The 123,350-nt window shown below is 40.1% G+C and overlaps 3 protein-coding genes and 1 long non-coding RNA gene across 8 annotated transcripts; 2 read left to right on the top strand and 2 right to left on the bottom strand.

Annotated features, from left to right (window-relative positions):
- Positions 1 to 4,023: 4,023 nt before the first annotated feature.
- LOC111576927 (uncharacterized) lies at positions 4,024 to 6,907 on the bottom strand. The gene is made up of 3 exons (XR_008600083.1): positions 6,768 to 6,907; positions 5,522 to 5,672; positions 4,024 to 5,416 (listed from the first exon to the last, which is right to left on the bottom strand). It is a non-coding gene; the product is annotated as an uncharacterized LOC111576927 (long non-coding RNA).
- A 9,962-nt stretch (positions 6,908 to 16,869) lies between these two features.
- crybg1a (crystallin beta-gamma domain containing 1a) lies at positions 16,870 to 86,751 on the top strand. Of its 4 annotated transcripts, none has more exons than XM_035954093.2 (23): positions 16,870 to 17,265; positions 46,532 to 46,673; positions 53,799 to 55,255; positions 57,342 to 58,480; positions 59,308 to 65,777; positions 66,594 to 66,632; positions 66,738 to 66,856; positions 67,254 to 67,431; positions 67,746 to 67,885; positions 68,712 to 68,838; positions 68,936 to 68,971; positions 70,455 to 70,615; positions 71,380 to 71,506; positions 72,744 to 72,889; positions 74,626 to 74,752; positions 74,861 to 74,890; positions 74,972 to 75,084; positions 75,974 to 76,106; positions 76,227 to 76,366; positions 79,133 to 79,256; positions 82,022 to 82,180; positions 83,560 to 83,722; positions 85,913 to 86,751. In XM_035954093.2, exons 1-23 carry the CDS (start codon positions 16,946 to 16,948, stop codon positions 85,999 to 86,001), a joined length of 11,679 nt encoding a protein of 3,892 aa, XP_035809986.2. In that variant the 5' UTR covers positions 16,870 to 16,945; the 3' UTR covers positions 86,002 to 86,751. The 4 variants fall into 4 exon arrangements, with proteins under 4 accessions (XP_035809986.2, XP_023138672.2, XP_035809988.2 ...); XM_023282904.3 differs by having other exon boundaries at positions 16,871 to 17,265; positions 59,305 to 65,777; XM_035954095.2 differs by lacking the exons at positions 16,870 to 17,265; positions 46,532 to 46,673 and adding an exon at positions 50,747 to 50,868 and having other exon boundaries at positions 59,305 to 65,777.
- Positions 86,752 to 90,418: 3,667 nt separating this feature from the next.
- Positions 90,419 to 111,301, bottom strand: rtn4ip1 (reticulon 4 interacting protein 1). Its single transcript, XM_023282911.3, has 9 exons — positions 110,813 to 111,301; positions 106,377 to 106,528; positions 101,985 to 102,053; positions 101,506 to 101,630; positions 101,124 to 101,172; positions 97,779 to 97,915; positions 97,391 to 97,574; positions 91,323 to 91,415; positions 90,419 to 90,805 (listed from the first exon to the last, which is right to left on the bottom strand). The coding sequence occupies exons 1-9, from the start codon at positions 111,093 to 111,095 to the stop codon at positions 90,680 to 90,682; spliced, it is 1,218 nt and encodes a 405-aa protein (XP_023138679.2). The 5' UTR covers positions 111,096 to 111,301; the 3' UTR covers positions 90,419 to 90,679.
- A 14-nt stretch (positions 111,302 to 111,315) lies between these two features.
- qrsl1 (glutaminyl-tRNA amidotransferase subunit QRSL1) lies at positions 111,316 to 122,577 on the top strand. Of its 2 annotated transcripts, XR_008600072.1 has the most exons (12): positions 111,316 to 111,508; positions 113,724 to 113,883; positions 113,963 to 114,061; positions 114,155 to 114,251; positions 114,406 to 114,567; positions 114,682 to 114,857; positions 116,240 to 116,352; positions 116,791 to 116,983; positions 117,648 to 117,765; positions 117,963 to 118,168; positions 120,139 to 122,253; positions 122,347 to 122,577. XR_008600072.1 is itself a non-coding variant. In XM_023282910.3 (11 exons), the coding sequence occupies exons 1-11, from the start codon at positions 111,485 to 111,487 to the stop codon at positions 120,354 to 120,356; spliced, it is 1,566 nt and encodes a 521-aa protein (XP_023138678.2). In that variant the 5' UTR covers positions 111,316 to 111,484; the 3' UTR covers positions 120,357 to 122,577. The 2 variants fall into 2 exon arrangements, 1 of the variants encoding a protein (XP_023138678.2); XM_023282910.3 differs by having other exon boundaries at positions 120,139 to 122,577.
- The last annotated feature ends 773 nt before the right edge of the window (positions 122,578 to 123,350 follow it).

Raw genomic sequence — 123,350 nt, 5'->3', positions numbered from 1 at the left:
GGGACCATTTCCTAGAATTAGAGTATTAGAAATGCAAAAATGTTATTCAAAACTGAGGTTTTACATATTTAATGATGCAAAATGCCACCATAAGAGGAATTACTTTTAAATGTGTCTGGTGTAAGAGGGGCCAACAGTCTGAGTCTGACGGTAAGTACAGTTTATTATCTCCATAATGTAGAGAGAAGAAGAAAAAAAACAGGTCAGTGTGTGATGAAAAACATGACATCTGGAATATATTCAGTAGGGAACTTGAGGATGCTACAAAAATAGACAAGAATCTGGGACTGAACTGTTGGTGGTTGTGCTGTAATGTGGGTAATGTAGGCACAAAATAACTAAACTGTACAGATGGATGATTTACTAAGACAAATGTGGACATTTGATGACTGTATGCATGTCTGGCATTTAAGAGAAAAATCTGCAACCTGTTTTGTATTAGTTCACACTATCAGCTGCTTCACACAAGCTGCTCTGACGTGTTTATGCCATCTTTGCTGAAATGTTCTTTATAATTCGCTTCACATAAGAACTAATGACACTCATGATGTGCTGTCAGAAGCCTTGTGTGATGGATTCACAGCGTTAACAAAAAATGTGTTGACCAACGAATGCAAAAATAAAGAAATAAACTCAGGATTTGAGTCTGTGTAAGCATATTTGACAGGAATCTATGCATTTTTGCTGTTATTTCCGACGGTTTGATAAACAAAAATGTCTATTATGCTTGAGTAAATGAAAGCCCAAATGACAAATCATGGATACTTTTAATTCTTATCATTTTGGCTCTGGTGATTTTACTTTGGTTCCGGCTGGAACTTCTCTCGAGGACGCCAGAAATTCTTCAGTGCAGGAAATACACTGAAATCATTGTACTCATCAAATAATTACTTAAAACAGATGGCTGCAGATAACTGATCGAGAACAAAAGCTGAAAAAAACATGACAAACAGTAGATTGACTTTTCTGTCGGAGTCACAGTTCAGAGAACAAAAAGAGCTCATGTAATTTGCATAAGACCACAAGGATGTGATCAGCCACACTCTGAATCTGCTCTTGAACATTAGTAGAGCTTGTGTGTCTATACAATCACACATGAAACCACTAATAAACAAGGACATGAGCTTGTGTATCACGATGGATGAATCTCCATCCTCGGCTGCTGCATGGCGTTACCTCCACTTCTGGTCAAGGCTGCACCTTGCTGTCGTTCTCCACGTGGCCCTGCATGTGTTCAGGCAGCTCCTGCAGGAGGAACACAAACAAGAGGAACTTAGAAGAGGCGTTTTTCACTGAAATGTTCAGAGCTTCCCAAATGAAACACAAATTAAAATAAAACACAACACTGACTGGAGAACACATGACTTGAGCTTATAGTATCGTCCGTTCAGCAGCCTCTCCAGCAACATTTGAGCATCTGCATGTTCGGGTTGCTGTGATCTCTAACAAGGTGCTGAACAAGATGGTCCGACATGCCGAAGATCAGAGAACAATTCTGCCACTGCAAAAAGTAAAAACAAAAAACAAAGTGTTACAACTATTGAATACCTTCAAGAATCAGTGGGTTAGAACAAAAACGCTGTCCTAATGTTCCTCTAGGATTCACTTTCTGGATGATAACATCAGCTTCTTACTCAGCAGCGGTAGTTTTGCATCAAGTTGAGCTTTACAGCTTGAACGCTGCCGTCATAACAGCCTGTGTAGATCTGTGTGGGACAAGCAACAGTACGTACGTAAATTTAATGCGTCGGTATATAATTGCGGGGCTTTTTGTAACATAGTTGACATTTTTGCTGTTTTCAGGCCTAAAATCAACACGGCCGCCTATAACCAAACACCACATGGCATTTTTACAGAAAGTTTCTTCTAAAATATTAGATATACAACTGAGTAAAATTGAAATTGAAAGTTATTTCTAAAAATATTGGAGTAAACCTGTTGACTAATTTATATTAAATAACTCAGAAAGCCTTGGAGTCTGGCCAGTCTTTTCTTCAGGAGGAAATGACATCCTGGAGTCTATCCCAGCTGACTCAGGCGAAGGCAGGGGACACCCTAGACAGGTCACCAGTCTGTCACAGGGCTATATACAGAGACAAACAATCACTCTCACATTCACACCTACGGGCAATTTAGAATGATCAATTAACCTCAGCATATTTTTGGACTGTGGGAGGAAGCCGGAGCACCCGGAGAAAACCCACGCATGCACAGGGAGAACATGCAAACTCCATGCAGAAAGATCCTGGGAAAGCCGGGACGCGAACCAGGGATCTTCTAGCTGCAAGGCGAAAGTGCTAACCACTACGCCACTGTGCAGCCCCTACTTTGATTTTTCATTTTACCAAAATAAAAAGCAAGCAAGCAGCATTGATGAGAACTCTGGGCTTCAGGTGAAGACAGGATGGAGTTTTCCTTTCCAGGAAAGGAAAAAAGGAATTTTTTTTCTTCCAAAAAAAAAAGAAAGATCACAAATGATTTTCTCCAAATTCATTAATATTTAATGAGGAATCACCTATTTTGTATGTCTAAAAGTTCAATTTCATAAAACTTGTAATACAAAAAATACTGTTAGTAGTCTGAAGAAGTTTCATGGTGATATCCATTTGTAAAATTTAATTAATTAGACAATAATTGAAATTTGACTTGTGAATAGGGATTTCAAATAAGAATGTACAGAGGTCATCTTCTCAAACCAGAGTCAGAAATCTCCACTTCAGTCACACTTATGTACACCAAACTTTCATGTTTTATCCCGAAAGGTCCCGGGTTCAAATCCTGGATGAGCCCCTATTTGTTACAGCTTGGCTCAAAAATTGTAACAAAAATAGGGAGACAACAACAGTGTGGTGACTAAAAATGGATTTATTGCAACGCAAATAACCAACCCTGTGAATTAGAGACAACAAACAAAACCCAAAACCAAAACTGCAGCTCCTGTCAGAGAGACCCGGAGCAAGAGTAAGAGGGATTAAATGGAGCTGCGTCACTTAATCACAAGTGTGGCTCATCAGCTGACGACCCTCAGCTCCAGAAAGACCAGACAGGAACACGTGTCCAGGTGGAGGGTCGTCACACAGTCTGTATTCTGAAGGTTTCTGCAGAGGGGAAAATTCATAAAGAAGTCATGATTTTCAGACCCTTTAATTCCCAAAAACATGCTGAAAATGGATGCTGTCTGCTGTTGACAGTTTTATCTGTCAAGGGCAGACAAAACAAAACAAAAAAAAAATCCAAAATCAGGTCTGTAAAAACCTTTGACTCTATAATGTCAACAAAACAGAATAAGATTTTTTCCTTTATCCAGATTTCACTCCTAGAAATTAGCCTTGTTTAAAAACACAAATACCAAAGACAAACACCTTGTTTTAATATATAAACCTAAACATGTTTTTTTAGCGTTGTAATTCAAAAAGAGTGACCTTAATGTAAGTAATCAACCAAGGCAGATTTAATGACCATGTTAGATTTAAAAAATTAAATTTACCTTCAGTGTTTCCCCTGAAACACAGATTTGAATCAACACCTCTCAGATACAAACATCAAACTTAACTTCCACTGAAGCAGTGTTAGTAACAGGACTGTTGTATTATAGTTATAAAACTCTTTGGGCTATTCACTGTTTTTCTTTTCTCTCTCCCCAGTGGCTTCAGCTGACCATGTACTCTTAAGTTCCCTTCTTGTCTATAAGACAGTCACGTGACATCAACTCTGTCACAGAAATCAAAATGTATTTTTGCACAGGTGTGGCGTGAAGAGCAGGTTTGAGAATCAGAGGTTTCATTACTTTTCTTGTATTATATTTAGACATCTCTCAGGTTTTCATGGTCTAGATTAAAAGTCAACTTTAGTTTGAAATCCTAAAGCATCATCAGTTTTCTCGGCTTTAAAGCGAGCGATCAAATTTGATTATCAGTGCTGTTAAAGACAATGAATGAATCGTTATAGAAATACTGAATGTATATTGTTTTTAAAGTAAAGTGGAGGTGAACCCTTTAAATTATTGTTTGTTTATTGCTGTACACATACAGTAGGTATTAAACAAATGAAGTACATACTGTACAATATAACATACAAAACTTAAGGCATGACTTTAATACAGCATCACAGATTTTTGTATCTCATTCTCTGGACAGTTTGGTTTCAAATATGTATTGTACAAAATTAGAAAGGGACCATTTCCTAGAATTAGAGTATTAGAAATGCAAAAATGTTATTCAAAACTGAGGTTTTACATATTTAATGATGCAAAATGCCACCATAAGAGGAATTACTTTTAAATGTGTCTGGTGTAAGAGGGGCCAACAGTCTGAGTCTGACGGTAAGTACAGTTTATTATCTCCATAATGTAGAGAGAAGAAGAAAAAAAACAGGTCAGTGTGTGATGAAAAACATGACATCTGGAATATATTCAGTAGGGAACTTGAGGATGCTACAAAAATAGACAAGAATCTGGGACTGAACTGTTGGTGGTTGTGCTGTAATGTGGGTAATGTAGGCACAAAATAACTAAACTGTACAGATGGATGATTTACTAAGACAAATGTGGACATTTGATGACTGTATGCATGTCTGGCATTTAAGAGAAAAATCTGCAACCTGTTTTGTATTAGTTCACACTATCAGCTGCTTCACACAAGCTGCTCTGACGTGTTTATGCCATCTTTGCTGAAATGTTCTTTATAATTCGCTTCACATAAGAACTAATGACACTCATGATGTGCTGTCAGAAGCCTTGTGTGATGGATTCACAGCGTTAACAAAAAATGTGTTGACCAACGAATGCAAAAATAAAGAAATAAACTCAGGATTTGAGTCTGTGTAAGCATATTTGACAGGAATCTATGCATTTTTGCTGTTATTTCCGACGGTTTGATAAACAAAAATGTCTATTATGCTTGAGTAAATGAAAGCCCAAATGACAAATCATGGATACTTTTAATTCTTATCATTTTGGCTCTGGTGATTTTACTTTGGTTCCGGCTGGAACTTCTCTCGAGGACGCCAGAAATTCTTCAGTGCAGGAAATACACTGAAATCATTGTACTCATCAAATAATTACTTAAAACAGATGGCTGCAGATAACTGATCGAGAACAAAAGCTGAAAAAAACATGACAAACAGTAGATTGACTTTTCTGTCGGAGTCACAGTTCAGAGAACAAAAAGAGCTCATGTAATTTGCATAAGACCACAAGGATGTGATCAGCCACACTCTGAATCTGCTCTTGAACATTAGTAGAGCTTGTGTGTCTATACAATCACACATGAAACCACTAATAAACAAGGACATGAGCTTGTGTATCACGATGGATGAATCTCCATCCTCGGCTGCTGCATGGCGTTACCTCCACTTCTGGTCAAGGCTGCACCTTGCTGTCGTTCTCCACGTGGCCCTGCATGTGTTCAGGCAGCTCCTGCAGGAGGAACACAAACAAGAGGAACTTAGAAGAGGCGTTTTTCACTGAAATGTTCAGAGCTTCCCAAATGAAACACAAATTAAAATAAAACACAACACTGACTGGAGAACACATGACTTGAGCTTATAGTATCGTCCGTTCAGCAGCCTCTCCAGCAACATTTGAGCATCTGCATGTTCGGGTTGCTGTGATCTCTAACAAGGTGCTGAACAAGATGGTCCGACATGCCGAAGATCAGAGAACAATTCTGCCACTGCAAAAAGTAAAAACAAAAAACAAAGTGTTACAACTATTGAATACCTTCAAGAATCAGTGGGTTAGAACAAAAACGCTGTCCTAATGTTCCTCTAGGATTCACTTTCTGGATGATAACATCAGCTTCTTACTCAGCAGCGGTAGTTTTGCATCAAGTTGAGCTTTACAGCTTGAACGCTGCCGTCATAACAGCCTGTGTAGATCTGTGTGGGACAAGCAACAGTACGTACGTAAATTTAATGCGTCGGTATATAATTGCGGGGCTTTTTGTAACATAGTTGACATTTTTGCTGTTTTCAGGCCTAAAATCAACACGGCCGCCTATAACCAAACACCACATGGCATTTTTACAGAAAGTTTCTTCTAAAATATTAGATATACAACTGAGTAAAATTGAAATTGAAAGTTATTTCTAAAAATATTGGAGTAAACCTGTTGACTAATTTATATTAAATAACTCAGAAAGCCTTGGAGTCTGGCCAGTCTTTTCTTCAGGAGGAAATGACATCATGTGGAGCAGGTCATGTGATCCGGAATTAACACACTTCCTGGAGAGGTGTTTTGTAAAGGGTAACTTAGTTGAAAGTGATTTCTCAGACACAGATACACTTTTGTATTTTCCATGTAAAATTTGATATATTGCCAAAGAAGAAATATCTGTCATGATTGTCTCAACTTAATAAAAAGAACACAATCAAAACATTGTTGAATCAGCTATTTTATTATTGTTTAGCTAACGAGAAGGTGATTGTTATTAAATTCGGACGGTTATTTAGTTGACATTTTAGTGATATCCAGTCATTTTTTATTAATAAGTGATTGTTTCCATTCCACTCCTGCCCGCTCTCCGCCGCCGACCAACACCCCGCCAGGTAGGACGCCTACCGGGCCGCCGATTCCCGGTACAGTCACCCCCCACCCTCCCCTATTAGTTAGTTACTTTGATTATCCTGGACTTTTAGTTTACCTTCCTCACCCCTTGTTATTATTCTGTTTGTTAACCAATAAATCCGCCTTTGTTCCTGCCTGCCTCAGTGTGCTCTCTGCTCGGGTTCACCCCCACGCCGTGACAGATGCTCGATCTCTTGCTTACCCGTCAGCTAGCTTTAACTGTCCTGTATTAGCTTTGGAGACGTGAGGTTTCAGCTAACATGTTTCTGTCCGGAGCAGGTAAGATGCAATCAGATCAGCGGCTGCTCAGCTGCAGACTCAGCAGCATGCTGTATGCAGTGTAGATCATTTGACTAAATGACTGTCGTTTGTTCGCAATGAGCCACCGTACCTGTCTCTGACGTGTGTTACAGCTCAGCCAATCATAGACACTCACTATGCTAAGCGCGGTCTGGTGTTGTCATGTGACCAAAATGTTATCTCTGGAAGCTATCCTGTAGCTTATAAGTTCAGTTAATAAAGTGGAACGTTTTGGCATCACTGTGTGATCCTTGACTCACACGAAGGAACACGTTTCAACATGCAGTGTTATGAAAGTGGGTATGTAAATGTGCTCCCTGTTTTTCAGTGAGGGACTTCGAAGCTTATGCCAGGAGCAGGCTGCAGCTGAGAGCATTCAGGATGAGTGGGGCTAGACAGCACACAGACATCCTGTCGGTGGCAGACGGAAGGTGGTAAGAGTCACTGAAAGAGAGGGAAATCACAAAATGACGGGATGCTACACATCACCTGTATAATAACTTTACAGCATAGAACAGTGGCATGCACAGACACCAGGTGGTGCTAGAGCACCTGCCCCTTGCCCTCAGTATCAAGCAGGTGCCCTCTGGGTCTCAACTTTTTTTTTTATTTTTATTTTTATTTTAAATTTAAACATTAAACACACACACACACACACAGTGCCCTCCAAAACCCCCGGTCTTCTGGAGGTAATTCTTCACCATGAGTGACGTATGTTTTGGGTCGTTGTCATGTTGGAAGACAAAGTAATGACCCAGACCCAGTTTTGCAGCCGACTGCTTGAGATCTTCTTTCAGACTCTTCATATATCCTTCTTTTTTCATGATTCCTTTAACCTTGACCAGATTCCCAGTTCCAGACACACTGAAGCATCTCCACAGCATGATACTGCCGCCACCGTGTTTAACTGTGGGGACGATGTTCTTTGGGTTCTACGCCTTTCCCTTCTTTCTCCAAACATAAGCAACGTCTCTACGGCCAAAGAGCTCTAGTTTGGTCTCATCTGACCAAAGGACATGTTTCCAGTATTCACAATCTTTCTCCAGGTTGTCCTCAGCAGACTTCAGTCTGACTTTAAGGTGTCTCTTCTGTAGAAGTGGAGGGTTCAGTCCATTTCTGTGTCTTCTTTGACACTACAATTCCTGACTTGGCTAAGTCATTTTCTAGTGTTTTGGTGGTTGTTCTAACATCTTTAGACACATCTTTCACATATTTTCTTTCCAGAGAATGAAATCTTTGGCTTCCTCCCTCTACCAGACTTGTTCTATACTGTGTGGCTCTCTGAATTTCTTGATACTTCTCACTCCACTTCTTGACACTTGGAAACGCTGGTATAACTTTGTAGACCCTTCTCCTGCTTTGTAAGCATCAACAATTCTTTTTCTCTTTTTGTTTTTGGCATGATGCTTTCTCAAGTTATAGCTCAAATACTTAATGAAGTTTTCATAGTGTTTAAAGTGAAGGACAACCCTCAGTTTTAACATGATTAATTGATTGATTACAAGCTGTGAGCATTACAAAGTTAAAGCACATGATTGCACAGCAGTGGTTTGTGCTTTGGTTCAATAAAAAGGCCAGTTCTAAAGGGGGCTAATAATTTTGACCCTGGTAGTTTTTGTTTTTTGTAAAATAATTGAGCTTCTTTGAGCAAAGTAAAATAATGTAAGCAAAAAAACTAGGATGTTTGGAAAAGCTGTGTTAAAAATTTATTTAACAGCACCTTTTGAAAAAAAACTAACATTTCCTAGGGAGGCTAATAATTTTGTGTTCATCTGTATTTTACTTTTTAAAAAAATAGTGTGAATTTTCTATCACTAATCATCTTTAGGATGAAGGATGAAGAAAAACAATACTACAGGTCAAGTACTTACTTGTAAAACTGTTGAAATTGTTCCTAAAAAGAGAGCTTGAGGTGTCAGTGGATTTGGTAAATCACAAAATCATGTCAGTTCACCAAGAGAACAGAGCGCACTGTTTCTATACTCTGGGTTGTAAATGAATCTTCTTTTCAGGTAAGGAAAATAGGCAGAGGAGGGTTTGGGGAGATCTGCGAGGTTCTGGATCAGCTGAGCCAGGCCACCGTCGCCTTGAAGGTCGAGTCTGCTCAGCAACCCAAACAGGTTCTGAAGATGGAGGTGGCTGTGCTGAAGAAGCTTCAGGGTGAGTGGTGCTATCCTGTTGTCACTGACAGAGCAGCTGAAGTGGGAATAAGACAGTCTGTGAGATCATGACACTTTGTGGCCGTTTTCTTGATGATGGTCTGACAATAACGCTCCTCTCAAACACATGGCATACACTGCCTACAGGAGCAACTGCTATTTTTTCCATGAAGGCCGGTGTTTTATAACATAAAAAATAATTAGTTTGATTGATGATATAAGCAATGGTGGTCTTTGTTACAGTCAGAGTGGTCATGCTGTAGAGCCTGTGAAACCGTGAAATGAATGAATGAATGAGGGGTATATCTAGTTTAGTGATGCAACTGCTGAATTATTCCACTTGTGATTTTTATTTTTTAGCATTGTCAGAGTTGTTCGGCTGCCATTAACAAATGCTTTACTGAGTAATCTGTTCGTTTTATTTTGAAAAAAAGTATATTATTATGTAATGCAAACAAATGTTTAGATATTAAAGTGTAAAACTGTATCATTAAACGGGCAACTCAAGTATGTTAAAATTATTTGAAAAGAAAGCTTATCATTTAAGTCAGTAATGCAACTTAAAAAGAAAGTTTCTGTTAAACCCTTAATAATGAATCGAGGTTAAAAAATATTAACATCAACTCATTCCACCATCCGTGTCACTAATTATGCCGACTGATTGTTGATTGTAGCAGCAGTTACTGTGATGTTTGTGCAACATTTATTCCTAAACTTTGTGTTTTTGACATATAAACATTTGGTGAACAAATATTTTATCTGTGATTAGACATAAGGCTAGCAGTGCTCAACCTGTCTACCTACAAATATTTCTTGACAGGCAAAGATCACATTTGTCACTTTGTGGGCTGTGGCAGGAATGACCGATTCAACTACGTCGTGATGGAACTCCAAGTAAGAAGATCCTTGCTAGTCAAATATTTCCTTTGCCTCCACATCTGTCTGCATCACATCTATGGTTATCGCATTGTTGTCTTTGTGTGTGTGTGTGTGTGTGTGTGTGTGTGTGTGTGTGTGTGTTCTATGTCTTTATGAAAGAAAGAAAGAACGAAAACACGATAGCCTGGTCAGTCGGGCTGAACAAAAACCAAACCATCGAGAAAAACATAGCAAGACCCGCTGCTGCCAGGACGCCGCCGCCGCCAGAGCGCGCGGGACACCGCGGAGACCACCGCGGAGACGAAGACCGCGTAGGTCTTCTGGTCAGCCTCAGGAAAAAAGGGAAACGATGCCTGGTCTGCCCCAGGAGCAAAGATGTCAAGACAAACACGGTATGCCACCAGTGTCTGATTCACGTGTGTTCTGGCTGCGTGATTTGCTACTGTCCCGCTTGTGCCACCGCTACACCGCAAGAAGCAGCTGCCGCAGCAGCGGCAGCAGGTGCGGCAGCGGCAGCAACAGCAGTAGCAGCGGCCGCAGGTGCGGCAGCAACAGCAGCGGCAGCGGCAACAGCGACAGCAAAGAAGCTGACCCCACTCTCCCTTCCCCGCGGGGTCCAGAACAACCCCTACTCCCTAAAAAACAAAGACCCTGGTTGACCCCTTTCCTTCCTTCCTTCTCTTTTTTTTTTTGTCTGCATTTGTTCTCATTGTTTAACTCCACAAAAGAGGTGTCAACAATGTATGAGATTGATGCATATTTTAGTCTTGCAGCCAAATATTTTAATATTTAGTGCATGTGTGTGACCATCACCGGCCCTCCCTGAAAGCTAAGCAGACATTCTTTATTAGAATTCCCTATTATGAGCCAGGGAGGGCAGTGCTACACCTCAGTGATGTGTGGGGGAAACAAAGACTGGACAGGACGAACAGGACGAACAGGGATAGAAACTAACAGGCGGTGCTATTGCAATTAAAGATTGTAAGGTGGTGTGTTATTCCCAACTACTAACTGTCCATCAATAAAAAAAAAATTTTGAAAAAAGAAAAGAAAACCAAACCAACACAAAAGAAAAAGAGATTCAGTAAATAAATAATTAAACAAACGGTACTGAGCACCATAATTCAGGGATGAGAATTTTCCGCGGATCCGCGGAATTCCGAGTTTTTTTCCGCCGAAAGTATAGTTTTTGTGAATCGTGTAAATCCGTTGAGAAAATTGTAGGGGGGTGGGGTAGGGGTAGGCAAGCGGCCGGCCGGCCGACGCGTCGCGAGCCGAGGCTTGTGATGGCCGCCCGCCGTGATGGCCATCCCGCCGCCGACATCTTTCGGCAACGGGCATTGCAAAATCAGATACAGCTGTGAGAACGGAAATCGGCATTGCTATCTGTAAACATCACTCGCTATTTATGTTAATGACAACATCCGCCTATTTTCGGCAGCAATTTGGCGCCAGTTTCATCTGATTGTTTCCTTCCACATGTTAAATTTCGCGGATATGCAAGCACACGATATTGTTGAGTTTTGATCATTTCTGGTGCGTGGATACGTATAGATCTATGGTTGTTTTGGTTACCTAAAAAACCTTTTTCGCCAGCATGGCGAAAGTTTTGTATCATAAAGAGGAGGATCGTGCCAGGGAAATAGACAAGTCTAACGGCATCAAGAACTGTTTTCAATGAAACACAGATGGACTTTTATTTTATTACATTTTTGACCACTGTGGATAAAGCAGCTCACAACATATTTGTGGTAAGGTACTTGATTCTTTGTGTATATTTCAGTTCTTTTAATTCATATATAAACTGTGCCATTCCTTTGAACAACAAAATATTGGGGTATTAATATGTTGTATTAGAATTAAAATGAACAGGGTATAAATATGTTGCATTTAAATGAACAGATTTTTTGAAAGGCATGAAACTCAAAAATTGAATGTGCCATAAATGATAATGATCATGTATCCCCTTGGTAGCCCACCAAATTGAGATATTGTTTTTTTAAAAAACAGGTGAAATTCATTGAAGAAATTAATGGATTTTGGGTGTTGATTGCCTTATATATTCACTGTTAAAATTCACCAGAGAATGCCATTTCTAAGTGAATTTTATAAAAATTTTCCATGCCCAAAGGGGGGGGGGGGGGGACTTCGGCAGACATTTTCAGAGTTTTTTTATTGTTACAACCCCGGTTCGGGGGGGGGGGGGGCAACATAAACAGTTGTTGGTGGTAAAAGTCAAATTATTTATTACAGAGAAGGTTGAACAGAAATGTGCACGTTACTATACAAACTGAGGCAAAACTAAGGAAGAGGGCTGGTGGGTGCTGCTCAAATCAAAGAAAATAGCAAAACACAAAAAGAGTTCTCATAAGGAGAACTTAACACTACCATCGCGGTGGACAAAAGAAAAACGAAACAAAAAAGGCTCACTAAATGGGAACTGACAAAACAAAACTTACACAGGAGTCAGCACCCCTAATCCTGGTGAAACTAGACAATAAGAAACTACCTGTAATCAAATGAAGCTGTATCAGTTTTTGATTCTAACCCTCGCCCAATTCCTTTCACACAGACAATCTTGCCTCCACCACACACGAGCACCGAATGGCACGCTGGAAGTCAGCTGCCCCATTCAGTTGGGCTGCCAACTCTTTTAAAGGAGTTGGCAGTTTTCGGTTGGTCGGCCTGGGGATCGCCGCACCAATCACTGGACTCCTGGTCGCAGCCACGCCTCTGCTGTCACGGTCCAACCAGGGAGTGGGGATCACACAGCCCTATTTGCATACTCACAACATTTGGTTAAAACACACACACACGGGGTAGGAGGCGCTGGCCGTAACATTTTCCATTTCTCATTCTCATCCCTGATAATTGTGGATGTCTTGATAGTATAGAATAGAATAGAATAGGCCAGAAGAGGATACTAGTGCAAGAGAGAATGAGTTTAGGGTAGAGACTCTGGAGAGATTCTCAGCACATTCTGGCGGGTCCCATCATTCGCTGAAATGGGACTCGGCAGTAGCTGGCGAGACCTGATCAAACATGCAAGTGTGAAGAACCCCGAAGCCCAGAACAGCAGTCACGGCAAGGCAGGGCCAAGCCAACAGGGTGCCCCTCCCCCCGGGCCGTAGGAGCCACAGGGCGGCACCTCCAGAGAGCCACCGGGGCCACCGTGAACGACGCGAACCCGGAGAACAAGGCACATATCCTTCCTTCCTCCTCCTCCTCCTCCTCTGACCGACCACCAGGGGGTCCAGAACAACCCCCCACCCCCTAAGAAACAAAGACGCCGCTGACACACCCCCCCCCCCCTCCTTCCTCCCTTCTTTCCTTCCTTCCTTCCTTCCCTCCTTCCCTCCCCCCCTCTGACCGACCGCGGTAACGGTCCAGGTCAACCCCCGGTAAGGAATGAAGACCCCGGCCGACCCCACCTCCCACCCTTTTTCTCCTCCTCCTCTTCTGGACCGACCCAGCTCCAGATCAACCCCCCAACCCACCTCAAAAGAATCAAAGACCCCAGCTCAATCAACTTCATAGTGGTCATAGGAAGAAGTCTCAGTTTAACTGTGGAGAGAAGACTTGGAGCTGCAGCATTGACAGGTGGAGTTGAAGCAAGAAAGCCATTCCTCCATGTCTGACATCACCTGTTAAACATGGAGGAGGAAGCGTGATGGTCTGGGGCTGTTCTGCTGGATCCAGGGTCGGTTCTTGTACAGAGTGAGAGGAACCCTGAACCTAAACGGCTACCACAGCATTCTGCAGCTCCATGCAGAACCCTCTGGTATGTTCTAGTTGGTCAGGGGTTCATCCTACAGCAGATAATGATCCAAAACTTTAGTCCAAGCTCTGCCAGAACCACCTTAGGAACAAAGAACCAGATGGTGAGCTTGAAAACGTGGTGTGGCAGCACAGTCTCCAGACTTAAACCCCATGGAGCTGGTTTGGATGAACTGGACAGAAGAGTGAAAGCAAAGAACTTACAAGAACCACACATTTATGGGAACTTCTGCTGCAGAGCTGGAAGAACTTTCTGAAGAATATTAGATTTCCATTGTGGACAGAATGAGTATGTTCAGCTGTCAGCTCTGCCAAAGGAAGTACTTGATGAGTCAAAAGTTTAGAAAACATTTTGGTTTCTAAAAAGATTTTTTTAACTTAATTTGTTTATTTGTTCTGTGCTTCATTTCAGAGTTCTAAAACTTTTGACCGTGTTGAGATTGTGTTGAGATTGAGAATCTTGTGAGAGGCTGCTAAAGGTGAAATGGTTTCATCTTTAACATAAAGTAACTAAAGTCACTCCTTTTAAATGTCATATACATGCAGAGGTTTTATTAATAAACGGAATACTGTAATGGAATGTGTGATAAATCTTAAATGTTCTAATGCAGGAGTGTCTAAAAAAATGGTCTGTCAGTATTTACACTCAGTAAATCAATCAATAAATGTTCCCTTTAATAGCTGTACAAAGACATTATCAGATGTCAAACTCAACCACTTGGGTCACAACAGTGAAACTGAACAATTATGGCACACTATTGGTGTACCGCTGAAACCATAAGCAGTCCTACAGAGTCTGTACTGGAGGTCATGAAGGAACAGTGTGTGACGAACAGAACAGACTCTGCTGGTAACCCATCACATCTGTTCAACCGTGTCTAACTTCCTGCTTTAAGATTTCAGCCTTTTGTGCCTACAGCTCATACTCCCTTCCCTTCAGAAGCACATAAAAAACAAGTTTAACTGCATGTTTTAAAGACTGAAAATTTTACGTGTGGTAATGTTTGAGGTTTTAGGAGTCTCTAACTTGGTGCAAAGTTCTAAGTCAAATAAATATGTAAAATCAGAACATTACAGGTGATCAGTTGGTCAGATAACTAGCAAAAATCACCCCCAAATATTTTGATAACTAAATCAGTAACTCTACAGTGCCACAGTCTCTTAAATGGGTGGGCTTAAAGAACTCCTTTTCTAAGAATCTAGTCTTTTACATTGTTCACTAGTAGACTTACACTACTGTTCAAAAGTTTGGGGTCACTTAGAAATGTCCTTATTGCTGAAAGAAATGCATTTTTTTCTAATGAAGATAACATTAAATGAATGATAAACCCAGTGCAGACATTGTTAATGTGGTAAATGACTATTGTAGCTGGAAACAGCTGATTTTTAATGGAATATCTCCATAGAGGTACAGAGGAACATTTCCAGCAACCATCACTCCTGTGTTCTAATGCTACATTGTGTTAGCTAATGGTGTTGAAAGGCTCATTGATGGTTAGAAAACCCTTGTGCAGTTATGTTAGCACATGGATAAAAGTGGGAGTTTTCATGGAAAACATGGAATTCTCTGGATGACCCCAAACTTTTGAACAGTTGTTTAGATCAAGAGGCACTTTTGCCATCAGGGATATTCGGCTCCGCCTGAGGAGATCAGACCTACAGAATTATTTACCCTTTTTAAATTAAACAAACACAACAAAACATTTGTACCCACTTGCTTTTGTTCCATCTCTTTGTTACTCATTAGGGCTTTATTGCTCGTATTGTTTCATTTGCATTTATTAATATTCATATTCTGCATTTTTGTGTCTCTTGTTGTCTTATGTGTTAAAATGTGATCTTGCTTCCTGGGTATCCTGCTTCTCCTTTGTCTGTCAAGGCACTGAAAGCTTGTCTTTAGAGTGCTATAAATATCAGTTATTATCACGATTATTATTATTTTTATTATAGTCAACATGTCATTTCTAGTGTGACTGAGGTCTTGACCTACAGATGCACTGTTAACCCTCCTATTATCTTTGGGGTCAGTGTGACCCTATTCGATGTTTGTCTCTAAATAAATGATTGATATTATCATTATTATTATTTTTGCTTCATATTTAGTGACTTTTCCTAATTTAACGCGGATAACTGGGTAAACATAAAATGAATGTGATGTGATTTTAATGACCTGCACACATGCTGTATAGCCAATGTTCTTTGAGGTCAATTTGGCCCCAGTCTTTTAGCTATAAAACACAGAAGAAATATCAACATTTTACACAATTTTGCTTTGGTTGTTTATGATCATAATGAGGTCACTAAAACATCCACTCATCCATTATCTATACACCGCTTGATCCTCATTCGGGTGGCAGGTGGGCTGGAGTCTATCCCAGCTGACTTAGGGTGAAGGCAGGGTACAGGTCACCCTGTCCAGGGACAAACAATCACTCTCACATTCACACCTACAGGCAATTTAGAATAATCCATTAACCTCAGCATATTTTTGGACTGTGGGAGGAAGGCTGAGTACTTGGAGAATACCCATACATGCACAGGAGAACATGCAAACTCCATGCGGAAAGATCCCGGGAAAGCCGGGACGCCAACCAGGGAAGGCGACAGTGTAACCACTGATCCACTGTGCAGCCTTCACGCTAACATGCAGTTTTATAATCTTCAAAAAGTTTTAGGGCCCTAAGCTTTTTGAAATTGTGCTTGTTTTTCCTGGAGTCAAATTGACCCTGAACATAATACTTGTTAATATTCTTCATAACAGAAATTGTTTTCCATTCCAAATGTTACAGAAAACTAAAATATGTCCTTTGAAAAAAATATAAAGCCATTAAAACACTAAAAGATATCTCTTTCCAATTTTAGGTCAGTCAGTAAGATTTTATTGTGATCTGAGTGGCAGGTATTGTGGATGTATGAGGGGAGTGGGTGGAGGGTTGTATTTAAAGGCTCTTTAGGTAGTCAACAAACAGATCAGTATCGGACATATAAACTGAGGGACCAATTCTAATTATAATCATTTTCTGGAGGTTTACAATGCTGGAATCAAACTGACCCCACGGATAAAGCTGGTGATTTAATTTGTGAAGCTGACAGGCAGATGTTGGTGTAGCTGAGCAGATGGAGGTAGGTGCTGTTGTTGGAGGGGCAGGTCCAGCTCCAGGCTCGAACCAGCTCTGCAGGTTGTCCCGGTGAATCGTCCTCCTGCTGCTTCCAGACGCACAGCTCTCCTCCTGCTCTCTGCAACACACTTCCCTCTCTACACACCATGAGTAAGTCCAGCACGCTGAAAGTCAAGGGCTTGTTTAAAATCAAATCCCTTGACAAGGAGAACAAGGAGCAGAGACAGTCGGGGACCCTGAAAGATGCGAGCAGCAGCAGAGGAGCGGGGAGTCCTCCGGGGAGCTCCATGCCGCTCAGCCCGGGAGACAACGCCGCTCTCCCCGCGGAGCTTCTACCCGCTTCCCCGAAAGAAAAGAAGCCAAAGCGGCTCAAACTGTTCAAGCTGAAACGGAAGAAATCCAAGAAAGGAGAAGAAGGAGGAGAGGTGTTCTTCCCTGATGAACTGGACAGCTTCAGCAGCAACATGTAAGACAGAGCAAGTTTATTATTATTATTATTTATGAGGAATTCTTTCATCTGTAGTATGATTCAGACTTAAGCTTCTCTATATTGTCCTCATGGAGCTTTTCGTATAACTACAGCATCATAGTTGTAAATAAACTAACCAGCACTAACACTGACCGCAGTCTACATTTAATCAGAAATGATCCAAACACAGTCCATGTAGCTGTATAGAAGAAATGCAGACTATCTTCTCATCATACATGGTCCCACGCCATGCACACTACCAGTCAAAAGTCTGGACACACCTTCTCTTTTAATGCTTTTTATTTATTTGCATTAATTTCCACATTGTGGATTAATACTTTACAACATAATTCCATATGTATTCTTTTATAGTTTTGATGTCTTCAGTATTAATCTACAATGTGTAAATATAAATCATTGAATGAGAAGGTGGGTCCAAACTTTTGACTGGTGAAGTGAAAGTGAAGCTGGTGACTCCTGGAGGCTTCCTGTTGGCCCCAGCAGTAGTTTGACCCCTGTTTCTCCCTCTGGCACTTAGTGAAATCTGTGGCTGAGAACACAGCTAGTTTAGTCTTGCATCAAGTCTGAAAAATGCAGAGAGAGGTAAACAGAAACAGTGAGAGGTATACGTGAGCTTTTTGTTTGCAAATCAGTGGCTCACTTTACACATCAAGTCTTCACCGTGCAAGGAGATAATGAAAGCGAATGAGACACCCAGCCTGGTCTCATTCTGTTCAGGTGCCTTTGGGCAAGACGTTGGACCTCTTCAGTGTTCCTCAGCAGCTAAACAGGCAGAACTTTGCATGCATTGAGCAGCTCTGTGGAGGACTGTGTGACTGTAAATATCCCCGCTGAGTCACTGTTCCCTGGCGAAATTAAAGATTTAAAAAGAGACTGGTTAACCTCCGGTGGTTACAATAATAACAGTCACATTTCCAGTTCTGTATTTATCCTAAATATTTCCGTGTTCTCCTTTCATGTTCCTTTAAGCATGTCTCCATATTATTCCGTGTACAAACCAACGTGTTGACGGTTTCACTTCTGCTGACTCAGCTGGCATCGTCACACATTGTCAGGTTAACCTGTGTTGACACGAGCTGTTGTGACTCAGTAATTGCAAAACATTTAATACTGAAATGAAAAACCTGTCATGCAGGGTACGGCACATTTCCCCGCTCAGTCCAGTTATATGAGGCTCAGTTAAGTTGATTTAATCTACATCTGAGTGAATGTGACAGAAATTACAACACATTCACACATTGACAAGATGAAAAACATGACTCAGTGTCATGTGATATAGACATTAATCATATCACATTGTTTTTTGCGTTTCACACTCATCTTGATTGGTTAATATTTTGTTGCTTTCAGTGTCTTGGGGCATTAAATCAATGACCTCCTTTCACAGATTAATTTGTCACAGACAACTGTTTCACACCTGCGGTGATAAACCGGTTTTTGCTTCACAAACATCTTTAGGCAAATACGTTTTACTATACTTGGAAATGTCAGCTGCAATATGATGGCTGTTTATAGATAAAAACCCTTTTATTTCTACATTTTCTCTGATGGATACACCTGCTAAGGCGAAACCAGCTGACAAACACAAAAAACTACTTTGAATAGATGTCATGGCTGAGACCTGAGGACTGTTATAGAAATGAGGCACTTTGTATGACAGATTGTCCAATCATGGACTTTATTGATGTTGTTTAAAAAAAATACACTACCATTCAAGTTTGGACACTTAGAAATGTCCTTAATTTTGAAAGAAAAGCATCATTTTCAGTGAAGATAACATGGAATGAATGATAAATCCAGTGTAGACATTGTTAATGTGGTAAATGACTATTGTAGCTGGAAACGGCTGATTTTTAATGGAATATCTCCATAGAGGTACAGAGGAACTTTTCCAGCAACCATCACTCCTGTGTTCTAATGCTACATTGTGTTAGCTAATGGTGTTGAAAGACTCATTGATGATTAGAAAACCCTTGTGCAGTTATGTTAGCACATGGATAAAAGTGGGAAAACGTGGAGTTGTCTGGGTGACCCCAAACTTTTGAACAGTAGTGCAGCTATAACAGCACATATTTACAGAAAGTCTCTGCCAGAAGTCACTCCTGTTACATTTGATTTTAAATATGAAAGGTGCCATTAACAGATGTGTAAAAAAAAAAAGAGAGAAATGAGAGGTAGAAAGAGAAGAGCAGATGTAGTGTAATATCTCACCTCTGCACAGATGGTGGTCGACACAGATTCCTTCATCTGACATCAGAAAGGTGTAGAGGGAGGGTTTACAGCTATCTGACTGTTTGATATGCAGTTTGGAGTATGGTGGCCGTTAAAAGTGTTGGCAAAATGTCATGCATCGATGGATATGGTGCAACAATATCACCCCATTGTAGTTCCTGATGTGTATTTCTACAGTTCAATTCAATTCAATTCAATTTTATTTATATAGCGCCAATTACAGTCAAATTGTCTCGAGACGCTTTACAGAACCCATATGCCTGAACCCCAGAGCAAGCCAAAAGGCGACAGTGGCAGGAAAACACCCTTTTAACAGGGAAAAAAACCTCGAGCAGAACCCGGCTCTAATGTGGGGGGACCCATCTGCCTGCTGGCCGGGCGGGTTGAGAGGGACAGAAGAGGTAGAGATAGAGGGGTAGAGATAGAGATAGAGGGATACAGATAGAGGGGTAGAGATAGAGAGGTGGGGGGGTGGGACACAAGGACCATAAAACACAGCCACACATCTGAAGCATCCAGCATCCAGCTCTGGGACCAGGGACACTCGGAGAAAGGACACAGAAAGAAACAGAGTGAGTGTAATGCAATAATGGTATATATAGTAAATACATAGGTAGTTAGAGAAGGGCTCAGTGCATCCAGAGAGGTTCCCCAGCAGCCTAGGCCTATAGCAGCATAGTTCAGCAGTGAGGTGTGCAACAAACTTTTACATTCATTACAGAGACAAGAGCAGGAAATTGGTGGTTCAAATTCCGGTCAGGATGCAGTTGTCCAGTGAGGACCCTTAGGCAAGGGCCTTAGTGCTGCCCCGCCTGCCTACCTGGTGTTGTATCTACTCTCAGATGTGTGTCGCTTGGGATAAAAGTGTCTGCTAAATGAAATTGTTGTTGCACTATCTATAATATGCAGCTGTATTTTGGCAGCTGGATAGCTCTGTGACTAACACCCTTGACTTTGGCACAGGAGATTGGTGATTCCAATCCCAGTCAGGGTGCAGTTGTCCAGTGAGGACCCTTCAGCAAGGTCCTTAGTGCTTCCTGACTATCTACCTGGTATTGTATCTACTCTCAAGTGTATGTTGCGTTGGGTAAAAAGCATTTGCTAAATGAAACTTAGAATGGAAAATTTGGAAAATTAATCAGCAACTATTTAATCAACCTATGGGATTAGAGGTGAAACATCTTCAAGAACCAAAAGGAGAAGTCCAGTTTCTTTTCTACTGCAGCTGTCAGGATTATTAGGACCCAGATAAGTGAGAATCTCCCATCGGTTTCTCTGGGGACACCAAAACCAACAGTGAATTTAACCTGCTCAGTGGGACTGGGTCCTGAACACGGTTCTGTTTAGGATGGCTTGGTAGCATATCTGGGTGAGAGTGCAGAGTATAGATTAGAGAAAGAAGGACAACAACACTACTTCACCATCAGCATTTAAGGAACATTCAACATCAGCGGCTCCAAACTGTGGCAGAGAGACCACAGTCCACTGATACAGCGTCATAGAAGATAAAATAATGATTCTGAATGAACCATATCTGCCCCTCACTGGCCCTGATGACCTGCTGAATCAGTCCGGACAGGAATGAGCAAAGATCCACACCTGGACCACTCATGGATTTACCTTATATCCTGCACCTCTGGTATAGAAACAGATCCAACAGCATGGAGCTCATCAGTGAAGAAGCTGTTCTGCAAGAGAATGAGATCACTGTAGACTCAGGCGTGTTTATTCTGCCTCGCTAAAATGACAGTGGGGAATTATGTCACAGCGCTTTTGAATTTCCAGGCCTGTAACTCTGTGGAATCTGACCTGGATAGCACTTATAAACTCACTTGTGTTGCGAGAGCAAAAAAAACAGCCTGTTCAAACTTACTGATAAACCTGAGGGATTGGAGGAGGTGCAGTGTTAGTGTTTGCACACTGTGTGAGTGTTAAGGTGAGGAAACGTTCGGTATGTGTGCCTTTCTTCAGAACACAGTTGCAAAAATATTCAAGAGGTTTTAGGAAAACACTATCCATTTCACTGAAATATTGTAACAAGTGCGTTGTAAGAAATCTCACTCACTGTAATCTCATCTGGCAGACGATACAAGCCCGTCACACCCTTCAGTGGGGGCTGTGCATTCCTGTTCTCAGAATTTCTAGACAGTCCCGAAGGTGAGGGCGTGGAGGCTGAACGGCAAATCTGCAACTCACACAACACCTGTGCTAATACCCAGCCTGTTCACTGAGCATTAATTATGAATCTGGTGACTCATAGTTGTGTATAGAACTATGTGTAACATGAGATCAAATATCCAGGATCCACTGTCAGTTCTGACTGTAACTAAGTGAGTTTCTGTGATTCCTTCCTAATGAGACCACTTGTGCCTTGCTCCCTTTAAAGGAGGATTACTCTAATGCCTTTTGCTGCACGCTGTTAGAATAAGTGTCACTTTGCTCTCAGGTTTCATGCAGTAGTTGATATGGCAGCAGCTGAATGATATGTTTAGGGGCTGATTTCTAATCACTGATTTCAGTTCTCTTTTTCAGTATTCTACTTTGAAGGATCTACACTACCAGTCAAAGGTTGGACACAGCTTCTCATTTAATGGCTTTTCTTTATTTTCATGACTATTTACATTGTAGATTCTCACTGAAGGCAGCAAAACTATGAACGAACACATATGGAATTATGTAGTAAACAAAAAAGTATGAAATAAGTCAAAACATGTTTTATATTTGAGATTCTTCAAATGATTCAATTTGAATTAAAAATTGCCAATAATGACTCAAAATCTGTCCAAAATAACTTGTAAAACAAGTTGAAATTAGTTCAAAATGACTCAAAACCTGTTCAGAAGTATTTCCCAAAACGTGTTCAAAATGGTACAAAATGACTTAAAATATGTATAAAATTTGTTAAATCTGGTCATAAATGACCCAAAAGAAGTCCCAAATAACTCTGAACAAGTCCAAAAAAACCTCAGAATTTATTCAAAATGATTGAATTTGTCCAAAGAAATTAAAATGTGTCAATAATGACTCAAAATCGGTCTAAAATAACTTGTAAAACAAGTTGAAATTTGTCCAAAACTACATTAATTGTAGTAAATGACTTGGAATTTTTCTATAATGAATTGAAACTTGTGTTCAGTGACTGGAAATGTGTCCTAAATTACTCAGAAGTCATCTAAACTGACTCAAACTTTATCCATTATGAGTAAATATTTGTCCACAATGACTTGAAACCTGTTCAAAACTACTCAAAACTTCTCAAAACATGTTTAAAATGGTCCAAATTTGTTAAATCTTGTCCCAAACGACTCAAAGGAAGTCCCAGGTAACCCTGAACAAGTCCCAAGAAACTCAAAGTTTGTTCAATATGATTCAGCTTGAATTAAAAATTACCAATAATGACTCAAAATCTGTCCGTTCTGTTAGATTCTTCCAAACAGCCACCCTTTGCTCTGATTCCTGCTTTGAACACTCTTGTTATTCTCTGGATGAGCTCCATGAGGTAGAACCTGAAATGGTTCTCCAACAGTCTTGAAGGAGTTCCAGAGATGCTGAGCTCTTGTTGGTCCTTTTGCCTTCACTCTGTGTCCATCTCTTCCCAAACCATCTGGATTGGGTTCAGGTCAGGTGACTGTGGAGGCCAGGTCATCTCCATCATCTCCTTCTTGGTCAGATAGTCCTTCCACAGCCTGGAGGTGTGTTTGGGGTCATTGTCCTGTTGGAGAATAAATGATGGTCCAACTAAACCAAACCAGATGGGATGTCATGTTGCTGCAGGATGCTGTGGTAGCCATGCTGGTTCAGAGTTCCTTCAGTTTGGAATAAATCCCCAACAGTAGGTAGAGAGGAAGTCACCTGAAATGTCAAGGTTCATTTGTAGAATTTCTTCCTTCTTAATGGGGTTTGGACCATCAGTTGTGTTGTGCAGAAGTCAGGTTGGTCCACAGATGACAGCCCTATTTGACAACTGTTAGAATCCATATAAGAGTGTGTAACGCAGTAATCAAAGCAAAGGGAGGCTATTTTGAAGAATCTAAAATATAAAACATATACTGACTTATTTCACACTTTTTTGTTTACTACATAATTCCATATGTGTTCATTCATAGCTGTGATGCCTTCAGTGAGAATCTACAATGGAAATAGTGATGAAAATAAAGAAAAACCATTAAATGAGAAGGAGTGTCCAAACTAAAGACTGGTAGTGTCTATGTTAAAACCCTTCAGAGTTGACTATGTTAACCTTCTTTCTGAAAAGCTGTTGAATAGATTGTCATTAAGTCATCTGGGATGTTTGTGGTTCCTAGAGGATGAATCCCACGGACTTGGCCTGTATTTTCCTCTAGCTCTAACATGAGGCTGACTCCTGGTCTGATTGAATCATCTCAACAGCTATTAGCTACATTACATTATATTTTGTGCTCATGTGTGTGTCTAACTCAGGAAGTGTAATCATGTCAAGTCAAGTCAGTGTTATCTATATGTACAGAATTACAAAGCATAGATTAGCTCAGCTGTCTGTATAACACACTCTATCGATAGACTCTCAATTTAGGTCAGAAACTATTTTCCCTTGTCTTTATTGGGAGAAGAGATCAGGAACAGCATGCAGATGGATTTTTAAGGAGATGGAGCCTTTTTCCAGTGAGGTCAGGGGTCACGCAGTAGGAGACGGGATTATTTTATGAGTAGAAAATAGTTCCAGGAAAAAACTATGCACACTGTGTTTTGTGGATGTGGATTATCCAGAGTAACAACAGGTGTGTTTCTGTAAAAGTTGCTGCTGAGTTCTCTAAATGTAATTTTTAAGCTAAAACATTACATTCCATTTATCTTCATTGTGTTGGGGAAATTCCAGATGTTTCAAATTATATCTGTCTAAACAGTGATTGGGATGAAGCCAGACCATTCCCTATTTTCTTTTAAGTTATTTTTTAGCCTTTTAGGCTTTATTGTATTGGACAGAGGAGACAGAAAAAATGAGAAGAGTCAGGGGAAGGACCTGCAGCAAAGGGCCATGGGCTGGATTCGAACCCGTGACTGTTGCATCAAGGACTATAGCCCCTCCTGATGAGTCCCCCATTCAACCAGTTGAGTTACTGGGTGCCAGCAATTCAACCAGTTGAGTTACCGGGTGCCAGCATTCTCTAATTTTTATTTATTTTTTGTTTTTTTGGTGTACTGTCTGTGCCTGTGGTAGTATTAGTGCATTATATGACATAAATATGAATGAAAAAAGTGCTGAAGCACAAAGAAGTCCTCAAAACCAAGAGTCTAGCATCCCAAATATTCTCAAATCTGCTGCAGGACAGACCTTTTTTACATGTCTATTTTTCATCAAATCATGATTATTATTTGTTATATATTATATTTTACTAATTATTTATAAAGCCTTTAAGTCACTAAGGTTCGGTAAGATCATAATGACACTTCAGACAATTTAAATAATAAATGAGGTTATTGCTGCTGTGCCACGTGTAAAAGATGCACAACCCTTTTCTCAATTTACACGACTGTTCAAAAGTTTAGGGTCACTTAGAAATATCCTTATTGTGATAGAAAAGCAGTTTTTTGTAATTTGGACATCAAACGGTGGAGCTCAGCTCTGGTTACTCCAACCTTATTTAACTGCTTGATGTCATGTGAACGCAGTCGACCAAATAACAGGAATATTGCAGTGGAGCAAATCAAGACAACAATAATACAGATGGAATTTACTGTAAGCACACATGAAGAATAGAGACCCAGAAGATGTAGAGCAACTTCCAGGTGCTGCCCACAGCCATCTCTGTGAACTCAATACAAACCTAACTCCCATCAGCCTCAGCTGTACTTTGTTCTTGTTGCTCCTTATTCAACATTAGCAGCATAACACTATAAACTATGATGGTCAATAAGATGAGCATCAGCCGTCAGATTCATATTTCTCTACACCTGCTTTATCCTGTGCAGGGTCGCATGGGAGCTGGAGCATTTCTGATATCTAACAAAAGGCAGGGTCACTTTTATGACAAGGTGCTGAAATTCACTTTAGTTTTTCTCTGGAGTCAGCCTTAGTCTAATAATAGACTTTAAAGAAAGAGGTCACGAGGCCTGTTTTTGTAAAATGCAGTAAAAAGTAGTTTCAGTCAGAAGCTGATTAATGACTGACTCAGGAAGGGTGTGTCTTAAGCCTTTGATGTTACCTTTCAGGTAAATTTCAACCACAATGCATCGACCTAAACTATGCTGTGGAATTAGCTTTGAAAGTGCTGTTAATACTGAAGCTTCTAGAATGGATCAGGCAAGAAGCGATCCATCGTAATTATTGATTCATTGTCGGTATAAATGTAAAAATGTAGTGTTTCATCCAGGCACAACAGGCTGCAACTAAGGTTTCATACTCTGCTTTGTGATGTGTTTGTTCTAAGCAGTGAGAAATTTGGACCACTGTTCAATGTTTCATGTATTTTAATCATACAAATCAAAGCGATTGTCCTTTCTGTGGTGTACACTATACCCTTCAAAAGTTTGGGGTCACCCAGATAATTCCATGTTTTACATGAAAACTCCCACTTTTATCCTATGTGCTAACATAACTGCACAAGGGTTTTGTAATCATTAATGAGCCTTTCAACACCATGTGCTAACATTCTTTCAAAAATAATGGCATTTCTAAGTGACCCTAAGTGACCCTAAACTTTTGACCAGTAGTGTAAATGAGAGCATATTCATGCAGCAGCTCTGTAATGTTGAATGTGTTAATGTGTGATGATGATCGAGATAAACCTGACTGAGAAAGGATTCGTCTCTGGGCTGCTGAACGGGTTTGCTGAGAAACCAAATCTTTAAACATCAGAGTCACGGCCGCTGAATCTTCCAGACAGGTGAAGTTGGATTTGAAGGCTTAGATTGTCTTTAAAGGTGAAAGTGTTTGTGTGCATAAACATGGACTGAGAGACCTGTGGCTGTTGGACTAGAACTCAGGTTCAGTGTTCGATATGCACACCTGTTCACACCTAAGCATTCATATGCAAACACAGACACATGCCATAGATGTCTCCGTTAATCTCACAGTTTCAAGATGTAAAGAAAATAGTGCTTTCCATTTAAAATAAGGTCTGTTAGTCAGTTAGTTGTTTGGTCTGTTAAATGTCAGAAAATGGCAAAAAATATACATTAGTATTTCGCACAGTCCAAGATGACAAATGTCTTGTTTTATCCATAACCCAGAGAAATTCAGTTTAGTGTCACAGAGAAGGAAAGAAACCAGAAAACGGTAACATTTCAGGAGCTGTGATCAGAGAATGAAGACCTTTTATTTTGAGAAATACTCAGAATGGTTAATCGATTATGTGAAACGTTGGCAACTCATTTTAATGCAGATAACTGAAACACTTAATCGATTCATTTTTCCATCTGGAATTTCAACACCATCTTTTTTTTAAACTTAAAACTCAAAAATTAAATTTAAAACAATGTTGTGCCAAAAAAATCTACTTTTATGGAGTCCTAGCATTTCTACTGTGATACCCAGCTACCTGGTACATGATAAAAGAATGTGAATAGCAAACAGCCTGGGTATACTGTATGTACAACAGAATATAAACATTACAACAAACAGTAGCCTTTCCTGTTTTAAAGTATTTAAACCAAACTACACTGTTAGAGAACTCACTCATCCAGTTTTCTTGTGAGAACTTCTGTGTGTTTTTGTCGTATTGTTGGTCTAAAAAAGCTCAGTCAGCCTTAGTTTGTGTTGTGTTTGAAACATTGCTACAGCAGATGCAGCAGTCTCAGTTCACCAACAGTAACCCATCAGGAAGTGAACATTGTGATGTGTTGTTGTTCATATAAAAAACTGAAACTCTCTCAGTTGGAAATCTGTTCGCAGATCTGGATGTCTGTCTTTGAGCTGCTTTGATAAGTTTGAGGTTTTTCGCCTGTTCTCTCCAAATGTGTCACCATTTAACCATCATCACCGTAGAAAACACCTTTCCAGAGAAATCACAGTCTCCAGTAGCCTAACTGTGACAGCTATACCGTGGTACCATCAGTACCTTTATTAACATAGAACATCTCATTCAATGCTTTTTATTTATTTGTATAATTTTCTACATTGTAGATTAATACTGAAAACATCAAAACTATAAAATAATACATATGAAATTATGTTGTAAACAAAAAAGTGTTAATCTTCAGTATTAATCTACAATGTAGAAAATTATACAAATAAATAAAAAGCATTGAATGAGAAGCTGTGTCCAAACTTTTGATTGTTAATGTATGAGCCAAAGTGTTCCTATTTCTGAATTTTCAGGAAGTGTATTTATTTATTTACACTACCATTCAAAAGTTTGGGGTCACTTAAAAAAAGCATTTTTTTTTTCAATGAAGATAACATGGAATGAATGATAAATCCAGTGTAGACATTGTTAATGTGGTAAATGACTATTGTAGCTGGAAACAGCTGATTTTTAATGGAATATCTCCATAGAGGTACAGAGGAACATTTCCAGCAACCATCACTCCTGTGTTCTAATGCTACATTGTGTTAGCTAATGGTGTTGAAAGGCTCATTGATGATTAGAAAACCCTTGTGCAGTTATGTTAGCACATGGATAAAAGTGGGAATTTTCATGGAAAACATGGAATTGTCTGTGTGACCCCAAACTTTTGAACAGTAGTGTAGATATGTACCGTGTATATGTCGACCTTTTTCAAATAAACTGCATAACAGTGACATACATTTCATTTTATTTAATTAATATGTCATTGTAAATTTTTCTTTTTGGTCCTAATGTGAGCAAATTATTTGACCACTTCTATATTTTAAATAGCACTGTGCAAGCAGCTTTCAGAGTTTCAGCAAAGTAATCACTTAATTCTGTACATGTACACTACCGTTCAAAAGTTTGGGGTCACAAGTGTATAAGTGTCATAAGTGTAAGTCCAGCCAACTGCTGATTTTCACCAGTGAATTATAATAATATTAGTATCAGCTGTTACAGCATCAAAAGCTGGTGTTTGCAGCAGCACTATTGCTACGCTCAGTAGTGATAAAAGGCTAAATGACAGCTGGCATCCTGTTATCGTTAAGCCCCCATCATAAAAGAGCTCACCTATTACAATCACCTGTAGCTTGTGTGATCTATATCCTGGTGCCACAACGAGGGAACTTTTAAAGGTCACATCATGTGAAATAGGTAGTTGGTCAAAACAAGTTATAGCAAATGAACAGTCTCCTCTTACCTACATTTTATACCAGGCATGTGTTACCAGCCCTGATTCCTTCTGTGTCAAAATTATATTTGAAAGTTTACCAAAGCCACACCTTTTAAAGTTATTTCAGAAACCAGATAACCAGGGCTTGTTTCTATGACTCTGTGTCAGACATTAAACTGCTGCAGTTTGCTTTTGAAACTATGATACATCCCAGAAATGCTGAAGTCTATCCCAGCTGACTTAAGGTGAAGGCGTGGTTCACCCTGGACAGGTCAGCAGTCTGTCACTGGGCTACGCATTTAGACAGACAGCCAAGCACACTCACGTTCTTAGACACAATCTTTGGACTGTGGGAGGAAGCCGGACAACCCGGTGAAAACATACGCTGCACAGGGAGAGCATGCAAACTCCACACAGAAAGATGGCAAGAAGGCTGGGACGGCAACCAGGGATGGTTAATGTACATACAGAACAGCTGATTTTGAGGGAGTCGAGACTGATTTTTCTTGGAAGGACTCATTGTGCTTGTTCAGTGTAATTCAGTGCAACTCTTTACTGATTGAAAGTGTACGTTGGTGACACACTAATATGTTTCAGATATCATGAGCCTTGCTTCCATTTGAGAAAACTTCATATCACATGTAGCCCCAGCAAGCAGCACAAACTGGATCTTGCGTGAATCAGATACGATTTGTCATTGAGTGTTCTTCATGTCTCAACAGATCTGTCTTTCCTCGGGTTGAGCTCCAGGTCATCCCCTGTTAGTTCCCTGCCTTCTTTTTGTCAGAGGTCTCTGTGCAGGAATGCACCTCTTCAGCAGAGCTTTTAACTTGAAGCACTTTGTAGCATATCAGATGATCAGTGATGACTCAGTGTTGATTGATTCACTGCTGTTGCAACGTTTGGCAACCACTTGAACACTGACAAACCTGCAAGGGCCTTAAACAGGTATTATCTTGTGTTCCTTAGAAAGGACTCAGGGCTTTTCTACCTGGGGATGTTTTTGTCATGTGGTCGACCAGCCAGCCACAGCTACTGGATTTGTTCTGTGTAATCTTATTGAAAGTATTGAATCTTGCTGTTCTGTGTGCTGACTGTCCAGATAAGTTCTTATCCAGACAGATATGGCGACTGGGAGTGATTGGGAGAGACATGCTGGGAAAAAGGCATGTTTTGTAGGAAGGCAGGGAGAGGAACCAAATGAATTCACTCATATGTAAAGGATGTCCCTCCAGGGTTGTGAAATATTGTGAAATCTTTTAACCGTTGAGAGGGATTTTTTTCTGAAGCTTGAAACAGGTTTGTAGGTTTAGAGGTATTGGTTCTTTCTACAGAAACTCTTTGTAAAATGTCCCCTTTCTACCATGTGTCTACATCTATGACATTCACATGTTGTTCAGTTGTCTGAGATGTAAAAGTTGATTTGTTGTGACACATAACCACCTTCTCAACCAGCGGCTAACCGTACTGGTGGAGATTATATCTTTTATTTTTGTTTAATGCTTTTGAGACCTGCTTGTCCTGCTGTCACTTTGTGTTGTTGTTGACAGATGCAGTCAAATAAGATGCAAATAATTCATTACAGGTGACAGATCTAACCACCGTCAACTGAGACGGAGGCATAAAGGTGTCAGTTGTTAGGCTGCTAACAACACAGCCTGGGACTGACGCTTTAAATACTGTGTTGAAGTTCAGATATACTTTATTTGTCCGATTAGGGACATTTGTTTTGAACCTACATGTAGAGCTGCACAGCAACACAAATGCATTGAAAGATTTCATACACTCATGTAATTCATTTTAGAGCTCAACAGTTTAGTAGTGAAAGAATCAAAATAGTCCAAGTTGGAGTTTTATCTAAACCTTAATGTGTGGTAACTAGATGGGAGCATGTAGAGTATGTGAGATGGGTCTAGAGTCATTTTTCTGCCAGTTTGAGAACAATTTTGTTCAAAATCCTGAAGGATAAAGGGTCACTCACACCGATCCCCTTTATTACTGAAGGCGCCAGATGGTTCAGCTGAGACGAAAACAGGGGGATGGATTCAAAAAAATGTTGGAAAAACCCTGTGGGCCACCCCAAAAGCCTGAGCTAACAAAAGACGTGTGTGTATTGCTGTACCTTTTGACATATGGTATCAACTTACTTACTAGACTGTTGTCAATAAGTCGGCTTAGATACGTGTACGAGGCAACCTGTCTGAGATTAAATCAGTCACAGTGGGTACTAGCTCACTGACTTGGGATCACAAAGTATTTCCTGTGTTTTCTTCACATTAATTACAAAACTGTGTTGTTGGCAAACTTGTCAATATCTGTAGTATAAGGTTGAATCTCTTTAGCAACAGGAAGAAGTCAAGAATCTATTGTTTGATAAAAAAAAAAAAACAGCAAGATTTCCGGGATGGTGACTCCGGTGTTTATTATTAGTACAGTGTGGCTATCACACCCCTGGGTGGGTCTCACTGTAAATGGACCTGGACTCAGAAAGGGTCTGATTAACCTCAACCTACTGAGTTCTGCTGGTAAGACATGAATGGAACTACTTGATACCATGTAGTTTGACAGACGTGCTGTTGACTCTGGAGAACATGAGGTGTGGCTGCAAGATGTTAAACACAGAACTCACAACAAAGAGAAACAGCTGGCATGAGGCCACACACCACAGTAAAAATAGCACCATCAGTGGCCCGGGTGTTTTTCTAGGTAAACAGGAATCACAGTGGTCCTGAAGCTGCCACACCTCCTTCATCTCCAGATGCTTCATCAACTTTCTCCTTATGGTTAAAGACAATAACCATAAGGGGAAAAATTCAAAAAATGGTATTCAACATTACACAAGTAACTTTGTGCAAAAAAAAAAATCAATGTAAAAATGCATCTTAAAAGAGCATTTCATATTTCAGTGACAGAAGCATTGCGCAAATATTGGCCAAACTGTCAAAAATAATACTGTTTAATGAGGTTATCCCTCACATTGTGATTTCATCGTCACCCCAGATTCCTCCTCGTCATTATTCTATTTGGACTTTTCATGGAACCGCTGATAATCCTCATTTATTACATGCAGGGTTGTCCATTTGGGTGTTACATTAGTTGCACATTTGTCTTTAGACCTCAGCATTTCTGGATTATTACTCAGAGAATCACTTTCAACTGAATCTTTATGGTGTTTGTGAGATTCTCATATTTAATGGTCCAGCTGTTTCTGAGAGCGTATTTTCTTTAAGTGCAGGGTGCTTTTCATGAAAAGCAAAATGTTTCCGGTTTAAGCATTCGTTGGCCTGATTATACCCGGCTTGTTGTTTGTAAAATGTTTAACCTGTTAGACTGGTATCACAGAGTCCTCAGAAGGCATAACATAAGCTGACCTGATTTCATTCTGCCTTTAATGTTGAGATCATACAGTTCATCCCAGTGCTTGATTTTAAGAAGACTTAACATCAGTAGACTCCAAGAAATGTTATCTATTAGATGAATTGGTCTAAACTGTGGAACAGATCATCATAATCCCAAGAAGATTAAGTCCAATGACTTGTGAACCCATGGAGCTATGGAATTAGAAGTGCACAGAACAGTCCAGGGTTCATTTGTGTAGATTTTCATTCTCCCAAAGCACATAGTAGCTCCTAAGAGTTGCAGCATTGAGCCCAGACTAACCCAAGTGAACACTACATCAGCTGCCTGCTGATGATCACATGATTGTGATCCTACTACAAATCCACTGCTGAGGACTTATCAGGACTTATCCTTCAGAAATGATCCAAGGAACAACTGATTAAATTATGGGGGTGTTTCTGAGTCCCATCAATTCCCGCCGCCCGCTACATATTTAGGTCATGTGATTCAGTATTCGTACATAACGCACACATGCATAATACACACCTGTCATTTTGTTTGTGAGTACATCTATATTAAATGGACACATTCTATGTTGCTGTGATTTCTGCCACAAATTTTTTCAAGATTTCAACCGTTGGAAATGATACAGTGTCTGAGCGCTTTCTCTGAGTGCTTTTCTTGTTATCAAAATAATCCAGTGGTAGTTCATCCATGGGTATAGTGTGAACAGGAACTTATTGTTAATTTAACATGCTTTAAACAGATGCAGGCTAAATAAAATGGGACTGAAGTTGTGGTCCACAGGTAACTAAGCGACTCCATGACAACATGATGCTTCTTCTTTACTTCCCCCAAAGATCCCGATGTAAATTCAGCGACTGGTTTCTAACTTGAACATAAACAACTCATTAGAATTTTGTGTACATACACTATAAGTGTAACAGTGTACTATGGTGTGATACACCAGCCCCAAATGAAACAAAACCATGTAGATGAGGTAGATCAGCCATCTGCTGACAAAGCTCTAATTGAATAATAATAGGTGGATTTTTAAAGCTACAGTCACAGCTACTTGTCCAGCCAGAAATACATCAACACATAATGGATAGCTTTTTTGAAGCTGTGCCAGCTTCTGAGTAGCTAATTAAATGTGTTTTATAACAGTGTAGACACAGCAGAGCAATGATTTAGCATGTGGGTTGATCACAATATAATGGTTCTATAAACTGGGTGGTTAATGTCATTAGAACGATGGGATTTTTGCTGCAGTCTGTACCAAGCAAGTATGTTCCACCATCTGTGGAGAATAGGATTTATAGGCCAAGACATCTCTGTAACACCACAATAGAAATATGGATATTGCAATTGTTATTTCTTTAAATTTAAAATTTTTCTAATAATTATTCAGTCCTTAATGGAATGGCAGTATTGGTCACTTTTAAGACAAGCCAAGTGACTGTTGACCCTTAAAACCTCTGTTGTAAATCTTTCGCCTTGTGTGTGTCTGGGTGTGTGGTACACCTGGAGCCATAGGTTTGTTGTTATTATAGATAACTAAGACTTGAGTTTCTTTATTTTGTTATTTGATTAAAACAGTCAGACAATTCTGACGCATGATTCTGTAGAGTGTGATCATTTCATTACAGCTGCAGTTATAAGAAAAGCTGAATCCAGAAGATGAATAATGCTGACATTTGTTTGTTTTCTTCAGTATTTGCATGCTGAATGCATTTTGCCATAGGGTTGTTGTGTGGTGTGCACTGAATGACACTTTGGTCAGGAGTTAGCTCCAGTAAAAACACAACATTTCTGCCCTTTTGTGTGTCTGTAGATCTTCAAACACAGACATTAAAATCAAGGTGAGGCAGCAGCACACAAGCAGGATGAACTAAAGTAAACATGACCTGCCTTTGGTCCCCTGCTTAATATTCAAACTATGTGCTCATATTCACTGATGAGTTTTAAACACAAAAGCTGACATACAGCATACTGTACGCACACAAAACACAAGGGGTGGCTTTAATTACAGTTCATTTAATATTGTAGTGTTACAGAGATGCCCTGGGAAAGCACTGCAGGCCGACTCACACTTTTCCATGGTGGAGAAGTTCTTTGGAAAAACATGTAAGAATGTTGAAGTTCATCCTCGTTACTGGAACACACTGAGCACAGGAGACAGACAGGCATGTGGAATACCATTACATTCAGGTAAATGCATACATTTAAGAAATGAAAAAGTAAAAACACAAATTAAAAACAGAAATGTTCTTTTTAAGTCAAACTTCTGAAATAGCGCGTCAAAATTGAAGATGATTAAATCAAAATTGTAAAATTTTTCAAGTTGCCCAAGCGTTGATGCCTATCTCACCTGAAAATGCTGCTTACATTCTATATTTTATATACATATAAATCCCCTTCTCACCCCCCTTGGGCCCTCTGCTCGAGGCCTGGGAGCTGATGTCTCGCTCGCTCTTGGCACACAGCTTGATGTCATCCATGTAGAGGAGTTGGCTGATGGTTGTTGGGCTTCGTTACCGGTATTCGTAGCCGCCCTCTGTGATGGTCTGTCTGAGGGGGTTTAGGCCGATGCAGAACAGCAGTGGTGACAGGGCATTGATTGACAGTGCAAGTGCATGATATATATTCACTATATTGCCAAAAATATTCGCTCACCTGCCTTGACTCACATATGAACGTAAGTGACATCCCATTCCTAATCCACAGGGTTCAATATGACGTCGGTCCACCCTTTGCAGCTATAACAGCTTCAACTCTTCTGGGAAGGCTGTCCACAAGGTTTAGGAGTGTGTTTATGGGAATTTTTGACCATTCTTCCAGAAGCAAATTTGTGAGGTCACACACTGATGTTGGACCAGAAGGTCTGGCTCTCAGTCTCTGCTCTAATTCATCCCAAAGGTGTTCTATGGGGTTGAGGTCAGGACTCTGTGCAGGCCAGTCAAGTTCATCCACACCAGACTCTGTCATCCATGTCTTTATGGACCTTGCTTTGTGCACTGGTGCACAGTCATGTTCGAAGAGGAAGGGGCCAGCACCAAACTGTTCCCACAAAGTTGGGAGCATGGAATTGTCCAAAATGTCTTGGTATGCTGAAGCATTCAGAGTTCCTTTCACTGGAACTAAGGGTCCAAGCCCAGCTCCTGAAAAACAGCCCCACACCATAATCGCCCCTCCACCAAACTTTACACTTGGCACAATGCAATCTGGAAAGTATAGTTCTCCTGGCAACCGCCAAACCCAGACTGGTCCATCAGATTGCCAGATGGAGAAGCGTGATTGGTCACTCCAGAGAAGGTGTCTCCACTGCTCTAGAGTCCAGTGGTGGCTGCTTTACACCACTGCATCCCACGCTTTGCATTGCACTTGGTGATGTATGGTTTGGATGCAGCTGCTGGGCCATGGAAACCCATTCCATGAAGCTCTCTGCTGAAGAACTGTTCTTGAGCTAATCTGAAGGCCACATGAAGTTTGAAGGTCTGTAGCGATTGACTCTGCAGAAAGTTGGCCACCTCTTGGCACTATGCTCCTCAGCATCCACTGACCCCGCTCCGTCAGTTTACCACCTACCACTTGGTGGCTGAGTTGCTGTCGTTCCTACACACTTCCACTTTCTTATAATACAGCTGACAGTTGACTGTGGAATATTTAGGAGCCAGGAAATGTCACGACTGGATTTGTTGCACAGGTGGCATCCTATCATAGTTCCACGCTGGAATTCACTGAGCTCCTGAGAGCGAGCCATTCTTTCACAAATGTTTGTAAAAGCAGTCTGCATGCCTAGGTGCTTGATTTTATACACCTGTGGCCATGGAAGTGATTGGAACACCTGATTCTCATTATTTGGATGGGTGAGCAAATACTTTTGGCAATATAGTGTATATATAGCCCTATATATTAGGGCCGGGATTTTAACAAGTTAATTTTGCATAATTATTTACAGGAAATATAACACGTTAAAAAGTTTTTAAAAATAACACATTTAATTGCACCTTTCTCAGTTCCCTAATTTGAAAATGCACACTCCAGTCCATTAGGTGGCGGTAATGAACAAAAAATCTGTTTTCCAGCCTTGAAGAAGATCCACAAGATGCACTGAGTGATGTCAGTGCACAAGAAAGTTTGATGAACTGTGAAGGAAGATGAGACCACACTGAGCTTGTTGTGTGCAAATTGTGCAACAAAGATTTTTCTGATCACTGCAGATCTTCAAGCCAACGGCATCACCTCAATGTAAAACATGTTGCTGTTAGCACCAGAGCTAAAGCTACGTGTCCAGTGGGCCGTTTTTTCTGGCATGGAAACGAGCCACATCTGAATATTGCCCACTTGGTGGGCGGGTCACTAGGAGGTCACATGACAGCCTTCATACTTTCAGTCCGGTAGAAACGTCGGACCAATATGGCGGCTCAGTCGCAAACATTCTCTTTTATTACGAAAACAGTTCAGCGAAAAATATTTCTGTAAGCATTTGAGGCAAGAAATAAGCTGCTGAATCTATCCTCATTTAAGTTCAGCGACAGCTAGTTTAGATGTTTAATTAAAGTTTCGCAATGCATCAGACCTCCACTCCCAGGGCCTCATTTGCATAAATGACAATATTTTATGCAAATGAGCTCCTATGCGACGCGCCGAATGCAGCCATCATGCAATCATAGACTGTATAATAAAGAAATACGACACACAGAAAAAAAGACATAACAGAGCTGAAAGAGCAGTTATGTTAAATGAAGACTTACTTTTGTCAAGAAGTGGCATTTTTATTTTAAGATTTCTTTAACATTTCCATATGATCAAACACAAACATATTTAATTCTGATACTATTGTGGAATTCATTTTCATTATAGGAGTGTACTTTAATGAAGTCCCATATGAGCCTCCATACAAAATAATATTGTAACTTAATATGTGGTAAAGTGTGCAGCCATTTTAAAATTTGGCATGACTTAGTATTTAGTTATTTAGATTTTTTTCTCTTACTGATGCAAACTGGCTTCTGTATCTTTAAAAATAAATCAAAGCAAGTACGAGATAGAAGTGAGAAAGTTCAGATGACAGATCAGTGTATGTGGGTTTTCCTCAGCATGTCAGCATTATGAGCTTGTTTTTGTAGCAATATCACAACTGTCTGTCTCCCCCAAGGAATTTGTAACAGTGAAATAATCTATTGGATTTTCTTGCTTCCACTGCACTTATCTTTCTGCTGCAAATACAATAGATTGGTTTTACTTTATCAACAGATGCATCCTGTCTGTAGCTGAAACTTGTCTGAGAAATGTCTTCACTAGCATGTTGGCTTGGTTTCCTCTGCACGCCTTCACAGTGGTTATTGTTCCAAGTGGAAGTGTAGTGGCTGCAGCCTACTGGTTGCTGCAGCCCCGCCCTGGATCTGGCAAACAGTCGGCCTGCAGGAGTTGTTCCAGACACTCCCTAATGCTCAGCCTGTCTTATAAGCAACAGCTGTTTGGGATTCACAGTGCAAAGCCACGTTAGAGCCTTTTTAGATTGTGTCATTAGCCCTTTGGGTTGATCGATTTTGTCTTAAAATTCACTGTTCTGTACTTAGCGTAGCATCAGAGTTTTCAGTGTAAACTGTGAAGAAATGGAGCCACTGCAGAGTGTGAGTCTAGTTTATGCTGTACTTCAGCTTTGTGTCCAGTTCCAAGTTTCCTATTGGGCAACTTGACCTTAAACCAAGCTTTTACAGCAGGCAGCCGTCCAGCCATGTCCTGGTTGGATCACAGCCTGTATCTATTGTGTACAGCGGTCAGTTCAAGTGCCATTTTTCAGCGTGGTCCGGGTTTGTGTTCCTCTTACAATAGAACAAGATATCTTCCATTAACAGCTTCCAGTGACTCATTAAACCCCCCATATACCAAACAGAAGGTGAGTCACTAGTTGAATCCTTTCCATCCCTTGTTTGAGTTTATTCAGTAGCTGTTGCAAGTGCTAACTGAATTCAGTTATTTTGATTTCCCTATTATGTGTTCCCGAGGAAAGAATGAGGAGTTGTTGTTGATAGCATTTCTTGGCACACGTCTATAAACATGGTATTAATCTCAGGGTTGCCTGAGGAAAAGCAATCAATTAAGTTTGTGAATGTTTGATGACAGTTTGTGCATAAATTTAATACATACATGTGTATGTCTATGTGACACATAGAGAGGTTTTACATTTTTCAGACAACAGATCCAAAACACATGTCTCTGGTTAAATGGTGTTAGGTTGATAAGGGAAAGGGAGGTTCCAGTTCAGAACTATTTCAGGTCAGGCTAGTTTATTGACTTTGCTGGCGGCTTCCTTTCTGTTTTGGTTTTGGTGGGAGGATGGAGTTTTAGGATGGATAACACAACAGCTCTTTGGGTGTATTTAGAGAGCTAGTACAGCGCAGCTACTTAGCCTCAGGGACAGTTTTAACCAGTGGTCACCAGCAGCATTGCAATGACAAAATCCCCTGCAGCCCAGGTTTCATATTTGTAAAAGCTCCCCAGGGCCCAGAGCAGTCAGGTTTGTGATGACGCCATCATGATGTAAAGACTGTGGGCCGAGTGGGAACCAGTGAGCAGGACCAGCATGGAAACACTAAACACTGCACACAGAGCCAGCTGCACAACCCCAGCAAACCCAGAAGCAAGAAGCTTTTTGGGCTTTTATGCCGTTGAACTATAGTTTCACATAACCTGAACCATCTCCACACTATGTCTGTGCTGGGATCCAGATATAGTCGACAGTTGAAAGTCTAGTCCAGGGGTGTCAAACTCATCTTAGTTCAGGGTCCAAATTCAGCCCAATTTGATTTGAAGTGGGCCGTACCAATAAAATTTACAGCATAATAACCTATAAATAACTCCAAATTTGTTCCTTTGTTTTAGTGCAAAAAAGTCCACGTCTGTTCTGGAAATGTTTACATCTTTTTACAAAACATGAACAGCCTGAAATTTCTTAGGAAAAATAAGTTCAATTTCAACAATATTATGCCTCAGTTTATCGCATCACATTACAATCACACATTACAACTTACAGATCTGGAAGTGAACAATCTACTATTTTATTTTGAAAAATTTGTCATGCTCGAGAAATTACTTAAAATTCTCATTCATTTCCACATCTGTGTAATCCTGACCACCACACCATGCAAACTAAAGTGGTAACTAATAAGGAAGGAGGTTAAGTTGTTCCCCTGCCTTGTATATGCATACAATTTATAAATAAAAAACAAAACCTTAAAGTTGTGGCAGTGTGTCAACAATAGGGTTCAACCAAATCAAACTGTCATACTAAAGCTGCTGACTGACATTATGTTGCACAATGTTCAGTGTCGTCTCTTTAAGTTTTACACTTTGCAAAGTCGTCCTGCGGGCCGGATTGGACCCTCTGGGCTGTAAGTTTGCCACCCCTGGTCTAGACTAAAGCTGATAGTCAGACTATTTATCTATGTACTTTATTTCACATCATGCTGCTGGTCAGTCTCCTGTTTGCCACATCACTGTTTCAGCCGATGTCCAGGATACTCACTTAAGCCTACCTACGAACTGCGACCAAGCATGGAGGTGTGAGCAACAGAATGCAGTTATCAGCCTCTGGTGTCATTACTAACGAGGGTTTTCTGAAAGTTGCAAAGAGAATTTTTAAGGTTTGCAGCATGAAATCATGAATACACTCTTAGGGGAACTGGTCTGAGCTTGTGGAATTGCAATATTTCCAGCTTAACCTTTATCCAGATTCCATCATTGTTGGTCTGTTTACCAGCTGTCTTTAAAAGGATTAGATTAGACCGACTCTGCAAAATTTGACTTTCTCTGTCACATGGTCTACTTTTCCATCTTTACACTCTTAGATAAATCAAATCTTTAAAATGTTAAAATTTTACCCCGAGAAATTGTTGACTCGTCACGTCAGTTGCCATGGTGAATCAATAGCATAACAGCAAACGGGCCGTGTTAAAATCTCATAAATTGTGCGTAACAACAGTAGAGCTTTGTCTGTGGTGCAATGCAGAGAAGATTCAGGCAAGTTGGAGCTGGTTTGTGTCTGTATGTAGGCAGTGTCTGGCAGACAGACTTCACCTAAGTGATCCTGCAACTCTTCTTTAACAAGGTCTTGGGTATAAAGGCTTTTTTACTATGCATGGTCACGTTTTGTGTCGCAGTGAACTTTTCTTTTTTTTTTTTAAGATGACACTTGGCCTTCAGCCACACATGCAGATTTTCCAAGTCTCATGAAACACAGTCCAGAGGTCATGTTAGGGTCAAAGCTTTCAGAATGCATTGGCCACTTTTTCACCAAAGTGCTTTTATTGAACATTATGGTCTGATTGACTCAGTTCTGAAACCCGTACGTTTGATGTGGGAATTTAAAGGTTGATTAGTCTATACAATACTGTGCTGTAAGATCATGGGCAATGTCTTTGTAAAACAAAGTACTGGCAGGTTATCTAACATATTACACCAGCATCCTTTGTACCTGTTTGAAGCTAAAAACAGCATGTCAGTTGTAGGCCTCTGAGTTTCAAGCTGTAGAAGATCACAGTGAAACCCTTTTCTCAATGTAATGGCATAAAAAATACACAAGCACCAACTGTTTTCACTAAGAAGATATATCTTGTTCTTCAGCTGGATTTGTACTTACTTATTTAGAGGGTTAGTGTTAGCTCAATGGTTAGCGCTGTCGCCTTGCAGCTAGAAGATCCCCGGTTCATGTCCCAGACTTCCTGGGATCTTTCTGCATGGAGTCTCCATGTTCTCCTGTACATGTGTGGGTTTTCTCCAGGTTCTCCAGCTTCCTCCCACAGTCCACAAACATGCTGAGGTTAATAACTGGTGATTCTAAATTGTCTGTAGGTGTGAATGTGAGTGTGATTGTTTGTCTCTATATGTAGCCCTGTGATAGACTGTCACCTGTCCAGGTGAACCTGTGATAGACTGTTACCTGTCCAGGTGAACCTGTGATAGACTGTTACCTGTCCAGGTGAACCTGTGATAGACTGTTACCTGTCCAGGTGAACCTGTGATAGACTGTTACCTGTCCAGGTGTCTCCTGCCTTCACCCTCAGTCAGCTGGGATAGACTCCAGCCCCCCATGACACTAATGAGGATTAAACGGTGTAGATAATGGATGGATGGACGTTTAGCTGAACATGAACTTGGAGCTAAAGCAGCTCCATACCACGTAGAGGCTACAAATGCTGTGATTGGTCATCTAGGGTAGTGTTGTGTGGGGCGTGACAGGATGGGCGTGAGCGACTGGGTCTACTAATTAGGTGAACTTTTGTTTTTAGGTTGGCCTGTTTTTCGTGGCGCACATCAATACTAAAACTGCGCTGTCATGTTAACCATCCCCAGTTCATTCTGCTCCGCCCTCAGTGACTAGCTGTCAGTAGCTGCAGAGAATGGAGAAATATTTGACCGGGACTATTACGGTCCTGGATCGCTGCCCTCCTCCTCCTCTGTTATAATCGTCTGTATTGTGTATAGCTGCCAGCCTGCCAAGCACCTTCATCTGCCCCGCCTCTGTGTTGTTGCCCCGCCTACAGCCCTGGAGCTGAGGTTGGATTGGACCAGGCTAAACTACCGCTTTAATCACGGTGCCAGGTGGAGTTCAAAAGGCTTAATGCAGCATTTGGTGGCAGTTTTTATTAGGAGAATTTGAGCTGCCCATTTTTTTTTTTTTTGTGAACCTTTGTGCTTGTGGTTTGGGTGCTTGTGAGGGTTAAAGCTAGCAGGGATCTTTCACTTGAGAAGAAACTCTACTAGAGAAGTCTTTGTTAGTTTTCAGTTAGGGGTGCTGCTGCCATGTATTTTAGTTTAGAGATTTATTTATATTGGTTATTTTTTCTTTTCTTTCAGTTTTTATAATACCAACTTCTGAGCGATGTTTTCTTTCTGATGTTTTTATTTCGTTTTGTTTCAGTCACATCCATTTGCTTTTAACCCCTCACTTCCTGTGCTGTTATGCCCACTCCCCCTTTCAAAATAAACTCCAGCCTAACACTCTGGACCTCAGCGTTGTTTTGTTTTCTTTTGTTACTGTCTGGCTTCCTCAGACAGCCGGGTTGTAACAGGGACGAAAAGGAAAATAGAGCAGGAGACAAACAAGATGCAAACACCTGAAAAAAATCAAGAAAATATGACGAGGCTTATCTTGCTCTTGGCATCACAGTGAATGTGGTAGACGGAGAGGGTTAGGGTTAGGGTTAGGGAGAGAACCCTGTGTGTAACGAAGGAGGCCCGACAGAAAAAGTTTGAGAACCACTGATCTAGGGATACTCACATTTTCTACTCCCTCTGAGAACATTGATAGTGATGACATCAGTCAAGTTAAGATCAGGTTCACCAATCATCCTAATTTTCAGTCTCACTTGACAAATTTGTGATCTGGGAAAACCTCCAAGTAAGCACATGACACCTGTACACCTGTACTGCAGGGCTCATCCGTCTACTGTTGCAGCGCTGGCTCAACAGTCAACAAGAACATAAATCAGTTCCCATGCTGGAGGCGTCTGCGGAAGGACTGAACATTTGATGCAGCAGCTTTAATATCAGCTGACTGTGGAGGATGCTGCTGCCGTTGTTCCTCTCTCCACCAACGTGTATCAGCATGAAACCAACCCCGGGGTAATTTGAATTCCCACATGGCCGCGTTTGATTGAAAGCAGCAAGCTGATGCTTGTTTTCCTGAAAGATGTTGAGCTCCAGGAAAAAACGGAAATCTAGGGTGGGTGCGGCATCAAGAAGTAAATGACAACATTTTATCAACATGGATCTCATGTAATGCTGTTTTAAAGGATTTCTAACTGAACACTTTACTAAGAAAACCAGTCAGAAAGCAGCACATACATGTACCTCTGTCCACTAAGGTCCTAACAGGTTTATTTATTATTAGTAGCAACAAGAAGACTTTTCAACCACTTTCCCTTTTATTAATCAGTTCTATTTTTATTTTTGGTACTTTACTTACTGTATTATATCATGTATGGAGTTATGTGGTGTTGAGCGCTAACTAATGATAAGCCTGTTTTATGAAACAGGAAGTGAAAGCTGCTAAGGTTCATATCAGGTGAGGCGTGGTCTGAACAGAGTTGTGGTTTTTAGTTGTTGTTGTTTACCTGCGTCTTATTAGTTCATCAGTCCTTTTGTGTGTTTTTAGTTTAATCTCTTTTCCTATGTCCCTTCCTTGAAAGGACAAAGCTTGAAAGGACACAATGGACTGTGTTCCTCCCTTGTGTTGTTTTTACTTCGTCTCAGTTCTTCATTCCTTCCAGTGTTTTTGCTTTGTTCTGAATCTGCTCTCAGTATTTAGTGTTTTCTTTTTATGAGCTTGTAAGTGAAGCTCTCTTTTGGTTCTCTGACCTGCCTATTGTTTGAGTTCCTCCTGAACTGAACTTCACACAAACAGTGTAAAGATGATAGAATCACCTGCACTAATAGTCTGTCCATTCAGAGTGTGGAAACAAGGTGTAATGTCAGCAAATGGATAGTTTATGTAATATTATTTCATGAACCATATTTCTATATCTGTTTTTACATTAAGCAATGCTGTGAGAAAGTCCACCCGACTTCCTCTGGATCTTCTCCATGTCAGTATCTTCTCAGTCATTCATTAAACACAGGCTGACTTCAGAGCCTTGGCACATTTTAACAGAGATACAGTAAACGCTTCAAAACTGTAATTCATGTCAACTGAACTGAACTTCTGCCAGCAGTTAGTGATAAACAATCAAACTCTGCCCCCATGTGGAGAAACACAGTATTGCAAAGACTTATAATGTGGTGATTGTGGTTGGTTACTAGGTTACTGTTACTGCCAGCAGCGTACTTTCATATTGCTATCATGTCTTGACAGTTCAGTCTTTGTCCTCTTCCACTCCTGGTTATGCTGCACTTTGGAAACATTTATGACATTTCATTTGTATTCTCTTGACTTCCTGCACTTAATAGGATTAACACTTAAACTACGTAGTGTGACAGTAGAAGGGTCAGTCTATAATTGAGGGACTTTTGAAGTCCATGGGATATATCTTGCATGTATTTTTATTAAAAGTAATAAAAAAAAAAAAAAAAAAGCTAATTTTTTTTTAAATGTTCATTAAGATTGTGTCTTTACAAATTCCATAATTATTTTTTTCTGGAAGCAATCACTTATTAATTTTAAAAAAAAGACTGGATATCACTAAAACATCAACTAAATAACCGTCTACATTTAATACCAACCACCTTCTAATTAGCTAAACAATAATAAAATGAGCTGATTCAGAAATAGTTTTGATTGTGTTCTTTTTATTAAGTTGAGATAATCATGACAGATATTTCTTTTTTGGCAATATATCAAATATTATATAGAAAATAATAAATTGTATCTGTGTCCCAGAAATCCCTCTTAACCCTCGTGTCGTCCTGCAGGTCAAAATTGACCCGTTTAAAGTTTGAAAATGTGGAAAAAAATATATTTTCACAGTGAAACTTCTGATGTCCACATTTTCAACATTTTTGGGAAATTTTTGAACATTTTTTGGTGGAAAAAATGATTTTCACTGGATTTTGGTTGATTTTTTTGTGAATGTTCTTAAATAAAATATTAGAAGTTTTACTGATATATATGTAATCACTTTAGATATTTTTAGGATTTTTTTTGGAAGATTTTTACTCGTTTTCTGAAAATATTTACAAGAATTTTCTTGACAAATTTGGGTGATTTTTTTTTTTTTTAAATAAAACTTTTAAGGGAAACTTTTAAGGAATTACTGGAATTTTTTCCTGAAGGTTTTGCAAATTTTCAGAAATTTGGGGAATTTTTTTGCTGAATTTTGGGATTTTTTTGAGCCAAGGAAACAATATTTTTTGGTGTAAATGAGGACAGCAGGAGGGTTAATTAAGTTTCTCATTACAAAAACACCTCTCAAGGAAGTGTGTTAATTCCAGATCACATGACCTGCTCCACATGATGTCATTTCCTCCTGAAGAAAAGACTGGCCAGACTCCAAGGCTTTCTGAGTTATTTAATATAAAGTAGTCAACAGGTTTACTACAATATCTTTAGAAATAACTTTTAATTTACTCAGTTGTATATATAATATTTAGAAGAATCTTTCTCTAAAAATATCATGTGATGTTTGGTTCTAGGCGGCCATGTTGATTTTAGGCCTGAAAACAGCAAAAATGTCAACTATGATACCTGTCAGCTATGTTACAAAAAGTCCTGCAGTTGTATATTGACCCAGAAGCTTTTGGCCACAGTGCAGTCAGTCCCTCTGCTGCTACAAGGAGTTGGAATCTGCAATCCTCGCTGCTCACAGGACTGTTGGCTTCCAGTCTGGGTGTGATCCATCTGTAAACGCTCTGAGGCGAGCTTGAGCTGCACGGAAGCCACTCCTTCTTGAAATAGATGCACCTCCTCATGTCTCACACGTCTTCTAGAATCCTCTGTGGCACTCTAATTGCTCGGCTTGCTGAGGGGGGTGAATGTTGTCCATCAAGTGTCATATTTTCTGACTCGATGCTAAGGTGGAATGAGAAACATCAGCACACTTTAGAACAATCAGAGGAGGTGTCAGCGCCTGAGAACAGTGACTGGAGGAGGGTTGAGGTGTTTGTGTTCTGGTCGATTGCATTAATACTGACAGCTGATCATCCTATGTGTAATTTTTTGAAACCAGACCAGCTCATGCTTAAACCTCGTGTCGTCCTGTGGGTCAAAATTGACCCGTTTAAAGTTTGAAAATGTGGAAAAAAAAATATTTTCACAGTGAAACTTCTGATGTCCACATTTTCAGCATTTTTGGGAAATCTTTGAACATTTTTTGGTGGAAAAAAGGAAATGTTAAAAATGTTTCTTTAAGAACATTCACATAAAAATCAACCAAAATCCGATGAATTGTGCTGGATTTTGGTAGATTTTTTATGTGAATGTTCTTAAAGAAAATATTAGAAGTTTTACTGATATATATGGAATCACTTTTGGATTTTTTTTTTTTGGAAGATTTTTACTCATTTTTTGAAAATATTTCCAAGAACTTTATTGCCAAAGTGGGGGATTTTTTAAATAAAACTTTTAAGGGAAGCTTTTAAGGAATTATTGGAATTTTCTTCCTGAAGGTTTTTCAAATTTTCAGAAATTTGGGGAATTTTTTTTGCAGAACTTTTGGATTTTTTTCAGATGAGGAAACAAGGTTTTTGGTGCCCGTAAATGAGGACAGCAGGAGGGTTAATACTTTGTATAAATGACTCAAACACATTCTAGTCTTCATGTTTAGTTTGTTATTAAAAATCAGGACACATTTAGAGAGATATTTATCAAAACTGTCATTAGGTGAAATAAAGTTTCTTGTAATGGACTTTGATGAGACCGTAGTACTTTAAAAACATAAGCTGAGTGCAGTGAGAGGGGAAACAAAGGCCAGTGACATAACATCCTCTCTCCCCCACTCTCTCTCTGTTTCCTGCCTCCCTCCACCAGGAGCTACGACCAGATGAGTGTTACCACGGAGTGCAGTTTCCAGACTCAGCCGGACTGGGACCTTCCTTCTCAGTCCACCTCCATGATCAGCTTGGACATGACTCAACCACACAGCCCCACGTCTCCCTCCAAATTCTTCAAGGTGGGTTTCACATTCATTTCTAGGGTTTGATTATCAAAGCTTAAGATGCCACAGAATAATGTGTGTCTGTGTGCAGAATGCAATGCAATAACCCCATGATTCTTATAAAGTCAGAGGTTGTTGCTGGTAGAAACTGAATTTATTCGACTTGCACAACATTAGCAGCCTCTATGATTGTCTGATTGGTGCGTCATATTTTTGCTGCCAGGTCTTATATTTCAATGTCTGTCTTTTGTTGTTGTAAGTTATCTCTACTCTACTGTTCAAAAGTTTGGGGTCCTTATTTTTGAAAGAAAACATTTTTTAATGTAGATAACATTAAATGAATGATAAATCCAGTGCAGACATTGTTAATGTGGTAAATGATTATTCTAGCTGGAAACAGATGATTTTTAATGGAATATCTCCATAGAGGTACAGAGGAACATTTCCAGCAACCATCACTCCTGTGTTCTAATGCTACATTGTATTAGCTAATGGTGTTGAAAGGCTAACTGATGATTAGAAAACCCTTGTTCAGTTATGTTAGCACATGGATAAAAGTGGGAGTTTTCATGGAAAACATGAAATTGTCTGGTTGAAACCAAACTTTATGTGTCTGCTGATTCTTAAATGTCAGTTCTGGTTGCTGTGCACTTTGCTTTACTATCCCAGATCATGCCAATAAAATGCTTTTGTGCAGTCTTACTAAATCAGTGTTCATGTGTTTGTCATGCTGTATTCCAAATGTTTGGGACATGCATGGAGAGCCTCCTTAAACACAACGTAAATCTAACAGCGTCCTCATTTGCATTAGATGTTAAATTCCTCATAGGTGTCTCTGATTGGAGTATGGAGTCAGGTGCCAAAGTCTGAGAACACACTGAACATCTGCCATACTGTTATGGAAATCTGGAAATAATCAGCAAGTCTGAGGATTTAGAGACATGACAACACAGCTAGTTCTGACATAAAATGAAGAAGAAATATTTCAAAATGTGGCTCTGTTTCTAGGTCAGCAGTCACACTGAAGCAGCAGCAGATTAGTGGCTTTGTACAAAGGTCACATTTCCTTGAGTTGTATCCTCCCATTGAAAAAGCATTTAGATCACCCTCAGGTAGATTTCACCAATTCATCACAGGCTTTGTTCAGCGAAATCAAGCTGCAGCCGTGGCTCAGCTGTGGGCACTGTGATAGAAGGAAACATGGCAGCAGAACGACGTGTCAGAAGTCAGGTTGTTTTTAGAGACAGAGAGGAGCTCTCTCAGTGTCAAATCATGGCTAGAATGAAGCTTTCTGAGGAGGCCTCAAGTTCAAAACATTAATATCCAGAGCAGGATCAGGCAGAACAAAGGGGAGCTCACTATGACAAGATTAATCCACCAAACTTTATTCACAGACAGATAGAAAATCAACTTCATCACAGACGCAGACTGTAATAAATAAAGTGCTCAAGAATCTAAAGTCTAGAGAGCTGTGTGGTCATTTCTCACAGGATTAGTTGCTAAACTGCTTCTCAGGAGGGAAACCAGGACGATGAGCTGGGATGGGCTAATAAAGAGCAGCATTTCAGTGGATGATGGAAAAAATGTGGTGGGAGGTTCTGGACAGAGAGGCGAGAGCTCCAGGAGGAGGGCTATATTTTCAAATTCTGCCATTAAAAAAGAAAACCTGTCCCCTGGAGCTGTTTTTTTAAAATGTATTTTGTATTATTGTTAACCTTTATTTATGAACAACCTCTTTTGAAGAGAGTCCTGGCCAAGATAGGCAGCAGCAAGTACTAAACACAGTTGCAAAATTACACAGTTAAAACATGAGCAAGAAACAAATAAAGAAGATTTCTAAAAGGATTAAAGACTTTACTGTTTACATTTAATACATCAGGGACATTTTAATAATAATATTCAAATGTTTTATGCTTTTATTTTAGTCTTAGTGGCAGCATGTTTTGTGTAGCCTTCATTTGCCCCCTCCTCCCTTATTCCCTCCCTCACCCCAACCAGTCGAGGCAGATGGCCGCCTTTCCTCAGCCTGGTTCTGTCTAAGGTTTTTTTCCTCTCCCTGTTTTTTCCTTCCCACTTTCGTTGGCTGCTTGTTCATAGGCAACTTTGAACTTTTGGGTTCTCTGTTCTTTGTTCAAAATTCATACAGTGTGTACCTTACTATGGGAAGTGTTATGAGATGACATAAACTTATGGAAAACACAAATAAACAAAGGTATTTTAACAAAGTTTTGGTTGGAGTTATGTGATGGTCGGTGTCTGTCTGTCTGTCTGTCTGTCTGTCTGTCTGTTTGTCTGTCTGTCTGTCTGTCTGTCTGTTAGCAACATCCCTAAAAAACGGACCAACAGATTTAGATGAAATTTTCAGGGAAGGTCAGAAATGACACAAGGACCGAGTGATCAGATTCTGGCAGTGATGCAGCTTATAGTCTGGATCCACGGATTTGTTAAAGATTTCTGTATCAGATGCCGGATAGTGGCACAGCATCACTATAACCATGACAACAAGTGAACACTACGTCAGCTGCCTGCAGATGATCACATGATCGTGATCCTACTACAAATCCACCACTGAGGACTTATCAGGACTTATTCGTCAGAAACTGATTAAATTGTGGGGGTGTTTCTGAGTCCCATCAATTCCCGCCGCCCGCTACATATTTAGATCATGTGATCTGGTATCCGTACATAACGTACACATGCTGAACACACGCCTGTACTCAGCGCAAGGTCATTTTTATTAAATATTTCATCCGTCGGAAATGATTACGACGACTGAACAACCTTGGCGGAGGACTGCGCTCTCTGAATGCTTTTCTTGTTCTAAATTAAGACACCAAAAATTTCTTTTTTACTGCAGATCTACACTACCGTTTAAAGGTTGTGGGTCACCCAGACAATTTCATGTTTTCCATGAAAACTCCCACTTTTATCCATGTGCTAACATAACTGCACAAGGGTTTTCTAATCATCAATGAGCCTTTCAACACCATTAGCTAACACAATGTAGCATTAGAACACAGGAGTGATGGTTGCTGGAAATGTTCCTCTGTACCCCTATGGAGATATTCCATTAAACATCAGCTGTTTCCAGCTAGAATAGTCATTTACCACATTAACAATGTCTACACTGGATTTATCATTCATTTAATGTTATCTTCATTAAACAAAAACTGATTTTCTTTCAAAATTAAGGACGTTTATAAGTGCCCCCAAACTTTTGAACAGTAGTGTCTATCAGTTCCAAATATCGGTTTTTAGTCTCTATTGATTGCTAATGACTGGTGTCAGCAATGAAAAAAATTCTCTAACTTCTACAACTCAAGTGACAGAAATGTGAGGCAAACTCAGTTATGTTTCTAAGTTTGATTTAAATTTTTTCAACCTGATTTTGTAGAGGTTTTGTGTTTATCATAAGGATTCAGTAGAAAATATGAACACGTTTAGCTTTTCATTCCAGTTTGTTCTGCTTCACCTGTTTCTCCATGTTTCCTCTCTGCTCTGCCTGTAGGGGAAACACTGAGCAAACACTCAGACAGACCAACCTGTTTCAGGTGATTGAAGCTGTGAAAGTGTACTTCTCCTTTAAGATCAGAGGCCCTTTATCCCATGGGATTTTATTGTTCCTGGGCTACTTTCCATAGACTCAAACCTGCCCAACCTGTCCTGCGTGGTTTTTTGTGCCAGTGGCTTAAAACGACACAGTGGACAATGTTAATGAGTTTCATATTAATGATTTCTGTAATTCAAGTATGTCACATTAAGTGTTTATAACAACAAGAAAGATTTTTACTAGCACAACATTTATAACTGAAGAAAAGGCTCCATAAACTCATTTACTTCCTGTGTTTACTCTGTCACGCAGTTGAACGGACAGTATTTAATCATGTTTAGAATCATGGCTCCAGTGTTTGTCTTTATTACAGTCTGCTGCTGAGATCAGAGAATGAAGCAGAGCTTTAACTGACAGATAAGGAAGTGGGCCATAATGCACACAGATATGCTTTATATCTCCTCCTACCTGTGATTTGTCAATGCTTTGAGTAAATACAAGCAGTAGTGCTGGGTGGACAACTAATACTACAGTAGTAGCTTTAAGAGGAGCAGCCGGTAGTATTCTGGACTTAAACACACTCTGGACTCATTATACTTTACTGGTGGTCTTGTTTTTTTTAACACAGCGGATTTGTGAATGAGTGAAAACGACCTGGAGGTACTGTACCACAGCTGTGACTACATGTTAACGCAAAAACAATATTCAGTTGGGTTTCTGTGTCTCGTTCTGTTTGGACATGAACAGGAAAACCCAGCCACGCTGTCTTTACCTGCTGTTTGCTCTGTAAAAACATGTAAATGTTTGACAGCCCTATGAATGTTGAAATAGGTTTTTATGACAGAAAAATGTCTGTTCAGAAAGTCCTCTGAGAGCAGTCAGGATTATTATAAATCAGACCTTATCATAATTTACTTACCTGACAGCACTGGATTATGGCACCTTTGACCCATTTTGTGTATTGCTCTGATCTCAATGATAGATTCAGTGAGGTTTTAGTGATACAAACTGAATTCCTAGATATAGAGCAGGGAGAGCAGATAACAGATGTCCTATTGATAGGCTAAGCTTTAGAATGAGGAAGGGTGGGGCTGTTGTCTGCAAGCAGCCGATCCACACCCTCTAGATTTTACTGGATTGTGAATTCCTTTTGCTTGCCATGTGAACTGTGTTTCACAATATTTTTTTTAACACTGTAGCTGTGATGCAAATGGCCATGCCCTCCAGTCAGGCGCTGTGTTCCGAGCTGGGACACTTTAACTGTCGGCACACACAAGGACATACAGTCAGTTCTGCCTACTTGCTTATAAGAGAGGACCCACCTTTATTGTGTATGTTGTCCACTGAAGAAGCAGGCAGGCTGTAGAGAGTAAACTACCCAGATGAGAGACCATCTTGTCTTTGAAATGATATGAATTTTTTATTTAAAATTGATTTAGACACAGAAATCTGAAGGATTCCAGGACGTCAAAATGGTATGGAACTCTTGTTGCTGTAATTATTTATTTTTTACTGTGGTTCATGCTTCTTGTTCGAACTTGTCCTCTTTATATTGTGACTACAGTAGCCATGGTTTGTTAAGGCGTGTGTTACGGCAGCATGGCGGTTTTTCACCGTACTGTCAGGTTGTCTTTGCTATGATGTATATGTTCAAAATGTTCATCCACACATGGAAATGTGGTTCATATTTGACTATGCAAATCACTGCTGTTGTTTTACACTGTGATGTATTTTAATATTTAAGAATAGTCCTGTTTGCAGAGACTATTTGTCACTTTGTGGATCTAAATCTTTTTGTTCTACTTCCTTTTTTGGCTGTGTATGTGCAGTTACTAGCTCAGAGAAGTGACCCTTAGCTGAGCAATGAAGACATTTTATGTCAGTTGGGTTAGTCATTTGGCTTGATTAGTGTGTTTTTATATGCAGGATGGCATTTAGCCCATCTAGCCTGGTTAACTTTCGTTTATTTTTGACCTGGTGTACAGTGTAAGTTTTGAAACAGGCACCAGAGACAGTAAACAATATATTATATGTACACTACTGTTCAAAAGTTTGGGGTCACCCAGACAATTCCATGTTCTCCATAAAACTAATAAAAATCAGCTGTTTCCAGCTAGAACAGTCATTTACCACATTAACAATGTCTACACTGGATTTATCATTCATTTAATGTTATCTTCATTGAAAAAAGCTGCTTTTCTTTCAAATATAAGGACATTTCTAAGTGACCTCAAACTTTTGAACGGTGGTGTATGGAGTAGTGAGAGTGCCAAATTACAAAAATAAATCTGTAAAAGTGGAAATATAAAGATAAATAAATAAAATAAAAAATAAATAATGTTTCAATATAAATAATAAAGCAACCTTAATCAAAAATGAATCCATAAAAGAAAAGGCTAAAAAAGTAGAAAAAATAAGAAATGTGCTTAGAAATAAAATATAAAAATAAATATTAAATGTCACTTTAAAAGCAAAGGAAAAGCACATTTCTTATTTTTTATCATTTCATTTATTTGTGTTTGTATTTCTTCTTTTATTAGCCTTTTCTTTAATTGATTCATTTTTTGATTAATATTGCTTTATATTGCGACAATATATTTTATTTTATTTATTCATGTTTATATTTCCACTTTTATTTGCTTATTCTTGTATTGTATTTTTAAAACACAGTCATCTCTTCAGTATTCTTTCATGTACTTGTTTTTGCTCCTAGATTTGAATAGTTCTTGTTTTGTATTCAACAAAATATCTGTAATCTGATCCTTTAAAATTTGAATCAAATATACACCCAGTTGCAGGTTTATCAGGTCTATTTCATTAAGAGTGTGTCACAATAGTCCTTTAATAAATCCTGCCTGCATAAATGTTCAAACGTTGAGGTCTTGGTGAAACTTTTTTAAAGACGTAATGATTCAACTGTATGATCACGTTGGAAGATGTAGATTGTGGTGCTGCTGAACTGTATTGTTTAATTTGCCTTTTTATCTAGTTAATTTGTCTACCATCACTGATTTAAACTGCAAAGAATCAAGTCTGGAAAACACCTGACCAGTACTTTAAGTTATCATATTAATAAACTATCAACTATCAAGTGGATCATTCTTACACAAAGAAATCCAAATTCTGAATCCAAAATAAGGGACTTTGCAGTTCTCATTTTTTATTCCAGAATGTATTTTCCACTTTTAAGTTAACTAAATAAGTTTGTGCCACTAATAAACTGTGTTCTTATATTTGGTTTTACTTTAATATTTAAATAATTTGCAGCTTTCTTAAAGATATTCAATAAGTGGATGCAGAATGTTTATTAACTTCTAAATTCAAGGTAATGTAAAACTGAGAAACTGGAGAAAACTATAAAAAAATAGGCGCAGTAGTCTCTTTTAATGGCAGTTGTAATTGAATGGAAATGAAATTCCATCCATTTTTCTTGCTCAGCTTCTGGCTACATGTCTGTTGACGAGCATACCTTTGACGTTTTTCTTTCTGTTTTGTTTTGTTAGCAAAGCCAGAGACAAAAGGTACACCTGCGTCTTTCCTCATCTCACTGTTTGTCTTTCTGTCTGCTTCTTGTCTGTCCTTTTTTTCAGAGTTTGGAGGAAAAGAAGGGAGTGTTTGATCGTATCAGCAACTTCTTCAGGTCCGGCAGAAAGAAGAGCAGTAGCAGTAGGCAGCCTTCAGACTCCTCTGCAAGTTCCCCAGCATCCCCTTCATCTCCACGTTCATCCCAGTCTCAGGAGGAGGATGGGCTAAAGACTCCGACTCCTTCTCGAAAAGACGGCGAGCTGACAGGGCCTCATGGTGCAGTTCCAGGGTCCAGACTGAGAGCAGAGCATGGGGACAGCCTCAGCCAGAGCTCCAGTCCCAGCGCCTCCAGCATGGCCTCTGTGGTGACTAAAGAAGCAGAGCTGCCGTTTGCAGACAGCGACAGCAGCGGCAGAAGCAGCGTGAGGGAGGTGCACGTATGCAGGATCAGCACAGGCAGCAGCGACAGGAATTCTGGGAACGTGGCTGCCGCTGCTCTCCATCTTCCTTCTACCACTGAACCGGCTGCTGATTCACACTCAGAGCTCGGCTTCACGGAATCCGTGGTGGAGGAAGTCAGCAAAAGGCTGCAGTTTCATTTGGAAGAAAGCATTGGGAAGAAAACTGAGCGTTCCGGTGAGGATGATATGGTCACCCCGACCACCCTGTCATCCCTTCAAATCCCTGTTTCCAAAACAGCCGAGGCACCCAAATCTCCTAACTTAACCTCTATTAGCTTAGCATCCAAAACAACAGTGGTGAAAATTGGTGGGAATGGGCACAGCACTGCACTAACAGGGATAACTTTAGGCTCTCACTCATCCACCTCACACATCATCACAACTCAACAGCTGGAAAAGTCTCTAGATACAGAGAGGGAAAGCACAAGAGCCAGAACTAGTGCTCAGATATCCACTGTCTCTGGGGAAACTACAGTTACTGTAAGGAGCCCCTCACCTGAGAGAGAGCCAGCACCCAGAGGTGATTCTCCCATCCAGCTCCACAAAGCCATATGGGTGGAAACACACCTGGGAGAGGAGGAGGAGGGGGAGAGGGAGGGCGAGAAAGAAAAGGATATAATGAACCAAGGGGAGGAGGGCTTGAGAGCGGACTCCCCTCCCGTTCTGGCTATACCTGTCACAGTGATTCCTGAGGACGACTCAGAAAGTCCGACCGCTGCAGATGGTCCTGCTGCCCCCTCACACATTTTACCAACCGGTGGCATCTCGCCAGAAGCAGCCACCTCCTTGGCATCGACTACAAGGGAGTTCCAAATAACCTCACCACAGTCAGCGGAGCCTGACACTGGCACAGACTCAAAGCAAAGTTCACTTGAGGAGAAACACAGACCGAGAGAAATCCGTGTTACGCGCAAGACTGTGAATCTGCCTTCCAAGCACAAGGTTTTTGCCCAGAAGGTGTATATTAGCCCGGAGCCAAGTGTGGAAGAAGACGACCTAGTAGGAGAGGAGTGCTGCGGAGATTCCACTTCAAAGATCCAAAACACAACAGATGCAACACCGTGAGTTCCTGTCTATTTTCATTTCCTGTGGTTACTGTTTAATGGTCTCTTTGATCCTGTGAGAACCAGAAAGCAGGAGAGCTAAAGAGGGCTAAGCATGCCCTGCAACCCGAGCCCTGAGTTCCCATGTTCCATTGTACCAGAGGAGAACAATGAGCAAACCTGCAGCGAGGCACTGAAATATTCATACACAGTACATCCAGTCATTCAAAAAAAGTGACGTTTTTCTATAAAGGTCTGTAGATTAGACTTAAAAATCCTCATATGTAGTTGTTACTTACTAAACAAAGGATGCAGCAATAAAGAAGGCAGGATCATTTATTTTGTGGTCAGGGTTCAGCTGAAATCAAAGTCACCTTTTCTATATTTGCCTTTGGTGTATAATCACTGCCTGAATAAGTTAGTCATTACAGAACTAGACGGGCAACAAGCAGCAGCCACCTTTAGTTTGACTTCAGGGTTACCTGGATACCTTTAGACACATGGTTATAGACTGTATTTAGAGGCCCTGCTCTTCCAGGAATGCAAGATAGGATTTACGAGTTAATACCTTGTAAATTCTTACGTTACTAAACACTTGAGAATGAAGGTGAACCTGCCTGAAAATGCACTGGGAATGATTTATAGTTTCAGCACTACAGGAAGGGCATTCTTGTTTGACCACACAGTATTTTAAAAGTCATTTTTCCCTCAGCCTCAAGCTGAAAGTTTAACTGAGTACTAACCCTGCTAAAATCTTCACAGTTTGTTAGTAGGTTTACTTAAATGACTCGTTGAAAATTGTGGAAAATACTCTTAGTGATTGCTCGTTTAAATTATAGATGAGCTGATTCAACACCAGCATAAAAATCTACCTTGATAACACATTATATGTTCATTTGTGGAACGCATACCAGAGATGTAAAAAGAAAAGTGGAACAAGGTCATCAGTTTTGCCAAGAAATAGTGCAGCACGTCACACCCTGCAAAGCAACAAAACAAATATGTGTACATGTGTATTGGTTTGCATGTTTCCCTTGTTTCCGGTCTTTATGCTAACCTAAGCTAACTGTGGAGCAGTTAAGAGGTCATGTCACAACAATCAAACATAGTAACAAATAAGCAAGAAGTACAATAACACAATTTTCTACATCACCAAAGTTGATAGTTCAAGTTGCTATGTGTGTATTTTTGATCCAGCAGATTTAGTTATTTTCCTATACGACCTATAGTATATCTATAAAAGAACCAAAATGCATGATTGTTTTCATGTGACAAAGATGCATGAGTTTCAGTGATTCCAGCATCAAAAGTTAAGAGTTGTAGGAGTCATTGGAAACGCAAGACTGATATGATATACATGATCTTTATAAGTGTATGTAAACTTTAGTTCACAACTGCAGGGGCGTCCTCGACCTACGGTGTTTCGTCATTACATCGGAACTTGTTACGTGGAACTAGTTGGCAAGCGGAGCAGATGAATACGTCGTCACACAGAGTTAGAAGACGGCTTTGTTTACATTTGCCGGTTGTACGCCACCTTGGACTGTGCTACGTTTGATAAGTTTTTGCCCTTCTTTATGGCTCCCAAGCGTAAAGTCAGACTCTTCTGATGGCAGTGCTAAAAAGGAAAGTCATCTCCATGGAAGTGAAATTAGATATGATAAAATGCTCGGAACAGGGCGAACCATCAACAAACATGGGTCAAGTTGTAAAAACAGTGCAACATATTCTGTTATCTTCTTGTAAAATGACTCATATGTGCATGAAAGTCATTGGTATTCATGAGTTTTCCAAATAACTGATCGATAACATGACGCACGGAACGGCTTTGTTTACATTTTCGCCGGAGTTCTGACTTAAGGCGAAAAACGACTTCTGTCGATCCGTAGGAACGGAACTGACCTAAGCCGAGGACCCTCTGTATGCATATTTGCCATGCAGATAAGACAATGGTATCTCTCCTCAAACATTCAGGAAAAGAATGTAGATTAAGTTGTATGCAGATACATTATCATTCCAAACAGGATGTATTATACCTCATGTGAAAACATATGTGGCTATAAAGGTTGCTATAAAAGTCTGTTCTCTGTTTCCCTTCTGACAGACTGGCCAGCCTCCAAAACAAAAACAATGCAGAATTCAAGGATGCCAACCTTGAACTGTCCACAACAACAGATGAGACTACGCACCCTGGCACAAATACTCCTGAACCCGTAGTGAAAGAAAAAACTGACTCTGAGGCCTCTGACTTTGATGAGACCTCTTCAGCTTCAGACATGTACAAAACAAAGTCACAAGTTGTGGAATCTGGAGTTAGGGGCCAAGGAACCAGCAAGACTACCCTCTCTAAACGAGGGGTTAAAGGAGCTGCAGAAAGTCAGCATACCGCTGCAAGTGGAACAAAGACCCCATCCTATGCAGCTGGAGGGAAGGCCAAGAATGTCATCACAAAAGCAAAGGGCACCACAGAGGGAACAAAAGTGGAAATTTCCAGTGATAGTCCATCACAAAGGGAACATAGCAGTGAGAAAGCAGTTTCTATGTTACCAACATTAAAAGACCAAAGCACCAGCAGTCCTGTAAGTCTAACAGGCTCAAAGTCTAAAATCCCCAAAAGGTCAACATCAGATGCAGAAGTGAAATCACCAGTAACTCCAGATAAAACATCACTTCCTGATGCCTCGGGGTCGACATTCACTTCCAAACTGCAAAAACAACCCAGAGCCAAAGAATCTTTGAAATCTCTAACCACCACAACCAAAGCTATCAGGAAACCAAGCTTTGAGGAAGCTAAAGGAGGAAAATCTGTGTCTGGAAACATTTCTTCCACAAAAACTATCAACAAGATGGAAACAAAGCTTAATCAGGATAAGTCAGATAAGGACTCTCAGTCTGTAGAGTCTGTAAGCCTAGTAAATGGTGTGGAGAATGAGAATGAGGAAAGACATGTTAAAACAGCACACAGGGAAAGTTTCAACATCAAAAAACAGCAACAGAACCACCTGGAGAATAACGCTCCCTTGGCATCAAAGAGCTCCTTGCCCATTTCATCTCCAGCAAGAAAGAAGAACAATGATTTAACTCAAACAAGTGGCACCACCTTTAGAAAAGCTTCATCTGGTCACACAGACTCAGACAGACCCAAAACAGTCCAGAAGCAGAGTCCAGAGCAGCAAGAAGTAACTCCTGATGAGAGATCTGGTAGTGAGACACCACCTCCGCTCCCTGAAAGCCCCAAGAATGGTAAGAAAAGAATCTGTCATTTCTATTACTGTTTTCACTTTAACACAGTGATGATCATTGTCAGTGCTGTAGACTCAGTTCAATTTGAGGTTTAAAATGTTTATGAGTTTGTGAAATAGTTTGAAATATGTTTGTTACTTAAAGGTTAGGGTTCAAATACTGTCAGCTGTGAGTTTCCAGTTTGACTCCCGGACAGGCAGAGCTTTACTGCATGTCAAGTCCTCTGCTCTACTAACACATTTACCGTCTCTCTACGGGGTCTATCCAAAATATAGGCAAAATGCTAAAAACGAAAACTTCCAAACCATTGATATCACTCCCATGTATGATAAACATGTAGCTGCAGCTAGTAGATGCTCAGTTTCAACCAAAGACTGTAAACAGCTGGAAACTGCTAATCTGACTCTGTCATACATAACAGAATCTAGCGCACTAAATCTCACCAATTCTAATATTACCATTATAGCTTACTTGCTAAATCTGTCCAAAAAGTGGGCCTGGCTGAGATATATTCTCCCTATAAAATCAAAATGTTTACTTTTGATGTCACAAGGCTTTAGGTACAGATTTAATTAGATAAGCTATATTAATTAATGAGTTGAGTAAGTAGGTGTTTTTTATTACCTTTTGGTAGTTTTTCAGCCTTTCATCCAGTTCTGCTGTGTTAAAGTTGTGTGTGTGTGTGTGTGCGCGCGTGTGTGTGTGCGTGTGTGTGCGTGTGTGTGTGTGTGTGTGTGTGTGTGTGTGTGTGTGTGTGTGTGTGTGTGTGTGTGTGTGTGTGTGTGTGTGTGTGTGTGTGTGTGTGTGTGTGTGTGTGTTTCCAGCAGGATCTCTGCCATCAGTGAAAGGATCCAGACACCCTCCTAAAAGAAGCACGAGCCGTGATGACAGTGACAGTCCGACCTCTTGTGTCTCTCCACCTCCTGCCAAGCAAGAGAAAACTGTCTCATCAAGGCTTTCCAAACAGAATGATCCTGTCAAACAGCACCTCAAAAGTCCTGTAAAGCATTCATCTGACACCTCAGGATCTGTGAGCAAACTTCCTACAAGAGGTCAGAGAAGCTTCAACAGAGTAAAACCCAGAGAACCTCGAAACTCCAGAGATGAAAATTCTGAGGACTTAAGTCAAAACACATCGACAGAGTTGACTGTCAAAGCACCTGAGAAAGTGGAAGCTGATCAGGTGAAAGACAGTGACAGCTTTAAATTCAAGTCTGTGTCTGTAGAGGAAGAAGAGCACATTATAAAACTGAGAGATAAACAGACCAGTACTGGAAAAATCAAACTGAAAGAAATAGAGACAAAGCAATTAGTGGAGGTCATCACAAATTCTACAACTGAAGAGATTTCAATAATCCAGCCTTCACTGAAGACTGATGCAATTATTACAGAAAACACTCAGGTAAACATTGCAACAGGTACAGACCCAGGAGTTGGAGTATCGCCCAGCAGTGAGGTTGACAAAGCAATTCCATCTCAGTCACAAGTTACTGATATAAATAAAGCTGAGACTGATGGAATACAGCATGACGTCAAAAAAACTAAAGTTGAGATTCTACCTGAAAATGTGTCTCATGTTCAAAGTGACAAAACCGTACAAGGACAGAAAACACTGATATCAGCAAAAACTTCCCCAGAAGGAAAAGACAAAGAGATTTTAGAGATGACCAAACCCACAAGTAACACGAAACTGGATTTAATCCAGGAGAAAGAGACAAATTCTGCAGCACTGGCTCAGGACACAATACCTGCTCATGAGGCTGTAACTGATATGTCAGCCAAACCTGTTGTGGGTGACGACGTTCACTGTGACACAATGACCCACTCTGAGCAGGAGGGTGCTCTGCCTGCAAGTATTTCCCTTACAGAAAGAACTACAGTCACCTCTCAGGAAAAAGATGAAGAGATTACCAGAAACAGTCTTCCTGCTAAATTGGCCTCAAAAGACCAAGATCCTGAAGTGAAAGATTTACACTCAGACACTCTCACTGTGGCCTCAGTGAATGCTATCCAGGTCAACACAGAGCAGCAGAAGGAGTTACTGAAAGATCAAACCACAAAAGAAAAAGACAGATTGTCCCCCACATTAAGCACAGATTTGGTAAAATACTTGGACGTAGAGCAGAAAAGTAAAGACGAGGTTGGCAGGAAACCAGAAGAGGCTTTGGACATTCAAACAGAGACTGTGACTGTTTGTGAATTGCCCAAGAATGTTGAACATCAGTCAGACAAAGAGGCTCTTTTACTGGATCGACAATCTGAAAGAGAGGAGAAAGATTCAAAACCAAATGAAAAGCTTGGTGATGCAGCAATGGAAACCAGTGACTCACAAAACAGTTGCAAAGTGGAGCTCAAGGGCAAAACCATCGAGGGTGAAGCAGAGAAAAACATTACAAATTCAGAGAAGCCATGTCAGCTATCACCACAGGAGAAACATTTACAGCCTGATACCAAGGAAGAACCACAGAGAGTAGTTACAAATGCCCTGGAAAAGTCAAGTGCAAAGGCAGAGCAAGCAAGCAGTGCACTTCCAGAAACTACACCCAGGGTGGTTGATAAAAATCAGCAAGACGTGATCCTTTTGAAAGAAAATGCAGAGAGTGGTCTTAAGAAAAAACAGGGAGCAGAGCAGCAGATGAAGGCATCAATAGTGACAGAAAAACAGGAATCTAAACCACTTCTAACCAAACAGGAAGAGGTCAGGGATGGCAACACACATGTGGATAACAAACATGCTGATGATGTAAAGGAAAAACAAACTCCAGAAATAACAACCTTAAACACAAAAATGTTGGATGTCAAAGGTGATAAAGAAAAGAAGAGTTTAATGAATGAGGTTTCAAATGAGGCTGTTGAATCTGAAGTCAGCAACCAAGAAAACAAGAAGGCCTTAACTGCTAGACCCAAGGAGCCTGAGACACAGAAGGGACCAGAGAAGAGAACAGGAAGCCATATTTCACAAACGGATACAATTAAAGAGCTAAAAGCTGTAAGCACTGAAGTTTTGAGTGGTGAAGGTAAAAAAGAAGACACTGAAACAGAGGATTTATCACTTAAGAGCTTACGGACTGAGACTGAAACTGTGACCACTAATACTGAAGATGACATCCACAAAGACCAGAAGACCAGAAGTGGTGAAGACCAAGATGAGGACATAACAAAACCAGACAAACACCCAAATGATAAATTAAAAGAGGAACAACAAACAATAAGAAGTAAAGATCAGGAGAAGACCACAGAGAAACCAAAAATGGCTCCAGTTCTAGAGCAGACTTCTGGAAGTACTGCTACTGAAAGTAGCAACAAAAAAGCTGAATTTAGTAATTCATCGGAAGACAGTTTGGTGAATGAGACACAAACTGCAAATGACAAAACTGTAGTAAGCAACCAACAGGTCCAGGTGTCACAAACCATCACCAACCAAGATGGAAGCATTACAAAACCAGAGAAAAGCAAATCAGCAGAATCCAAATGTCCAAAGTCTGACCTTAATCAAGAGTCAGAGACAGTACGAATGGAAGGTTCAGAGGAGTCGACAGCAAGCCAAACTCAAGAACTTAAAGTCAAAAGTTCCAGAACTCAGAGTGCCGAGGAAGCTAAAGAGAAAACTGAAATCAAAGGTACATCAATGCAGACCTTGGTGAATGAGAAAACTCAATCTGAAATTAGCACCCAAAATGATCAGAAGACCTCAGTTGTCAAAGAAGAACTGGTGGTGATTAAAGAACCCAGAAAAACTACTGATCAGTCCACAGATAGCAAAGATCCTGATGCTAACCAGAAGACCTCAACTGTCAAAGAAGAACTGGTGGTAATTAAGGAACCAGGAAAAAGCAATGATCAGTCCACAGATAGCAAAGATCCTGATGCTGAGAAGAAGACGTCAATTGTCAAAGAAGAACTGGTGGCAAATAAGGAACCAGGAAAAAGCACTGATCAGTCCACAGATAGCAAAGATCCTGATCCTGTCCACCAGAAGACCTCAATTCTCAAAGAAGAACTGGTGGTGATTAAGGAACCAGGAAAAACCTCTGATCAGTCCACAGATAGCAAAGATCCTGATCCTGTCCACCAGAAGACCTCCATTCTCAAAGAAGAACTGGTGGTGAACAAGGAACCAGGAAAAACCTCTGATCAGTCCACAGATAGCAAAGATACAGATGCTATCGAGAAGACCTCAATTCTCAAAGAAGAACTGGTGGTGAATAAGGAACAAGGAAAAACCTCTGATCGGTCCACAGATAGCAAAGATATAGATGCTATCCAGAAGACCTCTATTGTCAAAGAAGAACTGGTGGTGAATAAGGAACAAGGAAAAACCTCTGATCAGTCCACAGATAGCAAAGATACAGATGCTATCCAGAAGACCTCTATTGTCAAAGAAGAACTGGTGGTGAATAAGGAACCAGGAAAAAGCTCTGATCAGTCCACAGATAGCAAGGATCCTGATCCTGTCCACCAGAAGTCCTCAATTGTCAAAGAAGAACTGATGGTGAATAAGGAACCAGGAAAAACCACTGATCAGTCCAAAGATAGCAAAGATCCTGATGCTGACCACCAGAACACCTCAATTCTCAAAGAAGAACTGGTGGTGATTAAGGAACCAGGAAAAACCACTGATCAGCCCACAGATAGAAAAGATCCTGATGCTAACCAGAAGACGTCAATTGTCAAAGAAGAGCTGGTGGCCAATAAGGAACCAGGAAAAGGCACTGATCAGTCCACAGATAGCAAAGATACAGATGCTAACCAGAAGACCTCAGGTGTCAAAGAAGAACTGGTGGTAATTAAGGAACCAGGAAAAAGCAATGATCAGTCCACAGATAGCAAAGATCCTGATGCTGAGAAGAAGACGTCAATTGTCAAAGAAGAACTGGTGGCAAATAAGGAACCAGGAAAAAGCACTGATCAGTCCACAGATAGCAAAGATCTTGATCCTGTCCACCAGAAGACCTCAATTCTCAAAGAAGAACTGGTGGTGATTAAGGAACCAGGAAAAACCTCTGATCAGTCCACAGATAGCAAAGATCCTGATCCTGTCCACCAGAAGACCTCAATTCTCAAAGAAGAACTGGTGGTGAATAAGGAACCAGGAAAAACCTCTGATCAGTCCACAGATAGCAAAGATACAGATGCTATCCAGAAAACCTCTATTGTCAAAGAAGAACTGGTGGTGAATAAGGAACCAGGAAAAACCTCTGATCAGTCCACAGATAGCAAGGATCCTGATCCTGTCCACCAGAAGACCTCAATTGTCAAAGAAGAACTGATGGTGAATAAGGAACCAGGAAAAACCACTGATCAGTCCACAGATAGCAAAGATCCTGATGCTGACCACCAGAACACCTCAATTCTCAAAGAAGAACTGGTGGTGATTAAGGAACCAGGAAAAACCACTGATCAGCCCACAGATAGAAAAGATCCTGATGCTAACCAGAAGACGTCAATTGTCAAAGAAGAACTGGTGGCCAATAAGGAACCAGGAAAAGGCACTGATCAGTCCACAGATAGCAAAGATACAGATGCTAACCAGAAGACCTCAGGTGTCAAAGAAGAACTGGTTGCAAATAAGGAACCAGGAAAAAGCAATGATCAGTCCACAGATAGCAAAGATCCTGATGATAACCGGAAGACCTCAGGTATCAAAGAAGAACTGGTTGCAAATAAGGAACCAGGAAAAAACACTGATCAGTCCACAGATAGCAAAGATCCTGATGCTAACCAAGAACAAAAACCAAACACTGTAGCAACAGAGGTTCCAGAAAAGACAGACAAAGAGGTCAAAAATACAGAAATATTAAATGTTTCCACAGCTGAAAGAGCAGCTAGTAAGCCTGATGTGACACCGGATCAGAAAAACCTCATTAAAGAGGTTGTTGAGGTGGAAAATAAAATACAAAAGGAAGTGGATCAGCACCCAAAGGCCAAGCAAGAGTCAGAGCTCACTTTGGTAAAAGATGTGTCTAGCAGAAAAGGTAGTGCAGAGCAAAAACAAAAGCCCACTATTGTTTTAAATGAAATACCCATTAGTGCTGCTGCTCAGAATAATGATGAAGACAGCAAAGAAAAAGCAAAGACAGATGAGTCAGCAACAGTGACTTTTGCTACAGGCGATACTTTGAAACAGAGACTACAGACTTCAAGAGAAGGACAAAAGCCTCCAAAGCCAACACTTGATGACAGTTTCTCACTTTCTGCTTCCAAAAAATCATCAGCTCCACCTCAAAGTCTCCAGCTAAAGACAGAATCTCCATCTAGCTGGTTAGATGTAGAACATCGCCCTAAACGCAAGAAGGAACACAGAAGAAAACTGTGTCCGTCAGCAAGTGAGGATAAAACTTTAGCGCTTGATGACTTTGATGATTTTATCAGAAGCATTAAGGAGGGTGGAATTCCTTTCTCACGTCCTCCAAAAAGGCGCATTCGTAGAAAGTCCCCATCACCACCTTTTGCCATGCCAGCCATCAAGGAGGACCATTTTGAGAAAACATTTGATCCTGAGAAATTCCAGTTCGGCTTAGGGAATAATGACAAATGTTTCACGGATCTTTCACCGGCTATGGTGCTTAAACAAAAAGCAGCCAATCGAAAAGGTCGGACCCTAGAAAAACGATCACAAGACAACTTGACCACAAGAAGACACCAAATGACGACCGTTGACGAGGTAGAAGGAAAAAATGGAGTCAAAGAGGGGACAAATGCTGTAGCAGGAAAAGAAGAGGGACAAAACAATGGAGAAGAACCTGGGAAGATGACGTCAAGACTTGAAAGAATCTCCATCCTCTCCAGCTTGATGAATTCCCCTCATTCCCGCAGGAAGACCACAGAGGAAACTACCATCGCCTCAAATAGCAAACATTCATCTGACCAGCAACAGAACCTCCTGACACCTGGGAAACTGGGACTTACTAACTCACCTGTGCCTGACATTAAAGCTGATAACGGAGATGTGAAGGATATAAATCAAGGTTCATTTACAGGCGGTGGTATAGGTACAGTTAGTGAGTCAGCACTTAGCCCCTCCTCTGCTCCTCCTCCACCCTTGTTCTCAGAGATAAAGCTGCCTGATCACTTAGAGAAATACCTCAAGAAGAACAAAAGGGAGTCAGAGACCTCCCAGGTCTCCACACAGATGACTGAAACTGACCTGATTTCGAAGGAGCGTACAGCTATGGACCAGGCCTCGGTATCAGATGGACCTAATGTGGACAGCAGCCTGAAGGGGCCTGCAGGGCTGCCTTCAATCATCAACTACAGTCAGAAGACCTCTCGAAATGGACTTTCTACTAAAACAAAGGTAGGCAGCATATTTAAAATAAGAAGCTTCTCTAGGTCAGTTAGAATTCACTAATTACTAGTAGCTTGTATGGATGATTTTCCAAACATGAATGGGGTTTACACTCTTAAGCATACGTGCAGAACACTGGTATTTTCTAGTTTATTTCCATGGTGATGTGCCTTCCTTTCACATCCAGTTCTTTTGTTATTTGATGGTGTTGTCCAAGTCATGATTCATTTGCAAGTAGGGACAAGTGAAATAAATGTGTTCTCTGTCTGGAATCTAGTACAGGAAAACTTCACCAAGATCCACTCATCAAAAAGAACATCATGATAAGATATTTGCATCAACAGGGAAATAAAGCAGACTCATGCAACAAGATTTTTACATGAACACAATGCCCATTACACATTAGATCTCCAGCACAAAATAAATCCCCCTCAAAGACCGTTGGCCTGACATCATGAAAAGCAAAAAAAAAGACTCAGAATACATTGGATTGGTATTCAGGTAAAATGAGCTGAAGAAAAGACTTTTATCTTTTGTAGGAATAATAAAATATACAAAAAATAAATATAAATAGTATGCACTGAAGGATCCTAATGAGTTATTGTCAGTTTAGCAGTCACATAAATTCTACTTTGATCAAACCAACCCAACCACTGTAACAACATACAAGATTACACTGTATAATTAAAAGTTAAATACTTTCTTCTTTCTGTGATAACTTGACTCTGAAGAGGTTAACCGTTAAACTCAGTTAGCCCTAATGGCATCTGGTATATTTTTACAGCACAGGTTCATAATGGAAAGGTTTCTCATATTTTCTCACAGATACCTGCAGAAAGAGGGTTCCACAAAAGGCCTGGGAAGGTATGATGAAATATTTGTCACACTCATTTTTGATAACAGTTTGAGTAGAAGTAGCACATTGTTGCTTTTCACAGGTTAAAATAACATTTCTGTTTGTTGGTCCAGATCGTCATTCATGAACACGCTCAGTTTGGAGGGGAGGTGTTTCAGCTCCACCATGATGTAGAAGACGCCACCGCAATGAAGCTGTCTCCTGTCATCTCAGTCAGAGTCATCAGAGGATGGTACGGTCGCATCACTGCTCATAGATCTGCTGTATGTAGCTGTAACAGGAACACTGATGTCTACATGTACAATCCTCAGAGAGATGGGACTGTTTCTTTTCTGTCTTCTGTATTGTAATGCAGCGTAATTTAAAATCCATGTGATATGACTGCACTTTGCACTTTATTCTTCCAGTCTTTGTTTAATAGAAGTGCTTCAGGTCCAAATCCTCTACATCAGACTTCTGTAAATGTAATTTCTGTCCTTTAACTTAGAGTATCTCTAAAAGCATGTATCTACTGGAGCTCTCTATAGAAATAATGCAGCTGTGTCATTTTCCCTTCAGCTATCCAGCAACTTACTTTACTGGAGAAAGTTGTGCATTTTTGATAATATGGTGTAATTCTCTCTCCTCAGCTGGCTCCTCTATGAGAAACCTGGCTTCCAGGGTCGTATCATTGCCCTTGAGGAAGGTCCTACAGACCAGATAGTGAATATGTGGGCAGAGGAGGGAACTCCAGAGACTCTAGACCGGATGGGGCAGCCTGTTCCAACTGCACCTATGGTCATAGGTTCAGTTCGACTGGCAGTAAGGGTAAGTTAGTTTTTATTTATCTACAATGGTCTGGCTGCCATGCTGCTTCCACATTATTAATACTACTATTTGTACTGTGGTCTTGCTTACCTCCCCCATTAAACCCAACAGAAAAAATTGTAGCACCAAAATCTTGCATTGAGTGTTTGCTGATAGTTGTTGTCTTCTTTAATTATTCTTTCATCAATTAGACTTTTTTTGAGTGTAAATAAATATTCTGATTTTAAATTATAGTATTAAACCAATCACTCATTGTTAAGAATGAATTTAAAATTTAAAACTTCCTTTTCTCAATGGAATTTTCTGTTTTACAGGACTATAGCATGCCTCGAATTGACCTGTTTCAGGAGGTAAACGGTTTGGGGAGGGTGTCATCTTACTGTGATGTTGCTGTAGAGGTTAGCTCCTATGGGATCCCACAGACCACTGGCTCCATCAAGGTCCATTCAGGAGTGTAAGTTCAGCTGACACTCATAACAACAGTTCTTTAATGTCACTCGTTTAAAGGAACATGCATGTACACCATCGGTCAAAAGTTTGAGGTCACTTAGAAATGTCCCTGTTTTTGAAAAAAATAAGCTTTTTTTCAATGACGATAGCATTAAATGAATGATAAATCCAGTGTAGACATTGTTAATGTGGTAAATGACTATTGTAGCTGGAAACAGCTGATTTTTAATGGAATATCTCCATAGAGGTACAGAGGAACATTTCCAGCAACCATCACTCCTGTGTTCTAATGCTACATTGTGTTAGCTAATGCTGTTGAAAGGCTCATTGATGATTAGAAAACCCTTGTGTAGTTATGTTAGTGTGAGTTTTCATGGAAGACATGAAATTGTCTGGGTGACCTCAAACTTTTGACCAGTGGTGTATGTACACAGAGTTGTTGCATTGTGAAAATGTGTCAGTTTTATTGTTGGTGGATAGATTCCTACTAACTGAGCTTTCAGGGATGTGAAGTTTCTGGAGACCTCTTGAGGAAGGAGTCTATGTGAAGCATCTCTTTTCTGTCTGTGAAGGAATGTCAGCTGCAGGCCAGCGCTTGTGGTTGTCATAGTTTTAACTGCTGCAGATTATTGATGGTTAGAACTTAGATTTTTTTAACTGGCTTATCGCATAGAGTGAAGTTCTCTAATTATTCCCATCATGTGAGAGGTCAAGATGGATTCGCTTCTCCAGGATACCAGTGAAGATATGAAGATAATGTTGGTGTTTTACCTGGCTCACCTTTCTTTCCCCCTCTGGTTTTCACCCTTTCTGCATCTGTGACTGTGCAGCTGGCTGGTGTACACTGATCCAGGGTTTAATGGATTCGTAGGAGTGCTGGATGTGGGGGAGTATCCCTGCCCAGAGACCTGGGGTTTCCCTCAGCCTTTCGTTGGCTCTCTCAGACCCCTGCGAATGGTACAGCACATGAAGTATAGAGCATGATGTACAGTATGTTTGCACTATACTGCTGTTTTATCAGCTGCCTGTGTCTGATAACGTGTCTTTATTTCAGGGAGCAATAAGGGTGGAGCATCCTAATGAAGTCAAGGTTTGTTCTGCAGAGACAGATACACATTACAAGTTCCAACAGAGTCAGAACACATTCATTACAGTCACTTTAAAAAGCCTGTTGAGAGTCTTGTTTAGAGGATGGTTGAAAAAGAAAAGTATGTTGTGGCTATTGAGGGGATAACACAAAGCCGAGGCATGTTTGTCTAATATGATTCTTTATGCTGATGGTTTGGATCAAATTCACAGTGGGTTGGGAAATAATACAATTAGTCCATGCATGTGTAATGCTAAGAAGAAAGGAGGTATTATGTAGTGAAGGTTTCAGGTGTTACAGTACTCGATGTGATGGGATTTTTTAAAAAAAAATAGATGAATTCCTGTAAGCATTTTGGTTGAAGGTGAGAACTGATTTGCTGACAGAAATCAGTGATGCCCAACAAAAGTCAAATGATGGCTTCACATCATGTTTTAAACAATCCTGGAAACAATGCTAAGATCCTACAGTAGGATTTCTTATTAGAATTTACCTGAGTAATTTAAATACAATGATTAGCACTTCAATATTATATAAAATATACACGACCGTCCAAAAGTCTGGGGTCATCCAGGCAGTTCCATGTTCTCCATGAAAACTCCCACTTTTATCCATGTGTTAACATAACTGCACAAGGGTTTTCTAATCATCAATGAGCCTTTCAACACCATTAGCTAACACAATGTAGCATTAGAACACAGGAGTGATGGTTGCTGGAAATGTTCCTCTGTACCCCTATGGAGATATTCCATTAAAAATCAGCTGTTTCCAGCTAGAATAGTCATTTACCACATTAACAATGTCTACACTGGATTTATCATTCCTTTAATGGTGTCTGCATTGAAAAAAGCTGCTTTTCTTTCAAATATAAGGACATTTCTAAGGGACCCCAAACTCTGAACAGTAGTGTACATTTATCAGAATGTATGAAATAATAAGGGTAAAACCCTATCCGTTTATAAACCCAGCAGGCATACAACTCTCTTTTAACAGTAAGAGACCTCTAGCAGAAGCAGGCCGGGTATGGACCGCCTCGACTGGTTGGAGTGAGAGTAAAGAGGACAGACAAAACAAAAAGTGAATGTAATAGTGGATATAAATGCATGCAGGAAATGGAAAGAATCATTGAAACCATTAGCGTAAATAGCCAAGGCGAAGCATAAAGGATTAAAGAAGAGATGAACTATCAGAAGATCAAAGAAAAAACTCACATATCAGTCATATCCAAGCACTTTCCACCATGTGCCTCTGGAATGCTGACAGCTCTTAGTCTGCTGCCTGTGTAGCTTATCAATACTTACATGTCAGATAGCGTGTCAAGATATGTTGGAGTTTGCACAGTAATCTGAGGAATAGATGACATTCTACCTTTGGACAGGGATGGACTGAAATAATACATATAGGGGCAACAACTCATATACCTTTTATACACATTTTGAAATGCTGTGATCACATCTTTGCTCCTCCCTGTGTTCCTCACGTGCAGGCATTAGTGTTTGAGAAGCCCAACTTTGAAGGAGAGTGTATGGAGGTGGACAGTGATGTTTACAACCTGCAAGAACAGGAAGATAAAGAAGAAGCAGACAAAGCTGATGTGAACAAGAAGGGATTGTCTGCAGTGGGATCTATAAAGATACTTGGTGGTCTGTGAGTATTCGAGTGAATAAACTTATCATCATCATCACCAGAGACCAGCTGTTTGCTCAGGCAGCCAGCTATTAGGATACTTAACCCTCCTGTTGTCCTCATTTATGGGCACCAAAAAATATTGTTTCCTTTTCTGAAAAAAATCCAAAAATTCAGCAAAAAAATGCCACAAATTTCTGAAAATTTGCAAAACCTTCAGGAAGAAAATTCAAATAATTCCTTAAAAGTTTCCCATAAAAGTTTTCTTTTTAGAAAATCCCCCAAATTTGGCAAGAAAATTCTTGGAAATATTTTCCCAAAAAATGAGTAAAAATCTTCCAAAAAAATCCTAAAAATATCTAAAGTGATTCCATATATATCAGTAAAACTTCTAATATTTTCTTTAAGAACATTCACATAAAAATCAACCAAAATCCAGCGATATTCGCTGGATTTTGGTTGATTTTTTTGTGAATGTTCTTAAGAAACATTTTTAAAATTTATTTTTTTCCCCAAAAAAACGTTCAAAGGTTTCCCAAAAATGTTGAAAATGTGGACATCAGAAGTTTCACTGTGAACATATTTTTTTTCGCCACATTTTCAAACTTTAAAACAGGTCAATTTTGACCCACAGGACGACACGAGGGTTAAACTCAAATTAGACAAAATAAAAGCTAAAATATTAAATCCATCACGTACATAGTTAATCAGATTCCAGGAGAGTTGTTTACGTAATGGTTGTGGTTTGAAGAAGGCGTACTATCTGTTTGTTTTGCCCCTTCCAGCTGGGTTGGCTATCAGGAGGCAGACTTTGAAGGGCAGCAGTACGTCCTGGAGGAGGGGGAGTATCCTCACTGCAGCGACTGGGGAGGATCTCAACATGGACTCCAGTCTCTCCGGCCTGTTGTCACAGTCAGTGTCACCTGAAACTAACCTGCTAGTGCCTTCTTTCATCCTGTTTCCACCTTTGACACTGAGCACCGTCTGCTGTGGTGTTTTCAGTGCTTCTCAGCTCAATGATCATTTAATCCTCTGAAGCCAAAGCAGTTTCTGGGCTCCTGTCACTTATTTATTCACTGTAGTCTCATTTTTCACTGCAATATAAAGTCCTGCACCTCTATGGAAGCAGAATGGCTAGAAGTAGAGAGAACTCCAAAGTTTTGATGCCATAGATTCTAAAAGAACTAAACAAAAGTTGAATTTCTTTGATTATTCATTCTAAAAATGTTCTTTTTAAAAATGGAATCAGTATATGCAACATTTTTCCAGGTCTCCACAGGTGTTACTATAACCAAAGCAGAATATATATACAGTTTACACTACTGTTCAAAAGTTTGGGGTCACTTAGAAATGTCCTTATTTTTGAAAGAAAAGCATTTTTTTCATTGAAGATAAGATTAAATGAATGATAAATCCAGTCTAGACATTGTTAATGTGGTAAATGACTATTCTAGCTGGAAACAGCTGATTTTTAATGGAATATCTCCATAGGGGTACAGAGGAACATTTCCAGCAGCCATCACTCCTGTGTTCTAATGCTACATTGTGTTAGCTAATGGTGTTGAAAGGCTCATTGATGACTTTAAAACCCTTGTGCAGTTATGTTAGTACATGGATAAAAGTGGGAGTTTTCATGGAAAACATGAATTTGTCTGGATGAACCCAGACTTTTGGATGGTAGTGTACAACATGTATGTACATATATATATGAGTTACCCAACTGAATCAACAATGACTTCTCAGTTGTGCTGAGGGGTACAGATTTTTTTTGTTTGTACAGATTAATTTTTGTTTGTTAAAAGTTTAAGTTTGGCTACTTTTTAAATGAGACATTAAGAATGAAAATGATTTTGATGAAGTCACAATTTTAAGCTTAGTTTGGTAAATTTTTCCTGACAAAAGTGAAGTGGATGTTGCAAGAATGTTAAAAGGCTGAAAACTCAGCTTTAAAAAATGTTTTTGCATTTTCTGTCTGATAAATGGTGTGTTTTAGCAGATTTTTGAACGTAATGTATGTTTCAAATTTTTGTGTTTTGAGTTCAGAGAGGCCCAATCTGGTTCTGTTAATATCACATGAACAGAAAACGACAGCTTCTTTCCTGCCTTTTCTTATTTTGTACTCATTTTGCTGTTTCATCATCTTCCTAAGGATTTCCTGTCACCCCACCTGAAACTGTTCAGTGAGCCGAACTTTAATGAGATGGGACTGAAGGTGGACCTGCTGTGCCCCGTCATCAGCATGGAGGACATCGGCCACGGCATCAAAACCCAGTCTGTCAGCGTCACCAGTGGAGTGTAAGTCCGACTGTTCCTCTTAACCCTCGTGTCGTCCTGCACGTCAAAATTGACCCATTTTAAAGTTTGAAAATGTGGAAAAAATATATATTTTCACAGTGAAACTTCTGATGTCCACATTTTCAACATTTTTGGGAAATGTTTGAACATTTTTGGGTGGAAAAAAAGAAATGTTAAAAATGTTTCTTAAGAACGTTAACAAAAAAAACCCAACCAAAATCCAGTGAAATTCGCTGGATTTTTATGTGAATGTTCTTAAAGAAAATATTAGAAGTTTTACTGATATATATGTAATCACTTTAGTTTTTTTTTTTAGGATTTTTTGAAGATTTTTACTCATTTTTTGAAAATATTTCCAAGAATTTTCTTGCCAAATTTGGGGGATTTTTTTTAAAAAAACAAAACTTTTAACAGAAACTTTTAAGGAATTATTGGAATTTTCTTCCGGAAGGTTTTGCCAATTTTCAAAAATTTGCGGAATTTTTTTGCTGAATTTTTGGATTTTTTTCAGAAAAGTAAACAATATTTTTTGGTGCTCGTAAATGAGGACAACAGGAGGGTTAAAGAAAAGCAAAACAAGTGATAACTATCAGTTGACATTCATGAGGAAGGAGGGAAAGATTTTTTCTCCGTGATGTGCACACCCTGATAGTTTTGGTTTTGGGCGTGTGCTTGTTACACCGTGACTAAGTGTTCTGTCACTCCTCAACACAAACACACACACCTACACTCACAGACACACACACAGACACACACATATAGCCCCAGAGGATGAATTAATGATGATTATTATGAATGAGCTGCTGAGACTGATCCATTTGCGTAATTGAGACGTCAGGTTCGTCTAAAGATGAAAAAAGCTTCCATCTTGAGGGCACGGATTTACACTGATGGTATTAATAATGAGTGAATCTCCTGTTACTAGTAGAGGCGTTGTGTACTTAACACGCCTCTTTTGACTGTTTCAGCAAATGGAAGTCTTGATCCAGCTGCAGCTCATACTATACAGTGTAAAATGAATTAAATTAAAATTCTGAGTCGGTCATTTATTGTGGACATTACCTAAAAAAACTGTTTATTATACAAAACTTTTAGCCAATTGCACATTTTACAAGTGACATTATGACCTGTATTTGCCTTTAACCCTCCTGTTGTCCTTTTAACGGGCACCTTGTCTGAAAAAAATTCAAAAATTCAACAAAAAATTCCCCAAATTTTTGGAAAATTTGCAGAACCTTCAGGAAGAAAATTCCAATAATTCCTTAAAATTTTCTCTTAAAAGTCTTAAAAAATCCCCCAAATTTGGTAAGAAAATTCTTGTAAATATTTTTTAAAAAAAGAATAAAAATCTTGAAAAAAAATCCTAAAAATATCTAAAGTGATTCCATATATATCGGTAAAATTTCTAATATTTTCTTAAGAACATTCACAAAAAAATCAACCAAAATCCAGCGAATTTCACTGGATTTTGGTTGATTTTTTTGTGAATGTTCTTAAGAACCATTTTTAACATTTCTTTTTTTTCCAGCAAAAAATGTTCAAAGATTTCCCAAAAATGTTGAAAATGTGGACGTCAGAAGTTTCACTGTGAAAACATGTTTTTTTCCACATTTTCAAACTTTAAAACACATCAATTTTGACCCACAGGACGACACGAGGGTTAAAGAAGGACGTTTCTGCTAAGACTGCCAGTGTGCTGTTGTGCATTTTAGGATGTTGTGTTTGTGGCGTTGCAGGTGGGTGGCGTTTGAAAAGCCAGGATTCAGTGGCGAGCTCTATGTCCTGGAGAAAGGCTTGTATGCACACCCAGAGGACTGGGGAGCACCGCACTTCAAAATCTCATCCATACAGCCCGTCTTCCACGTAAGAAATGATTAGAATCAGTTAAACAACATGCAGTAATTTAGAGAAACTGTATGTCCACTGTTCAAAGCTAGTGTTCCTAAGACCTCCTCCCTGTTTGTTCTGTAGGACATGCTGGTGGGAACGACTAAATTCAAGGTATCCTTTCTATATACCGTACACATAATGAGGAGCTCTGGTGCTCGCTGCATCACTCACACTGTTTGATGTGTGTTTCAGGTCCAGCTGTACTCTGAACCAGACTTCCAGGGCCGGCTGGTGGCTCTGGAGGATAGCGCAGCAGCTCTGGATGAGGACTTCACACCCAGGTCCTGTAAGGTGCTGGCTGGAAGGTGAGGCACAACTCAACCACTACCAAACACATTCTGGGAGTAGACATTTGCTCAATGAAAACTTCCTTTTTTGTAGTCATTTTTACAAATGTTCATTTTTCACCTGACGACAAACAACCTCCTAGTGCAGGGATGTCAAACATAAGGCCCGCAGGCTAAAACCAGCCCACCACTGGGTCCAATCCGGCCCATGGGATGACTTTGCAATGTGTAAAAATGACATATATATTACTGTGAAAATATTGAAAGACGTTGAACGTTGTGCGATATAATGTCAGTCAGCAGAGACACAGTCTGCTTTGGTTGAATCCTGTTCTTGATGCACTGCCACAACTTTTATGTATTTTTTCTGTATAAATTTTCTACATTTACTTAAGTTAATTTCTACAATTAGCTTAACCTTCTTGCTCAATAGTTCCCGCTTTAGTTTGTGTGTTATGTCAGTTCAGGAGGTCAGGATTACAACACAGATGTGGAAATGAATGGGAATTTAAAACAATTTCTAGATCTTGACAAGTTGTAAAAATACTACATTGTTCAGTTCCAGATACCTGTGATACACAAATGATGAACTGAGGCATAATATTGTTGAAATTGCACTTATTTTTGTTAAGAAATTTCAGTGTGTTCATAATGTTTTGTAAAAAGATAATTGCTTAAATGTAAACATTATCAGAATGTACTTTTTTGCACTAAAACAAAGAGGAAAATTTGGAGTTGTGGTTATTTATCAGTTATTATGTTGTGATTTTACTGGTCTGACCCACTGGAGATCAAATTGGTTAGACACCCCTGGTCTAGTGGAATTCCATTTACTGTATTTAACTGTGTATTTAATGGCATCAGTAATATGTGTGTGTATATTTGTGTCTGTGTGTGTGTGTGTCAGCTGGGTGGCGTACGACAGAGTCCGGTTCACAGGAAACATGTATGTCCTGGAGGAGGGAGAATACCCCAACGCAGAGTCCATGGGCTTCCTGTCCTCAGACTCTCACATTCGATCTGTTCAGACTGCAGGGCATGTGAGTTTCCTCTGTATTTAATGTGTTCAGCCCTGTGTAATGCTTCCTCTGCCTTACTGGTGACAAGTGTGTCGTTGTTAGTGATTTTAATCATAAAAACTCTCTCTTCTTGTGCTCCAGGAGTTCTCTCTGCCGTCCATCATCCTGTTCACTAAAGTGGGCTGCAGAGGTCGCAGGATGGTGCTGACAGACGGAGCCGTAAACCTGCTGCAGGCCGGCGGCGACGCACAAACACGCTCCCTGGTGGTGGAAGGAGGAATGTAAGCCACCATCATGACACTGAATTATGTCTGGAGAGATAAAACCTGCTCGTGTTTATTACAGATGTCAACATTGTGTAGACATTTAGTGAAATTGTAATACAAAATATCTTTTTAGCCATGTTTAATTACAACTCTTAACCAGTCAAAGGTTTGGACACAGCTCCTCATTTAATGATTTTTCTTTATTTTCATGACTATTTTCATTGTAGATTCTCACTGAAGGCATCAAAACTGTGAATGAACACAAATGGAATTATGTAGTAAACAAAAAAGTGTAAATAACTGAAAACATGTTTTATATTTTAGATTCTTCAAATGATTCAATTTCAATGAAAAATTGCCAATAATGACTCAAAATATGTCCAAAATAATAAACTTCAAAATGAGTCGAAACCTGTTCAAAACTACTCAAAATTTCCCAAAATGTGTTAAAAATGGTACAAAATGACTCAAAATATGTCCAAAGTTTGTTAAATCTTGTCATAAATAACCCAAAAGAAGTCCCAAAAAGTCCTGAATCAGTCCCAAAAAGCTCAAAATTTGTTCAAAATGATTGGATTTGTCCAAACAAATTAAAAAGTGCCAATAATGACTCAGAATGTGACTAAAATAACTTGTAAAACAAGTTGAAATTTGTCCAAAACTACTTTAATTGTAGTGAATGACTTGAAATTTTTCAATAATGTTTTAAAAATTATGTTCAGTGACTGGAAATGTGTCCTAAATTACTCAGAAATCATCTAAACTGACTCAAACTTTATCCATTATGAGTAAATATTTGTCCACAATGACTTGAAACCTGTTCAAAACTACTCGAAACTTCTCAAAACATGTTAAAATGGTCCAAAATTAGTTCAATCTTGTCCCAAACGACTCAAAGGAAGTCCCAGATAACCCTGAACAAGTCCCAAAAAAGTCAAAGTTTGTTCAAAATGATTCAGCTTGAATTAAAAATCACCAATAATGACTCAAAATCTGTCAGTTCTGTTAGATTCTTCCAAACAGCCACCCTTTGCTCTGATTCCTGCTTTGAACACTCTTGTTATTCTCTGGATGAGCTTCATGAGGTAGAACCTGAAATGGTTCTCTAACAGTCCTGAAGGAGTTCCAGAGATGCTGAGCTCTTGTTGGTCCTTTTTCCTTCACTCTGCGTCCATCTCATCCCAAACCATCTGGATTGGGTTCAGGTCAGGTGACTGTGGAGGCCAGGTCATCTCCATCATCTAATTCTTGGTCAGATAGTCCTTCCACAGCCTGGAGGTGTGTTTGGGGTCATTGTCCTGTTGAAAATAAATAATGGTCCAACTAAACCAAACCAGATGGGATGTCATGTTGCTGCAGGATGCTGTGGTAGCCATGCTGGTTCAGAGTTCCTTCAGTTTGGAATAAATCCCCAACAGTGTCACCAGCAAAGCACCCCCACACCATCACACCTCCTCCTCCATGCTTCATGGTGGGAACCATGCATGTAGAGACCATCTCTTCACCTTCTCTGGTCCACAAAGACACGGCAGGTGGAACCAAAGATCTCACATTTGGACTCATCACACCAAAGCCCAGATCTCCACTGGTCTAATGTCCATTCCTGGTGTTTCTGGGTCCAAACTAATCTCTTCTGCTTGTTGCTTTTCCTTAGTAGTGGTTTCTTAGCAACTATTGGACCATAAAGGCCTGATTGGTTCAGTCTCCTCTGAACAGTTGATGTACAGATGTGTCTGCTACTAGAACTCTGTGTGGCATTTATCTGAACTCTAATCTGAGCTGTTGTTAATTTGCCATTTCTGAGGCTGGAGATGAACTTCTCCTCAGCAGCAGAGGAGACTCTTGGTCTTCCTTTCCTGGGGAGGTCCTCATGTGAACCAGTTTGGTCGTAGCGCTGGACGGTTTTTGTGACTGAACTTGGAGATACATTCAGAGTTTTTTCAATTTTCCAGACTGACTGACCTTCAGTTCTTAAAGTAATGATGGACTGTTGTTTCTCTTAGCTGATTGGTTCTTGCCATAATATGGATTCTAACATTTGTCAAATAGGACTGTCAACTGTGGACCAACCTGACTTCTGCACAACACAACTGATGGTCCAAACCCCATTAAGAAGGAAGAAATTCTACAAATGAACCTTGAAAAGGAACACCTGTGAAGTGAAGCCATTTCAGGTTCTACCTCATGAAGCTCATCCAGAGAATAACAAGAGTGTTCAAAGCTGGAATCAAAGCAAAGAATCTAAAATATAAAACATGTTTTGATTTATTTCACACTTTTTTGTTTCCTACATAATTCCATATGTGTTCATTCATAGTTTTGATGCCTTCAGTGAGAATCTACAATGAAAATAGTCATGAAAATAAAGAAAAACCATTAAATGTGAAGGTGTGTCCAAACTTCTGACTGGTGGTGTATATTAATGTCAGTTGTGTTATAGGTGGGCCCATTAATGACAGTTTAAACATATTTAAACTGAATTTTATTTTTAGCACAGAGTTTACCTAAACACTCAGCCACTGCTGTGTTGAGTACGGTTCATATTCCTGCAAAAAGTCTAACAGCGACTCAAGAAACTCCCTTAATTGGTGTTAGTTTTCAAACCTGAACACGTCCTCACTAACAGCATTAAACATGTTTAAAAAATGTCAGAAACAGCAACTATAATTCAAACTTGGAATGCAGATGTTGACTGTTTGTGAAGTGAAATATTATCCCACATATTTTTAAAGCAACCTTCTGAAGGTGATGTAACCCTCATGTCTGACTGTCCTCCTCCAGGTGGGTGTTGTATGAAGGCAGTAACTACAGAGGTCGGCAGCTGCTCCTCCAGCCTTGTCAAGTGGGTGATTTGTGTCAGTACAGTGGCTGGCAGCGAATAGGATCCCTCCGTCCATTACTCCAGGTATGGACCAATCAGAAATCAGAAGCCTAAAATAAAAATGAAAAAATACAGTAGCAACACAGGGGAATTTATTGTAAATTAGAAATGCACAATTCCCCTCAAAACTGTTTGCAGATTTCAGCCATGTTGTCTCTGGTAAATCTCCTTCATCTCCTTGTTGCTGTTTCACGTCTCTTCTCTTGATTTTACTCACCATTATGAGGTCTAGTCTGCTGCTGATCTTTTTGGTTCTGTCTGAACCTCTTCTGTTCTCAGTCACGAGGCCTGGAACTAGCTGATAAAACATCCAGCTGTGGAATATGGAGATTCAGTTTTCAGCTCATATAATGAATAGTTTTCTTTGTGCAAACACACGATGCCCTTTTTGTCTTTGAAATGTTTGCAGTTTCTGTGAACAAATCAGTTCCAAGGTTATGTGTAGTGAATGTAGAAAGTCAGTAACCCTGAAAGTCGTACATGTTTTCTAAAGCACAGTCGTGGTTTACTCCATTAGTGATAAACTGAACACATCCACTTATTTTATTGCTGCCATTCAGAGGGGTATGTTCATGCTTTCTCAAATGACAGCCTGATTTATTCATTTCATAATATCATTGTTTAGCCCTGGAAAAATACATCAGTTCAATTTTTTTCAATTTTATATATATATATATATGTGTGTGTGTGTGTGTGTGTGTGTGTGTGTGTGTGTGTGTGTGTGTGTGTATGTATATATATATATACAAATATATATACACACACACACACACATATATTCTCATTCAATGCTTTATATTATTTTTTACAAATCAAATCAAATCAAATCCAACTTTATTTATAGAGCACTTTTCATACAGTTAAAAATGCAACACAAAGTGCTTTACATTAAAAACAAGAAAACCCATCCCTCCCTCCCTCCATATATACATATATGCACACAACTGCAGAAGCACGCACACGTACACGTCTACACACACACACACACCCATACATACACAGACACATACACGCCCACAGACACACACTCCCACCACAGTACAGTAGGAGATTGTAGATTAATACTGAAGATTAACATTTTTTATTTACAACATAATTCCATATATTTTTTTATGGTTTTGATGTCTTTAGTATTAATCTACAATGTAGAAAATAATTTTAAAAACCATTGAATAAGAAGGTGTGTCCTAACTAAATTTTAACTTAAAGTTACTTTTAAATGTAAGTAAAAGCTGAGAAAAAATTTTTTCCACAATGATGCCTCTTATACATCATCTTCAATCTGGGAAACACCTGTGTCATTTCCAATCAAAAAAGAAAAACTTGCTGATTGAATAAAAGTAACTTTAAGTTAAAAATTGCTAGGGGTATATATATTATATATTAGGGCTGGAATTTTAACGCGTTAATTTCGATTAATTGCTTGATTGCCCGCCAAATAACGCGTTAACAGTAATAACGCAATTAATTGCACCCTCCTCGGTTCCCTCATTTCTGGCACACCAGTAACTCTGATGAACACTCCAGCCCAGTAGGTGGCGGTAATGAACCTGAAGTCTGTTTGTAGCCATGAAGAAGAAGCACAGGAAGCACTGAGTGAAGTCAGGCTCTGGTGAACAGTGAAGGAAGACCAGATTGAGCTTGTTGGGCAGAAAGTTTTCTTTTAAAAATCTTCCTGATGGCAGCTTGGATAAAAGCCTGGTTGTGTGCAAATTGTACAACAAAGAGTTTTCTGATCACTGCAGCACTTCAAGCCACCTCAATGTAAAACATGTTGCTGTTAGCACCAGAGCTAACGTTAGCTACGAGTCATGCTAACAGCTAACGGTGTAGCCATCCCATAATAGACCACTTTTCTAGACAGTGCTTGAGTTTACAAAAGTCTTAAAATGTTGAATAAAATCGCTATAATTGCACTTAGATTTGCAGTAATCTGTGAATGTAGCAGACAGATGAAAAATGCAGATAAATAGAAATGAAACATTTTTGTGGTTTAAGTTTTTACTCTGTCGAGGCTCTGCCTCCTTGGAGGAGGAATAACCTAAACAACAAAAATATCTCTTTTAATAACTTAATTACAAAATTTTTGTTTATAAAAAAATTACATAAATAAAAATTGATATTCCTATAAAAAGAACCATCAAAATTACACCATTTATCAGACCCAGAAAAGATGAAAACAGAATGAATCTCTGGATTTTCAACTTTCTGAAGCTCCTTGAACTACTTATGCTGATTTTATGTGCCATACAGTGGAAAAAACAACTAAATTAAGGCTTTAAGTCATCAAAATCACTTTTTTCTATATGTCCCATTTTCCTTTTTTAAAATAAATTTTAAATTATAAACACGTATATGTCTATTCATTGATTCAACTGTCAACCAGAATTTTATTTGAATTGAAAAACTTCACTTATTGTGTCAAATATTGCTATTTGACAAAACTGCAATTAATTGCGATGAATTAATTACAAAGCCTGTAATTAATTAGATTAAATTTTTTTAACGCGTCCCACCACTAATATATATATTATTTTCTTATTTTTTTGCTGTTTTTCCTATATTTGGGTTTTACAGGGTTACAGTTGCACTAAAAGTTTTTATGGATCAAAATGCATTTCTTAAATGTTTGCTGATATGTTTTGAGGCTGCTATATGTAATAAATAAACCACCAAATAAAACAGCATTGTATTAGTAAAAACTGTCAGTTCAGAATAATTCTAATTTTCTTGTGTATATATTTTTGATGTGGTCTAAGCACATTATTCTGCATGTTTCCCTCCAACAGAAACAAATGTACTTCCGCCTGCGGAACAGGGAGACAGGATGTGTGATGTCTCTGACCGGAACGCTGGAGGACATCAAGCTGATGAGGGTTCAGGCTGTGGAGGAGACGAGAGGTCTAGAGCAGGTCTGGCTCTATCGGGACGGACAACTCAGCTGCAAGGTACTCCATGTAAAACGACTGAATCACTGCTCAGCTTAAAGAAATCTGCTACCCATCATGTCTGTCAAAAGTTTCATGTAAACCCACTTTGAAGCCATGTGTTGTAGCGTGGCCTAATGTCGTCTGCAGAAAGCCCTGCAATATTGTAAGGAAACAAACGATCGAGTTCGAAGGATTACATGATCCAAGCAGGGTATACTGATATAAAACCTGCCTCTGTAGTCCTGCTGCACCACCCACCTGTGTTAAGTAATGAAGAAAAACGTGGGATCATTTCATTGTCTACCTAAAAACACAGCTGTGATAAAGTGAGATTCGTAAACAGGAAACAACACGTATTGTGGATATCTCTGGAGCTCATGCTGTCTGACCTGGTTGTTGTCTATCAGCAGGATGTCTCAGGACCATGTGATCAGATATCAGTGCAAGTTTATAGAAGGTTAGGCAGTGGGCAAGAAAAAGGAGCCTAGGATTCTTATATATATATGTAATTTTTCCAGTTTTGTTGCTGCACTTACTGGAAATATAAAATATGCACATGTATCACTGTCTATCTCCTTGTGTATTTTGTTGCATTGTATTGTGGCAGCTGAGGTGGAAGTACCGTAAAACACACAGCGACTCTTGAGAAGTCAGTTCTGAATGTTTCTTCATAGATGATGGTTAAAGTAGATTCGTCCATCCATCCATTACCTGTACACGGCTTAATCCTCATTAGGGTCAGGAGACACCTGGACAGGTAACAGTCTATCACAGGTTCACCTGGACAGGTAACAGTCTATCACAGGTTCACCTGGACAGGTAACAGTCTATCACAGGTTCACCTGGACAGGTAACAGTCTATCACAGGTTCACCTGGACAGGTAACAGTCTATCACAGGTTCACCTGGACAGGTAACAGTCTATCACAGGTTCACCTGGACAGGTAACAGTCTATCACAGGTTCACCTGGACAGGTAACAGTCTATCACAGGTTCACCTGGACAGGTAACAGTCTATCACAGGTTCACCTGGACAGGTAACAGTCTATCACAGGGCTACACATAGAGACAAACAGTCACACTCACATTCACACCTACAGACAATTTAGAATCACCAGTTATTAACCTCAGCATGTTTCTGGACTGTGGGAGGAAGCTGGAGAACCTGGAGAAAACCCACACATGTACAGGAGAACATGGAGACTCCATGCAGAAAGATCCCAGGAAGGCCAGGATGTGAACCGGGGATCTTCTAGCTGCAAGGCGACAGTGCTAACCACTAGGTCACTGTGCAGCCCGGTTAAAGCAGATGTTAGGCAGAAAAGAAAAGTTGTCAGTACTTATATTAATATATGTATGTATCTCCATCTCCATCCACCGTGTCCTCTCTGTCCCCAGCTGGTGGAGGACTGTTGCCTAGCGACAGGAGGCAGCATGGTGATGGCGGGCTGCCGGCTTTGTGTTTCCCCTGAGCGAGGCAAAGACGCACAGCTGTGGAACATCACCCCGGATGGCCTGGTTCGCTCCCACCTCAAACCTGAACTGGTCCTGGAGGTCAAAGGTCAGACTGCTCTGTCTTTAAGGACCAGTGTGTTGGATTTAGTGGCATCTAGCAGCGAGGCCGAAAACAACTCAATAGCCCTCCTTCATCATTTCTTTTTAAAACCTGTACAAGAACCTGTGGAACAAGAACACCACCTGTAGAGCTGCTGTAGCTGTTATGGCCTACTATAGAAAGGTGGCTAACAAAACATGATTCATAGTGTTAGGTAAAAACAAAAACTATGAATAGTTTTTTTCCCATTTCTGATAACAGATTCCAATAAATCCTTCACACTGGACCTGTAAGTTCTCATGAAATACGTGTAAATGAATGAACCATGTGCAGCAGAGCTCAACAGCTCCACCTCCTGATATGCTAAGGAGGTGCAGCAGTGAAAATGGCTGGTTGCATGAGTGCATTCACAAACGTCTGTTTTGCAAATTTTACTAACGGAGTCAATATATAACTGAGGGACTTTTGAAGTTCATGGGATATATCTGCATACATTTTTATTAAATGTAAAAAAAAAATATATTTTTTATGTTCATTATGATCATGTCTTTACAAATTTCATAATTATTTATTATGGAAACAATCACATTAATAAAAATGACTGGATATCACTAAAATGTCAACTAAATAACCGTCTGAATTTAATAACAACCACATTCTAATGAGCTAAACAATCATAAAATGAGCTGATTCAGAAATAGTTTGGATTGTGTTCTTTTTATTAAGTTGAGATAATCATGACAGATATTTCTTTTTTGGCAATATATCAAATTTTATATGGAAAATAACTAATTAAATCACTTTCAACTAAGTTCCCCATTACAAAAACACCTCTCCAGGAAGTGTGTTAATTCCAGATCACATGACCTGCTCCACATGATGTCATTTCCTCCTGAAGAAAAGACTGGCCAGACTCCAAGGCTTTCTGACTTATTTAATATAAAGTAGTCAACAGGTTTACGACAATATCTTTAGAAATAACTTTACATTTCAATTTCACTCAATTGTAAATATAATATTTAGAAGAATCTTTGTGTAAAAATGCCATGTGGTGTTTGGTTATAGGTGGACATGTTGATTTTAGGCCTGAAAACAGCAAATATGTCAACTATGATACAAAAAGTCCTACAATTATATATTGACCCACCTACAGACAATTTAGAATCTGCAGTTAACCTCAGCATGTTTCTGGACTGTGGGAGGAAACTGGAGAACCTGGAGAAAACCTACACATGTACAGGAGAACATGGAGACTCCATGCAGATCCAGGGATCTTCTAGCTGTAAGGCCACAGTACTAACCACCAAGCCACTGGGTTTGCCCTTAAATTGTCATATTTAATAAATAAAGTTGAATAAGAAGGAAGAGTTGTATCGCCCCTTATTGGAAGATATTTTCTTGCTTGCGTTAAGTTTTTACCGCCCGGCCTCAGCTCTGATCGATACTTCTTGCAGTGGGCAGTAATTCCCATTCTACTGAGCTAAATTTGGCTCCAGCAACTTTTCAGGTTCTGTTTTACATCCAGACGTCAACACGTCAAAATATTTCTTTCGGAAACAGAAAACGGCTGCCTCCTCACAACTTGGCTGTCTAAATATCAGAAATGAACGTGGGCAGTCATGATTGATGAAGATTTTCACTGAGTCCCTCACATTGTTCATGAAAGAAATCAGCATTTTTCATGAGCAGCTGGTTATAGGTGGCCATGTAGATTTTAGGCCTGAAAACAGCAAAAATGTCAACTATGATACCTGTCAGCTATGTTAGAAAACGCCCTGCCATTATATATTGACTCAACTAGTGTTCATTATTTAGTTGTGTGTTTTTTTTTTTAGAATGAGCAACTGCCACAGATTCCCTCTTGCTTTTTTATGTTACAATATTCACCACCAGTCCAAAGTTTGGAAATAGCTTCTCTTTCAATGCTTTTTATTTATTTGTATTATTTTCTACATTGTAGATTGATACTGAAGATTAACACTGTTTGTTTAAAACATAATTCCATAAGTGTTCTTTTATAATTTTGCTGTCTTCAGTATTAATCTACAATGTATAAAATAACTAAATAAAAACCTCTGAATAAGAAGGTGTGTCCAGACTGTTGACTTGTAGTGTATGTCTGATCTGGAACAAAATCACTTTGGTGTAAACATGTTAAACCACCTTTTAACAGAATGTGTGTTTTTTATTTCCTAGGTGGTCATCAGTATGACAAAAACCAGGTGATCCTCAACACTTTTGATGATAGAAAAGTGACCCAGAGGTGGACCTTAGAGATCCTGTGATGAGCTTCAGCCCATCAGAAGCTCCGTTGAGGCCCTCACAGCTCCCTGCTGCAGCTCTGTCAGGAGACCAGGCCCTGTGGTGCAGCTCCACCGTGGAACCCACAGCACAGAGAGGTCCCCTGTAGTGGCCTTTGCACTTGTTTCTAGTATTTTTACTCTTGTTCAGGACGGTTGCCACTGACCCAATTACATCATCGCCAATAAAATAACTTTGAACATGCACTTAGACAGCATTCGATGAAATAATGTATTCAGAGCAAATGAATAATGTAAAATGTTTAGCTTTTTTAGCCGTTTAGATTGCAAACTCTGCATACCAAAGACTCCAAGCCCTTCATGTTTTCACTGCATGTAGTGAGAACTCGGCCCTGTCTCAATGCTGCAAATCTTTCTTCAACCTTATGGTACTTTCATGGTTTCCCAGTCAGTTTTCTGCTCATCATGTTAGCAAATATGAATGTAAACTGTACACTGACAGCTGCAATATGAAGTCTGATGTGCCTTCACTCCAAAGATTTATGTAGATGCTTTCTTTTTTTGCAATTACTGTAGATCCCAATGATCTATTGTAAAGTTTTGATATCTTTTTAGGACTCAGTAGGTATTTACACGTTTACACAAACTGTACTTTACTGCATTAGCGTGTACATAAGCATCAAGTGTATAGATGGAGTTTAAATTTTAAAACTGCCCACTGTTGATTGTAAATTTGTGAGAAAACTGTTACACATTAAAATAAAAAAGACTTTCTGCCGTGTCTTTTTTTTTTAGAAAATACACAAAAAACAACAGGCTACTTGTCATGTAAACCTTCTAATATGATCTGATGCAAAAAAATAAACAGATTTATGTTTTGATTAAAAAATTTACTTTTTGCTCACAATATAGCAAAAACCAAAATACTAAAACAACAAACATTACAACCAACAGCATAATAAAAACAGAAGTTTATCATTTTAGCAGGCGATTATGTTATTTTGTCCAACCGCTAAATATGGAACTTTATTCTCTTTTAGATAAGTGACATATTGTTGTGAAGCCATTTAAACCTTTAAGGACAAAGTGGAACCAGTGGAGCTTGTTCTACAGTGTCAGAAATTTGACACCAGCAGAGGCAGCGGATGTCTTCACTGGAGGTTATCGTCTCCATTATGAGCTGAATGGAACGGAATGGAACTTTAAAGGTCTCCACTGACTCCATTTCCTATCAGGTGCTACTTCTACAGGGTCCTCCAGTCTGAAATCATCACATTTTACAACAGTTTCAGCTCCACCATCTCTGATATGTATATAAAACATATAAAATGGATATTTAAAAAGATCTTTGTGATGAGATGCTAGCTTGATACATCAAATACTTTTCTTTATCATAAACTATGGATACTTCACAGTATCTGTGAAATTTTAGATAAACATGACAACATCTCTGCTGCAGAGTGGATCAGTGGTTAAACTGTTGCCTTGCAGCTGGAAGATCCCCTGTTCATGTCCCAGCCTTCCTGGGTTCTCTGACTTCCTCCCACAGTCCAGAAACATGCTGAGGTTAACTGGTGATTCTAAATTATCCGTAGGTGTGAATGTGAGTGTGATTGTTTGTCTCTGTGTAGACCTGTGATAGACTGTTACCTGTCCAGGTGAACCTGTGATAGACTGTTACCTGTCCAGGTGAACCTGTGATAGACTGTTACCTGTCCAGGTGAACCTGTGATAGACTGTTACCTGTCCAGGTGAACCTGTGATAGACTGTTACCTGTCCAGGTGAACCTGTGATAGACTGTTACCTGTCCAGGTGAACCTGTGATAGACTGTTACCTGTCCAGGTGAACCTGTGATAGACTGTTACCTGTCCAGGTGAACCTGTGATAGACTGTTACCTGTCCAGGTGAACCTGTGATAGACTGTTACCTGTCCAGGTGAACCTGTGATAGACTGTTACCTGTCCAGGTGAACCTGTGATAGACTGTTACCTGTCCAGGTGAACCTGTGATAGACTGTTACCTGTCCATGTGAACCTGTGATAGACTGTTACCTGTCCAGGTGAACCTGTGATAGACTGTTACCTGTCCAGGTGAACCTGTGATAGACTATTACCTGTCCAGGTGAACCTGTGATAGACTGTTACCTGTCCAGGTGAACCTGTGATAGACTGTTACCTGTCCATGTGAACCTGTGATAGACTGTTACCTGTCCAGGTGAACCTGTAATAGACTGTTACCTGTCCAGGTGAACCTGTGATAGACTGTTACCTGTCCAGGTGTCAGCTGGGATAGACTGTTACCTGTCCAGGTGAACCTGTGATAGACTGTCACCTGTCCAGGTGTCAGCTGGGATAGACTGTTACCTGTCCAGGTGTCAGCTGGGATAGACTCCAGCCCCTCAGAGACCCTAATGAGGATAAAGCAGTGTATAGATGATGGAAGGACGACATCTCATGAACTATCAAAGATAAAAGACTGGCATTTTCACTGTTATTTCTAATGATTCCACTGAGTCAGAACTGAAATATGAGAAAAAGTGAAGCTGTCATGAAAAGTACTATTTCTGAGCACTCATTACCAAAAAATAATAATCAAACGTTAACTACTGATATTTTCTGAAGCACATGCAGTTTCAGGTCACAATTATAAGAAAACATATGAAATGCATGTTAATATGAAAAACTTGGTCTGAAGACTTTTAAAAAGTTCTTTTCATTGATCTTTCATCACTAATTGAGCAGCTATGACAAGTTCTAACTTTAACTTTCTGAATCCAGCTTGTGACACGAAGTTTATTCCCAAAGAAAAACAAATGATTATTAGAATAAATGTACTTTTTAATAGGATATACTTGGTCACACAAATGAAAATAAAAAAAAGGTTTATTTTAATTATCTGAGTTATGCTTTATTTGATTTATGAGTTTATGATTGAGCAGGTATCACAAGCTGTACCATAAAATTAAACTAAAAACTGTTGGTAGATAATCGAACCCAAATGTTTCATAGAAACAATAAAACCTGTTCTTTAAAATTGATCATTTCTATTTGAAATAACAACAAAACAAAACATATGATACATTCTTCTTCCTCATCATCATGCTGAGGTCAACTAATGAGGGAATTCTATTTACTGATTTACGGAAGCTCTTTGGTTCTTTAAAGGTGTTACTTGAGGTACACTTCAGTTAGCTGCATGCTGGAATGAACTGTTAGTTTTATAACATGATTTATCACAGTTTCTGCAGATTTCTCAGCTGCACATTCAATCTGCCAATCTCCTGTTGAACCACAACCCAAAGGATTCACACCTGCTGACTGAGGAGGCCACTCAAGTCCACTGAGCTTCACTTTCACTTTGTGGTGTGAAGCATCACCGTGGAAACGAGCTTTGGAGCAGGAGTGTCCAACACGGGGCCCATGGGCCAAAATCAGCCCTCCAGTGGGTCCAATCCAGCTCGCAGGAAAAACTGCAGAGAAGACTTTAACTGCAGATTGTAAATTTGAAAAACTAGAATTTTAAAATAATTTCTAGACCATGACAAGTTGTTTTGATCATAAAGTAAAATACTATATAATCAGTTCCAGATAGCTGTGACTAAATGTTGTGTTCCTTTGTAGACACTCTGTGATCTGGAAGTTGTAATGTGGAAATGATCAACTGAGGCATGATATTGTTGAAATTTCACTTATTTTTCTTAAGAAATTTCAGGTTGTTCATGATGTTTTGTAATAAGATAATTCCTTAAGTGTGATCATTTTCAGAATGTACTTTTTGCACTAAAACAAACAAAAAATTCGGAGTTGTGGTTATTCATAGGTTATTATGCTGTAATTTAACGGGTCCGGAACACTGGAGATCAAACTGGGCTGAATGTGGAACCTGGACTAAGATGAGTTTGACACCCGTGCTTTAGAGGATGATCCACTGCGGTCAGAACAAAACTCTGGCAAGTTGTGGCATTTAAACAATGACTGACTGGTATTAAGGGCTAAACTGTGCCAATAAAACTTTTCTTACACTATCCACACCAGTCTGCACCTTTGTTCACAGAAAGAATGCAACAGCCTCGAGAGCACCAGCAGCTGCCTGAACTTTCTACACGAGGTAAGCTGGCTCCATGGATTCATGCCATGAGCTACCATCTGCAGAATCAGTGGAAATGGAGATATATCGCATCAGATCAGGACTTTTGTCTGCAAACCTGCTGGTCACTGCTTGTTTTCTGTTTTTTTTGTTGTACACATTTTAAGACGACATGATTGGCTGATTGCATGAATGAGCAGGTGTACTGTGTTCCATGTGAAGTTCTCACCCAGTCCATTCGATTTCAACAGTGACTGCGTAACTAATAATGTTTTCTGAGCCAGTCAAACATCTAACATCTAATTATAAATCTCACAACTGAGCTTTAAACAAACTGACAGTATTTTCAAGACTTTCCTTTCAGTAGCTTATTTATTATTCATCGGATCAATATAAAATGCCAGACATTTTAAAGCAGACATACACAGCAGCTGGAGTGCTTTTATGTACATCGCCAGTAACCAAACTCCTAATTAAAATACAAAAGCCACACTTTGGACAGGCACCAACAGTAGTAACCTTCTGTGATGTACTTGTGTGTATGATGAGCTTCAACCTTGATTTTAAATTAAATTCAGTCTGTTTCATAACTGTACACGTTCCCAGAGTCAGTGTTATAAGTCCTCCCCTCCTTTGCTGATCTCGACCACAGTCTTTCCTCGGGCGTGACCTTTCTCCACCTTATCGAAGGCCTGAGGAACCTGCGAGAAGCTGAACGTCTCGTCCACAACGGCCCGGATCTGATAGAGAGCAGATAGAGGAGGGCTGAGCAGAGGTCACACAAGCCTTCCTTCCTAGTAGTGGATTGTCTTTAATGATAGAAATGATGCTAAGGCTTGTACAGGTGGATGAGAACTTTCTGTCATGCAAGACTTCTTCAAAATATTTTGCTTCATTTTTATCAATTTAAACTGTGTTTTAGTGGGAGCATGTTGAAGTGACCAGCTTATATAGATAGAGGGGAGTCATCTGCATAGAGAATGAGACACACCTCAGCTGTACACATCAGACAGTGTAAACTACCACACTGGATCAGCCTTTTAAATCTGAAATGCCTTTAGTGAATTATATTAGATTATGTGTGACTCACAAGACAGTGAATAATTAAAAGAACTGCTATGCCACCTCGAATCACATTTGTACATTTTTATGAGCTTTTAATGAGCAAACAACAATAAGCATGGAAGGAAACAGAAGTCAGTTTGTCCTGACTCATAGTCAGTGGACAGATGAGTGAGGATAAATGTGGCATTATACCTGTCCTGCATCCACCATGTCCCTTATTTCATCCAGTGCTGGACCACTAGGAGCAAAGAATCCCCAGCGGTAGTGAACTCCTTTAACCAGGTGCTACAAGAAAACAGATCCACAGAGAAGGCATGACAGTTAAAAAAAAGTACAGTAAGTCTTTTTATATCTGATATACTGTAGAGTATGTAAAGTAAACTAATCAAAAACTTTGTCTTCTTACCATTTGTTTTTCAGGAGTTTTACCTGACATACACCACAGCGTTATTTGGTCGACTGTGGGCAGCTTATGATGGTTAATACTCACGGACTATAGATCATTGTATAACGGGCATCACTGACCCAGTCTGATGATTTTATGATTCTCCTTTAATTGTGATACGACAACACTAAATTACTCCACTGTTGCCTACCAAACAGACCGGCCAAAAGTCTTACAGTTCTGAAGCAAATTAATGTTGTATTTGAGATGCAACATGTTTATGAGCCTCTTAGCTTTTAGCCAAACAAACATTATCTAGGGAGGCGCCTACATATCTGTGAAGAATGTCTGTGCATATATAGGCCATGTAAGCTAAGATGTATCTGTCTTTTTTCCATGTCAGTTATCAGGGTTGAGGTTGTGTAACGATTCTTTTCCTTCAGGCAAGTGAAAAGTTTGATGCATAGAAATGGTTTGTGTTTTCAGGACACCACTAAATACAGGTGATCTGATTATACTTTATTTCCTCTCTGTAGTAAATCAGAAATCACTTACTATATGTTCCAAACAGATTTAATGCTGAATAAAAGAAGTGCACCCTAATAAAAGGAGTAAAATGTGTTAGAACTTTGTGTGGCAGCAGAACTGACCCAGTACTGCAGAGATAGCAGATCACACACTGTGAGTATATAGGGCTAGAACTTTAGGCGTAGTATACAAGTCTGTTCCCTAACTTTTCATTATATACATACAATACAGAAATACTAATGCTATTGTCTCTGTAATGGGAAACTCCACTGCTGTCTGTTCTACACCCAAACAGTCTCAGTGTGTCAGGTGCCTCGCAGGAGAAGAAGGTCACGTCCTTTCAGCCTTTAACAACAGAGCAGGAATCCCTGCAACTCCTGACAAAAGGAGCAATGAAATGACTCAGTCTTTTGTTATGTTTGACCTTATTAATATTTTTATTATTATTATTTAACATGTTTCCTTCAGGCCTATTTACAAATGAGGACAACCAAGTCTGAAATCTGCACAGCACAAATTTACACACTCCTTACAGAAATGTCCTTATTTTCCAATGAAGATAACACTAAATGAAAAATAAATATGGATAAATCCAGTGTAGACATTGTTAATATGGTAAATGACTATTCTAGCTGGAAACAGCTGATTTTTAATGGAATATCTCCATAGAGGTACAGAGGAACATTTCCAGCAACCATCACTCCTGTGTTCTAATGCTACATTGTGTTAGCTAATGGTGTTGAAAGGCTCATTGATGATTAGAAAACCCTTGTGCAGTTATGTTAGCACATGGATAAAAGTGGGAGTTTTCATGGAAAACATAAAATTGTGAGTGACCCTAAACTGTATGTATGCAGTTATTTCATATATTGAGACTGCACAAGAGGGCATCAAATCACTTCTCTAAAGTGCAGCAACATGTGTAATGTCACATATGAGTCACTATGTTAGTCAGCAAATATGAGGTTAGAAAAAGTAGATATGACTTCATGAAGTGATAAAACAGGCCTATTTAAAGTCCCAGTTAACCCTCACACAAACACATGGGGTTAGTAAAGAAGAAAACGTATGATTTTAATCGTATCTGAGATGAAACTGGGTGTAAACTAGTGCTGCAACTAACAATTATTTTTCTAATTAATCCATGAGCTGTTTGGTCTACACAGTGTTATAAAATGGAGGAGAATGTCAGGCAGTTTCCAAAGCCAAAGATGACCAATGTCTTGTTTTGTCTACAACTCTAAGATATTCATTTTACTGTCACACAGGAGAAAAGAAACCAGAAAAAAGTGGGAGTTTTCATGGAAAACATGAAATAGACTGGGCATATATACAGTATATTTTGCGTCCTGTTTAAATGCCCACAAAGTACATCACCTTCCCTTTCTTTTTCCACAGAACTGTCGTCATTCTGCTTCAAGTGTCGTTCAGTTACCTGCAGCTCCTTAAAGCCACATGGGCCCTCAGAGAATTTCAGAACTTGTACCTGTGACAGTAAAATGCTGAAATAATACATCAGCAGCTGGGAATAAAAATCTTCTGCAGCTTCCGTCTGACAATCACTGAGAGATTGTTGTTCTGATTACAGGGATGGTGTGGGGCTAATGACAGACAATGACGGTGTGCATCAGATCCTCCCTGTGGGGGTACACCTCCCACGCTTTCTTCTCTTACAGTACCTGAGGCACAAGGTGTGACCGTGAACAGAAAGATAAACCATTCACAATTCTACTGAAAGAGTTTCAGACGTTGTTGAGCGGCGCCCCCTGGCTGTTCTTTCCATTTCTATGGAAACAGAAATAGAATGAAATTTTCTGAGGCACCGCACTACATAACACACACTGTCCTAACTGATTACAGCTAAGAAGAAGAGGTGAGGGATTCAGAGAGGTAGTAGAGGGAGAAGACACTGTAACTTTCAATATATGCTGCAAAGGAAGGAAAGAAACTCAGTGTCTGTGTGTGCACACAAACACACACATGCATGCGCACAAACACCTGCACACACACACACACAAAGTTTTATGTGTGTGTGTGTCAACCTCAGGGGTAAACCGCTTAGTTTAACACCGTCACACAACTCTACACAGAACAAGAAGCAGAACAGGGAAAGTGTCTCGTCCATTCTAAAAGAAAAAGTTGGGTTTATCTTGGCTTGCTGAGAACTGCTGGGTGCTGCTGAAAACCAGGAGAGGCTAGACTGAAATTCTGTGTTAAAACACCCTAAGACACTCAACACTACTAAAAATTATGGGCTAGTAAAAAAAATGCAAATTAGAACAGTTTCAAAAAATAAATAAATAAATAATTTTGGCTTTTGAGAAACTACAGACATCAACAGTCCAACGCTAAGTGGAAAAATAGTGGTGTTGATCTACACCTGGGTCGCTGTGGCCAGAATTCCTCCAGAATATGGGAAAGTTAAAGACCATGAGCAAAGCCTAAGAAACACGGAACTACTTTCTTAAGTTGCCCATCTTCCTTCAAACATCCTGTTACAGGAAGAAGCATGTAAAGCCACAGTTTCGCTGTTGTTTTACATTGTAATGAAAATCACTGAAACATGCCCACATTATGCTTGAACCTCACAGTACTGGGGTTCACTGGTTACTCAGTGATTTAACTCCCAAATACAGCCAAAACAACATCCCAAAAAGTTCCTCTGAATGTCCAGCAGACCTATGTTACCTTTAATCCGTCTCCATGTAATTCCTACTAAATAGAAAACTACATCAACCAATAGTGGGGACATGCTTGTCTTCCACTGCTACACAGAGACATCTATTAGCATGAATTAATACCACTTCAAACGGCAGTGATACATGCCAGCAAATTCATGCTGTGGATTGTGTGGTCAAGAGCTGAGTGGAGGAGGTAGAAACACCAATGCATGCACAAAAGCACTGAATGCAAACTTTGCTCTGCATGGTTTTTACCACAGTGGGTACACCCACAGAATGCTGCTTCCTATAGTGTGTGTGTGTGTGTGTGTGTGTGCGCGTGTGTGCGTGTGTGCGTGTGTGTGTGTGTCGATGTTACTACAGATTGTGACACTAGTCTGTGGTGAATGATGGATTTTATATTTTCCCTGATTCATCCTGACCTGCACCTTGTTAATGACGCTAAATGTTCAGAAACATGTATCTTAGTAACTGTTCACACTACAGACATTATGAGGCTGGAAAATATCACAACATCTGAGGTATCAGCAATGAACAGCTTCCTCTTTTATCTGAAAGGAAATGACTGTGGCATTCTCTCACAGTTCCTCTCAGTTTGTAATCTGATATTTGAACCAGATCACTCCAATACGTGATTAGTAGTGCTGTCAAACAACTGATTTTTAATCAGATTAATCACAGGGTTGCTGTGGATTCATTCCAATAAATTGCGATTAAATATCATTCATTTTTAATCTACATTAATGGCGTTTCATTTTGCATGAGCAAACAGACTCTAGAAAGAAGCGAATATAAATTCACATAACATGTTTATTAAACACCTTTAAAGGTTCATGTTAACAAGAAACATATTTTTTGCATTCACATTTCCCACTGAGACGGCCAACATGCTGTTTAGCGTCTTCCATTTCCAGTAGGTTGGTTCTGCCACGACTGGATCAACTGCCCATCTGTGCATGTGCAGCAGTATGCATGACGGTAAGTCTACTTGGACAAACTGCCCGAAATGCACTGCCAGAGTCGTTCAGGGATTTTGAGTCATTCTGCACAGCAGATGCGTTCACTGCGTTAAAATGTTTAATCTGATTAATCATGATGATGGATTAATCCACATTAACGCGTTCATTTTGACAGCCCTAGTGTTTAGTTATTCTCAGTTAAGATCTGAGGTGGCCGTGGTGTTCATGTCTCTATGATTTTCCATCCACTTGTTCATGATATAGTAGATATCCAGGTAGGAAGTCAGACTTTAGGGCGCTTTCATTGAGGACCTCGATGAATAATGATTTCACACAATGATTTGTACTATCGCTTCGGAGAAATTTTACAATTAAAGATGCTTACAGCACAATTAAACAGATAACATCCACCAGTATCATACTGGCCTACACGACAGCAGGTCTACTAATCAAGACAGAGTTTCATTTTTTGCCTGTCCTGATATAAATCATTTAAAAAAGGAACTGGCAGCAATTGAGAACACACTAAAAGTCACAAACCAATGGTAAAAAGCTGCAATTAGTGTTAACATAAGACTGATAGTAAATCTTAGAGTCCACTCAACTGCTTTTACCCTGCAATTAGAACTACATAAATAGGTTTCCAGGAGTAAAAAAAGTGATGTTGCTAACAGACACAGATCATCACTCCACCGCATTCCTTGGTGGAGTAATGAAATAAATAAACCCAAAACGCCTCACTTGCTGAACATCTGCTCAGCCATAAACACTGCATCTTACCAATATTACCCATCATCTCTCAAGCAGGTTCTGGTAGACACTAGCTAGGAAAAGATCCTCCATTATAAACTTTAACATCACAGTTTCACATTCACTACATTGTGACTGGTATTAATATTTGATGAATTGTCTAGCCCCATTTTATTACAAGTTGAAGTCCTGCAAGTAAATGCAGGAAAAGAACAAAAGTGACATCAACAATCTAAATAATGCAATATACATTTACTATAATAGATCGTTAATACTGAGATGACTTGTAGCTGCTGGTTACATAACAAAGCATTCAATGAGCTTTTGTGAAATCTGAAAAGAAACTAGTGAAAACTGTTGATTCAACTGTAGATAGCAAAATATTCACAAAATGTCTACTTTTAACCCTCCTGTTGTTCTCATTTACAGGCACCAAAAAAAATGTTTCCTTGTCTGAAAAAAATCCAAAAATCAGCAAAAAATTCCCCAAATTTCTGAAAATTTGCAAAACCCTCAGGAAGGAAATTCCAATAATTCCTTAAAAGTTTCCCATAAAAGTTTTATTTTTAAAAAATCCCCCAAACTTGGAGAGAAAATTCTTGTAAATATTTTCAAAAAATGAGTAAAAATCTTCCAAAAAAGTCCTAAAAATATCTAAAGTGATTACATATATATCAGTAAAACTTCTAATATTTTCTTTAAGAACATTCACATAAAAATCAACCAAAATCTAGCGAAATTCGCTGGATTTTGGTAGATTTTTTTGTGAATGTTCTTAAGAAACATTTTTAACATTTCTTTTTTTCCACCAAAAAATGTTCAAAGATTTCCCAAAAACGTTGAAAATGTGGACATCAGAAGTTTCACTGTGGAAATACTGTTTTTAACACAGTTAGTTCAGATAAGGGGGAACAACAATAAATACGTCATCAGCCAGACATCGGTATCTATGGTTACCTTCAGAGCCTTGGTGGCCACCGTAGCTGCAGTCTGCATCATGCCGTCAGCCACGCCCAGGCTGTCGGTGTTCTGGAGGAAGGGTGTTACGAGGGTGACATACTTGCTGCCACTCCAAGGCTTCAGCAGACTCAGCGCCCAACGCTCTGTGTCGCCCCCGACATTATCCAGGATCAGGTCAAATCTTGAGTGTAACAGAGACACAAGCAGAGACACAAAAGTGTGGGGTGGTTCTGCATGAAAAAAGTGGGAAAAAAGGATAATTGGGCAGATAAAACAATGAAGAGAAAGATTAAGTTTGGTAGAAAATGAAAGGGCTCAGTTTTCCCACGCTAACGAGCTGAGTGCAGCAGCAGCAGGGAGGATTATCTGTGGGGGATTCTCTTACTTGTCCAGCTCACTGAGGGGCTCTTCAACAGGTCCAGCGGTGTAGTCGACTACGTGATCCGCTCCGAGCTCCCGGACAAACCGCTCGGCATTCTGGGAGCAGGTTACAGTCACATGGGCTCCCCAGGCCTTCAACATCTGCATACAAATAACAGTACTGGTGTTATTCACTAATATCAGCTCCTTTATTGGGGCTACTGTGTGTCAAAGGTGATATAGATTTGCTATAATTTGCATCCCTCAAGTCCTAACTACAGAACAAATGGTTGAGTCACTGTAAGGACCAAATGTTTGAAGGGCAAGGAGAATGTAGATTTAATAAGATTAAATCGTACTTCTGAGTAAAGTCAGCTACAGTATTCAGGTCAAGGTGAGTGACACAATCTGAAGGCGGACAGGCCACACAGACTTCAGAAACCTAGTGTTTTTACTCTGCCAAGGAACGGCGGAGTTATGTGATGATCTGCGTTGGTCTGTCTGTCTGTCTGTCTGTTAGCAACATTACTCAAAAACAGACAAACTGATTTGGATTACATTTCCAGTGAAGGTCAGAAATGACTCAAGGACCAAGTGATTAGATTTTGGCAGTGATGCAGCTTATAGTCTGGATCCACAGATTTGTTAAAGATTACTGTATCTTTGTGAGATAGTGGCACGGCGTCACTGTAACCATGACAACAAGTGAACACTACGTCAGCTGCCTGCTGACGATCACATGATTGTGATCCTACTACAAATCCACCACTGAGGATTTATCAGGACTTATCCATCAGAAATGATACAAGGAACAGTTGATTAAATTAAATAAACTAGATTTAATATAGACCTTGTTTTTGTTGCTGTTGCAGCCTAAAACAGTATTTAGAGCCCTTCATGTTTTGCACAGTTTGTGTTGAATATTTCATATGTCATGAACAATATTGCCACTGTTTGCCCATTACTCTACCCTCAGTAGTCCATCCATCCATCCATCCATCCATCCATCCATCCATCCATCCATCCATCCATCCATCCATCCATCCATCCATCCATCCATCATCTATACACCACTTAGACCTCATCAGGGTCATGGGGGACTGGAGTCTATCCCAGCTGATTGAGGGTGAAGACAGGGGACACCTGGACAGGTAACAGTCTATTACAGTCGTTTTTAATTTTAAAAGACTGCTGGAGAGACTATCAGACTGTGGTTAAGGAAGCCAAAAGGGCTCACTTAGCTGGAGTCATTGAGTCAAACCGCCACAACCCTCGAGTTTTATTTAATACTATTAACTCTGTTTTAAATGCTCCCAAACCGGTTTGCCAAGAAGCATCCTGTTACTCTGTCGTTTTTGATAGACATTGTCAGCCACATAAAGCCATCAGGGTCCCCTCATGACTCCATCCCGCCTCATTTTTTAAAAGAGGTTTTTCCATGTATTGGGCAGTCAGTTTTAACCGTCATTAATAGCTGTCTGTCCACTGGCGTGGTACCCACCAGTTTTAAACACGCTGTAGTCCAACCACTGCTTAAGAAACCTGGCCTTGACACCACGGTTTTATCTAACTCGGACCAATCTCCAAGTTGCCCTTTCTTTCCATAATTTTTGAGAAAGTTGTTCATGCCCAGCTGAAGTCCTTTTTAGATGAGCACAATGTACTGGAGGTTTTTCAGTCTGGTTTTAAGACTCTGCATAGCACGGAGTCAGCACTGTTACGGGTTTTTAATGATGTTCTCCTGGCAAACGACTCTGGGGATTATGTGGTGCTTGTTCTTCTGGATTTAACTGCTGCATTTGACACAGTGGACCACAACATTTTAATATCTCGTTTGCAGCACTTGGTGGGCATTAGTGGTAGTGCACTGCAGTGGTTTAGGTCCTATTTAACTGGCAGAACTATGAGTGTGAGCCTCGACATCTTTGAATCCCCCCCTGCTCCGTTGTCTTTTGGGGTCCCGCAGGGTTCAATTTTAGGGCCTCTTCTTTTTTCCTTATACCTACTTCCTATGGGATCCATCTTTAGGAAGCATGGCATTGCCTTCCATTTTTATGCGGATGACACACAAATTTATGTGCCGTTGAAAAAGAAAGACTCTCAATCGGTCACACCGCTCCTGTCCTGCCTTGATGACATTAAAGCCTGGATGGCTTTAAATTTTTTATGTTTTAACGAAAAGAAAACTGAGGTCATGGGGTTCGGTCCCAGCGGCCCTTGTGAGTCTCCCCCTGTTGACTTGGGCCCCCTGGCTCACTATGTTAAGCCAGTGGTTTCCAACCTGGGTTTTAAAATGGACTCTGATTTTAAACTTGACCATCAAATCAGTGCCATGGTGAAGGCTAGCTTCTTTTACCTGCGACAGTTAGCCAAGGTGAAGCCCTTTCTAACACCAGAGCACTTTGAAATGGTGATCCATGCTTTTATCACAACCAGGTTGGATTATTGTAATGCACTATACCTTGGAGCTAGCCAGTCTGCCCTAGCGCGTCTCCAGTTGGCTCAAAATGCTGCTGCCCTTCTTTTAACCACCACTCGAAAATATGAGCACATTACACCTGTTTTAGCTTCCCTCCATTGGCTCCCCGTGCGCTTTAGGGTTGATTTTAAGGTTCTTTTATTTGTTTTTAAAGCCTTAAATGGTCTGGCCCCTCCCTATCTCTCTGAGCTGCTCCATCCTCATGCCCCCTCACGAACCCTCAGATCAGCTGGTCAGCTGCTTCTGGAGGTTCCGAGGTCTAGGAGGAAGCTCAGAGGAGATAGAGCCTTCTCTGTTGCTGCTCCCAGATTGTGGAATAATCTCCCCATGCACATCAGAGAGGCTCCATCACTGGCGGTTTTTAAAACAAAACTTAAAACTTATTTTTATTCACTGGCTTTTAACACAGCATGAGACTCTGCTTCTGTTTTATTGTGCTGCTGTCTTAATATGTGTATGTTTTATTTATGTTTTATTTATTGTTTTAATGTTTTAATTTATTGTTTATTGTACAGCACTTTGTTTCAGCGGCTGCTGTTTAAAGCGCTTTATAAATAAAGTTGAGTTTGAGTTTGAGTATTACAGGGCTACATATAGAGACAAACAATCACACTCACATTCACACCTACGGACAATTTAGAATCACCAATTAACCTCAGCATGTTTCTGGACTGTGGGAGGAAGCTGGAGAACCTGGAGAAAACCCACACATGTACAGGAGAACATGGAGACTCCATGCAGAAAGATCCCAGGAAGGCTGGGACATGAACCGGGGATCTTCTAGCTGCAAGGCAACAGTGCTCACCACCAGGTCACTGTGCAGCCCTCCCCCAATAACATAATATGTAAAATAAGCTGCTTGGCCATCATCATCCACTTTTTCATACATACCTGTATAGCAAATGTTCCCACTCCTCCTGACCCTCCAAGGATCAGAATCCTGCGGGGCAGAGGGAAAGCACAATGTATGTGTCAACAATGTGTTCTGCACTATTTCCACACAGAACCTCCCTCATGAAGATTCATGTCAAAGCCACTCTGAGCTTTACTGTGTCAAGTTCACTGCAGTGTAAAGGAGCATCGGAGCTGCTGCCAGACGACCAGATCACATCACACAGAGGCTCATTAAGGAGCACTCAGAAAGGGGCTCAGAAGGAGCTATGAGTGGAATAATTGACTAGATCAAAGACAGGGAGCTCTTTGAGGTGGACAGGGATTAACAACGGGAGGAAATTTTGTGTGCCTGCAGCAGTGTCTGTCCACATTCCCTCACCGTTTGTTGGCACAGTTGTCCTTACTGAGGCCACCAGTATTAACCAGAGCTGACCAGGCGGTGGTTGCCACGTAGGGAATGGCTGCTGCCTCTGTGTGGCTCAAGGACTTTGGTTTGTGGGAAACCTAAGCAAAAACACAGATTAATAACAGATGCAGTTAGAAGAGCAGCACTGTCCCAACACCTTTCTGTGACACATGTGGTTAGTCTTCATGATTAGATTTAGCTCATCTTCACATTTTAAATTAGCAGCAATAAGTAGGCTGCATTTTATTTTAAGTAATGAAACATTGCTACATATTTGGCTTACTAATGTTGAAACCGGTGACCCGTGTCACTCAGAACAAACCACAATCAACAAAGAGGAAACTGATGACCCAGATCTGATACTGATGAATATATGAACTTCCCACAAACAGAAGCACATCTAAACACAAAGCTGAGAAATGCACAAACAGCAGCGCAGATGTTCAGCTTACCTCATTGGCACTCAGAACCACAAACTCAGCCAAGCTGCCCTGCTTCCATGGTGGGATAGCAGCCCACACCTGAAGGAGACACACAGCAATGCAACATTTAATACCAACAGATTCACAAAACAGAACCCATATTCATCTACATTATCCACATATATACATACACTACTGTTCAAAAGTTTGAGGTCACTGAGATATGTTCTTATGTTTGAAAGAAAAACTGTTTTTTTCAATGAAGATGACATGAAATGAATGATAAATCCAGTGTAGACATTGTTAATGTGGTAAATGACTATTCTAGCTGGAAACAGCTGATTTTTAATGGAATATCTCCATAGGGGTACAGAGGAACATTTCCAGCAACCATCACTCCTGTGTTCTAATGCTACATTGTGTTAGCTAATGGTGTTGAAAGGCTAATTGATGATTAGAAAACCCTTGTGCAGTTATGTTAGCACATGGATAAAAGTGGGAGTTTTCATGGAAAACATGAAATGGTCTGAGTGACCCCAAACTTTTTAACAGTACTGTATGTACGCAGTTATTTCATATATTGAGACTGCACAAGAGTGCATCAAATCACTTCTCTAAAGTGCAGCAACATGTGTAATGTCACATATGAGTCACTATGTTAGTCAGCAAATATGAGGTTAGAAAAAGTAGATATGACTTCATGAAGTGATAAAACAGGCCTATTTAAAGTCCCAGTTAACCCTCACACAAACACATGGGGTTAGTAAAGAAGAAAACGTATGATTTTAATCGTATCTGAGATGAAACTGTGTGTAAACTAGTGCTGCAACTAACAATTATTTTTCTAATTAATCCATGAGCTGTTTGGTCTACACAGTGTTATAAAATGGAGGAGAATGTCAGGCAGTTTCAAAAGCCAAAGATGACCAATGTCTTGTTTTGTCTACAACTCTAAGATATTCATTTTACTGTCACACAGGAGAAAAGAAACCAGAAAATATTTACATTTAAGAAGATGGAATCAGGGACTTCAGACTTTCTTTAGTTAAAAACTTGCTATAACCAATGTTTTGTTCAGTAAATGTACTGCAACTAACAGTAAGGTTTATTCTGAAACTGCTGTCTGTTCCATAAATATCACAACACTGTCAAAAATGAGCGTCACTATTTCAAGTGTCTAATCTGACTCATTCAGACGTCCCTCCATCTTTCAGCCAATCCCATGCCTCCTGCCACTGCTGCTAGATTTAGCTAGTTAGAATATGTTAGCTAGAAGGACAACAACGTCAAAATGATTTAAAATCAACAATCCAGCTGATGCTGCTAAAATGGTGCAGAGAAAATAACAAATAATGGAAGTTTTTACTTATTTAGCTCTGCACGGCTGCATTAAGAAGCAACATCCGGTCTGAGTGAAATGAGGCAACACAAAAGTGCCAGAACCTCTAGTTCTTTAAATTTGCACGAGGCTGGCTTCAAAACAAGTCAGTTCCATTAACAGTATATAAAATGAACAAAGTTTTTGTGAACAGCAGTTTTGAAGCAGTGTGGTGACAGACCCCACGCTGAGTTCCAAAGACACTCTTCAGGAAAAGTGTGGGTGGCGTCACAGATGTTTCGTCTATCCACAGTCTATTCACTGCTCATGGGCGACAGCACTGTCTCCTCACATCTGGTAGTGCAATAGTTTTTGGGTACAATGTGCTAAAAGTAAAACATGATATAACTATGGCAAATGCTATTAGACTGAAGAATGGAGTTAAAATATACAGTCAGGCCTGAAATTATTCACACCCCTGGCAAATTTTGACTTAAAGTTACTTTTATTCAACCAGCAAGTTTTTTGGGATTGTTAATGACACAGGATTCTGCCAAAAGATAATATGACAATGTACAAAAGCATCATTGTGGAGAAAATTATTTCTCAGTTTTTATTTACATTTGAACAAAAAGTGGCATGTCCAAAATTGGTAGAGGTATGAAGAATTTCAGACTTGACTGTATGTATAAAATACATAATGATGAATATTCTAATAATGACTGATGCTTTGATGCTGTGTGGTGTGTAAAACATGTATTTTTGGTATAAAGACAGGTCACATGCTTTGTAGAACAATTAAATATGGATTACTCAAAAATAATGGTGTATACTTAAGGCAATATGACTTTTAAAAGAGGTGTATCAGAATTATAACAATACATGAAGGTGTAAAATGTATGAAATCTGTCTCTAATGGGGTAAAATGTGCAGGGGGGCTGAGACAGAGTCTGAAAATGTCTGGACAGGTTCTCTGTAATACATGACCTGATGATAACCTAACATCCACTGTAAAGTGTGATCTAGGGGTGAAATCTGATAAATTGATGTCAAGATCTGACCAATGGATGTAGAAAAGTATAACGGTGTCAGAACTATCTCTCCAGTAATACGCCCTGACCAACTCTCACAGCATAAAAGATGCACAGCTCAGCTCAGTATCTTCAGTATTTCTTGGGGTGTTATTACTACTAAGAACTGCTCCTGGACTTGCTGTCGACAGTAAATCCTGCTGCCTCTGAATGCTGACTTCTCCAGGTGATTCTTTGAAGATCATCAAAGAAGCTTTTTAGACATTGGAACACAGTCAAGTCATAGACTCTGGCCCTGATTTGAGACTTAGTTTCCACTACAATCTACAAGGTCCTGGGTTTGAATGTCAGGGTCAGGACATTTGCATGTTCTCCCTGTGTTGGAGTGGCACAGGGGATTGTGGGAAGTCCTCTTCCAGACCTGGACTCAATATACACGTGCCTGGTCCAGAAGAAGGCCCGACGTATCGCTGCTGATCTTACCCACCCAGGAAATGGACTGTTTGTTCTGCTTCCCTCAGGCAAACGGTACAGAAACATAAAAACTCTGACTTCCAGACTGAAAAACAGTTTTTATCCCAGAACTGTCCAATCCATTTCCCCCCTGCGTACACAAGAGATACACTATGTGCAATAAAGGACTGAATCTTGCACTGGACTGCACTTTACACTCATCCTACTGCTCATGTGCACTAATTCTGTTTACATATTTATATTTTTGAGGGTTTTTTAAATTTTATTTGTATATAGTGTGCCATTTTCTATTTTTTATCTATAGCTGGGAGTCACCTATCAAAATTTCACTGTGTGGAAACATAATGACTAAAAAGATTGTTGATTTTTGATTCTTGAACCTGTCCATGGTGCACCCTGCGTTTCACCCTATGTCAGCTGGGATAGACTCCAGCCCCCTACACAGGATAAAACAGTTAGAAATAGATGGATGGGCTGCACATGCTACCTACCTAGCTACCTGACCAGCTCATGAGGTTATTTTCTTACAGACAGCATTAACAGAGGTTGTTTAATTCTAAGTTACTAAAGCACTTTCTGATTCCAGATAACCTGCTAAGTATCAGCGGCCTTGTTATGCTAAATATAGAGTGGTTTAGTTACTGTGTCTGTGCACCGTATATTAAGGTTCAGTGAAGCCTCTAGTTAATTGATTTAGAATTACTTTGGCTCTGGTGTTGTTCCAGCTGACGAGAGCTAAGTGGTCAAATGTAGGAGTGTCAGAGGCTGGGATTTACTGAGAGGTGAAGACATGGTGGCAGAAATTATATAACAGCATTATAACACCATAAAGCTCATTTAAAGGATCTCAAAAAAAGGCTCATTTAATTGAATTAACTTTATTTTGTTATATTTTATGTTAACTGACTAATCAGCTAATTGATTAAGCATTACACTGCACTCTGCTTTGTCAGTGTTTTATGAATTAATGCCAAGCTTGGAAACAACAAATGACATAAACGACGTGCTGAATCCTATTTCTGGTTCAGACAGCCACCAGGCAGCACGGAGGAAACTCTGCACATGGCTCAACACAATCCCACAGCGTGCTGCCAGAGCTAATTTCAGCTCATTCCTCAAGGTTGTTTAGGGCTGAGATATGGAGAAGAGTCACGTCATGTTGTTTTCCTAAGCCAGGCTCAGATGACCTTGTATAATCCTGGAAGAAAGATCACAGTGACAAAGCATACTCTGTAGCCAGAAGTAGCTGAAGTAGGTCAACGCTCAAACACTCTGTGGTGATGAAGGTCAGACGGCATTACCGAGCCTCACACAAGCCAAGAAAACCCTCCCACGTTATTACACCTCTGACATGCTAACACTGATCCTGACAAACACTGACTCAGCCATCGCCATGTGACATCAGACATCAGCACAGGTTTTGTGTTTTCACCATTTTGTGATGTGACTGAAAGCTTCTCGTCTAATCTGTCTTGTTTAAGTTGTTTTCTTACTGTGACTGCAGCTGGATGTTTATGACTGCACGGTTAACACGTGTACTATATTCTTAAATGACTCACTCGTGCACACTTCTGCTAATGTGCTATTTGCTTTCTTTACCTCATCCCTTTCTCTGAAGTACTTCACATCCAGGCCACACTCCATGATGACCCCAGACACATCTCTTCCCAGGATGAGAGGGAACTCGCTGCCCGACTGCTTCATGTTCAGAGGGTCTCTCTTCATAGACATTGTAGCTGCACCATAGCCACCTGACAAGGACAGAGAACAAGATTATTATCTGGATAGACACTGGCACTGCAATATGAATCAAGATTTTAGCAGGAATGGTCATTTTTACAATTAATTTTTACTGAAACAAAAAAAATTAAAATGATTTGTACTGAATTCTGTATCAACTATGTTCCTTTATATCTGGAGATTATGATTATGGTCTCTGTAGCACCACAATACTCCATTCATAGTTGCATGCTGTGAATCATTTTACCTGTGATTTGGATATGGGTGTACTGTGATTTCAAAAACACAGAAATTGTTCTGCCCTACGTTAAAGTACTCCTCCAGCTGGGTACCATCAGCCTCAGCTGCACTTAACTGGTCCCACACAAGACACTTCCAGTCTGGATTTACACTGTAGAATTCTACACGCCTGCTTAAGTTAACAACCTGAGTTTCTTCTGTTAAGGAGGGTGTTGGCCTCTTTAAGTACTAGTCTGGATTACCAGCTGACAGGGGGAAGTCCTGATTCAGTGCATGTGAATTCTTTTTTGGTCATTTAATTGCTCAAAATAGGATAAGGCCTTTAATGCCATTCATGAAATCACAGGAGATTATAATGGATTGTTTTAACGATGGATGGATGGATGGATGGATGGATGGATGGATGGATGGATGGATGGATGGATGGATGGATGGATGGATACTTTATTAATCCCACAGGACATTCAAGTATTCAGCAGTTTACATACAACAAAAAACAAAAAAGGCGGGTTAGTAACCACATTGACATTAAAGGTTAGTATATACTCTAAAACACAGGCTCTACAATACTACAAACAAAACATATCTATAGAAACACTAAATGTATTCAAAGTCAATATAAAGTATTTACACATTTTAAGGCACAATGATAAAACCCTCGTGTCGTCCTGCAGGTCAAAATTGACCCGTTTTAAAGTTTGAAAATGTGGAGAAAAAAAAAATATTTTCACAGTGAAACTTCTGATGTCCACATTTTCAACATTTTTGGGAAATCTTTGAACATTTTTGGTGGAAAAAAAGAAATGTTAAAAATGTTTCTTAAGAACATTCACATAAAATCAACCATTTTTTGGGTGAACGTTCTTAAAGAAAATCTTAGAAATTTTACTGATATATATGTAATCACTTTAGATATTTTTAGGATTTTTTTGGGAAGATTTTTACTCATTTTTTGAAAATATTTACAAGAATTTTCTTGCCAAATTTGGGGGATTTTTTTTTTTAAATAAAACTTTTGGGGGAAACTTTTAAGGAATTATTGGAAATTTCTTCCTGAAGATTTTACAAATTTTCAGAAATTTGGGGAATTTTTTTGCTAAGTTTTTGGATTTTTTTTCAGACAAAGAAACAATTTTTTGGTGCCTGTAAATGAGGACAACAGGAGGGTTAAAGTGATTTTGACAGGTAGTTAAAAAAACTGTTGTAGTAAACTACATAAGGTGCAGAGACATTCTCAATCACAGTGGATCAGTCCTACTGGGATCCTGACTGCAACCTCCCACCCCAAACACTCAGTAATGTAATAAAACATGTCTCATGTTACTGATTATCAACCTGGCTACATGGTTTATTGGATTCAAGTTTTCATATTTCATCACTTCATCACAACTAACATGAAAAGAATGTCTTCCAGTATAACACAGTCAGAGTACAATCAATCCAGTGAAACTTACACTAAGAAACCTCAGACATGCTCACTGCTGTTAGCCCCCTCTATCCACCCCCACAGTAGATGGTAGAGTGGAAAAACAAGCTGAGGATGTGAGAGAGAGGATGGCGGTTTGCATGATTTTATTTAAAGATATCAGAACACAGCAAGCATCAGTCTAACAGCACGACTGCATCTCAGTTAGTTAGAAAAACTTTCCATCTCCAGTCAAACAGCATTTCGTTACCAAAGCTTGGGTATGCAGACCTGACTTTTAATTGAATCATTGCTGTTATCGTCAACAGAGTCTCCGAAACTTCTTTTATTCTCCACACCATCATCCCTGCTGCTCTACTGACAGCAGGCAACACATGAAGCTGAGCAAAAATGTTTCAGATTTTTAGACTATAATACTTGATCTTCCCAAAGCTGAGTCCTTTCAGCTGCTTTTCTCCAGTGTACCAACAGCTGCACCTCAAGTCTTCAGTCTAAGAGGTTGATCATCTGGTGACTTGTGTCAGTCACAACAACTCTGAGCACAACGCTCTACAGAAAGTGGAGATTATAGTGGACTTCAGGAGGGACCCGGCCCCTCTCACCCCCATCGCGCTGTGTGACTCCTCAGTCAACACTGTGGAGCACTTCTGCTTTCTGGGCACCATCATCAGCCTCATGAAGGCGATGAACATCAGCTACATTGTCAAGAAAACTCATGTATATGATATGATTTCTTTATTTTCGTGTTATGCACACAAGCGTGCCACCACAAGACACCAACATACACATACATACTACTAAATATGCTGCCTTTTATCCCAGGACAGGCAAAGAAACTCTGCCATGAAAAAGGTTCCTCCAGTTTTTCATGGTCATCCAACGAAAATAAACAGAGGACATCTTCCTGAAAAGTACCTCCCGGCTACCTTCATATCAAACATCAAATTAACCTCATTCTCAACTTCTCCTAAGTTACACAGCAAACAAAGTCTGTCCTTCTCCTGAGTAGTGTTAAACCTTCCATCCATCCATCCATCCATCCATCCATCCATCCATTGTCTACCGCTTATCTGGGGCCGGGTTGCGGAGGCAGCAGGTGAAGCAGGTCATTCCTGACATCCCTCCTCCCAGCGATGCTTTCCAGCTCCTCCTGGGGGATCCCGAGGCATTCCCAGGCCAGACGAGATATATAATCTCTCCAGCGAGTTCTGGGTCTACCCCGGGGTCTCCTCCCAGGCGGACTTGTTCAGAAAACCTCCAGAGGAAGCCTCTCCAGAGTCATCTGAATCAGAAGTCCAAACCACCTCAGCTGGTTCCTTTAGAGGTGAAGGAGCAGTGGCTCTACTCCAAGCTCCCTCCGGATGTCTGAGCTTCTCACCCTATCTCTAAGACTGAGCCCAGCCACCCGGCAGAGGAAGCTCATTTTGGTCGCTTGTATCCGCGATCTTGTTCTTTCGGTCACTACCAGAGCTCATGACCATAGGTGAGGGTTGGGACGTAGATGGATGGTAAATTGAGAGCTTCGCTTTACGGCTCAGCTCTCTCTTCACCATGACGGTTCGGTACAACGCCCGCATTACTGCTGACGCTGCACCAATCCGCCTATCCATCTCACACTCCATTTTCCCATCACTCGTGAACAAGATGCCGAGATACTTGAACTCCTTCGCTTGGGGAAGCAACTCCCCCCCAACCCAGAGGGAGCAGTCCAACGGTTTCCGACAGAGAACCATGGCCTCAGACTTGGAGGTGCTGATCCACATCCCTGCTACTTCACACTCGGCTGCAAACCGCTCCAGTGCTGCTGAAGGTCATGATGTGAGGAAGCCAACAGAATCACATCATCTGCGAAAAGCAAAGATGTGATCCTGGGGTCCCCAAACCGGACGCCCTCCTCAGTATTAAACCTCCCAATCTGTAAAGCTGAAGGTAATGTTACTGAGTTTCTCCTTGCTTCACACTGAAGGAGAATGTCCTTCCTGCTGCAGCTCAAGAACTTCAACCTGACAAAAACAGTGATGGTGCACTTTTGCACCTACATCACTGAGTCTATCCTCACCTCCTCCATCGTCGTCTGGTATGCTTCTGCTCCCGCTAAGGGCCAGGGTTATCTGGTCAACCTAAAGGTGACTCTGAAATGACCCTCCAGGATCTGTACACCTCCAGGACACTGGTACATGCTACAAAGGCTGTTTGCTGATCCCTCCTATGCTGGACAGAAACGGTCAGAGACACTCCCATCTGGCAGGAGTCCATCAGGACCAGAACCTCCTTCCAAGGAGCAGCTTCATCCAGAGATCCCGGTGACTTTACCTCTCCCCAATCCTATGCCCACACTGTGTTACATTAACACACAGCTTTCAAATAGGATTACTAAAATCTTTTTGCATATTCAAGTTGCTTGCACTACATGCTGTGAGATTTTGCACATTCCTGCACAATTTGTACAGCTGTTTCCCCTGAATACCACTGGAAATATTACTGTACAACAGCTTTGATTTGCTACGGTTGCTTTCAGTTTGTCTTGTCAGTTTGTCATGTTTGACTTGCTTAATGCCTGTTTTTAGATTTCTTTACATTTTTTGCTTATCTGTTTTCAGTTTTTTCTGTCATATTCTGACACACTCACCTCTCATGCCGACATCAAGCGGGTTCAGTCCTGCTGCAAACACTTTGACAATGACCTCATTGGGGTAGTCGATGATGGGGAAGGCAGCGTTTCTGGTGAACCGGAGAACATCGTTGCTTCCATACTTATCAATGACCCAGGCTGGCATGATGGTCCTGCATCTGCTGGACCTGCTGAACGGTCTCCTCTGGATGCCATGACTGGAAACTGATGTGTGCACACGTGGTGATGTACTGAGGTGACACAACAACCTGCTGTACGCCAGACATCTGACAGAACTCATCTTGACCGTCTTTGAATGAGCTAACGGTGCTTTTAGTCCCTGACACAGAGGACCTCCAGCTACAAAACTTCTCTATAACCCACCACTACCGTCTGACTAGAACCATTTTCTTCACGCAGAAATATCTAACTGCTCGTTCCGGGAAATGTAATAATTCCAAAGTTTAGAGCAATTTCAAAACAACGTCCTCTACTTCCTATCATGCCTTCTGCTCGACCGGTGCCTCGGCTGGCGCCTCCACCAATCAGGAAGCGGCTTCCTCAACAGCCGTCCAATCACAGACAGCGCTGTTAGACGGTGATGACGGGAACAAACATGGCAACCTGCTATTGCTGCACACTCCGAAGGTTGTTGTTGATTTGAAAGGTTCTCTCTAAAGTCCATTAAACATGCTCAGCCTGACCATAAAGGAGGTAAGTAGAACTGCTCGCTCCTTTTTAGGACTAGTTCTCCAGGTTTAACTGGATATTTTCTTCTGTACCTTCATTTGTAGATGAAATTGAACGTACAGTCAGTAAGAGATGTATTTTCTGGCTGAAGTATTAACGTTAGGGGGACCAAATTATCCTGTTTTCATATCCTGTCCTGGTCGTTCTGGTTGTTTTTTAAGTGAAGAAAATGTCCTGGTTTTCATTCTTTTTCATTGGGCCACTAAATTGACTAGAACTAAAGATGCAGTCATGGAAAAAATTATTAGACTACCCTTGTTTTCTTTAATTTCTTGTTCATTTTAATGCCTGGTATCACTAAAGGTACATTTGTTTTTACAAATATAATAATAACAACAAAAATAGCTCATAAGAGTTTAGTTTCAGAGCTGATATCAGACATTTTCTTGACAATAACCAAAATCACTTCAGTTCTTCCATTAATATCTATGGCATTGTTCTGCCAAAAACAGCTTTTAGGATTCCACGTTTTCTTTTCTGTCTGTTTTAGTGCCATGATCCACACAGGAGTTAGTACTGATTCATAACCACTGTTTCTGATGACTGCAGCTATACGTCTTGTCATGATCTCCACCAGCTTCTGACATTGTTCTGCTTCACAGCAGCCCATTCCTGTTGCACTAATTCTAACTAATTTGCTTTGTTTTTGGGCTTGTGGTTCTCCATTTAGCGTTTGATGATTTTCCACAGGTTTTCAGTTGGATTTAGATCTGGTGATTGAGCAGGTCAAGGCATGGTTCCAATGTTCTGGTTCTCCATCCAGGCTTTACCTGATCTCGCCGTGTGGTAAGGGGCATTGTCTGGTTGGAAAATCCAGTCATTGGAGGCAGGAAAGAGTTTTCCAGCTGATGACTGTTTTCAAGAGTAGCCCCAAACATGACCTGGTTCATTTGCCCTGTTCCACCCAGACTGAAACTACCCCAGATGGTTACTGATCCACCCTCATGTTTTACTGTAGGGGCAGACAGTCTGGTTTGTAGCTTCTCCAGGCTTCCTCCTAACCAGTAAGTTGGCTGGAGTTGGCATCAACTGAAAACTGGATTCATCCCTGAAGAGAACCTTAGTCCAATCATCAACAGTCCAATCCTTGTGATCCCAGCAAAGAGTAACTGGACTTTCCTCTGCCTTTCCTTGATGAAGGGCTTCTTCCTGCCCTGTGTGACTTCAGACCAGCTTCAACAAGTCGCTTTCCAACTGTCCTTGCTGAACAAGTCCCATTTCTCCACAGTGTTCACTCATTTTAAGGTTCCTGGAGGTCTGAGGATGATTTCTGACACAGGAACAGATGAGTGACGGTCATCTGGTGGATAGAAAGACGTTTCCTGACCAGCTAGCAGTTTGGTAGAACCATGTTGGGCTTGTTTTTTCTTGGTGTAATGAACGGCTGTCTTGGAGATCTTCAGTTTTTTCACTACCTGTCTCTCACTCAGACCAATTTCCAGCAGTGCCAAGATGGCTGCCTTTGTGGCTTCACATAATTCTTTAGTTTTAGACATTATGTGAGAGCTGACAACTTCTGAGTTGTGCTACAGCTTGAATGTAAGCAGGAAACAACTCTAGACCTTTACATGTGCAGTGCTGCTGATGGCATGAAATGTTCTCTTATACACCCTGGGAAAACAATGAAGCTGAAGTATGTATAATAAGACAATAGTAAGAAAATAAGACAAGTAAGTATAATAGGACATAAAGTATAATGGAATCAGCTGCATTTAAAGTCCTGTTCATTTTATTCTTCAGGTAATAAACCTTTAGTGGTACCAGGCATTGAAATGAACAAGGAATTGAAGACAACAATGGTGGTCTAATCGTTTTTTCCATGACTGTATGTTTAGTTGGCAGTCAAACAATAAACATTGACTGATGCTAGCTCAAAAAGAACTGACTGCAATAAATATTTGATTACTTGTCAACTCATAAATTTATTTTCATTGTCAAATAGCTGATTCCAGCTTCCCCAATACTGTGACAGTAAACTGAATAAAACAAGGCATTTGTGAGTGTTTTTTCAGACTTTGGGAAATACTGATTGACATTTTTCATCATTTTCGTACATTTTATAAACCAAATAACTTTGATTAGTTTAGAGCTTGATTAGCTAGACTACTTTGACTGATTGGTAGATTAAATAACAGTTTAAACTCCACTCCTCGGCTGGTGTTTCATCCTCGTTCTCCAGGTGTCTTTGGCACTCAGGGAGGGAAGAATCTCCCCAACAGAGCTCTGCAAGAAATGTCTGAATCGCATCAAGAAAACACAGCATCTGAACGCATACATCACTGTGACAGAGGAGTCAGCGCTGAAACAGGCTCAACAGTCAGAAGTCAGGCTGCTGAAAGGTGTGAACACAGGAGCTTGTTTTTAACTCTGTTCTCTGTGGAGTCGCAGGTATTACTCTTTGACCTCATCTTTCTTCAGGTGTCCCTAAAGGTCCTCTGGATGGAATCCCTTTTGCAGTCAAGGACAATTTCTGCACCAAGAACATCAAAACCACGTGTGCCTCCAAGATGCTCAAAGGTCTGTTTGAACTGTCTCTATGAAAAAGTTACTGTCTTAAATTTTCCACTCTGTCAATCCAGTAATTATAACCCACCACTACTCTGGATACAGACTACACTCCACCATACAATGCTACAGTGGTCCAGAAGCTTCTTGACCAAGGTGCTGTTCTGATGGGGAAGGCTAACCTGGATGAATTTGCAATGGGGTAAGGCTGCTGCTGTCGATGTAAGGATGTTTATGGCCACAGCTATTCATCTGGACATCCCAGGCTGTATATTAGTTTGCTTTATAAAGTTAATATGACTGTGTATAGATAGAAAAATGACGGCCATTTTTCTGGACTGATTTTGTCCTCCCAGTGCGGGCTGCACCGATGGGGCTTTCGGTCCAGTAAAGAACCCCTGGAGCTATGCTGCTCCCTACAGAGAGCAGACGGGGGCGATGCTGGAGTCTGACTGGGCCATCACTGGAGGAAGCTCAGGTGGAAGCGCTGCAGCTGTGGCCTCACTGACCAGCTACCTGTGAGGGAACACATTCACTCCTTTAGAAAAACTGTTGCAAAAGAACTCATGGAGACAGATTTGACTGAAAATCGTGTTTACTTGTGAAAGTTATGCTGGTTTGCTATTTTTCAGGGCTCTGGGCTCAGACACAGGTGGTTCCACCCGTAACCCAGGAGCGTTGTGTGGTGTTGTGGCCCTTAAGCCCACTTACGGTCTGCTGTCCAGACATGGTCTTATCCCCCTGGTTAACTCCATGGATGTCCCTGGTATAATGGCACGCAGTGTCAATGATGCAGCAATTGTCTTAGGTAAGAAAGAAATAATAACCTGTCAGTACACCAATGACAGTTTCTTAGCTGTCCATTAGTCACATCTTTCCTCTGACATCCAGTCTAAGTTTATACACATGCGTTTCCTAATATCAAAAGGAATGCTGATAATATCAAGGTACACTGGCGGAGTTTCAACCACTAGTAGCACTATGGAACAGTGATTTTTGGGTGGGTCGTCTCTTTCTTTGTAACATAAGGCAGCTAACTCTGAGTGCATCAAAACAATGACATATAATAGTGACTAGACGTTACTCCAGTTCTAAGAGCATGTTGGTAATTGAACAATGGTTTGTTATATTAGCCTACACTACCATTCAAAAGTTCGGGGTCACTTAGAAATATCTTTAGTTTTGAAAGAAAAACATTTTTTTAAATGAAGATAACATTAAATGAATGATAAACCCAGTGTAGACATTGTTAATGTGGTAAATGACTATTGTAGCTGGAAACGGCTGATTTTTAATGGAATATCTCCATAGAGGTACAGAGGAACATTTCCAGCAACCATCACTCCTGTGTTCTAATGCTACATTGTGTTAGCTAATGGTGTTGAAAGGCTCGTTGATGATTAGAAAACCCTTGTGCAGTTATGTTAGCACATGGATAAAAGTGGGAGTTTTACTGGAAAACATGGAATTGTCTGGGTGAACCCAAACTTTTGAACGGTAGTGTATATGGAAAAATTTACATTCTCAGTCGCGTTATTTGAGAGAAGAAAGCTGCTACTCTAAAAAATACTCGAGCACAAATAGTGCTTGTCATCTTCTCTCTATCTGACCAATCAGTCTTGTCTTGTCTGAGTTTAATCAGTGTGGAGCCCTAAGCAGCAGTTTTTTCAGAAGTACCTTCCTTAAAGGTGATCCCTTTTTCTCTTTTTAAAGAGGTTCTACTGGAGCAGTTCTTGCAGTCTGAACGTACACAAAGGTTCTGGCCACCTGCAGTTTCCTGCTGTGGCACAATTTACAGCCACCAGTGGCTCAATACCTGACAGTGATCAACAGCTGGGGGAACCAACACACGAGCAATGTGCCAACAAACGCAAGCAAGCAAATGTGAATGTAGCCAGTGCACAGTTTATTAAAAAGGGAGCTTTGCCAACATTTTATGAGAAGGAAAATGCACAAACATGTTTGTTAGACCTCAGAAATCTACACAGTTATTTTTTGAGACATTATGACTAAAGTTGTTTTGTTTTTTTTTTGTCAGTCCTTAAGGGAGCCTTTAAACCTGTCCACTTATTGGAAAGAATGTTTATCATTATAAATAAATAAATCAGTATGTCTTTTCCATATTGTCCATTTAAAATACTCTCCTTTGACAGTAGACGTAATCTGGGATTGTGCTGATGTGTCCGATAGGTATCCTTCAGGGTCTTGATGTGAGAGACTCAACAACAGTTCCGGCCCCTTCACCACTAACAGAGCTTCCACAAGACTTTGATGTCAAGAACATCTGTGTAGGCATTCCAAAGGTGAGTGCATATGTGTAAGCATTCCTACCGTACTCGTAGCAATACTAATAGGTTTTACTGGCACATTAACTGTTGCTAGTACAGACCTATAGCTCTTCATTTTGAGATTTGACACACAGTTGTCAGTTAATTTTCTGAATTTCAAACACTTGTTGCTGCAAATAAAGTAAAAAGTGAAAACTTGTGATAAAGAACAGAGCAGAGAAGTTAAAAAAAAATTACTTTTACAAATGATATCCACTTAAATGCTTATTAGCTAGAGAAACTGTTTATATGAAATGTTATTTTTGTGTTTTCCAATGCAAAGATGGAAAGATAGATGAAAGACATCAAATCAAATTCCTTGTATTTTGAAATAACTGTTTGTGAATGTGAATGAGCACAAATACATTCAGTCTTTCCATCAGCTTGTCTTTCCTGTCCCTGGCTATTTGTCAGGAATACCATGCCCCAGGGCTGTCTGAGGAGACTCTAGCACAGTGGAGTCGTGTTGCTGACTTGTTTGAGAGGGCAGGTGCTCAGGTGAAGCAGGTGTCTCTACCCCACACCCAGTACTCCATTGTGTGCTACCACGTCCTGTGTCACGCTGAAGTGGCGTCTAACATGGCCCGTTTTGATGGCCTAGAATACGGTATGAACCACTCTGTAGTATGTTCTTGTGGTTTAGAACTCTATACACTACCGTTCAAGAGTTTGGGGTCTCCCAGGCATTTTCATGTTTTCCATGAAAACTCCCACTTTTATCCATGTGCTAACATAACTGTACAAGGGTTTTCTAATCATCAATTAGCCTTTCAACACCATTAGCTAACACAGTGTAGCATTAGAACACAGGAGTGATGGTTGCTGGAAATGTTCCTCTGTACCCCTATGGAGATATTCCATTAAAAATCAGCTGTTTTGGATGCCCAGGTAGCTCAATTGTTATAGCAGGTGACCCATGAACAGGATCTATAGTCCCAAACACAGCGGCCTGGGTTCGATCCAGCTCACGGCTCTTTGCTGCAGGTCTTCCCCCCATTAAGGCCAAGAAATAACTTAAAAAATTAAATAAAATCAGCTGTTTCCAGTCAGAATAGTCATTTACCACATTAACAATGTCTAGGCTGGATTTGTCATTCATTTCATGTTATCTTCATTAAAAAAAAACAACTGCTTTTCTTTCAAAAGTAAGGACATTTCTAAGTGACCTCCTTTTGAATGGTAGTGTAGGCTACATCCCATCATATGTGTTGTCAGTATGTCACATTGTGGTGATGAAGGTGATGTTATTGACCTCTGTCCCTGTTTGCCAGGCCATCGTAGCCAGATAGACAGTTCAACAGAGGTCATGTATGCATCAACCCGGCATGAGGGCTTCAACGATGTAGTCAGAGGGAGGATACTGTCTGGAAACTACTTCCTGCTAAAACAGTAAGACCACATCCTGAACAATTGTGCAGCTTTCATATTCACATCACTAACATGAAACCAGCATGCTGCTTTCTCACTGGAACATTTTCTCTGCTTATTTACTGAGCTAGCTTTTTATGAAAAGAGGAAAACATCATATTATTGTAGTGAATTACTCCCAAAACTGAAAGAATCAACTGCTGACACTCTTTTTCCAGGAACTACCAGCACTACTTTGTGAAAGCCCAGAAAGTCCGCCGACTTATAGCAGACGATTTCAGGAATGTGTTCGGCTCAGGTGTCGATGTGCTGCTGACACCCACCACACTGTCTGACGCAGCCTGTTACCAAGATTTCACACAGGAAGACAACCGAACACGCAGCGCACAGGAAGACGTCTTCACGCAGCCTGCCAACATGGCAGGTACGCAGCGCAGTACTGATGCATGTATAGGAAGTGTGGGAGGAATTGAAATATTCTGTATTATGACATATACCGTACACACTCACGCCTTTAACCTTTGATCCAAAACAAGTTCAGCATAGTCAATACTTCTTATTTTCTATCCTGCAACAAAGGTACATTCAAACATAAATGTCAGTTGAAATTAAAAGGGGAAATGACTTGTTGTGACTAAAACTAGTTTCCTCATGCTACTGTTTATCTCTGAAGGAAATCACATAACCTAGTCAACATATCATGATCTCAGCTTAGATTAACCCCATGAACCCCAGCAGTTTCTGGGTGTTCTTTCTTCTGTCTTTTTTTTTTTAATGCTGCTGTCACATTTTCACTCATTTTCCTCTACAATATAAAGTCCTACACCTCTACAGAAACATCACAACTATGGCTAGAAGGAGAGAGAACTTAGGAATGTCTTTTTTGCAGAATAACACAGTTCAATTAATTTTTATTTATATAGTGCAGATTCACAACACACCATCTCACAGCGCTTAGCGTAGTAAGGTACAGACCTTACGAATTATAAACAGAAAACAGAAAACCCAACAATCTAAAGCTGCCTTTGGATTCCCTATGAGTGACAATGGCAAAGTATCCAAAAAAAACCTGGGATAGGAAGGAGAAGTAAAAACCTCTGACAGAACCAGGCTCAGGGAAGGTGGCCATCTGCTTCAACTGGTTGGGTGATGATGGGGGTCCAGCAGTGAGTCCAGCCAGCAGATCAGAGACATGTAGCTCCAGATCCAGAGACATCCGTGGGGAGAACAAGCACAGGACCTCGGGGGAAACATAGAGTTAGTGATATGTAATGGTGATATATAACAGTATAGAGACAGTAGAGGAGCCCAGTGCATCATGGGAATCCCCCGGCAGTCTACACCTACAGCAGCATAACTAACAGACAGCTCAGGTGATCCCAAGCAGCCCTACCTATAAGCTTCATCAAATAGGAAAGTTTTAATCCTAATCTTAAAGTACAGAGGGCGTTTGCCTCCTGAACCCAAACTGGGAGCTGGTTCCACACCAGAAGAGCTGATAGCTGAAAGTTCTTCCTCCCATTCTGCTTCTGGAAACTCTGGGAACCAAAAGTAAACCAGCAGTCTGAGAGCGAAGTGCTCTGTTAGGATGATATGGTACTATAAGGTCTTTAAGATAAGATGAAGCTTGGTCATTCAGAGTTTTATATGTTAGAAGCAGGATTTTATATTCTATCCTGGATTTTACAGGGAGCCGATGAAGAGAGGCTAATATAGCAGAAATATGAACTCTGTTACTGAAGGAACATTTATAGTCATAAATAGAAAAGATAGATACTGGATTTCTTTGATCATTTATTTTACAGAAACTGACACATGCTGGAATCATTATGTACCACACTGTTCTAAATGGCCCCAGGTGTTAGTGGAAAATAAATGGTGGCTCTGCGTACTATTGATATTTTACTGCCATTACTACTGTATTTGTTACGCCTGTCTGCTCTGTGTTAAACACAGGATGGGCTTCAGTGAAAGAGTCCATGAAAGTTAGTCTCATAAGTGTCCATCGTAGCTGATGGTGTCAGAGCTGAAGGAGTTCTGAGTTAGTTTTTGTACACAATCTGTTCAGTGCGAATGGTTGAGGAAATGTCACAATTTTAAGACTGGATTTGGTTACTTTTCCTGTCAGAACAGCGTGCCACATGAGTCTTTCTGGTTTTACAGCTTGTTTCTTTGATACATGGTGTTATTTTGGCAATTAAAAAAAACACACTCCTTTTTCATCAACTAGCAGGTTTTGGTATTCAGAGGGTTGAAATGTATCTCAGAGACCTAAGGGAGGGTGTTTACATTCTGTCAAACTTTCTCCTGCCATTTGTCCCTCTCCAAACTAACATCTAACTGACTTTAAGATCTTAATCATTGCTTTTTCCATGAACATTCTTTCAACTCCAGGCCTCCCAGCTGTTTCTGTGCCAACTGCATTGTCGAGACGTGGCCTTCCCATTGGCTTACAGCTCATAGGCCCTGCCCTCCACGACAAGAAGCTGCTCAGTGTTGCCCAATGGATCGAACAGAGGGTTGGGTTTCCCTCCATCAGTGACTGGGATTACTCCAGAGAGAGCAGGAATGACACAGCAGTGACCAAAAGGGAGCAGACTTCAGCTGTATGAAGGGAACAAGGAACCAACTGTCGACAAAGCCACACCATGGCCTTCCAGTGTAACTGAGATAACTGCTTGAAAGATGCCTTTGGAGGACATTTTTTTGTGGTGGGAATCTCTATGAGTCATATATTACAGTAGCTTGAAGTCTCACTGACGGAATAAAACATTATGACATGAAACCCTCACTATTGTACAACATGCATCATGTTTTAAATGGAGGGACACATGGTGTTTAACGTCACATCCTGCTGCATTTGTTGACTTAACGTGTTGCTATTAAATCCATGCAACTGTCATTTATTTTCACAGTGATACGATAAGTCGTTTTAAGGATCAGCACATATACACTAGCAGTCAAAAGTCTGGACACACCTTCTCATTCAGTGTTTTTTCTTTATTTTTACTACTTTCTACATTGTAGATACATACTGAAGACATCAAAACTATGAATGAACACATATGGAATTATGTAGTTAACAAAAAAGTGTGAAATAAGTCAAAACATGTTTTATATTTTAGATTCTTTGATTCCTGCTTTGAACACTCTTGGCATTATCTGGATGAGCTTCATGAGGTAGAACCTGAAATGGTTTCACTTCACAGGTGTTCCTTGTCAAGGTTTATTTGTGGAATTTCTTGCCTTCTTAATGGGGTTGGGACCATCAGTTGTGTTGTGCAGAAGTCAGGTTGGTCCACAGTTGACAGCCCTTTTTGACAACTGTTAGAATCCATATTATGGCAAGAACCAATCAGCTAAGAGAAATGACAGTCCATGATTACTTTAAGAACTGAAGGTCAGTCAGTCTGGAAAATTGAAAAAAAATTTTGAATGTATCCCCAAGTTCAGTCTCTAAAACCATCCAGCTCTACGACCAAACTGGTTCACATGAGGACCTCCCCAGGAAAGGAAGACCAAGAGTCTCCTCTGCTGCTGAGGAGAACTTCATCCCAGTCTCCAGCCTCAGAAATGGCAAATTAACAACAGCTCAGATTAGATCCCAGATAAATGCCACCCAGAGTTCTAGTAGCAGACACATCTGAAATTTTTGAACTTTTAAACAGTAGTGTACATAATTAGATTTTTTTTCAATGAAAATAATCTCTTCCAGCCTTAAAATGACTTAGTTGTAACTCTACACAATACAATGTGCAGATCTATGAAGTCCCTGCCTCTCTTCACCCACCCCTCCCCACCTACACACCAGCTCAAATACTGTCAAACTACTACACTAAACAATAAAGGGTTGCAGTATTGGAGTAATTTAGCCATACATGTTGGAACTGGAAAGTGACTGAAGAAGAAGAAAAATACAGAAAGATCCAACCTGCATGTTTGAGATTGGCCAGAAGTCTGAATTGGGGGTTTTGAGACTCATTGGTATACTGTTTCATTATGGAAATTCTGTTTGCTTATTTTGCAATATGTCTGCCTACACATATAAAACACCATATGAACCTGTGAAGTAAAAAAAACAGGGCGGGATCTTGACTGATTTTTAAGTAGGTATATATCATCACCCCTAGTCACAGTAGTAAGGATGTTTTTCATGGCTTAATCTGCCCGTCATACTTCAAAAAAATATTGTTAAATATGTCAGCGATGGGGCTGCACAGTGGCTCAGTGGTTAGTACTGTCACCTTGCAGCTAGATGATCCCCGGTTTGTGTCCCGGTCTTCCTAGGATCTTCCTGCATGGAGTCTCCATGTTCTCCTGTACATGTGTGGGTTTTCTCCAGGTTCTCCAGCTTCCTCTCACAGTCCACAAACATGCTGAGGTTAATAACTGGTGATTCTAAATTGTCTGTAGGTGTGAATGTGAGTGTGATTGTTTGTCTCTATGTGTAGCCCTGTGATAGACTGTTACCTGTCCAGGTGAACCTGTGATAGACTGTTACCTGTCCAGGTGAACCTGTGATAGACTGTTACCTGTCCAGGTGAACCTGTGATAGACTGTTACCTGTCCAGGTGAACCTGTGATAGACTGTTACCTGTCCAGGTGTCTCCTGCCTTCACCCTCAGTTAGCTGGGATAGACTCCAGCCCCCCATGACCCTGATGAGGATTAAACTGTGTATAGATAATGGATCAATGGATGTCTGGGATGTACAAACAAGAATGGGATATAAATGCCAAATTCATAATTGTAGACTGTATATTTCTATTCATTTTCCATTTTACTTTGATCATCATTACAATGTAAAATACATTAAACTGCATTCTGTACTGTATTATTATTTTTATTTAACTTGGTGAACTCAAACACCAGCAGGCTCTTTAAATCATGCTGACTCAAGCAGACACTTTCCCTACAACACTAACACAGTCTTGAGCTAAGTTTTGGAATTACTCAAGTGGAATCTATCCAATTATCCATTTACAGAACTGGAAAGTGGCCTAAACTTAGGTACTACACTAAATGCTTACAGGTCACAATAATGCGCTTTAAATTTACTCCAGGTCAACATAATCTAGACCCACAGCTCTGCAGGAAGGAGTCTATATTTAGTCCACATTGCATGTTACAAATAATCCTGATACCGTAATCTTTATAGTATTTGCTTAAGCGGTTCTTTTGAATCTTGTGTATCAATGACGTTATTAATGCCTTGATGATGGATATTTTGTTCCAAAAGGAACTGATAAATGAATATTTCCATGCGGTGGCCAAACATGTACCTCTTCCTCTTTTTCCTTATCAGTATCAGCATTTGCATATGTTGCATATGTAAATAAAATGTTTCCAAGCACCATCTAAATACAATGTTTTGTTGTTACATAACTGGTTTATTCAGTGTACAACTTTGTTTCAGCAGTCGAAAGAGAAACAAATCTGGCTGAAAACCGCATAAAGCCTCTATTTTGAACTGTACTGTATTTACAGAAGCTGCATTTACCTGCCTCTACCTGAGCTGGCCCCATTAATACAATTAGAATTAGGATTAAGAGGCTACCTCGAGGTTTTGGCCTCGTCTCTGTAGAGACATTGGCAGTTAGGGTTCAT

The sequence above is a fragment of the Amphiprion ocellaris genome, chromosome 20 (genome assembly GCF_022539595.1).
Source record: "Amphiprion ocellaris isolate individual 3 ecotype Okinawa chromosome 20, ASM2253959v1, whole genome shotgun sequence".
Lineage (NCBI taxonomy): Eukaryota > Metazoa > Chordata > Actinopteri > Pomacentridae > Amphiprion > Amphiprion ocellaris.
This window is presented reverse-complemented; position numbering and strand designations above follow the sequence as displayed.

Excerpts from the sequence above, each read along its gene's own strand:
- rtn4ip1 (XM_023282911.3), bottom strand. The coding sequence starts at position 111,095 with ATGAGTTCTGTCAGATGTCTGGCGTACAGCAGGTTGTTGTGTCACCTC. Across the intron at positions 91,416-97,390 it reads TGGCCACCAAGGCTCTGAAG|CACCTGGTTAAAGGAGTTCA; the intron begins GTAACCATAGAT and ends GTTTTCTTGTAG. Across the intron at positions 90,806-91,322 it reads ACATGGTGGATGCAGGACAG|ATCCGGGCCGTTGTGGACGA; the intron begins GTATAATGCCAC and ends GCTCTCTATCAG.
- qrsl1 (XM_023282910.3), top strand. The coding sequence starts at position 111,485 with ATGCTCAGCCTGACCATAAAGGAG. Across the intron at positions 114,858-116,239 it reads TGATGCAGCAATTGTCTTAG|GTATCCTTCAGGGTCTTGAT; the intron begins GTAAGAAAGAAA and ends TGTGTCCGATAG. Across the intron at positions 116,984-117,647 it reads TTTTGATGGCCTAGAATACG|GCCATCGTAGCCAGATAGAC; the intron begins GTATGAACCACT and ends CCTGTTTGCCAG.
- crybg1a (XM_023282904.3), top strand. The coding sequence starts at position 16,946 with ATGAGTAAGTCCAGCACGCTGAAAGTCAAGGGCTTGTTTAAAATCAAA. Across the intron at positions 46,674-53,798 it reads CTCCCTCCAAATTCTTCAAG|AGTTTGGAGGAAAAGAAGGG; the intron begins GTGGGTTTCACA and ends CCTTTTTTTCAG. Across the intron at positions 72,890-74,625 it reads GTCAGCGTCACCAGTGGAGT|GTGGGTGGCGTTTGAAAAGC; the intron begins GTAAGTCCGACT and ends GTGGCGTTGCAG.